Consider the following 144,179-nt stretch of genomic DNA (forward strand, 5'->3'; position numbering starts at 1 on the left):
AGGTATTTTCTAGACTTCAGCTCAACCGCCAAAGACGATTCGGAGTTATGATGGACCATAAGACCACCACTAGGAGAATCTTCCAATCAAACACCCGAAAGAGTCAATCTATGGGCATCTTTCACTAGGTCTTTCTTTCCCTCTTCACCATGAGAAACACTCACATCGTAATCTTTCAACAATCCCAACCACTTTTTTTGTCGGAGATTCAACTCCTTTTGAGTGAACACATATTGAAGACTCCTGTGGTCGGTATGCACATCAATATGAATAGCATATATGTAATGTCTCCTTATTTTAAATGAAATCTTCACGAGCGCTAACTCAATATCATGAGTTGGGTAGTTGTTCTCATGAATATTTAGTTGTCTAGAAGCATAGGCTATCACCTTTTCGTGTTGCATAAGGACACAACCCAATCCCACTCAGGATGCATCACAATATACCAAAAAACCCTTAGTATCCTGCGGTAAAATCAAAATTAGAGTGGTGGTAAGCCTATCTTTCAAGATTTAGAAGATTCTTTCAGAAGCCTCCAACCACTCAAATCTCACATTTGTTTGGTTCAAGGTAGTCAAAAGAGATGCAATGGATGCAAAGCAATCTATAAACCTTGTATTGTACCCGTCTAGAGCTAAAAAACTTCTTATATCAGTTGGAGCCAATGGTCTAGGCGAATTTCTAACCGCCTCAGTCTTCTTTGGATCAACCTCTACAACATCACAAAAGATGACATGACCAATAAACGCCACCGACCATAACCGGTTCTCACATTTGCTATATTTGACAAATAATTGGTGTTTTTTTTAAGACTTGTTACACAACTTTCAAATGACCTATATGATCAACCTCATTCTTTGAATATAGCATGATTTCATCTATGAACATAATCATAAAAGCATCTAGGAATTTTTGGAAGACTATATTCATTATGTCCATAAATATTGTCGAGGCATTAGTCTACCAAAAAGTCATCACACTAAACTGATTGTGACCATATCTTGTTCGAAAGATCATTTGGGGATATGTACATCTCTCACCCTAAGTTGGCTTTATCTTGACCTTAATTCAATTTTAGAAAATTAGCTTTGCCCTTTTAGTTGATCAAACAAGTCGTTAATCCGAGGGAGATGATACTTATTCCTAATGTTCACATTGTTAAGTTGCCAGTAATTGATGAACATCATAAGGGACCCATCCTTCTTTTGACAAATAAAATCCTGGCACCCCATGGGGAAATAATATGTTGAATGAAGCTTTTGTCTAGTAAATCCTTGAGTTGAGCCTTTAACACTTTCAATTCGGTCGTAACCATCTAATAAGAAGGAATTGAAATAGAATTTGTATCCGGTAGCAAGTCAATACTAAAATTAATTTCCCATTTGGGAGGGATTTCAGGAATATCATTAGAAAAGACCTTTAAAAATTACCTCAAAATGAGTACTAAATCAATAGGAGGAACTTCAGAGTCTAAATCTGACTCTTACAATATGGTTTAGACACCTTTTAGAGATCATCTTACAAGCCTTTAGACAAGAAATGATATGACCTCTATGAATAGAATTTCTCCCCTTCCACTCTAACACGGGTTCATTAGGAAAGTTAAACTTGACAACTCTTGTCATACAATCAATGGAAGCAAAACAAACATGCAACCTGTCCATTCCCAAAATTGCATTGAAATCTACCATACCATGTTTTACCAATTATAAATGGGGAACTCTATTGGGGAACATTATACGACAATATCTATATACTCTTTTTGCAACTACTGATTCACCTACCGGGGTAGTCACTATAAAAGGTTCTTTTAAGATATCGGGAAAAATACCAAACTTGCTAGCTACCAAAGTGGTTACAAATGATAAGGTAGAACCTAGTTAAAGTAAAGTATATACATTTAAATATAATACTTTTAACGTACCGTTCACCACACCAGGAGAATTCTCTTGTTCACCCATAGAACGGAGATCATAAAAGTGAGTGTTTCTCGGAGCATCAACATAAGAACCACTCACTTAACCACTCCCCTTCTCTTTCACCTTCACATTAGGGAAATCTTTAATCTTGTGACCACTTTTTCCACAATTGAAGAAATTTTGCGTTCCAACTAGGCATTCACTCATGTATTTCTTGCCACACCTCCCACTAGTAGGCTTCTTGCTTTGTGAAATTGTACCTCTTCCCTTTAAAGACTTAAGGTTATACATCCTATCATCATGAGCTTTGGAAATTTGGAAAAGACTTAATTGGAGAACCACTTCATAAATCTAGGCATATCTTAAATTTCAAACCTTTCCTTTGACAAACAACTTTCAAAAGACTTGGCCTTTCGATCCTCTCTATTCTTCCTCCTTAGTCTACTTTCTTCCACTAGTTATGGACGAACCATTACATGTGAAATATTAATATTTTCATGAATCATAGCCGAACGACATTCTTCCACTAAGTCATCGGGGACTCCCGTAAGAAAATGACTCATCTCATCCCTTGGGTTAGACACCAAGGATGGAACATACATAGAAAATTTTGTAAACTTTAGGATTAGTCAAGTACACTCATACCTTTGTGATGAAGGTTGAAGAATTCTTCCACCTTAGCTTCCCTCAACTCTTTCCGAAAGAACCTATAGAGAAAGGCTCTTTTGAAGATCTCCCAAGTCAGAGGACCACCTCTTAGCACCCTATTATCCCTCCATTAAGTGTACCTAGTTTTTTCAACATCTTTGAGTTGAGAAGCGACCAACTCAGCCTTTGCACCCATAGTCACCCCATATCAAATAGGATCTTATAGACCTCATCCATAAAAACTTGAGGGTATTTATCCGTTTTGGACCAAAAAAACATAGGAGGGTTCATCATAGTAAAGTCTTTCAAATGAGATGCCACAGTGTTAGCATGATGAGGCACACGGGGTCCAACTTCCCAATTCACTTGAGTCGTCATAGCTTGGACTTGAGAAGTGACAACATTAGCTTGTGAAGTCATCTATTAGGACAAATTGAGAAAAATTGCACTTATATCTCCATTGATCATCGATGGATGAGCAACCGGAACTTGATCACCCATATAAACTTGTTCAAGTGGCGGGACTTGATTGTCTTGCCGATGATCTTGGTTTTCATGAGACCACGCATTTGAAATCTCCTTCCTCGGCACTTCTTGCGGTTGTGCATCGAGTATTTCTAGCTATAAAAATAATAAAAGGCTTAGGTTAATATAAAACATAAAATAGACACTAGAGGCACGACATAGGATTACAAAAAGATGAGAATTTGTTAAGCATCTCATCAATAAGTGTGGCGAGCTTCACAATAAGGAATAAGAATATACATATACATGGCTTAGTCAGATATCCATCCTAAAGATATTCAAACTCATGCTCTGATATCAAGTTTGTCATATTCGGGGAGCAACCCCTCAACGTAACAGGTGTCGTCATCCTCAGAGAAAATTTTGATTATCCTCTTAGCATTCGTTATGACATATCATAGGTTAAATTATGGAAAATTTAAAATGTTTCATCTTCAGCTACAAGTGAGGTTTACTTAGACCTCTAGCTTACACATAATATATTCCTAGGGAGCTTACATAGACTCATCACATAGGAAGTACTAGATAGACTTATACTTTTTTTACATACATAATATAGAAATATAATCTCATAAGATGTTTAGGCTAAGTCTCATATTAAACCATCAAGGTCTAGTGAAACATTGGGCTTAGACCATACTTCATTACAATAAAATCCACATATAGGCTTATATACAAGAATAGTCTTCAAATGAAAGAGAATGAACCATTTTTTTAAGACTAAACAACATCAAATAGGTAGATGGTGGCATCGTCCTAAGAAAGTGAGGACCTACCAAACCTCGAGAATGAGAATCCAAGTCTTTTTAATGGACCTCTAAAATCTCAACGGATGGAACCTACATAATTGTATAAAACATAGAAATATAGGTTAGTAACCACTTGTACTAAGTATGGAAACATGCATATAAAACATTTGAATGAATTCATCAGAGAGGATATTTACTCTAGAGAAAATTCGAAGTCATTTAAAAGTCTTTATTGCACATTAAAGAATCCATATAATCAATAATTACATACTCATTAGGACAAGATCATATATCACAAGACCAACATCATCAAGTATAATCAAGTCAACATGTGTATTAGCATTCATGAGTATATAGCCAAATGACTCCAGCATCATGTCCAAAAAACAAAGCTTGTATACAATTCCTAACGTTACACTACGTATAAGACCTTTACTCATAAACCATCATCAATTTACATGTTCAATGATAAAACAAATCCCCATAAACTTACTCAACCAAGTAAACCAAATAAAGGATAACAAGCAATATCTGTCTTCACATAATCTAGCATTAAGAGTAGTGATCATCATATTTAGTAATATAGCTTATTAGCATGTTAATAAGTGAAACTTAAACAATATAGGTTCTTCAACATTTAATGTCAACATATGGATATTCATTTACTTTATGCAACATAAGAACAACCTTCTAGGACTTCCGTCAAGGTGAAATAGTGCAATGTATAGGTAGAGTCCCATACCCATACCTAGACTAAGTCAAAACCCTTAAGTAACCCTAGTTAGTGATCACTTCATTACTTCATTTTAATTTCGGGAACAATTTCCTTAACTGACATAGACTACATGAGCTAAGTGTGGAATCCGGCATCATGAAACCCTACACTGAAAGATGGTGGACTACTTGACAAGGTAGTACCAAAACATGAACATAACATTCAAGGTAGATCCACTAGCTAGTATTCCTATGGGGGAAACTTAGTTCAAAAACTAGAAAATATGCTTGGGGCCCTCTTTATGCACATTGCATTATAGTCTCAAATCTCATCAGTACAACAGTGAACCTACCATTGCTACTTTGGAATGGACACTCCTCACTACTAGGTAACTTGGTGCTAAGTTTGATTCCCTTTTTGAAATATCTTTAAGCCTTTATTATTCATCATAGATTCATTTATGCCATAAAAGACTAACCCCTTATATATCATAGTCATTAGAAATTGAAATTTCATGCGAACATCATTTTAATACAACCCGTAGATGTGAGATTAACTCATCATCATCATCATGTCATAATAAGTCACATAGACAATTCATAACCACACTTATATCATTACCTCTTAAGCATAATCTCACAATCACGTATTCATGACATTTAAATTTGATGTTTATACCAACACTTACCTAATCTAATCATAAGGCATGCTTCAATTGAACTTCATCACCAAGTAAAAGCTATCACAATTGAAGTAAAGGTTCAAGATCACAAAGTCCTACCAAATCCTCCTTCAAAAGCCATCATCATTGATCTTACCCTTAAGTAATCCAATTTCATCCACAAATAACAGTAATATTATCATTCAATAGTAGTTAAAAAAATAACTAAGTCAATTGAATCAATACTAATCAATTCAACATGAATTCGTCACCTAGGGTTAGCGAATATGGGTCAATTCATGATCTATTCCACATACTAGGTTAAATAATGAAGAAATAACATAATTTAACAATAATACATCATAAGGTAAAATTCGTATTAGAAAGAAACCCATATGAAATAATGTTTTAAAAAAACAATTATGAAAGAACCCTTTGGGAAAATGAATCCCAAAGGTGAAAGGTTAACATAACTTGATATTGTTTGAAGATTGATGGATAAAATTGATTTTCTTGAAGACCAAGAACCCTTAGAACTTTCCCTTCAATGAATTCTTCTTTGGTAGAGAGAAGAGGTAGACTAATTTGGGTTTTTAAATTACGAAGTGTTAAGTTGGGTTTAGGCTTAGGGTAGGTTAAATAATTAATTTAACTAACTTAATTAAATAAATTAATTGACAACCCCTAAACCCCTAATTAAGCACCTAATAATTAAATAATTAAATGAAGTCACTTATGTCTTGACAAAAAAATTGCAAGCGTGACCTATGAGACGTCGACCTACCATAGGTTAATCGACGACCTTTCCACCCACTGTCCTTCACAACCGTTGTTTGTGTCAGAGACTGTACATTTTGGCCATTTTTGGAAAATTATATGTGTTGATCAAATGGTTCATCTAATTCCCGTCACCCAGGCAACACCCAGTCGTTCGGCAAGCTTCAGTGTTGCTGCCTACACTGCCTCAGTTGGCAAGTTTGGTTCAAATGCAAGGGTCCTCTCCAAGGACGTTTAGGCTGGTCGTACCCATATATTTTGACCCTAATTACACTCTAACACTAATTTTACACCTTTCTACCAATTTTCATCAATTTCTGACTCCTAAAACCACATCAAATAGGCTAAGAAACATTAGCACCTCTTTCACAATTCACTAGACGTCTTGGACGTTTCTTGACGTCTTGACTCTAAAATTTTATAAATGACTTACAAGTATTATTTTTGACCTTAAAGCATTATAACAACCCTTATACACTCATGTGAGTCTCTACATTAGTTCTTCGACTTTCAGAGTGTTACACAACAATTATGGTTATTTCAGCAGAATTTGTTTTTTTATAGTATGTTCAATGTATGATGTGCGTTAATTATATAGTCGAAATTGTCTTTAGTTCATGAGATTTTATGGGATTGTTGAGTTATTTATGGAATCGTGTCGATTTTAGAGTTTTTCTAAGTTAGAATCGTGTGTACATATATTGGGTACGTAAAACTAAAGACGAATCAAAAATATAATTGAATTTAGTAAAATTTAAATGAGAAAAAAGAGAAGAAAAACATCGAGCAGGTTTTGGCACGTCGGTCCGCGTGGATGACATGCTTCCCAGTGCATAAAAATCACCTCCACATTGTACAGAGGACGCGTACTCCTCTATTTCAAAAATAAATTTAGCAATCAAATATTTAAATGCATCTGTGCCTCACAGAGTTGTTTCCAGACAATGATTTCTTGATCGTTTTTCATGTTTAACTATATTAAAAAAATTCTAAACATCATAACATCTTTCCTGTTACAAATAAAAATCCTCAAATCCATAAATACAATTCAAGAAAGTCAAGAGCCACGTATAAAGAGTTCTTAGAGTCCTTTCGTATTGTCTTTTGCTAATGTTTTAAAATTATTTAAAGACATGAGATTTGATTTAAGTAAGAGTAAAAAATGAAGTTAATTCCTTCAAAAAGAGTTATGGGAATTAAGTATTTCCTAAGATTAAAGGTTTTCAAATTTAAATAAGAGAAGAAACACCAATTTCCAAGAGTGTCTTTGACCTAGTTTTTCATTAATTATGTTAAACCACAAAAAAAGCTTTTTGTTTTTAAACATATGAACTGAGTATTTCGGGAGTAGTATTCAGCCCCAATGTGGGTACGAGTTCATAATAACTCAAGCCTCCACTGATCATGTAGCATCTGTAAATCTAAAGGGACATACTTTTAAGATGATTCGTTAGTGATTTTTAGCATAAACTAGTGGATCCACTTAATTGAGAGGTTCTCTACTCAGGTAAGGTATATGACAGTTCTGGCAGTGTGCGCGAGATACTGTATGCTTATAGTGATAGTTGTTGGTTAGAGAAAATCCAACGGAATTATATTAATTTATATATAAATAAAATTGTTATTATATATCTTTAAATACATTGTGTTGCTATTTAGTGTTTCAATGTTTTATTTAAACTGCATTTTACTGTTGTTGATTTCTACGTTGAGTTGAGTATCCATGAGTTGAGTATAGGTGAGGTAAGATTTTATTTCCAAATTCATTTCAAGGTTATGCCATGTTTAGTTTTCTTCTCACTTGCTCGCACATTCATTGTATTGATATCATTTGTCCGAATTGATTATATGATTGAGATACATGTAAGCAGGATCAACATCCAGCACCTCCTTTATCCAATTAAGCACTCAACATCAGCTAGTGAACCTCTTTGATTTTTGTAGGATCCCTTTAGTTATCTTTTGCTTTATTTATTTTGGTTATTTCAGTTATTAGGAAGATCACCGGTCATTTGTTCACATCCCTCTTACTATCAAGAGGCTTCATAGACAGTTTTTTAGTATGCTATTTTAGTTTCTTTATGTTGACACTTGAGTTTCCTTTTTGGGTAGTTCAATATTTCTTTTAAGATATTCTATGTTCATTGAATGAGATTATCTTTTGTGGTTGTTTGAAGTTGTTTAAGTTTTCTACTGAGTGATAAGACAGGACAAGTGTTCGATTGGGGAAACAATGGTTCTCGAGTGTTAATCCTGCCCAGGGTGTAGACTCGGGGCATGACATGTCCGTTACCTTACGATGATCAAAGTTTTTTGGTCGACTCTTAGATACTAGAAGCTTAGCTTGGATGCTGCTTACCTTATCTGGATCATCTTTCAAAAACTAAACCTCCAAAGGTATGAGATCTCTTGTTTCAAACCACCCTATGAGTGATCTACATCCCTACCGTAAAGTGCCTCGAAATGTGCCATGTTAACGCTGGAGAGGTAACTGTAATTATAGGAGAATTCACACATAGGTAGGAACTTATCTTTGTGACCTCCAAAGTCAATCACACATGCCCTCAACATGACCTTTAATACTTGAATAGTTCTATCTGATTATTTGTATGTTTGTGGATAGAAGACAGTTATAAAAGTGAGTTTAATGCCCAACTCCATGTGGAATTTTCCCCAAAACTTGTATGTGAACTACGTGCCATGGTTCGAGATGATAGAAAGGGGCAACTCATACAGTCTCACTATCTCTTTCACAGAAATATTAGGCAACTGTTGAGCATTATACTCTACTCTGACCAGAATGAAGTGGTCTAAATTAGTCAACATGTATACTACCACCCAAATAGAGTAGAAATTTACCATGGTCTTAGGATGACCAACCACTAAATCCTTATCTATCCTTTTCCACTTCTTTTTCGAAATTAGAATTTGATGAAGAAACCTGTAAGCCTTTGGTGAGAATACTTAGCTTGCTGGCAGTTTTGACACTTAGCCACAAACTCAACTATGTCTTTTTTCATTCCAAGCCACCAATAATGTCATTTCAAATCTCAATACATCTCGATCACACCTAAATGAATGGATTACCGTGAACCATGGGATTATGTAAACATATTCTAAATCAATTCATCCACTCGGGGAACACATATTCTTCACTTAAAGTTGAGCACACCTCCCACTTCAAGAATCCAATTTCGGGCCTTACTAGACATTCTTCTTTTTGAACTTATTCAAACTATTGTCCTCAAACTTCGTGGACTTGATCTCCTCAATGAATATGAACCTAATTTAAATGCTAGCTAACACCCAACTTTCTCTTAAGTGCCCAACTTCAAGAGCATAGACTCCAAGGTCTGAATCTCTTTGTACAAGTGTTTCTTGGTCACACCCAATAAATTATACTACCCATACTTACCATCTTCCGGCTTAGTGTGTCTGCGACCACCTTAGCCTCATCCTAATTATACAGGATGGTAACATCATAATCCTTGAGTAACTCTATTGTCCTTCTCTGCCTCATGTTCAGGTTCGTTTGAGTTAATGCCTGTTGTAAACTACAGTGACTATTAAATAGCTCACACATCACACCATAAAGGTAATGTTGCAAGATCTTGAGGGAAAACACTACCACTACCTACTACTAGTAATGTGTCGGATGATTATTTGTCATATACCTTTAGTTGTCGCGATGCATAACATATGACATTTCTCTTATGCATCAAGACAACACCAAAGATCAAACGTGAAGAATAACAATAAACAATGAAATCATTACTTTTCACCGGCAATTTTAGAATAGCTTTTATGGTAAAAAGAATATTGAGTTTCTAGAAGCTCTCTTCATATATTGTTAGTCCACTCGAACGGCACCTCTATATTAGTCAGCCTTGTCAAAAGTGTGGTGATAGAAGCAAACTTCTTCACATTTCAATGATAGTAGCTGGTGAGCCCCCTGAGACTCCTAACGTTAGTCATAGAGCTATGCAACAAAAGTCAGCCAGAACATTTGGGGATCTACCATTACCCCTTCTTTGAAACCACATGCCCAACCAGAACTCACACATGGAAAATGTTGTGTACAACTATTGTTGTCCAAGGACACCTAAAACAATTCAAAGATGGTCGGTGTTCTATTTTTTTTCCCTTTGAATAAAACAAGATGTCATTAATCAAGTTGATAACAAAATAATCTAGGAATGCTTTGAACACACCATTTATCAAGCTCATGAAGGTTGTGGGGGCATTAGTCAACTCAAACAACACCATTAAGAACTCATAATGTCTATAGTGGGTCATGAATTCCATTTTAGGTACATCCTCAGACCTAAGCTTTAACTGATGGTAACAAAACCATAGGTCAATGTTAGAGAATACTAATGCACACTACAACTTATCAAAGAGATCATCTATCCAATGCAACAAATACTTACTTATGAAGGCTACCCTATTCAACTGCTGGTAGTCTATTCAAATCCTCATACAGCAATCCTTATTCTTAACAAAAAAGAGAGGAGTACCCCATATGTATTAGGAGAGTAATTAACTTACATTTAGCGAGAGAAATTGTTCAAACCTAATAAGAAATGTCATGTCATACCCTAGCTCTCAAGAATTTTTTTTGGTATAAAATAACAATTTTGGGGGTTTCATCAATTCAATTTGCGATTGGCCAGCCAGGGTTAGCCCTATCCCACCACAGCACCCCACCCTGGAGACTTTAATATCTACTCATATGCTTTGGTGGAGACACAACCTCACCACTTGAGTTCTAAGATCCTATTTTACAACATACCATCAAACGAGGAAGTTCTAATACTACCTTTTTCATTCCACGATTAGTTTTTGAGAGTTTTACTCTCCCAAATTTGATTTTGTAAATTCGTAAAGACTTCTTAGCTCCTTAGATATGCACTCACATTATTAAACTACCAATGAAATCCCTCTTTCATTACCTGATTGTCTTAGACCTCACCCGAGTCACATTTCGTCCAAGTCGATCTGTACTAGGATAGAAATTTCTTAGTCAATAGTTATATGTTTTCTAGCCCAAGTTTCTTCCCCATTGATTTTTCCATAATTCCAGGAATGGTTCGTGATACATATAAGAAAAAAACTAACCTCTATTCATAGAATCCCCCCTCCCCCCTTCATGTCTATTTCTTCATCCAAAAATAACAACATTAAAGAGAACATATTAGAATAATTTAGCATGCAGAATTGCGTCAACCTACATTAAAAAGGACAATCTTGTTTTCATAAACAATGGTCTTGATACAACCATTGATGTTTGATTAATAATTGAACAAGGGCATATCAAGTACGTACATGAGCTACAACATTTTTGATTTTTATTTAATTAATAGTAAATAATATTTTAAAAAAAATGTGATGAGAGCATCGCAACGTTATCAAGGCAAATAAACTATAAGGTATTGCAATACAATACTTATATTCTTCATATTTATTCCAAAAGTATTTCAACAGTTAAACTGCGATATGACAATATCCAGACATGCGACCATCTAGAAGAATCACCTATTAGGATAATTAACAGTTTAAATGATCCACAACGTGGATGAATAAGTCCACAAATAACCGCATGTATATGTTTTAAAAGCGTAGGGGGCTCAACCACAACTTTTAATTGGTGATATTCTTATCATTAACTTGTGTTGATAACAAATAGGAAAATTCACCATTTAAACGAATCTTCATGTTATGAATGTGGCGTTGATTTTCTTATAATCCATCTCATCATTATAAATTTAGGATTTCACACACAATAATTTCAAACTACAAAAGTATTAGAATTAGTAAATAATTTATTCAATATAAAATGTGCTTCAATTGCACTAATATTTGAGCAAGACAAACTAGAAGCTAAAGAAGGGAACTTGTATCTAACACATGTTTTCTTATAGACATTATTGGTAATATAAAAATATCAAGATTCATTTCAACCATTGTCTTTATATTATAATCATTTTATTATTATCATTAAAAATCAATAAGTTTCTCCGAAACATATGAGAAAATATAATATTATCTATGATGACTTTATCTCTCCTAAGAAAAAATAAAATGGTTTTCTGAAGACCTCTATCGTATTAGTATTATAAAAAAGTTATGCTACAGTGATAATGTGTTATTAAAGAAGAAGAGGAAGAAGAAGAGAAAGAAAAGGAGGAAAAAGGTCAATCAACATTTAAACAAATTCTATTATTTTTATCTTTCTATTATGAACAATACTATTAGGACAAAAATAGTTTTATATGTTTTTCGAAACCAAATTGTTAGTCTTCATAATGGTAAAATCAAAATTTTAATATAATGCACATTTCAATACAAGTCTGACTTCAATAGTTCTCATAAATAACCTAAGAAAGATAACTTTTAAAAATATACACTAGGTTTGTTGTTTATTATTATTATTATTAGTAATCTTATTCACATGAAATATTTAAAACAATTGTGATACATATCATATCTTTAAACTTTTGAAAAGGACATTTTTTATTTAGATCAAAAACAAATTAACATTAATTTTTTTTTAGGTATTCATCAAAATATTTTCTTATATGTATTAAAAGGAAAAAAAACCAACAACTTATAACTGGAGCAACATTTTCAAAGGGAACCTGAAAAAATATGAGCATTTGCTTTTTCCAATTTGCGGTGCAACACAAGATCGACGAACTACCATTATTATGTCAATACGATCAACTTTGTGATGCTTATCCAATTTCTTGAAGATAATATCAAATAAAAAGTTGTTACCAAATAGATAAAAAAAATTGTGTACATATCTGTATTGAAAAAAACTAAACACCTTATAATAATTATGTTACACAATAGAGAATATTTTTCAAATCTTACCAATGAGACACCACCATGTGGTGCAATAGAAGATATGGGAATAGCCAATATTGCATTTCTATAATCAACTTTATGGTGCCTTTTTTTTTCTAGTAGAAAATATGAAATTAATTAAAGTTGTAGTAAAATATCAAAGATAAAGAAATAGTTGTTCTTCCATAAGTCTTATGATTTCAATAACAAAGGCAATGATTTTCTTGAGAAATTCAAACTTCTTAGAAACTTTCTAGCATCTTCAGATAAAAAGAAATTTTTATTTTCTATTCTTGTAAAGAAATTAGAGTTTCAATGATCACACAAACTAATTTATATTTTAATATATATCTATGACATAGTTTTAGTAGAGTAATAATGGCAAGTCAAGTGTTCTATGTTAATTCAAAGTTTATTCAATTTTCATCAAATTTACCATGTTTATTTTGTAGGCATTTAGGCATGTGATTTCCTTTTCTAATTTTAAATCATTAGATGAAAATAAGAATTTAGCTAAGTTATTTCATCTCCTAATTTTAAATTGTGAGATTAAACCTCAAATTCTCCAAAAAAATTTAATTTGAGAATTTTATATCACGATTTCAGATTTTTCAAATACAATTATAAACCCACAAATTTCTATTTCACATATTAAAAATAATGATATAACTACACAATATTTTGCGAGGATACGGAAGGACTAATGAAATATTTACAAAACCTGAACATGATGATATATTTAGTTATTATATTGACCATGTTCAATTTCATTAAAGATAACCTGAACAAAATTAAAGTTTACTACAACTCATTTTTAATGTTACCTTTTCATTGAACAAATTTAAATTTGAACAATAAATATTATATATTTTTAGAATAATTTTTTTATAGTGTATTGTTCTTTTATGTTTTGTCGTGAACTTTTACTTATTTGGTATGCATGTAAAAATAAAAAATTGGGATTCTTTTTAGAGCTTTCATAACCTATGGGGTTTTAATATTTATGATCAAAAAATACAATTTAAAAATTCAAATTGCATATAGAGACAAAGCTTGAACTTGATTTCACATTATCATTTCATCTTACATGGTTGTTAATTAATCTAGTATTTATTGTATGGGAATAAAAGGTTCAAAAGACTTCTATAAGTGGTGATTTTAATTAAGGATATATGTTTTATTCCTTCATAACCACACCGGTTTTGTACTAAGGTCATACCATAGTATCTTTCTAAGTAATGTATGGTTTGAATTCGAAAAAAATAATTATATTTTTAATACTTAAAAACAAATTAACTCTCAAAAGTAAAAACTTTATTCATGCATCATAGGCATCAATTCTATAATAATTATTCATTGTGTTATGATTTTTTTCATGGTATATTTTAGCACACTCATAATCCCTTTTGGTTTAGAAAACCTTTTGTCCAAAAACATTTGGAAAAGAATATATTGTCCTTCTAGGATTTTGAGAACCTTTTCCTTATAGGTTTGGGACAACTGAAACTTATCTATAGAGATATAGTTGGGGATTGCAAAGCATGGTACATGACAAAATGTAGTCCTAAAGTCCTGAGAAAATTGTAAGAAAACACTTCTTCTTTTCTTTCATAGTGAGAAACTCTTTTGCTCTCTTGTTGGCATATTAGGCCTAGTTGAATCTCATTAAATCCTTGTTTACTTTTTCTTCTTAGTTATTATCTTGAAAAACTTATCGTTGTTTACATTAATGTAGGACTTAACTAAGAAATGGTACACTTGGAGAATAGAATTTAGGATTATTAAATAACCTTTAAAAGTATTATTTAAAACAATACTAATCGTATACTTGATGAGTGCTCATCCTGGGCCTTATTTTAATGCAAATAGTGTCCTAGATTGTTTATTTTATATCAATATCTTTATAAAAAAATTGCTAATTTTCAGGTACTTGTGGATTTGGTAGGAACACGGACACTTATGTGAAAAACGAAATAAAAAGGGAGAAAATGAGCTGAAGATGCAAAGGTGCGCATCGCCAAGCACACTTGCCAGTCTGCCTAATAGCAAAGTTTTGCCCTATGTTACTGCAAGTGAGCATGAAGAAAGAGGATCAAAAGGCAACTAAAAGGAGAAATTGGCGCTTCACTAATCAATTCCACGAAGCAGAAGATTACCGCCCATCGAAGAAGAATACATCGAAATGGAAAGCATCATGCAAGCGGCGACGAACTGAATGAAGGGTGGTTCACTGAATCATTTGGCGACGAACTGAATGAAGGGTGAAATACCTAAAGCTTAGCCTAGCCACCATTGCCTTGCGAAATTAGCTACTGAAAGCATGTACCCACAAATTTTATCTTCATATATAGCAATCACACCCCATGAACTCTCTCCTGTACTTCATTTTACTATTTATTTTTTCTATTATACTTCTTGTGACAACCTTTTTTCAATATTTGACACTTTGGTGTCTCAAATTACATATTTTTGTTTCAATATTCGAAAATGTCTAAAACTATCACTATTTAGAACGAATTTTTAAGTAGCTGCTACTTTCACTACCACTCCCCTGGGATATGACCCCAATCCTTGGATGGGTTACTATACTAGCTTTGATTTGTACACACTTAGCCTATAGGCTAGTGTCATTGATCACGATCTAAGATAAAAATAAAAATAAATTATCAAACAATCAAAATGGTGCCGCTTGCAGGGAGTGGTGTCACGTGAAAATGTAGTTACTTGTAGTTTTAAATTCTTTGAAATGTAGCTTTTACTAAATATTTTTTAGGTTTGTGGTTTTTTTTGTGTGACTGTGTATTCACACAGAGTAACAACAATGGAAAACCACTATAAACTTCACACAAACCATGCCCGCTTGAATCTCTCAAACCTCAAGGACAACCTCTAGACCTTTAAGCAAGTAGGGGATGATACTTTTGAGGACATGTTGTTGAAATTTCAAAAGTACTAGCACCATGCCCATCTAAGTGGATGACAAACAAGGCTTTACTAAAATGCTTCTACAGATGCATTAAGAGCCAAAACAGAAGTCTAGGTGGCACACTCCTCCACCCCAACAATGTGGTAGCCCAAAACCTTTATAATATTTCTAGAACCGATAAATAAAATCTAGAAACGCACGAGTGGGACTCACTCGTAGCCCAAGTAGACATATTATACAATTAAGTCGAGGAGCTACAAGCACAAGACCAAATAATAACAGAGCTTAAAGATAACATATAAATGTAGTATGAGAAAACAACTGCAAAAAATTATAACTATTTAGCATCAAGACGATCAGATCGATGAGTTGGTATCATGTCGTCATCCACCATTTGAGAAAGGCTCGCGTAACTACACCATGGGTGAACCCGGGGATGAAAAATAACTGTTGAATGTCATCGTGAAACAACGTTAACAAAGGCATTGTTTGGGAGGCAACACAAAACCCTTTAAGTATTTTTAATATCTTATTTAATATAAGGATTTTTTGATTTTGTAGATTCATGAGCAGAGAGTTTCTAAAGGGAACGAATTGAGGCATAAAGATTATGTTGGTGAAGATCCAACTTCATTGGCGATTGCAATAATGTCCATTTTTTAGCTTTTCAAATAAGATGGAGGTTCGGTACGACTCAGCGAAGAAAAGAATCACTTGGCGTATCCCCAAGTAGCTGAGAAGAAAGTAAACTAACGTTGCCAACTAGGTGTGATGTAGAAATTTTTTATTAAATCGTTGCTTTTAATCCTATACTTTTTTTTACATTAACCCCATTCTAGATATTAAAAAAATCAGATCAGCAGAAAAGGTTAGTTCTTCATTACCCTCTATGAATTATTATATTTTCTAGGGAAAAGGGCCTGATATACGCCTCAACTTTGTCATTTGGAGCTGATACACCCCTCGTTATAAAAGTGACTCATATATACCCTTACCGTTAAACAAACGGCTCACATATACCCCTGCCGCTACAAAATGGTGCACATCTACCCTTCATTTAACGGAATTTTAAATAATTAGTTTTAAATTTATATTTATTACTTATAATATTTTAAAAAAAATTATTTAGTTGTATGTATGATTCTTCTATAAAAGTTCAAGGTATATTTAAATTTTTTTCATACATAAATTATTTTTTGACTTCTTTTATTATAATTATTTGAGTTTCTTATTCTTATTTTTTTTTCTTTCATTCCTTAGTTTAAAGAGAAAAAAATTAAACTCTTTTTTTGTGTGTATTGTAATTTAATTTCGTATTCGAAAAAAATTTGGTCATCTACAATAAGTTTTATAAGAATATTAGTGAAACATAAATAAATTTGATTATCAAAATAATAATTATAAATTAGTCATTGAAACAAAAAAAAAGTCAAAAAAAATGTGTTTGACGAGGATTAAATTTACTCATATGGGATTATATTTTTTAGAAAAAATATTAAAAATTTAGATTGAAAATTATTATTTTTTCATTTCCGTTAGAGGAAAAGGGTATATGTGAGCCATTTGTTTAAAAGTAGGGGTATATATGAGTCAATTTCATAACAAGGGGTATATCAGCTCTAAAAGACAAAGTTGAAGGGTATATCATATGGAGATATGTTTTGCCCCAGTAAGGTGTGCTAAACTTTTGTTATATGGGAATGAGTGAAATATGAATACCCTAGGCGACAATTGTTTGAACGCAACTAGAACTTGAGCAGAGAATTCATTAAAGTATACTTTGAAGGGTAGTGAGGTTGATTTTTGGAAGCTTGAATGACAAATATGGCATGAAGTAGTCCGGTGAGCCAGATTTGGCTTGCTGGGACACTCTGCGGTCATTCAAACTGACTAAGTCATAAAATCACCCCACACTGCACCTAGAATGTGTGTAATAGTCGGCATACAAAGTTTGAGTCGCTTAATTTAAGATATAGTTTGCAAAAGTAATTTGGTTTACACATCAACTCAAACTAGTTAAATCCTACTAACATCATTTGTATCTTATTGTGATACAGGTATGGCCAGATCAGTTGCACAAAAACTAGCTGCTCTTAAGGGAAAGAAACAGGGCTACACAAAATGAAAGGATTCGCATAGAGAGAGGCAAAATGAAGAAACTAGCTTCAAATAGTAATGGCAAAGATATATAGATTCCTCGACCAAAAAATTCAAATACGACAAAGGCTGGTGGATTAAGAAATATTCTTGAAGAAAAACTCTTATCCATAGATTCGGTGATTGATAGATATCCTGAAATTATGAGAACACTGAGGTGTTATCACTTCTAACTTTTCACTAAGCTGCGTGGCTCGTACATTCAAAATTTTGTTCGGGAGTTTTGCGCATCATATAAATATTTGATTCCGTGGGGAAGGAGACGTGTAGAAGCAGTTAAACCAATTGATTCTATAATAGTACGATGGAGGGCGGTCCGGCTCGATTCAGACAGTATTAATGCTTTCTTAGGTCGTCCTAAAAACATGGAATAAGCTTGCAAACACCTATACAAAACAGGAAAACTGGATAACATGAAAGAATGGTTAGCTAACCTAATTTCATATAATAACCGAAATTGTTTAAGAGCAGGCACAACAAGTGAAAAGAAAAGCCTAAATGTAGCAGCTCGATATTGGTTTGATTTTATCGGTAGCTCAATCATGACTTCCCAAAACGAATATATCCTACGTCCTGCAAGGGACGCATGCTTAGGCTGCATTATTGATAGAATTCAACTCAATTTGGGGGAGATCATATTCCAAGATCCCCATGCGCTCACAACAACGAAAAACTTTACTTCCCTTATCGGTACTGATCACTAAAATGTGCAAACAAGATCAAGAACCTCAGGAAGTTCAGAGGGATATTGAATCCACTATAACAAATGTGATATATAGGTACGAAATTACTAGCTACGATATTCAATTCGTCCCTAATTATTCACTTTTAGTGAAAAAATTTAGTTTCGTGTTAGAATAAATGAGACACATACTTGTAGTGACGAAACATAAGAATTCATATCATAGTTTTGTCCACTAAAATTTCCCACCAAAAAATTATTTAGCTGCGTTTTGTTAGTTAGTGTTAGTCACGAATTTAAAGTTATCGGTGACACATTATTTTGTCACTAATAGTGTATGTAATTTTTGAGAAACTACGATATCAAATTTGTCACTAATTATTCTCTTTTAGTGACAAAATTTATTTTTCGTGATTAAATATGTGAGACACATTCTTTTATTGCAAAACATAATAACCCGTGGAAAAGTTTTTTCCTCTAAAGTTTTCCACTAAAAAAATTATTGACGTCATTTATTAAGTAGTGTTCGTCACGAATATAAAGTTATCAGTTACAAATTATTTCGTCACTAATAATGTATCTAATTCATTACAATATATTTTTTGTGTTATAATTTATTGAATTTTTTACACAAAAAAATTTCATCGAAAATAATGTAGTACAATATTGACAAATTTGAGTTGGTTGTTAAATATTATAAAATTTATCTATGAAAATTTATATTTAACTTTGACTTTTATTTTGTCACTAATAATATAAATAATTGGTGAAAAATATTTATTTGTCTTTAATCAATCTATGATATAGTAACAACAAAAAAATTGTCCCAAAATATGTAAGGTGTTAAATAGGGTTGACTTAAAATTTGTAGTGAATAATTAAATTATTTGCTACCAAAAAAATTCATAGCTAAATACAAATTTTTTTCTACAATTTTTCATAATTACAAGTGACTAGTTACAAAAAGAATAATACAAGTGCTTCATCAGAAGTAGACAGAGTCCATTCTTTAATTTGCAAGTCAAAATATTAAGACCAATGAATTCCGTTTATTTTGTGAAATGAAAAAGTTCAATACATCAATTTTCTTAAATTATGCAATTATAAAATGCATCATTTGAAAAACACAATTCAGGTTATAAGTAATGTGAGTGGGCACGGCTGTACAACAAGATATCTAATATTTGTTTGTTTAGCACTTTTTTTTATTTGATACAGGTTTATTGATAAGCATGATAAAAAAATACTGTGTTAAGTTTTGCGCATGTATATTTATTTGTGATTTGTAAAGTACATAGATTAAGTCAATCTATTTTCTTTTGTATATAAATATGTACATATCTATTAGTAGTTCCACATACGTACTATATTTATTGGCATCGATGTTCAACTTAAACCAATTATTTATTTTTTTATAAAATCAAATGTTTAATTTTATATTAATTTATAATTATACTGAATAATTTTAAAAGTTTACAAAAATAAATAAATAAATTAACAAAATTGTACTGAATATATTTAAACATATTTTAAAAAATACACAGTTTAATTCAAATATAATCTATATTTGAATGAATTGTGGGTGGTAAATTTCATGCATTTGTGTATAAGTATACATAATCATATAATACGTTGTTTCTAAAAAGTAAATTGTAAAAAAGTGAATGAAGTATAAAATAAAGCAAAAAATTAACAACAAGAGAGAATTGGTTTGATGGTAAGCACTCTTCACATCCAACCTTAAGGTTGTGAGTTTGATTCCCCAAGGCAGCATAAAGCATAATGTGTGATCTATATATATAATCATTAGTGAGAAAATTAGATTTCGTTCAACTACGAAATATATATAACTTTAGAGAAAATTGATTTCGTGACAGATTAAACAAAAATAATTAGCGACAATATAATTTTATCGATAATAATAATCTTTAGTAACAAAGCATATGGTTTTTGCGAACTATAAGGTGTTTTTAACCTATCTCTAATCATTCAAAATTATCCCGTGGCCTCATAGACTCCCTCGAGACCAAGAAGTGAAAATTCACCAGCCTCAAACCAGCCAACATGAGACTGACACCTCCTACCATAAAGTGATTCAAATGGTTCCCGAGAGATACTCAAATGGTAGCTGTTGTTGTTGGAAAATTCTATCAAAAGTATGTGGTCATTCCAATTATCTTTGAAGTCAATGACACACGCTCTAAGCATGTCTTCTAGGAATTGGATGGTGTCTTTTGCTTGACCATCCGTTTGAGGAAGAAATGTGATACTAATCTTAACTTATGTAGCAAGACAACTTTGGAAAGACCTCCAAATGTTAGAAGTAAATTGGGCACCTCTATCCGAAATGATCAACAAAGGTGCCCCATGAAACCTTACGATCTCCTTAATGTACAATCTAGCATACTCTTCCGCTAAATAGGAAACCTTGATGGACAGGAAATTAGATGCTTTATTCAACCTATCTACAACAACCCATTTGAGTCATGTTGCATGGGTACGAGGAAAACCTACCATGAAGTCCATCTTCCTATTTCAAAGTAGGGATATCAATATCTTTAGTTATACCTTCCGGTCCTTGATGGTCGGCCTTGACTTTTTGGCAATTTGAGCATCTAGCCACGAGTTTTGTTATGCCCTTTTTCATTATGTTCAACCAATAAATCTTACGTAAGTCAAGGTACATCTTGGTTTCCCCATAATATATTGAATATCAATACTTATAGGCCTCCTTTAATATTGTTTACCTTAGGACATCCATATACGGTAAACATAACCTTCCTTGGTGCCTAAGCACCCCATATTCTCCTTGAGAGAGACTTTCTATATATTTCTTAAGATCTGACACTTTTAATTCCATCAAGATAGGGTCATGATGTTATTTAGACTTTACATCAACAAAAAATGGATGACTCAAAATTATGGCGGATCATGATACCCCATTTTGGAGAATCTTCTAGTCTAACACCAAACCGGGTTAGCCTATGCACATCACAGGCTAACTCCATTTTCTCTTATTCGTTATGTGATGTACTAACCATTGATACATGACTCAAGGCATCCGCAACCACATTGGATTTTAGGAGGTTATATTGTACACTCATATAATAATCTTTAAAAAGCTCTAATCACCTTATTTGGCGCAAATTAAAATCCACTTCGATTGAACACATACTAGAGAGTCTTGTGATCGGTGAACACATAAACACGTACCTCATAGAGAGTATCTCCAAATTTTCAAAGCAAACACTACGTCCGCTAGTTCAAGGTCATGACTCTTAGTTGTTTCCGCCGCGGATGCGGAAGGCCATCCTAACAATAAGGTCTTCCCTGTCTCGGGAAAGGGTCCTCCCCTCTTCTTCCAGGGTTTGAATTTGGTTAAGGAGCTGTTGAATGCGTTGTTCCACCAGCTCCGGAAAAACAGCAGGCACATGCTCTAAAAAAGCATGAAGCGTTTGCTGACGTTTGCGCCTTTCATTTTCAACATTTAGAATTCTTTGATTAATTTGAGAAAGTCTTTCAGTGGTAGCTGGATCCATATCTCCCTTTGCTTTGCCAAATAGAGAAAGAAGCTTCTATTTATAGGCGTTGGAGGCCCTTAACCCTTTCTTATTATTAGTAAGATAGGTTGTCTTGGTTCCGTAACATGGTTCAAACCTGGCTTTTCATGAATATGGAACCCCATCCACTAGATTTAAGTGCGCTGAATAATTGTCCTTTCCTCGTACGCATTTGAGTACTCAAGGCCATTTGTGTAGTTCGTCTAATGAACCTTGTGTTGCCTACATACATATTCTCACACCTTACCATGTTGAATGAGGATAAAACCCAAACATATTTGGGGAGTATCAAAATAAACCACAAATCCTTCGGTACCATCCAGTAAGGTTAACACCAGAGTGGAAGTACATATATCCTTCAATAATTGGAAACTCTTTTCACATGATTCCCTCCTTTCAAACTTGGACTTTTTTGGGTCAAGGTCGTCAATGGTGATTGAATATATGAAAATACCTCAACAAACCTCCTATAATATCTGGCTAAAACCAAATAGCTTCGGATATCTATATGTGCCATAGGTCAAGGCAAACTTCTTACTACAACAGTCTTTCACGGATCGACCTCTACACCTTCACTAGAGACTATGTGACCAAGAAACGTTGGTTTTCCTTGAGGACTTGCAGAACTACCTTTAACTGGTTCATATAATCATTCTCACTCTAGAAGTATATCAAGATGTTGTCAATAAAGATAATCACAAACAAATAAAGATAACTTGTCCAAACTCGCTTCATGAGGTCTATGAAAGACGTCGGGGTATTTCTATGACCAAAGAACATTACAAGAATTCAAAATGACCATAACTAGTTTGAAATGTCGTTTATTGATTATCGTTACCTCTTACCCTAATTTTGTGATAACCGACCTAAAGTAACTTTTTAAAAAGTAACTAGATCCTTGGTGTTGGTAAAATCATCAATCCTAAAGAGTGACTACTTATTCGTTATAGTGAAGTTTTTAAGTTTCCAGTAGTAATACACATTCGAAGATATCCATCTTTCCTTTTTACAAATAATATCGGAGCACCCCATGGATATATTCTTGGCTGAATAAAACCCTCATCTAGAAAATCCTTGATTTGAGCCTTTAATTCCTTCAAATTGGCTGCGGCCATTCGATAAGGAAGGTTTGAGATGGGTTTCACATATGGTAATAAGTTAATACCAAACATATTTCCTATTCTGGAGGAATTCTGGGTAAGTCATCGTGAAAGATTGTAATAAAATCCTTCACTACGGAGACCGACTCTAATAGATGAGCCTTGCACTCAAGATCCTTGAGTCTCACAACATGATAGACACATCCTTTAACAATAAACTTACAAGATTTAAGACATGAAATGATTCGACTTTTTGGATCTATATTTCCCCAATTCGACCGCATCATGGGTTTATTAGGAAATTGAAGCTTTACTACTCGAGTTCTACAATCAATGGAAGTACAATAAGCATGTAGTCAATCCATCCCCAAAATAACATCAAGTCAAGAATGTCAAGTTCTACCAAATTAACCAATGTGACTCTATTGGGCAATGAAATGGGACAACCCTCTATAGACTTCTTTAGCAACTACAGAATCACCGACCAATGTTGAAAGCCAGAAGGGCTTATCTAATACATCGTGAAGCATATAAAATTCATAGCACAAAAGAAAAAGTGGCACTAGGATCCAACAATGCATAAACATTAATTGAAAATACTTGCAACATATCGATAACAACTTCATGAGAACTCTTTTTTAAATCTCGGGATTGGAGAACGTAGAAGTAATTAATTTTAGGATCATTATGATTGGGATAACTTGCTAGTTCTTGAGTATTTTTCCTTTCTTGAGCAATCTACATAGGGAAGTCCCTCTTCATGTGGCCACTCTTATGAGAACTATAGAAATTACTCAGGCCAACTAGGTGTCACTCCCTGAACCTACACCCTACACATGAACGGAACCTAATAATCATCGTTGGCCTTGATCGAACCCTTGACCTAGCTTATTTAACTCATCGGAAGAATTAACTCAATAATAAACAAGAATAATTTTAACAATAATAACTTTAAAATAAATCTCTAGGTCATAATGGCACATAAGTCTCAAAATAAAGTATCTAAAATTTAAGGTAAAGAGAGACTCAAAACTGATTATACATATGCAAGGCCTCCATAATACTAAGATGAATATTGGGTCAAACCTCACAACTTTTACAAGCAAAAAGATGAAATGCAATAAAAGAGTCAATCGGAATGCAACGAGGCTCACCATTAGCTCTAGTGCTAAAACTAGATCAATCAATTGCTTGATGCTAATCCTTGTTACCTTGGTCTGCATCTTAAGACTATGTAGTCCAACTGGTATTAATATATTGAATGTACAAGTATGCAATTTTTGAATCCTAACAACACATAAGCTTGAAAAGAATGAAAAGAAAACTTACCTTGCTCTAATTAACTCATGAAATACTGAACTTAATATAATGCAATAAACAAACATGCAATATGCGTATAAAGCATTTTAAAACAACAAAATAACTTAATTCGTCAAAAAATATGTGATACAAAACTCAATTTTACTTATATATGGAAGTAATATAATTTATGTGGGAGATTATCTAACTGAGAAACCATCACTATGAGCCTAAGTTGTGGTACAACGTCTTACCTCATGTTGCAACAAAATTGTCCTATACCTTGCCATTAGTATAAAACCTGAATTACTTAGCGGGTCCACTAGTATATTTTAAAAACACTAAGGAATTATCTAATAAGTACGAACCTTCTTGTGTTCATATCGACGACATGGTTTATGAGGGCTTGAGTTAATATGAAATCGCATCCCCATATAGGTGCTCAATATTAATCGAAGAAAAATTCGGTCATGTGTTTTCAAAACAAATTCTCCCTGGTTTAAGGTAATTGCTCAGACTTAACTATAAAAGCTCTCTTAGAAATCATATTTTCCTCTTTACTAAAACTAGACAAAGGCTCTGTTGGAAGTCTAGGTTCCATTCTGGCTCAAAATGTGAAAACATTTGTAACTCTTAGGGAATACTTAGTTTCCTTATAACTTTTGAGAAATAAACTCAACTCTTTGCTCATTCATTAAACTGATACTTGAGCCGTAAAAAAGATAAAAGGTTTCTTAAAGACTTTTGGAAATTGTAAGAACTTACTTTGACTTTCTTTTTAACTTTTAGACTTGACTCTTATCTTATTTTACTTTCATCTTAACTCTCCTTGAGTTGGATTTTGGATTCAAGGTCCACGATCTCATGTTTATGGATGCTTCATGATATTTAGATTTACCTTAGAGTATTGGAATCAACTAAGAAACATGGGTACATCACTTTTGAACTAGTACGAAAAGATGGGGAATAAATAAAGTGTTGACGCATCCTTGGCGCTCATCAGATGCCAAGTTTCGGCGCTTTTGTTGGAGTGCCGCCCCAAGGCACTACAGAGAAAGACTATTTAGTGGGGCTATGGAAGGCGTGACGCCCTAGGACTCTGCAGACAAGAACTTTGACTTTTCTTCCCCGATATTCATCTCTAAGGCCTGTAAACTTTCGTGATTATTCCCCAAACACTAAGAATCATTATAACCTCAATACCCGATAATTTTAACTCGAAAAACAACCAAGAAACAACAATCAGATAAACTCTAAGCATGCAACAACTCAACCACAAGAATTTAACAATGTTCTTCAAGAACTTAACTTTTTATCATTCAATGTACTAAAAATATTTAAATAAAATAAGTTGGTGTTTGGGTTAACTAACCCAACTTAAAAAGATCTCAGATACATTAATAGGGATCATCCCGACGAATTCCACTCGTAATTTCTTGGCCTTCTTGGTGAAACCTTGATCTTTTTTCCCTTTTTCTACTTCTCTTTTATCTACTCCAAGCCCTAAGTGCAAATAACTTTTGCTAATTTGAAATGAAACTTCTTTTTACACCAAACAAAGCTTTAAAATGAATTAGAAAATAGATGGGTGAAAAGACTAGTTTTCCCTTGCATAAATCTAGAATTGTACTTTTCTCACTTCAATAGCCCAACTTCAAAATGGCATATCTTCCATATACTATATCAAAATCGTGCAAACTCGGCACAGTTTGACTTATGTTTCGAAGGTATTTCTAACCATATCAAGAACTACCCTTCAAAAAGTGATTATTTTTAATTTCTTAGATTATTCATAGCTATTTTAAGTTAAAAGATGTTACACTATCTCCTCCGTGGAAACATTCGTCCTCGAATGAGATTTGTATCATTGAGATAAGAATAGTAAATTCAAGTTTAACACTAGGGAATAAAAAAAGTAATAACATGCTTACCCATAAATTATAATTTACAAAGAGGAGTATTAGTACCTTGATCTGCATTCTCTCAGAATTCAAAGAGAAGTGGACATTTCTTCTTTATAGCCTCTTGAGCTTCCACAATTGCTTCTTCAACAAATTGTTTCCTCCAAAGCTACCTCCTTTTTATCAAAATGCGAACATGGCAATCTAAAATCTTAACCAGAATCTCTTCATAGGTTACACTATCCTTAACCCTAACATTTTCCGTTGGTACAATCATCCATGCACTTCTTCAACACGGAGATATGAAATACTGGATGAACCGTTGCTTACTCTTGAGGTAGCTCCAACTCATAAGCTACAATTGACAATTTGCTTTGATATCCTATAAGGACTAATATACTAGGAAGTAAGTTTCCCTTCTTACCAAACCTCATAACACCCTTCATGGGTGAAACTTTAAGATATACAAAATCATCCACCTCAAACTCCAACGGCCTTATCCTAATGCCTGTGTAAGACTTTTGACGACTCTGTGCCATTTTTAATGTCTTTTTAATAACCTTCACCTTCTCCATAGCTTTGTGAACTATATCTGGTCATATCAACCCTTCTTCATTAACTTCGAACAACTTAATAAGAGATCTGCATCTTCTCCCATAAAGAGCTTCAAATGGAGCCCTTTGGATACTCGAATGGTAGCTGTTGTTGTAAGCGAACTCAATGAGAAGTAGGTGATCATCCTGATTCCCCTTAAAATCAATCACACAAGATCTCAACATTTCTTGTAAGGTATGGATAGTAATAGTACACTCCACTTGCCTATACATCTGAAGATGAAAAGCACTTCTTTAGTTCACCTTTTACCCAAAAAATTTCTTGAAAGACTTCTAGAACTTCACAGTAAATTGTGCACCCCTATCTAAAATGATTGAAATTTTGAATCCATAGTCTTGCCACTTCCTGAATAAATAAGCCTGCATAATCTTCCTCCGAATGAGTGGTTCTTACTAGCAAGACGTGGGCTGATTTTGTCATTCTATCGACAATTACCGAAATTGAATGATGATGTTGGAAAAACCTTAGCAAGAGTGTGATGAAGTCCATATTAATCTTATCCCACTTCTATTTAACAAGTTCTATTTTATGAGTCAAACCTCCAGACTTTTGGTGTTCTACTTTCACTTGCTGGCAATGAGGGAACTTAGCAACAAACTCCGCATTGTCCTTCTTCATCCATTTTCACAAATATACCTCTCACAAATTGCGTTACATATTTGTGAAACCTAGATAAATGGAATATTAGGATATATGAGCTTCCTCGGTGATCTTTTCTTGGAGTCCATCAACCCTAGGTAAACACAACCTGCCTTGATACTTCAAAACACCGTCTCCTCCTTGTTCAAATGCCAATATACTTTGCGTATGAAAAATTCACCTTTAATTCAAGAAAAATGGGGTCTTGGTCTCGCTTTTGTTTCACCTCTGAGAGTAGTGATAATTCATCCCCATTTGTCACCATTATTCCTCCTTTTGTGGAATCCAAAAGTCAGACTTCTAGGCATACAAGTATGTGCATATCTTTTGCTAGCGCCCTCTTTTCTTTCTTAAAATGGGTGATATCCCTATGGAGAACCTGCTTAAAGTATCAACAACCACATTAACCTTACTTTCGTGGTAAAGAATATCCATGTCATACTTTTTGAGTAGTTATAACCACCACCTCTCTCTGAGATTTAGCTCCTTCTGTGTGAACACATATTGTAGGATCATTTGATAAGTGAATATGAAAATATGAACACCATAAAATTAGTGACGACATATCCTCAAGATGAAAACGATAGAAGCCAAATCTAATTCATGGGTTTGATAATTCTTATCATGAACTTTTAACTGTCTGGAGGCATAAGCTATAACGTTACCAATCAGCATTAACACACGTCCCAACACAACTCTAGATGCATCACAATAAACCACAAAACGTTGAGTACCCTCTAGTAAGGTCAAAATTGGGGTAGCAGTCAACCTCTTTTTCAATTTGTGAAAGTTTTTCTCACAAGCTGCAGACCATTAAAATTTAACGATGATCTGAATAAACATGCTTAATTAAGACGAAATAGATGAAAAACCCTCAACAAACATTCTATATGAGCTAGCCAAACCAAAGAAACTCTTAATATTAGTTGGACACGTGGATTTAGGCCAACTTTAAACTTCTTTTATCATTTGGGTATCCACTCTTATTCCATCACCAGAAACTATTTGGCTTAAGAATGCCACACACTCAATCCAAAAACTCACACTTGGAGAACTTGGCATACAACTCCTTTTCTTTCAAAGTGTGAAGGACTATTCTGAGGTGACTAGCATGATATTCTTCATTCCTTGAATTGAATAATATGTCATCAATGAAAATGATAACAAATATATCTAAAGAATGCTTAAATACTTTGTTCATAAGATCTATATACATAGCTGGTGCATTAGTCAAACCGAAAGATATGAAAAAAACAGATGACAATCTGATCTGAGATCCAATTTTGTCTCATATATTGTTCTAAAAGTTTTCTTTGGAATATCATATTCCCTAACTTTCAACTGATGGCAGCCTGATATGATATCAAATTTTGAGAAGTACGAAGCACCCTGATATTGGTCTAAAATATCATCTATCCTTGGAAGAGGATACTTATTCTTGATGGTAACCTTATTCAATTTGTGGTAGTGCATAAATATCCTAAGGGAACCATCCTTCTTTCTCACAAACTAGACCGGAGCACCCCTAAGTGAGATACTTGATCGAATAAAACCCTTATCAAACAGTTCTTACAATTGTTCCTTGAACTCCTATAGCTCTACTGGTGTCATTCTATATGGCGGAATATAGATAGGACGAGTATCTGGGATGATTTCTTTGTCAAATTCTATTTATCTTTTAGGAGGGACTCCGGCTAGATCATTATGAAAGACTTGTGAAATCTCTTTACTATAGAAACGGACTAAAGGAAAGGTACCGCAGCACTTGAGTTATTAACTCGAACTAAGTGTTGAATACATCCTTTTAAAACTAACTTACTCTCCTTGATGTACAAAATTAAACGACCCTTAGGCACAGATGATTTATGACTCCACTCTATGACTGGCTTATTAGGAATCTAAAACTTGACAACTCGAGTTCTACAATCTATTGATGTCTAACATGAATCAAGCCAGTCTATATAGAGAATGACATCAAAATCTACCACGTCAAACTTTACTAGATCAGTGATGGTATTCTTATGATAGATAAAAATAGGACAATCAGGATAGACTGTTTCCGCTAAAATAGACTCTCCGACATGGGTAGAAACATAAAAAGGTTCACAATGTTTTTCAGGAAGAACCTCAAAGTGATTTGCAACATAAGGAGTTACAAAAGATAAACATGCTCCTTGGTCTAGAAGAATAAACATCAAAAGCAAAGACTTTGATCGACCAATGACAACATCTGGATAGTTCTCTTGCTCTTGGGGGCTAGTGATTGCATAGAGGCAGTTTTCCCCTCCGCCAGTAATAGAAGTTGCACCTCTAGGTGTAGCCTTGTTCTGATGGAGCAACTGATGAAGATTGATCTCTCTTACTCTGATTTCCAGTACCGTACCTGTTCTTAGGGCACTTTTTCATGAATTGAACCACTTGACTACACTTAAAGAAACATGTTTGATTATCACGACATTACCTAGGTGGTAAATACAATACCTAGAACATGCAGGAGCCCAGCTATCTCCTTGTACCACACTTTCTTGAGACTTTATTTTCCAGATCTGAAGTTCTACGAATTCGGAGCATGATGCTCACCTTTATTTCTAGGTGCACGAGCACTAGACAATGATGGTGCATGGACCATTTGTTCCTTGAACTATGACCAATTCTAAACCACCTTTCTGGTACCTAGACTCATTCCTAGTCTAAGCTTTCTTGATTTTATACTCTTCTCTGTCTCTCAGCTTCTCCTCTTCAACTTTCTGCACATAAACCATCAATTTGGATACGTTTATATCACTGATCAATGTTGCAACTCTTCCCTATTTGCTTGATGCACGACCCAAGCCAGCGACTAAGAAGCTCATTATTCTCCTTATGTCCTTAAACATTTCAGCAGAATAGCGAGATAGCTAGGTGAACTTTGATGTGTACTCATGTATACTCAAGGAGTTCTATTTCAGTGTAAGGAAATCCTGTACCTTAACTTCTTTCAATTCTCGGGGAATAAAATTCCCCAAGAATGATTCTTCAAAGAAAGCCCAGCTCGGATGTGGTGCATTTGCATCTCGGAAAATATTCCACTGATTGAAACAAATCGTAACCACATTCTTCAGTTGCTATACAACTAATTCGACTGTTTCAACATCAAGAAACATACCTCACATCGAAATCTTTCTTCAACTCCTCTACAATTTATTCTCAATCCTCAGTAGTGCTCTAACTTGTGAAACTGGGAGGATTCATTCTCACGAACGCCCAAATCCTCAAAGTGTCAGCCTTTCTTGTAGAGATCGTCTTTCGTGACAAACCTAGTAAGTCACAGCCTGACTCCACATCCTAATAACCTTATGGAACTCAGCATTGGTAACTTCTACTTGAGGTTGAATTTCATATGCATTGGGTAACTCTTGTTCATGAGGTTCAACATTTCTACTATCAGGGTGACCTCTTTCTGCTATTCATGCAGTCATGGTTATTTGAAATACATGCAAAAAGGAATAGAGAGAGACTTTCAGAGATAAACTTTAATGCACAAAATGAGTATGAAAGAAGCATGGAATTTCTATATTGTAGCCTCCTAATTAAAGATGTTGTGCGCTTCACACTGATGACTAGGACTGTACAGATATGCCTTCATAGAGTCTCTAGGACACTTGAACTATGTGCTATGATACCATGGTTTTCACGCCTCAAGACAACACCTTGGACGTGGCCGGCACCCAATGACAATTGTTTGCCTTGAGCAAACCCTTGGCCTAGCTTACTTAAGTTAGCGGAATACTTACCTCAAAAGTAATAAAGAATTATTCTCACAATTATAACACTACAAATATGTCTTGGCCAAAATAGCACTTAATTATTAAAATAAAATATCTAAAATGTGAGATAAAGAGAAATTCAAAACTGATTATCTGTTAGACTATCCGCCTATGAAGGATCTATAATACTAAGATGAATGTAGGGGAAAACCCAAAAATATTTTTTAAGTAAGAACATAGAAAGCAATTAAAGTGTCCTCCAAAATGCAAGGAGGCTCACAAGTGACTCTACGTGCTCATACGAGATCAAAGGGGCACTGGATGTTGATCGTGGTTACCTGCGTCTGTATCATAAGAAGATGAAGGTGAACTGGCATCTGTACATTGCATGTACGAGTTTGCGTTTATGAATGCTAACAAAACTTAAGCTTGGAAAGAATAACAAGAAAACTTACCTTTGGTCTTCTTAACTCATGAAATATTGAACTTAATATAAAGCATTATATATATATATATATATAATCTTTGTAAAATGGCAAAATAACTTAGTTCGTTAAAAAAGATGCAACAAGAAACTCAACTTTAGATATGTATGTAAGTAATATAATATCTGTGGGAGACTCTCTAAATGACAACCATAACTGTGAGCCTAAGCAACGGTACAACGTCTTACCTCACGTTGGAAGAGAACCACCCTATATCTGCCATCAATATAGAACCTGAACGACAAAGTGGATCCACTAGTCTATGCAAAAAAGCAATAAGGAATCATCTAAAAAGTATGATCCTTCTTATGTCCATGTTGGCTACATGGTTTATGGTGCTTGAGTTAATATGAACTCGCGTCCCCATATCTCTACTAAATACTACACCTAAAATAAATAGCTCATATGTTTTTACAACATTTTGTTCTCTGGTTTGAGGTAATTTCTCAAACTTAGCTTTAAAAGATCTCTTGGAAATGATACTTTTCTCTTTACTAAACTAGCCAAACACTATTGGAATCCTAGCTTCCTTCCTAGCTTAAAATGTAAGTACATTTGTAATTCTTAGGGAATAGATTGATCCCTTATAACTTTGAGAGATGAACTCAACTCTTTACTGTTTCCTTAGCTTGCAACTTGATCCTTAAAACAAAGGTAAAAAGCTTGTTAAAGACTCTTGGAAACTTTAAGAACTTACTTTGACTTGCTTCTTAACTTTTAGACTTTACTCCAATTTTCTTGACTTTGATCTTAACAATCCTTGAATTGGATTAAGTATTCAATGTTTATGATCTAATGTTGATGGATGATTTAACTATTTTAAGATATACGATAGAGTATTAGATTCCACTAAAAAACATTGGTTCATCACTTAGGAACTAGTATGAAAAGACGGGGAATCAATAGGGTGTCTAGGCGTCCTTGGTGCTGTGAGAGGCGTGGAGCACCAGTCCCCAAACGTCAAAGTCCATGTTGGGGATCTCTCTCTATCTTGACACTTGAAGTTCCTACATATAGAGATTGTCATGTGGGCTGTGGGAGGTGCAGTGCCCCAGTGCCCTATGGATAAGTGTTTCGACTTTTGTTCTCCACTTTTCATCTATGAAGCCTCTAACTTCCATGGTTCTTTACCCAAACACTTAGCATAAATAAACCATCAATACCCAATAGATCAACTCAAGAACAACCCTACAACACAAATCAAATTAACTATAGGCATGCAACAACTCAACCAATAAGAATTAAACAATGTTCATCAAGAACTTGACTTTTCATCATTCAATCTACTCAAAATCATTGAATTAGATTATTTAGTCTATGGGTGAATTGAACCAATACAAAAGATCTCACATACCTTAATAGGTATCATTCCCAACAAATTCCACTTGCAATTACTTGGCGTTCTTGGTTAAACGTTGATCTTTCTTCCTTTTCCTTCTTCTCTTTTCACTTCTCCAAGCCCTAAGCGTAGAATAATTTTTCTAATCTGAAATAAACACTTATATTTACCCCAAATAAATCCTTGAAACTAATTAGGAAATAGATAGGTGAAAAAACATGTTTTCCCTTACTTAAATCCGTAATTGGTCTTTCCTCAGTTCAATAATCCAACTTCCGCAAGGCATATCTTCCTCAAAAAATATTGAAATCTTGTAATCTCGGCACTGTTGGAAATATATTTTCAAGGTATTTCCATGTCAAGAACTACCCCTAACTCATTCTATGTTAGAAGTTATGGCTATTTGAAAATTACCAAAACTCAGTTCATAAAATAAAAAAATATTTCTAGATTTTCGCCTTTATTTCGAAAAAGTGATTATTTTAAATTTCTTAGATTATCCTTAATTATTTTGAGTTACGAGATGTTACACTAACTACTTTCCTTTATGTTTTCTACCATAATTTGCATAAATAGGCTTCACAACGTAAGGACCACCACCTTTTCCTTCTTGAGACTTAAGGTAGACATATTACCTTTGTTGAACCTTGGAGTCTTAGGAGTACCTTGCTTGGGGAACCTCTTCTTGAACCTCTAATCGTGTCTTGGAATGATTCCCATTTTTGACTTTGTCCTCTTCAAGTCCCTACAAACTTGCTTAAGATTTTTCTCCTCAATTTGTTTAACATGAACCATGAGATGGGAGATATCCATGCTAGGAATCAAAAAATCCCACCTGCATTCATTAACCACAAGGTTGGATATATCCATGACGAATTTGTTCATCTTAGCACTAGCATCCGCCGCCATAGTAGGAGCATGTTTTAATAGTTGAGTGAACTTGAGGCTATACTCCTTCACACTCATACTCCTTGATGAATATTGATGAATTCTTGCATTTTCCTCTCCCTTATATCTAAGGACAAGAACCGACAAAGGAAAGATGTCTTGAATGAAGACCAACTAATCAAGTCTTCTCTAACACGTCGCTCCTCCTTCCATTGTTCATACCAAACATGAGCCACATCATTAAGGTTATAGGCGGCTAGTTCCTCATTTTCTTTAGACGACACACCCATAGCCTCTAGCACTTTGAACACTTCATCCATGAGTAATCCTCCACTTTCAAGCAAAAAAAGTAGGGGGATTCATCCTCGTGAAATCCTTAATCCTTGATTCGATAGTGATAGTATTGGGGTTCACATGCTCCCTTGAATACCTAGAAACTTTACTTACACTAGAGTCAAGATATGAATAGCCGCTCTTATCTCAATATTATATAGGGCCCCTTCTTCAATAGAAACATGAGGGTTTTAAGGAACTTGAGGGGGAATCCCCTCATTCACGTTGTGCTCTTTGGCTTATGAAGCATTGTTCCTTCTTGCATTCATTATCTATAAGCAGAAGAAAAGAATTAGAAGAAATGACTAGATAGAGTTATGACTCCCATGTACAAGACTCTGCCTAAGAGTGTAATTTGTGACATCAATCCTACATTATTATAAACCTTATACTCTATTACAAAGTTTGTAACGATCGAGGAGCACCCCTTAGTCGTAACTGGCGTCTTCATCCTCGTGAGAACTTAGACAAGCCCTTAGCATTTGTCAAAGCATGTATCATATAATAAAAATATGGAAAAAATTACAAATTTTCCTTTGGAAGTTCAACTTCACTTTATAAATGAAAATAGAATATAAATTCGTCACTCAATACCATCTAACATAGGATATATAAATTTTGTATTTATCCCTTACATCAACAAGGATTCTAGAATGAGGAAATGCAATAATGTCTTCAAACATAAGCAAAGAACTAAAAGCTATATCATAAAGGTCTTGTCCTCTGACATGAGGAATCACCAACTTTGAGAAGCAACTTCCAAGTATCCTTGAAAAGCGACATTGATTACTCAATGGCCAAAACCTACTTTATTTGGAAAAAAAAGGAAGAAAATATGGGTTAGTATATTAAACGTCCTAAATATGGCTTTTATGCATACAAATCATAAATCCAAGTATAAAAGGACATTTTAGTCAAAAGATGTTTTTACCAAGAAAATCCAATATACACATAAAATACGAATCATAAGCCAACTCAACATGATATAATCCCGACATGTATACAACCCTAGCAATATTTGTGCAATACAAAGAATAGAATCCACTAACCCTATTCAAAGCTAAGTATCACATTAAACAACCTACTTCATACATACATTCATAATCTCATATTTTATCATAACCTGCTATATTCATATAGATGATAAATATATTAACATACATGAGTTATAATAAACACAATCACAACAGAACACTACTAGCACCATTCCTTAAGATTCCACGAGTGTAATGTGCAAGAGAAGTCTCATACTCTCCCTCACACAATGTAGAAAACCCCTCAATAAAACCCCTAGTTAGAATCCATACATTTCCTTTATTCATTTACTTTTACATTAGGGAAATAGGTTGCAATAATCGATATTACACCATGTGAGCTACATGGAATTTGGTATTCTACTCCCACACCAAAAAGAGAGGGTTAAAATTTGCCTAAGGGGTAAACTTTCCTAAATATGTATCTCGGTGGATCCACTAAGCTAGAGACCTATGTGGACACCTAACTAGGATGATCTAAGGGAGGTTACTTAGGATAGATGAATGAAATTAACCCATCTAGACATTGCACAACTATCTTCTTAGGTAGTTATATGAAGGTATTCTAATGAATATTTCTATGTATAAGTTCCTTATGTGTGACTTTGTAGTATTTGTGTACTGGTTATGAAGATGTGCATGGTATGAGTCTATATGATGTGGTCTTATTTTTATGTGCATAAGTTGGTCTTAATGATTATAGGATGAATGTATTGTTGACATCAATGAAGTTGTCTATATGGAGCTGTTGATATATGAAATATTGTGTTAAGGCTTGTGGTCTCATGATAGGTTTAAAAAGTATGTGTCAGGTTTTGGGGCTTCAAATGTACATTGCACTAGTGGACTTGTATAGTGATTGTGAGTAAGTTTTTATAATTCTTTATTTGAAATGAAGTGAATAAATGTGCAAGTTGATGTAGCTTACTATAAATTCCATTTGAGTCTTGACTTAAAAGTGTGTATGATGTATTATACTCCTATTACGGTATGTGTTGGATTATGTAGGTTGTATGTATTCTTTATTTGTGACCTTAAGGTGGTGCATTGTACCAAACATCAGTAGAGGGTTACTTGGGCAAATAGGAAGTAATAAGAAAAGGATTCAGTGTAAATAGGAAGGATTATTGTAAAGTTACCCTAAATGTGGCTTAAATTCTATGTGTGATTTTATTTGATATTTGGAGTTTGAATATGTCAATATGAAGTGTGTGCATGATATAAATGCTACTTTATAAATGTTTTATGAGATTTTCCCGAAAAATTATGAAGTATGATTTCAAGAAAATGTCTCCTTTAAATGCATGGTTTGCATAGTTTACATACTTAGTGCATTCTTGTACTAACTCCATTCTTCTCTACTTTTTACAAAAAAAAATTGTAGGTTATGGATGCTTAAAACGATGTTTCTATGATTGATGAGCTTGATATGTGATTCGCAAGCTCAAGGAAATGAATCCTTAAGTCAAATGACCTCCTACATTATGGTTTACAGTAAAGTGTAGCATTATTGTACTAATGATTTATGTTATAAAGGTCGTTTCCTTAAAGTACTTTTATAATGTTGAGTCTAGGATGAGAAAAAGAGACTAGAGGGTTAACACTTGCTAAGAAAGTTTTAAACTTTCCGCTAAATTTACCTATGAAAATTCAATGAATGATTACTATGGCATTATATAAGACCTCTAAGAGATCAAGTACGCCATGTTACTTCTAGGGGATACTTCCCGGGTGTGACAAACGTGGTATCAGAGAATGAGGTTTATGAAAGTGGTTTCAGGTTCTAAAAGTCTCATATTTCCACGTCAAGTAGAGTCTCGATCATCTGTGGTGAGCCACAACACATCTATGAACTAGAGGATATAGGAAGATAGAGTTTCCCTTCTATATCATTCACATATCGTGCCATAGAACATAACTCTGTAAGATCTCTCTCTTATGTTTTCTTGTTTGGTAGTATTTTAGATATGATTGCTTAGATGAGATGGTACTCTATGCTTGAGGGAGAAAAGGTGAGTTTTGATGCTTATCTTGGTTTTATGGTTTAATGAGTATGTGTGAAGGTGAATTTTGAATGTTTTGATGATGTAATGCCAATTATGGATATGTATGCGAAATATGAGAAATTGTATGTTATGTTGATATGATGTACCTTGTGGATATATATGAGACCTGTAACAATCCTAAAAAAATCGAATAGATAAATACTTAAGGTGATTTAATTGTTATTTAAAAATCTAAAATTTTGAGGGCATAACGGTCCTTTCATGTATTATTTAAAATAAATCAAATTTTATTAATTAAAATAAATCCTAGGTTGACTAAGTCTTGAATTAAGACTCCTAAACCTATGATAACACTCTCCTAATCACGTTTATCACCTCTCCATGTTCAAACAAAAAACTCTTTTGTTCTCTCTGCCAATTAACGTGAAGAAACAGAAACTTTGGGAAAAAAAAGATTCTTCACACTTGAAGAACTCACTATGAAGTCTAAGGAAGCAAGTTAATCAAATACGTTAAGGCAAGATAGATTTCCGTCAAGTGGTGGAACTTTAGGTGAATTGGGTGTGGTCTTAGAGACAAGTTTGGTCAGCAACTTTAACATTGAACAACGTCAAAAGGGATGGGTTTCTCTCCTGGAATTCTTTAGCCAAGAGTATTTTCCTTCGAACGATTCTCAAGTCTTGAAAACTAAGGTTGTTCCCCTTTGTATGTCCTTGTCATTAGCTCCCAAACGAATTCGTAGGATGGGTATGTTGTGCTGCTAGATTTAGTCATGAATGATGCATTTATATTAATTGTGAACATGTTTTATGTGAGGGAAATTACGAAAATGATATTCAAAGTGTAACAAACAAATTTGGTGTTGTGTGTGCATTGTGGGCAGTGGATTTAGCCACTATTTTGGGGTCGAATGTTCATGTGTTTTGTGTATTTTATGTGTGTAATATGGTGTTCATTCTAATGAAAAATGTTGGGTTGAATACCACTCTTTTAGCTAGGTAAACTCATGAAAGAGGTGACTTAAATTGAGTGATGAATATAAAAAAAATTCCAGATTTCATACCCTCCCATAAGGTTAAATTCTGAATTTTAAAAAAGGAAATAAATTAGTGAGGTCAATGGGAATTGAACCCAAGACCTCACATGTTGAGAAGACAGAAGAAAAAAAAAGAGGGGCTAAGGGGAATCAAACACCATTGCTGCTGGTTATCACGAGGGAGAAAAGTAAAAAAGGGAAAAGAAAAAAGGCTGGGGGTATCAAACCCCTGGCCTTTGCTTTTCGCGCAAAAGGAAAAAATGGGGCTGGGGGAAATCGAAACCTATGGGGAGGAGAAGAAGATAAATTAAGTACACAAATAAATGGGAGGCGTGGAGTTCGAACCCACGACCTCCCAGTACGCGCGAGGAAGAGATAAAAAGGGAGATGCAAAGCGTGGGGATCGAACCCACGACCTCAGCGATGAAGGGGGAAGCAAAAAAATAAGGAAATAAAGTGAGGCTGTGGGGATTCGATCCCAGAACCTCACTACCACTCCTTTTTTTTTTAAAAAAAAGAAAGAAGATAGACGGGCTATGGGGGTTTGAACCCACCACCTCACAGCCTCCTCCTCAGCGAAATTAAAAGAAAAATAAGGAGGTTGTGAGTGTTCGAACCCACAACCTCCTTATTGTAGCGAATTTAATTCAAAAAATCAACGGGGTTGTGAGGGCTCGAACCCCCAACCCTTCGGTAAACTAAGAGTAAAATTAAAATAAAAAATTAACCCTTTCATGTAAATGATGAGATTTAATTAAGAATTCTCATTAAAATAGAAAATTAATTATTTCATGTAAATATTGAGATTTAATTTAGAATTCTAATCAAAGTAGAAAATTAATTCTTTCATGTAAATGTTGATTTTTAATTTAGAATTCTTATAAAAATAGAAAATTTATTCTTTCATGTAAATGTTGATATTTAATTTAGAATTCTAACTATAATTGAAAATTAATTCTTTCATGAAAATGTAGAGATTTAATTTAGAATTCTAACTAAAATAGAAAATTATTCCTTTCATGTTAATATTGAGATTTAATTTAGAAGTCTAATTAACATAGAATATTAATCATTTCATGTAAATGTTGAGATTAAATATAGAGTTCTAATGTTATGATTTTTAGAAATAAAATCAATGAAAAATATAAATGATATCCAAGTGATTCAAGATTTGGGTTCCCGTGCCCAAACATCTGTATTGATACATAAATCATACATGATTAAAATATTAAAGAATAATTACATCTACTTAGATAAAAAATCAAGATCTTGGCATATATACTAGGTACATAAGTCTTGTAATCAATAATCTTAGGAAAGTAAGAATCAGTTAATGACCTATGAATGAAGACCCATGACTTGTATGTATAGACACATAAGTCTAACATACATTCAAAAATTAAGTGAACCTAAGATGTACGTAATGAAATAATGAACCTTAGGAGGGTTGAGTACTAGTGTAAGTAAAGTTCATTGGCATATTATGAGATGAACATTCACGTAATAAGAGGTGAGTAACTATGAAAAGCAAAGGTGCTAATAAGGAAGAATGTGGTGATAATCATGTTGTGAGGCTAATGTATATGATGAGAGTAATCTTAAATGATCCTAAGTAAATGTTAGCAATATGTATACACCAATAAAAATGTAAGATAATGAAGAGACCAGTCTCTATGATTACTCTAATAAAAATATTGAGTTTAAAACACTTAATACTAATGATTAGATGAGAAATCATCTAATGAGCTATGTTATCCTCGTACTAGAAGCCATCTTCCATGATGTATGAGTTGAATGTAATGGAACTTTATACTGAGAACCGATAGGCTAGATAATAGCGGTGATGCCTTCTTTCAGGAAGGACAAAGTTTCACGTAACTCTCATGAGATGAGATTGTCTAGCTTGTCGGGTATGGCTCTCTATATATCTCTTAGTCTTTGAACCTATATTGTCAATATAGGGATCTAGAGGGGTTAAATTCTCATATACTCTAGCATGTTATTGTGTCACTTTTACTGGTATTCCACTTCTTTTTGGTGTAGAGGAGCTACTAGATTTCATGATGCTCACATGATCTATGTCGGTTAAAGTTAAAGTTCCCAATGAATGAATGAAGCCAACTCAAATGGATCATATAAAGAGATGAATGATAACGATGGTGTTAGGATAGGATAATAAGGAGGTGAGCTAGATTCAGGTAATGACATAAAGTTATTCCTGACAATTGCACAACAAACCTGATGAAAGTCTTAAATTAGATCCTAGGTATAGATGGTGTTCACACTGGCCTATGAATGAAATGAAATGAATTAGGTACGAATGAATGAAGCAGACTCTGTGTTTGCTAATGAAGACTCCCTAGTTGAGGCCCCATATGTTGAGCCCTCTTTTCTGAAAGTCATAATGTCAAGTCCATGATAACAAGATCTCATGGCATATGAATGAATAATATTATAAAATCTATGTGTTATATGTTATGTACTACGATATTTGCTATATGAAGATGTTATGTGTTGTGTGCAATACGATAATTATAATGATGCATGTTACTCTCAAGGCATAACTTTTCCAATCTCAATTTGGCAAGTCTACTTACTTGACTTCCAAAAATCATGTACATAAGAAAGACCTATTCTTTCTCATGCATGTCCTTGGTGTGTGCTTGCATAAACCCATACGTAGTACAAGTGTTTACTAATTCCATACAAACATCTACTTTTAGGTGTAGGCGCAGGTGGGCGGTAGAGCTACAAGTTCGTTATTGCAGCTATCTGGACGTCAGCATTCATGCGGAGTTTGGTAGGTTCTCATGCTTTTGAGGATGCTACTGTTTTACATTCTAGCGTAGTTTTAGAGTTCAGCTAGTGGAGCATGTTCCACTAGCGTTTCTTTCCTATTTTGATTCAGACTTTGTGTTGTTGCTATTTTGTTCACTATACAATTAATACTTAATGAATTATTTCTTTCAGTTGCTTATATCTTTAATGTTAGATGGTTGATGATGAACGATTATGAAATGTTAAGAGTTTCTAGCAAGTATGTTTAAAGAATTAAAAGTTTCAAATTTTTTGCTAAAATTAACCTATGTAAAGTAAGGATGATGTAAGTAGGCTTGTTTGTGACCTCTGAGAGGTCAATGATGACGATCTCATCTGGGGTCTAGATTTAGTCGTGACAAAGTTGGTATCAGAGCACTAGGTTAAATTCCGAGAATAATGAGTTCACATCAACCACATTGAGTAGTTTTCAACTCATTGTAGTTAAGTGCACCACTATCATAGATTAGAGACTGCATGATGCGTAGGAAAAATTTCCCTTCTTCTGATCTTATCGTGCTTTTCTTAATGTCTGAATTCTTGGTGTTATGAACGTGTCTAACATCAATCCTTGTTGTTTTCAGAGAATGAACACTTGGAGGACTAAGGGTGTGAGTAGAGAAGAAGCAGCAGCTAAGGGTAATGAGAATCCACCCTAAGCTTCAGCTGAAGGAGTGTCTATGTTGGTTAACCCTGCTGGGTTGACTGATGATGAGGTAAGGGCATCTCTATCCCAGATGTCATAGGGCATCACAATGCAGAATCATTCTATGACTTCCAAAGTCAACCGACAGGATATTCAGAGGGACAACCCACCGGTTCGCAACATGCCTGACAGACTGCGAGATTTCACGAGGATGAATCCTCCTATATTCATAGGTGCTAACACTTCAGAGGATCCTCAAACGTTTATAGACGAGGTACATAAGATCCTGGTGTCTATGGGGGCCTTTGATATTGAGAAGGTTGAGCTAGCTTCGTACCAACTCCAGGATGTTGCACACACTTGGTGCAAGATGTGGCAAGATAGTCGTGTCTTAGGTGGAGTGCCAATCACATGGGAGCTGTTCAAGACAGAATTTCTTAAGAGATTCCTCCCAGAGAGATGATGGATGCCAAGCTTGATGAGTTCATCAACCATAAACAAGTCTCTATGACGGTCAGGGAGTAATCCTTGAAGTTTGTTACGATATCAAGGTATGTTACTTCCCTTAATATTTAATAGCAAGAATGAGGAGAGTACTTAGCTTTGTTGTAATTATCCAGGTATGCTACTTCCTTGTTTTGGAACAGCAGGGATGAAATGAGCAGGTTTCTCATGGGAATCAATGGAGACATGGAGGTGGAGTGTCGGTCTGCGATGCTCTATGATAATATGGACCTTTCTGGGTTAATGGTGCATGTTCAGAAGGTAGAGAACAGCCCCAAGAGGAGAGGTATTTGTGATATTAGGAGGCCTAGGCCTCAAGATCTGGCAGGTCCTAGCCCTAGAGGTCATAAAAAATAATTTTAGTGTCCGTGAGCAGCCCAGATTCAAGAAGGGGCAATAGAGTTCTTGGAATTATAACCCTCACGAATACAACACCTAAAGGTGGCAGACCTGAAACCAAGAGGGGCAATGGAGGCGAGATGCAGCGTCCTAGGAAGAACTGTGTTAAGTGTGGCCGAGCTCACAATGGAGAGTGCAGACATGGCACTAATGCCCTCTTGGGTTGTGGTAAGAGTGGACACATGGTTAGAGACTGTCCACAGAATAGAGGTCAGGCTGGAGGTAATGAATGCTCAGCCAAGGCCTATCCCACATAGTGCAGCAGCAGCCGAGCCTCCAAAGAGGAACAAATTATATGCCCTAAAGGAAAGGGAGGAGCAGGAGATGTCCGCTGATATGGTCACAGGTATGCTACAAGTATTCACAACTTCTGTTTATGCTTTACTTGATCCAGGGTTTACACTTTCCGTTGGGCCTCTTTTGCTTGCCTTTACTTTTTAAATACTACCTGAAGTTCTCCATGATCCTATAGTGGTTAGTACGCCTTTAGGAGAAAATGTAAGAACTGATAGGGTATACAAGGATTGACCAACAGTTGTAAGTGGTAGATTATGTTTGCAAACTTGATTGAGTTACCCATGCATGATTTTGATATTATTCTTGGCATGGACTAGCTTCACAGTGCTTATGCTTTCTTATCTGTCATAGTAGAGTGGAGAGATTTTGCTTCCTTGATGAAGAATAGTTAGTCTGGGAGGGGTACAACTTGAGTCATCTTAATCCCTTTATTTCAAATCTTAAGGTTAATAAACTGATGTCCAAGGGTTTATTATGTTATCTTGTAAGTACTAATGATTTAAATCATGTCATTCATTCCATAGACTCAGCGCCCGTAGTGAATGAGATCCTATATGTATTTCTTGAAGATTTGTCTGGAGTCCCTCCTCTTCGAGAGATTGACTTTGGTATCGACTTCGAACCCGATACTAAACCAATATTAATTCCTCCTTATAGAATGGCTCAAGCATAACTCAAAGAATTGAAGCTGCAGTTCAAAGATCTCACTGATAAGGGTTTCATTAAGCTGAGCATATACCCTTGGAGAGCTCCAGTGTTGTTTTTTATGAAAAAAGATGGGACCCTTAGAATATGTTCGGTTATCGGCAGCTCAACAAAGTCACTATAAAGAATAAATATCCACTTCCCAGAATCGATTATTTGTTTGATCAGCTCCAAGGGTCTAGTTTCTTCTCTAATGTTGATATTCGTTCAGGGTATCATCATCTTAGGGTTAGGGATGGAGATGTCCCAAAAACAGTCTTTCGTACCCGTTATGGTCGTTATGAGTTCTTGGTTATGTCGTTTGGTCTCACGAATGCACCTGCTGCAATTATGGATCTCATGCACAGATTCTTCCGTGAATACCTTGACTGTTTCGTCATAGAATTCATTGATTACATTCTCATCCACTCTAAGATCAAGGAAGAGCATGAACAACATTTGAGACTAACCTTGCAGGTACTTAGACAATGTTGTATGCAAAATTCTGCAAGTATGAATTTTGGTTGAGATTAGTGACCTTCCTGGGCCATGTTGTGTCCGATCAAGGTGTAGAAGTGGACCCCAGGAAGACTGAAGCTGTTAAGAACTAGACTAAGCCACTTACTCCCACCGATATCCGTAGCTTTCTGGGATTGGGTGGTTACTACCGCATGTTTGTGTAAGGCTTTTCTTCCATTGCTGCCTCACTTAAAGCTTTGACGAAGAATAAATCTATGTTTGAATGGACGAAGACTTGTGAGAAGAGTTTCCAGGAGTTCCAAGAACAGACTCACTTCAGCCATGATACTTAGTCTCCCTAAGAGTGGCGAGAATTACACTGTTTATTGTGATGCATCTAGGGTTGGTTTTGAATGTGTTCTTATGCAGGCTGGTAGGGTGATAACCTATGCTTTCAGACAACTCAAGTATCATGAAAAGAATTATCCCGCTCATGACTTGGAGTTGACAGCTGTGGTGTTTGCATTGAAACTGTGGAGGCATTATCTTTATGGAGTGCATATGGATGTGTTAACATATCATTAAAGTCTCCATACGTGTTCACACAGAGGGAGTTGAATCTACATCAGCGTAAATGGTTGGAGCTGTTGAAGGATTATGACATGAATGTGCACTACCATCCAGTTAAGGCAAATGTTGTAGCTGATATTTTGAGCACATGAGCATGGGGAGTATAACCCACATTGAGGACGAGAAGAAGGAGTTGGGAAAAGAGGTAAATAGACTTGCAAGACTGGGGGTGCAGTTGGTTGACTCTACTAGTGGTGGTGTTTCAGTTCACCTTAGTTCTGAATCATCCTTGATAGTTGAATTCAAGAAGGGTCAGCATCTTTATCCTGTGTTGATGGAGCTGCAGGAGTCAGTGGTTAAAAAGGAATGAGTCTTTCGCTTTGGGGGATAATGGAATACTTAGATACCAGGACAGGTTGTGTGTACCAGGTGTGGATAATTTTGCGGACCAGGATTGTGGCAGAGGCCCATGGTACAGATATTCCATACATCCAGGTTCCACCAAAATGTATGATGATCTTTAGAAGATTTATTGGTAGGATGGTATGAAGAAGGACATCACAGAATATGTTTCTAAGTGTCCTAATTGTCTGCAGGTTAAGGCTTAGAATCTTAAGCCTGGTGCTCTGACTCAGATTATTAAGGTTCCGACTTGGAAGTGAGAGGCCATTAATATGGACTATCTAGTTGGTCTTCCGAGGACTAGGAGGCAGCATGACTCCATATGGGTTATTGTGGACATATTGACTATGTCTTCCCATTTATCCCTATGAAGTCTACTTACAGAGCCGAGGATTATGCGAGACTCTACATAAATGAGATTGTGAGATGGCATGGGATTTCTTTGTCGATCATTTCAGATAGAGGAGCTCAGATTTTTGGAGATCTTTCCATAAAAAGCTTGGGCACGCATGTAAATCTTAGCACTGCCTTTCATCCTCAGACTAATGGGCAGGCAGAGCGCACCATTCAGACATTGGAGGACATGTTCAGAGTGTGTGTGATTGACTTTAGAGTAAGTGGGATGACCATATCTTCCTTTGATAGATTTCTCGTATAATAATAGTTATCACTCCAGCATTGGGATGGCACTGTTTGAGGCATTGTATGGTAGGAGGTGTAGATCTCTAGTTGGGTGGTTTGAGGTTGGAGAGACATCCATTTTGGGTCCAGAGATCGTTGATGAGGCCTTGGATAAAGTTAGAGTTATTAGGGACAGGTTGGCTACTACTTACAGTCGACAGAAATCATATGTAGACAACAAAAAGTGGCCCTTAGAATTTAATGTTGGTGACCAGGCTTACTTGAAGATATCGCCTATGAAAGGGGTGATGAGATTTTGTAATAACGGGAAGCTGAGTCCGAGGTATGTGGGGCCATATGAGATTTTACAGTGTGTAGGTGAGGTGACCTATGAGTTAGCACTGCCTGCGGAGCTAGATTCTGTTCATCCAGTCTTTCATGTCTCTATGTTGAAGAAGTGCCTAGGTGATCCAACATCAATACTACCTGTTGAAGGTTTAGGGGTTGGTGAAGACTTGTCCTATGAGGAGGTACCTGTTGAGATCTTAGACAGACATGTCAAGTGGTTGAGGAACAAGGAGATTGCCACAGTGAAGGTATTGTGGAGAAATCATCTTGTTAAGGGTGCTACGTGGGATGCTGAGGCCGACATGAGATCCCGCTATTTTCATCTTTTAGGCTCTTAAGATTAGACTTCCCACTCTTAAGCCTATGTCTCCTGATCTCTTCATATTTGTTGTTATTGGTTGATTGTGCATAGCGATTATGTTACGATCTAATTGGCATTATGATGTGTCATGGTAGGGTCACTCGGGGACGAATGTTCCTAAGGGGGGATAATGTAACAATCCTAAAAAAATTGAATAGATAAATACTTAAGGTGATTAAATTATAATTTAAAAATCTGAAATTTTAAGGATATAATGGTCCTTTTACGGATTAATTAAAATAAATAAAATTTGTATTAATTTAATTAAATCCAATGTTGACTAAGTCTTGAATTAAAACTCCTAAACCTATGCCAACACTCTCCTAATCATGTTTATCACCTCTCCACGTTCAAAAAAAAACTCTCTTGTTCTCTTTACCAATTAACGTGAAGAAATATAAACTTTGGAAAAAAAGATTCTTCACACCTGAAGAACTCATTAAAAAGTCTAAGGAAGAAAGTTAATCAAAAACGTTAAGGCAAGGGAGATTTCCGTCGAGTTGTTGGTGGAACCTTAGGGGAATTTGGCATGGTTTTAAAGACAAGTTTAGGCAGCAACTTAAAGCTTGAACAAAGTCAAAAAGTATGGGTTTTTTCTCCTTGAATTCTTTCTCCAAGAGTATTTTCCTTTAAATGATTCTCAAGTCTTGAAAACTAAGGTTGTGCCCCTTTGTATGTCCTTGTCATTAGCTCCCAAACGAATTCGTAGGATGGGTATGCTGTGCTGCTAGATTTTTGCATGAATGGTGTATTTATATTAATTGTGAACATGTTTTATGTGAGGGAAATTATGAAAACGATATTCAAAGTGTAACAAAAAAAATTAGTGTTGTGTGTGCATTGTGGGTAATGGCTTTAGCCACTATTTTGTGGTCAAATGTTCATGTGTTTTTGGTGTATATTATGTGTGTAATGTGGTGTTCATTTTAATGAAAAATGTTGGGTTGGATACAACTCTTTTAGCTAAGTAAACTCATGAAAGAGATGACGAAAAATGAGTGATGAACAAAAAAAATTCCAGATTTCATACTCTCCCATAAGGCTAAATTCTGAGTTTTAAAAAAAGGAAATAAATAAGTGAGGTCAATGGGAATTGAACCCAAGACCTCACATGTTGAGAAGGATGAAAAAAAAAGGGGATAAGGGGAATTGAACCCCTTAGCTGCTGCTTATCGTGAGGGAGAAAAGAAAAAAGGGAAAAGAAAAGTTGTTGGGGGGAATCGAACCCCTGACCACTGCTTTTCGTGCGAAAGGAAAAAATGGGGTTGGGGGAATCAAATTTGCAACCTATGGGGAGGAGAAGGAGAAAAATCAAGTAAACAAATGAATGGGAGGCATGGGGTTCAAACCCACGACCTCCCAGTACGCACGAAGAAGAGGAAAAAAGGGGGGGGGATTCGAGGCGTGGGGATCGAACCCACGACCTCAGCGATGAAGGAGGAGGCTAAAAAAATAAAAAAAAATAAAGTGAGGCCTTGGGGATTCAATCCCACAACCTCACTGCCACTCGTTTTTTTTTTTTAAAAAAAAGAATGAAGATAGAGGGGCTGTGGGAGTTTGAACGCACGACGTCACACCCCTCCATAGCGAAATTAAAAGAAAATAAGGGGTCTGTGGGGGTTCGAACCTACAACCTCCCTATTGTAGAGAATTTAATTCTAAAAATCAAAGGGGTTGTGGGGGCTCGAACCCCCAACCCTCCGGTAAACTAAGAGTAAAATTAAAATAGAAAATTAACTCTTTCATGTAAATGTTGAAATTTAATTTTGAATTCTAATTAAAATAGAATATTAATTCTTTAATGTGACTTTTGGGATTTAATTAAGAATTCTAATTAAAATTGAAAATTAAATCTTTCATGTAAATGTTGAGATTTAATTTAGAATTCTAATTAAAATTGAAAATTTATTCTTCCATGTAAATGTTGAGATTTAATTTGTAATTTAATTAAAATAGAAAATTAATTCTTTCATGAAAATGTTGAGATTTAATTTAGAACTCTAATTAAAATAGAAATTTAATCCTTTCATGTAAATGTTGAGATTTAATTTAGAATTGTAATTAAAATAGAAAATTAATCATTTCATATAAATGTTGAGATTTAATTTAGAGTTCTAATGATATGAATATTAGAAAAAAAATCAATGAAAAATATAAATGATATCCAAGTGATTAAAGAACTGGGTTCCCCTGCCCAAACTTCCGTATGGATACATAATTCATACATGAGTGAAATATTCAAGAATAATTCCATCTACTTAGATAAAAAATAAAGATCTTGTCATATATACAAGGTCTATAAGTCTTGTAATGCATAATCTTAGGAAAGTAAGAATCACTTAGTAAACTATTAATGAAGCCTCATGGCTTGTATGTACAGACCCATAAGTCTAACATACGTTCAAAAATTAAGTGAAACAAAGATGTACATAATGAAATGATGAACCTTAGGAGGGTTAAGTACTAGTGTAAGATACACTAAATGGACAAGTGCATTGGCATATGATGAGATGAACTATGAAATGAAGAAATGAACGTTCACCTAATAAGAGGTGAGTAACTATGAAAAGCAAAGGTGCTAATAATGAAGAATGTGGTGACAATAATGATGTGAGGCAAATATATATGATGAGAGAAATCTCAAAAGTGAGTCTAAGTAAATGTTACCAATACATATTCACCAATGAGAGTGTAAGATAATGAAGAAACGAGTCTCTACGAACACTCTAATGAAAATATTGAGTTTAAAACACTTAATACTAATATTGAGATGAGAAATAATCTAATGAGCTATTTTGTCCTAATACAAGAAGCCATCTTCCATGATGTATGAGTTTAATGTAATGGAAATTTATACTGAGCACCGATAGGCTATCTATGAGTGTTGATGCCTTCTTTCGGGAAGGGCGAAGGTTCACGTAACTCTCATGAGATGAGACTGTCCGGCTTTCCAGGTATGGGTCTCGATACATCTCCTAATCTTTGAACACATACTGCCAATATAGAGATCTAGCGGGGTTAAATTCCCATATACGCTTGCATGTTATTGAGTCACTTTGGTCGGTGATTCCACCTCTTTTTGGTGTGGGAGAGACATGTATTTCCTGATGCTCACATGATCTATGTCGGTTAAAGTTAAAGTTCCCAATGAATAAATGTGGCCAGCTTCAAATGGTCATATAAAGAGATGAATGATACCGAATGTGTTAGGATATGATAATCAGGAGGTGAACTAGATTCAGGTAATGACATTAGGTTATTCCTGATCATTGCAGAGCAAACCTGATGAAAGTCTTAAACTACATCCTAGGTATAGCTAGTGTTCACACTGGCCTATGAATGAAATGAAATGAATTAGGTATCAGTGAATAAAGCAGACTCTGCGTTTGCTAATGAAGACTCCCTAGTTGACGTATCATACTTTAAACCTCATTTTGGAAAGTCTTAATGTCAAGTCCATGATAACAAGATCTCATGGCATATGAATGAATAATATAAAAGAAGTTATGTGTTATATGTTATGTGCTATGATATGTGCTATATGAAGATGTTATGTGTTGTGTGCAATACGAAAATCACAATGATGCATGTTACTCACATGGCATAACTTTCCCAATCTTAATTTGGCAAGTCTACTGACTTGACTTCCAAAAATCATGTCGTTAGGAAAGAACTATTCTTTCTCATGCATGTCCTTGGTGTTTTCTTGCATATACCCATACTTAGTACAAGTGTGCACTAATTCCATACAAACATCTACTTTTAGGTTCAAGTATAGGTGGGCGGTAGAGCTACAGGTTCGTTGTTGCATCTATTTGGACGTCAGCATTCATCAAGAGTTTTGTAGGTCCTCATGCTTTCGAGGATGCTACTGTTTTACATTCTAGCGTAGTTTTAGAGTTTAGCTAGTGGAGCATGTTCCACTAGTGTTTCTTTCTTGTTTTGGTTATGACTTTGTATTGGTGCTATTTTGGCCGTTATACAATTAATACATAACGAATTATTTCTTTTAGTTGCTTATCTCTTTAATGTTAGATGGTTTATGATGAACGATTATGAAATCTTAAGAATGTCTAGCAAGTATGTTTAAAGAATCAAAAGTTTAAAATTTTCTGCTAAAATTAACTTATGTAAAGTAAGGATAAAGTAAGTAGGCTTGTTTGTGACCTCTGAGATGTCAACGACGCTCATCTGGGGTCTAGATTTCAGTTGTGAAAAGACCTTTCTGTATTATATCAATATATCAAACCACACAACAGCCCATGATCCTAATATTAAACTAGGGCTTTTACCACCATTATTCAGAAGACTAAAATCCTTTCCAAATTATAATTAACGAGGATTTTAAGTCGTAGGAACCAAATACGTATTAGGAGGGTAATCAACTTATCTTTAGCGAGAGAAAGTGTTAAAGTCTAATAAGAAATGTCTTGGATCTTTGCTTAGCTCTCAAAAATGAATTTTTTCATAAAATAACGATTTTGGATGTTTTATTGATTAATTCGCGACTAGCCCACCAAAGTGGGCCCTATACCACCACACCGGCCCAAACCTGGTGATATTAATCCCTCCTCAGATTCTTGGAATAAGACAGAACCTCACAATTTAAGTTCCAAGATATCATTTCGCAACACACCTTCAAACTAATTTCTAAAACTATCCTTTCACGCCAAGATAAATTTCGGAAATTTTACTCACCCAAATTTTATTATGTAAAGCCAGAAAGTCTCCTTAACACCTTAGATATGCACTCACGTGATTAAACTCACAATTAAATCTCTCTTCCATTACCATATTGCCCTAAACCTCACCAGAATCACATTTCGTCAAAGTCTATCCTAGGCTAGAAATTTCTAAGATAATACTCAAAAGTTTTCAAGCACATGTTTCTTCCCCCATTGACTTTTCCATAACGACAGGAACGGGTCGTGACACATATAAGAAATAGAATGACCTCTAGTCATAGAATACCCCACCCCCTTCCATTCTAATTATTCATCCAATAAGTCTAAGACACACAAGTATTTTATCATGCAAAATTGTGTTGCCCTACATTAAAATGGACAATCTAGTTTTCGTAAATAATGTTATTGGTATCAACCATTGATGTTTAATTAATAACTCAAAAAGACCATTTTACGTAAGTACATGAGCTACAACATATTCAATTTTTATCTATTTAATAGGGAATAATCTTTTAAAACATGGGATGAAAGCTTCCAGTGTTATCAAGGCAAAAAAAAGTATATCTTATTACCACACTATACTTATAATCTTCATATTTATCCCAATAATTTTTCAAGAGACGAATTGTGATATGACAATAGCCATAACTGTGACCATCTAGAAGAAGCACCTATTAAGATCATAAAGTGCTTAAACGATCCACAATGTGGATGAATAAGTCCACAAATAACAGAATGTATACATTATAAAAATGTAGGGGGGCTCAATTACAACTTTTATTGGTAAAATTCTCAATTACAACTCTTTCCGTTATGAGTGTTCAATTGATTTTCTTATAATCTATCTGAATATTATAAATTAATGTTGTCACACACAATAATTCAAAGCTATAAAAGTATTGGGATTAGTAAATATTTAATTTAATATAAAATGTGCATCAATTGTACTAATATTTGTACATTACAAGCTAAAGGCTAAAGAAGGGAACTTATATATAACAAATGTTTTCTCATAGAAATTCTTGGTAATACAAAAATATCACGATTTATTTCTTCCATTTTCTTGATATGATAATAAATTTTATGAATATCGTTAAAAAATAATAAGTTTCTCCGAAACATTGGAGAAAATATAATATTATTTATGATGCCTTTATCTCTCCTAGGAAAAAATAAAATGTTTTTTTCTGAAGCCCTCTATCATATTAGTAAAATATCAAAAATTATTGTACGCTGATAATTTGTTATTAAAGAATAAGAGGAAGAAGAGGAGGAAGAAGTTGAATCAATATTTAAGCAAATTTTATTATCTTTTATTGTGCTAATATGAGCAATACTATTAGGACAAAAATAGTATAATAAGCTTTTTGAAATCAAATTCATAGTCTTAAAAATGGTAAAATCGAACTTTAAATATAATTTACGTTACATTGTCTGAATTAAACAGTTTTCTTAAATAACCAAAGAAAAATAACTTTCAAAAATATTTAGTTTAATAACTAATATAATAATAATTTTTCTAAGAAAGATTTTCATTGTGTGCCTCAGGAACGAGCTCAAAATCCCAAAGGTAAAGAAAAGATTGTATTGGAGGACTTAATGTAGCATCTCCTGAGTTGACAAGTATTGCATCATCTCCTAAGTTCACTTGTTGATGCCCATATAAATCTTCATTTCCTCTTTTTCTCTTTTTTTCTGTCCATAAAAAGATTACAAAATAATAAAAATCAACAAATGCAAAGATAATGAGCGTGAAAACAACAACAACAATACAAATATATGTATATAGTAACTAGCTTACCAATGTTTGAAGGGATGTCACGTTGAGATAAGTACTTAGCTTCTCCTCGATTCTTAATGTATACCCCATCATAAGATTTAGTACATGTTCCAACTACATAATTTTTTATCAATTTTTTACCGCGCACAAGTTGTTTACGCCTTGGTGTCGCCTGCAAATTAAATTATTAATTATAGTGTAGAAAAGAGTCAATCTCATTATGTATTCTAATATAATAGTTTTGAGCTAACCTGAAATGTTTCTTCATTTTCTCTTGATTTCTTTGCTATTTCAGGAACTTCCCCATATACAATAAATTTATACACTTCTATCAAAGATCGAAACTTTTTTTTTGTCTCCAAATGAAGGTAGACCTATTTATCAATAATTATTAAATTCTTATCACAAACTCATCAAACAAAATATAGTTAATCATTTTTGTTTGTAGGGAAACATGTTGATTATTCAAAAGGAAACTTACATAATCTATTATTAAGCCACTTGGACGAGAAATATTATTGATGATCCAATTTTGCCTTCTTTGTTCAAATGTATGAGTATGCATGTAGTGCATATTTTTTGGTACAATCTCATTCTGCCACCAAAAGAACATGTATAGAATTAAAAAATTTCCAATATCATTCTCAAAAGATAATTATCTATACAAAGTGGGGAGTATCAACATTTTGTGATAAGTGGTACACAAGATATTGGAGCATCAGTATTCAATATTCTAAAAGATCAACACAATACGATGAAGTGTGTTTCTTCTACTTCTATCTAAAAGGATAGCTCACACCTAGTTATAATTGTTTCTAACCTATTTGTACAGTAAACTTTGAATGAAACAGTAGAATTCTCTTACTAGACGATCTTTATAAGTATTTTATATGTATATACCCAACACACACACACTTCTTTGGACTAATTTTTGGTTGTTCTAAGGGTTTATCAGAAACAACAACTCTACCTCAAAGGTAATGATAAGGTTTATGTGCATTTTATTCTTTGCATATCCCATTTCGTCGGATTACACTAGGTTTGTTGTTTATTATTGTTATTAGTAGTATTACTATTACTATTCACATGAAGTATTTCAATAGAGTTGTGCTACAGATCACATCTTTAAACTTTTGAGAAGAACATTTTTCTTGTTATAAAAAAAAATAAGATTAAAATTTTGTGTATGTATTAATCAGAATATTATCATACATGTATTAAAAGGAAAAAACAAACAACTTATAATTGGGTGAACTTTTGCAAAGCGAACCTGAAAAATATCTGTGTTAGCTTTTTTGAGTGCAATAAAAGATATCGGAACGTCAATTAATGTTGCATCCTCATCACCATCAACTTGGTACTGCTTATCCATATTCTATTCAAAAGTATGAAAAAAAATAATTAGATATTTTTTAAAATGAATAACTGTGTGGAGTAATTGAGAGGAAGTTCAAAAAAAATTGATCGCTTGGTAGGAATTACATACACAAACGCGTGCGCATACACATCCACACGAACACACAAACACAAGTTATATATATATATATACACACAAACACACTTCTTTGGAGAATTTCTTTTTGGAGCTAAGGGTTTATAAAAAATAAGTACTCTACCTCAAAGGTGCTAATAAGGATTGTGTACACTTTATTCTTCTCATACCTCATTTCATAAAATTACACTAGGTTTCTTATCGTTTATATTATTATTATAGGCATTACATATTTAAATATATTTGTCATACAGATCATATGTTTTAACTTTATCGAAGAACATTTTCTTCTTTCAAAAAGAAATTAACATTAAATTTTTGTTTAGGAATTCTTCAAAATATTGTTGTATATGGATTAAAAGAAACAAAAACAAGCAACTTATCATTAGAGAAACTTTTTCAAAGAGAACCTGCGAAAATTCGATTCTTGCTTTTTCCAGTGCAATAAAAGATATCGAAACGTCCATTAATGTTGCATCCTCATCACCATTAACTTGGTTCTGCTTATCCATTTTCTAATTGAAAGTATGAAAAAATAGTTAGATATTTTGGAAAATGATAAATTTTGTGGAGTAATGGATTAGAAGACTTTCAAAAAAATCAAAATTTCTCGCTTGCTAGGAATTTAAATACACGTAGGCGCACACACAAAGACACACACAGACACAAATTTTATATCAATATATATATATATATATATATATATATTGATATAGTATGCATTTTGAAACAAGATCAATGATGGTTGTGCTTATGCATCTATTCAGATTCAATAAATAATTTTATGTGCTATGAAAGTTTTATCCTAAATTAGAATTTTATTCTATAAAAATTAATATTTTTTTGAAAACTAAATTAAAAAGATTCTATTTCTAAGGAAAATGTTAACTCGAGAGATATACAATTATAAACAGACTTATATTTTAGCATTCAAATCTTATTAGATAATCATAATATAGAGATGTTTATTCAAAGATTCATAAAAAAATTATCATTTATTTATCCCTTCAAACTTTGATGTCTTAGATATAATCATAAAAATTAAATGAGACGTCAAACATGTTAGAGAACTTCTAATACTACTACTAGTTCTATTATCTATATGTATTTAAATCACTACTTTTTTTTTTATTATTATTTATGTCACTATAGGCCAATTCGTTTAGTTCAAATACAGAAATGAGGGTTCACATAGCCTATTTTATTTTAATTTTTATTGAGATATAGTTAAAGTTGTCGTTGTTGTTATGCGACTTAGATTTTTTGCTAGAGGATTTTTTTGTCATTCTTCCATAAGATAACTAATATTTAAATATTTATTACCAAACAAATCAAAAAGGATTTGTGTACATTTTTTACTAGAAAAACAAAAAGTAAAAACCTTATAATAAGTATATTAAAGAGTAAAGGATTTTTTAAAGCTTACCAATGACACACCAGTTTGTGGGGCAATCGAAGATAGAGGAACTGCCATTATTGCATCTATACGATCAACTTTGTGATGCTTATCCATTTTCTAGAAGAAAATATGAAATAAAAAAGTTATGACCGAATAAATCAAAACATTTATGTTCATCTCTTAATTGAAAAAAAACTTAACACCTTATAATAAGTATGTTAAACAATCGAGAAAATTTTTCAAAGCTTACCAATGAGACACCACCATGTGGTGCAATAGAAGATATGGGGATAGCCATTATTGCATTTCTGCGAGCATTTTCATGGTGCCTATCCATTCTCTAGTAGAAAATATGAAATTAATCAAAGTTGTAATAAAATATCAAAGATAAAGAAATACTTGTTTTTCCATAAGTCTTATGATTTTAAATACAAGTGCAATGATTTTCATGAGAAACTCAAACTTCTTAGAAACTTTTCTAGCATCTTCACATTAATTTTGTTTTTATTCTTGTACAGAAATTATAGTTTCAATGGTCACACAAACTAATTTATATTTTAATATATTTATTTATAACATAGTTTTAGGAGAGCAATAATAGTAAGTCAAGTGCTCTATGTTAATTCAAAGTTTGTTCAATTTTCATCAAAATTTACCATGTTTAGTTAGTAGGCATTTAGATGAAAATTGGGTAAGTGATTTCATCTCGTGATTTAAATTATGAGATGAAATCTCAAATTCTCCAAAAAAACTTGATTTGATAATTTCATATTACGATTTCCGATTTTTCGAATACCAACAATGACCCACAAAATTATATTTCATATATAAATAATAATGATACAACTAAAGAATTTTTTTCAAGGATACGCAAGGACTAATGAAATATATACAAAAAGTGAACATGATGATATATTTACTAATTCTATTAACAACGGTCAATTTTATTAAAGAGTAAATAAATTAAAGTTAACTACAGCTCATTTTTAATATTATCTTTTCATTAAACAAAATAAACTTTGAACAATAAATATTGTATTTTTTAAAAATAACTTTTTTATATTGTATTGTTCTTTTAAGTTTTGTCCAGAGGTTTGTTTTATGTGATATGATTGTAAATATAAAAAATTGGGATACATTTGATAGTTTTCATAACTTATGGGAGTATTATATTATATGCCAAAAATACAATTTAAAAAACAAAATTGCAAGTAGAGACACAGCTTGAACTTGATTTCATATTATCATTTTATCTCACATGGTTGTCAATTAATCTATTATTTATTGTATGGATATGAAGAGTTCAAAAGACTTCCATATGTGGTGAGTCTAATTAAAGATATATGTTTTATTTCCTTCATTACCACACGGACCGAGGTCATATTATACTAATTTTCTAGGTAATGTATGGTTTGAATTTGAAAAAAAAAATATTTCTATATATTTAATACTTGAAAACAAATTCACTCTGAAAAATAAAAACATTCTTCACGCACCATAGGCATCAATTCTATAATAACTGTTTACTGTGTTATGAATCTTTTCTTGGTATATTTTAGAATACTCATAATCCCTTTTGGTTTAGAAAACCTTTTGACCTAATAGATTTCGAACTTAATATATTTTCCTTCTTGGATTTGGAGAACTTTTTCCTTATAAGTCCGGGACAACTGAAATATATATATATAGAGACAGAGATATAGTTGGGGATTATAAAAGCATGGTACATGACACAATGTATTTCAATTGGCTTGAGAAAATTGTACGGAAAACACATCTTCTTTTATTTCATAGTGGAGAACTCCCTTTCTTTCTTCTTAGAGGATTAGGCCTTGTTGAACTTCATTAAATCCTTATATTATTTTTTGTTCTCTATTATTTGTTTGTGTTGTGTGCTAGTTAGTCCTCTATATTCTCACAAAAATAAATAATGTTATATGGATTAAAATTATCTTGAAAAACTTATCATTCATTACATTAATTTAGGGCCTAACTAAGAAATGACACAATAGTAAAATAGAACTTAAGCTTATTAAATAACGTTTAAAAGTATTATTTAAAATATTATTACTCATATACTTGACGAGTCCTCAAATTAGACTCAACTATGGTCTTATTTAATGCAAATAGTATCCTCGATTGATTATTTTATCTCGATATCTTATAAAACACCTAAGTTTCACGTATTTGTGGATTATCTAGAAGCGTGGACACTTAAGCTCAAAATGAAAGAAAAATGGAGAAAAAGAGTTGAAGATGCAAAGGTGTGCATCGCCAAGCACACTTGGTGATCCGTCGAATAGCAAAGTTTCGACTTATGTTACAGCAAGTGAGACATAAATTGGAACTTCGCTGATCAGATCGGCGAAATATAAGATTATCGCCTACCGATAAAGATCACAAGGACAATGAAGGCGTCATGCAACTGGTGACAAACTGAACAAAGGGTGATTCGCTGAATCATTCGACGAATCACGACTAACTATGCTGAAAAGATTCGCTAGCAAAATTTTGAAGTCTCTAAATATTGAACGCTTTAATTATGATAAAGAAAATAAGAGAGCAAAACAATTTTACACTTGATATTTTATTTTAGAAACTTTCTTCTTATTTTCTTCATTTACCTTTTTTTCTACTTTTAATATTAAATGTATTATACCCACTTGATATCTTTATCATTTTAAGTATATTTATTATTTCTTGATGTGTGCCTAAAAAAACTTATTTTTGGGGTGTGTTTTAGAAATTATGGGTTGATTAATTTGTTAGGTCCTATTAGGTTTTAGCTTAGATTACATTTTAATGGTAATTTCACCTAGTGGTTGTGGTTTTACCTAATAGGTTTGTAACTGTAAATACAAAACTTCCCATGTGTTTTCGGCTTAATCAACAGATAGGTCGTGAAACTAAGACCACTAGACTGATCTCCAAAGTAGTGGGTTGACATATGGTTAAGTGAGAGATGGTGAGCCCTAGTCCCATATTCAAGCACTACCATCGAAAGAGTGAGTGCGGATAAGGCGTAAGATGGATAGTTTAGACGAGTGGGTCTCTGAGAAGAACCCATGTGATATGGGGTAAATTTCTTCAGAAGGAACTTCCTTTCATCTAAAGGATAGGCTAATCACCATTGCCTTGCAAAATTAGCTACCTAAAGCATACGCCCAACACTTTTATCTTAACATATAACAATCACACCCAAGAACTCTCTCTCTCATATTTTATCTTCCTTTTTATTTTTTGTTATTCTATTACTTGTCACAAAACCCCTTATCAATATTTGACACATTGGTGTCACAAATTAAATTTGTTTGTTTTTGTATTCGAAAATGTCCTAATTTATCTCTATTTAGAACGAAACCTAAGTAGTTACTACCTTAACTACCACTCCATGGGACACGACCCCAACCCTTGGTTGGGTTACTATACTAGATTCGATTTGTAGAACCTAAGACTATACACTAGTGTCATTGATCACGAGCTAAAATTAAAAATAAAAACAAAGCATCAAAGAATAAAAATGGAGCCACTACCAGGGAGTTTTGTCATGTAAAAATGTAGCTACTTATAGTTTTTAGTTCTTTGTAACGTAGCTTTTACTAAAAAAAAATTATTTTGTGGTTCATTGTTTTGTGTCATTGTGTATTTATGCAGAGTAACAAGAGTGGAAAACAACTGCAGAATTCACACAGACCATCCCCTCTTGAATGTGTTAAACCTCAGTGAATACCTCATACCTTTAAGCATGTAGAGGATAAGACTCTTAAGGAAATGTGGTTGTAGTTTAAAAAATTATTAGAACCATGCCCATTTCAGGGGATGACCAACAAGGTTTTACTAGAATGCTTATATAGAGGTATTAGGACCGAAACTAGAAGTCTCATCGATTAACGCTTACCGGGAGGTATACTCCTTCACCCCTACGAAGTGGTAGCCCGTACCCTTGATAATAGATATAACTTATAAAGGAAATGAAGAAAACTACGAGTGGGATTCACTTATAGCTTAAGTAGACAATCTATCCCAGCGACTGAAGGAGATAGAAACACACGATAAAATGGTGAATGAGCTGAAAAATAACATAGAAATGTTGTATGACACAACAACCCAAAAACTATAATAATTCAATATCAAGATGATAAAATTCTTGAGTTGATACCATGTCGTCATCCACCATTCGCGAGAGGCTCGCCTAACTACACCATTGGTGAACTCGAAGAAGAAGAATAAAGGTTGACTGGCGTCGTGACATAACGTTAACTAAGGCGTTGTCTGTGAGGCAACCCAAAACCCTGTAAGTATTTTAAATATCTTATTAAATTAAGGGTGTTTTGATTTTGTAGATTCATGAGTGGAGGGCTTCTAAAGGAAACGGTTTGTGGCACACAAGTTACGTTGGCAAAGAGCCAACTTGATTATTGATTGAGATAATGTCCGCTTTTTAACTCTACAAATAAGCTAGAGGTTCTGTATGGCTAAGCGAAAAAACAAAATCGCTTGGTGTATCGCCAATTAGCTGAGCAGAGTTTTAACTTACGTCACCAATGGAATTAGATATGAAAATGTTGTATAAAATCACTGCCTTTAATTCTCCAAAATTTTTACATTACTACCATTCTGGATTTTACTCTTTACAAAACTGTGGTATCTCGCAAGTATTTGAAGTTGAGTTATTATTGCTTGAATCTAGATCTACTGTCCGCTTATCGCCTAAATCTTCATCAGATCAGTAGCAAAGATTTGTCCTACATGACCCTCCTTCAATTAAGATATTTTCTATTTGGAGATATGTTTTTCCCAAGTAAGGTATGCTAAACTCTCTGATATGGGAATGATAGAAATTTGAATACTCTAGGCAGAGTTATGTGGACACAACTAGCAGTTGAGTAGAGAATTTTGTAAATTCTCCTTGAAGGGTTAAAAGGTCGATTTATGGAAAGTAGAATTACAAATAGATTATCAGCTAATCTCGCAAGCAAGATATGGCCCACCGGGACACTCGGGGGTCATTAAAACTGATTGAGTCATAAATGGCCCCAGTCTGCACATAGAATGCGTTTAACAGTCGGCATAAAGAGTTTGAGTCACTGAATATTATATATAGTTTCCCTAACGGATTTCGTTTACATATCAACCAAAACCTAGATTAATCCTACTAACAACATCTGAATCTTATTTGGATTGCAGGTATAGCCAGATTTAAAGTTATAGAAAAACTAACACCTCCTCAAGGAAAAGCAACTGGGGGTACGTAAAATACACCGATATGCACAGAGAGAGCAAAAATGAAGATACTTACTTCAAGTAGAAATGGCAAAGATATCCCGATTCCCCAACAAAAATCATTAAATAGGGCAAAGGATGATGGGTTCAGAATTATTCTTGAAGAAAAACTCTTATCCATAGATGGAGTAATTAATATATATCCTGAAATTATGAGCACACAGAAGTGTCACCACTTCCAGGTTTTCACTAAGTCGTGTGGCTCATACATTCCAAGTCTGGTTCGAGAGTGTTACACATCATATAAATCTCTGATGCAATTGGGAATGAAACATGTTGCAATAGTTAAGCCAATCAATTCTGTATTAGTACAGGGGACAGTTGTCCAGCATGATCCCGACAGTATTAATGTTATCTTAGGTCATCCTAAACACATGGAGGAAGCATGCAAACACCTATCCAAAGCAATATCACTGGATAACATGAAAGATTGGTTAGCTCCCCTAATTTCATATGATACCCTAAATTGATTAAGGGATGGCATAACAATTGAAAAGAAAAGACTAAATGTAGTAGCTTGATATTGGTTTTGGTTTTATCAGTAGCTTAATCATGCCTTCACAAAATGAATCTATCATACAGCCTGCAAGGGTCGCATGCCTAGGATGCTTTATTGACAGAATTCAATTCAATTTGGGGGAGATCATAAATTTTGAGATCCTCATGATCTTAAAATGGTGCAAAACATCAATTTCTTTCCCAGTATTGATCAGTAAATTGTGCAAACAGCTCAAGTACCTAAAGAAGCTCAACGGAATATGTTAATCACTCCTACATCATTCACCGACATTAGAAGAATCGAAGCAGGATACCTTAAGGATCTGTAGGAGAACAATTTAAAGTGAACAGTTTCAAAAGACGATACAACTAATACAACATGGAAAGTTCCTACTATGATTAGAAATAAACTTACCGCTATCATCGCATGTCACGTTTACATCACATAAGCTATGGTTTACAGAATAATAGAACTTGCTCAGACACCGAATCATCGAATAGTTTCCCTAGAAACCTCTATTGTAGGAACGATCGAGATTGCTCTGACTATTGTTGTTAAACCAATAAAAACAACTATTGATGAATTTCAGGCAAGAATGGGTGTGTGCAAATGTAACTAAAGAACCATTGATAAGATGCAACATAAAAGGATGTGATCACAATAATGAAAACGTAAATAGAGTAGGTGAAGTCCATCCTTATGTCTCGGCGAGTGACTAAACATGAACATGAACTCTGACAAAAAGCTACATCACTGAGGACACACCTGATACTGCTGACAAGGAACCAATGAGATAGAACAAATCTTGATGGGGGCAGCAGTACTAGTTTCTATCAGGAGTAAACACCCTACTATCTTTAATAGGGGGAAACACACCAACACACGGAAAAACAACTTGAACATGATTTCTTTCCTTACTCTCTCTTCCATATAACTTTGAATTAACTTCTGTGTATCATATGAACTGCACTTGAGGACAAATATTTTTTATTGTAGTAGGGTGAGGCCAACCTTGTTTGGTTAAGCTGAATTTTGCATGTTTTGAGATGGGTTGTCTTTTTCAAATTGTGTTTTAAAATCTTATTTTTTTGTGGATTGTTGAGCTTATGGCTCGCTTTTTGGGGTCTTAATTTCAAAATAATTTTGATCCTTCCAAAAATTTTAATTTCGAAAATTTGCCCCCTCTTGTGATGAAAGTGGTTGTTCTTGTACAAATTTAAGTCTTCGTTTAAATCATACTGATAACTTAAAAGGTGCTCTCAATTGAACAAACATGAATGTGCGGGTACCACAAAAAGGAATGAAGTTACATAGCCAATATGTGAACTCTTAGCATCTCGCAGTAATTATCCAATTATTGAATTGATTCTTTTGCAACGACCATTGTACACCAGCAAAAAATTGATTTCTTATTTTACCTAAGTGTCAATGTTTAGTGTGATGATATTACTTTGAACCTTGGATGAATAAACATAGAATTTTCCCAATTAGTTAGTCTGATTGATTTAGAAAGGTGTCCTCTTGAGATGATCTTATGCTCTAATCAAAGAGTCAAAGCCAATTTTGACATATACCTCTTCTGTGGCGTACACCGTGAGCGTGTGAAACTCAGTTGAACACCCTTTGAGCCTTACCTCTTCTTTGGAAAAAAATTATGACACCAAGACCTTATGGTATCCATCACGTTTAATCCACTTGATATGTGACATAAGTGAATAACCAACATAGGCCAAAGCCTAAGTTGGGGGTGTGGTATGAAGGGAAAGGAGAAGTCAAGAAGTGCAGGAAAAGTCTCACAAACCCATGGTATTGCGTAGAAATGGAAACCCTTGATACATGAAAAAAAGAAACAAAAAGAGAAGAATGAATAAGAAGGTTGTGGAATAAAAGCACAAAAAGAAATCAGATTTCCAAGCAATCCATGGAGAAGAATGACACAATGACTTAAAGGCACTTGAATAAGGATTTATCAATTAACAAAGAAGATGTGTTGAGAAATTCACATCTCATTGAGAAAAAATCCACCGAGCCTAAATAACCATACCTTTTTCCTCACCCCCCATTAAATTTCTTAGAAAGACATTTTTATCTTGATTGAACGAAACGAAAGTCAATTGCAAAATAAGGGCAAACCTATGGGTAAAAACATGAATTGTACCCCCTCTTTGTGAGTGTGAGTATTGCATCAGATTCATGAACTTAAGTTAATAAATCTACATGTATAAAAATGGAATCATTCTTTGTGTAAGGTCATGTAGATACTTTTGTTGAGCATGAACTTTTATTAGAAGACAATATTGTGAGCTCGAAAATCTTTGGTAATGGTGTGTCACAACTTGAATCTTTGAATATACAACTGAGGTATGCATGAGTAATTTAAGTCTTGTTGTGCGTATTAACGATTGCGTTTTGTGTAGCACTATTTGAGATATCTTACTTAAAAGGATGAACTTAATTTTATCTGAGGACAAGAAAAAGATTAAGTTTGGGGTGTTCATGAGTCCTCGAATTGGACTTATCTATGGTCTTATTTAATGCATATAAGGTCCTTGATTGTTTATTTTATCTCAATTTATGATAAAAACTCCTAAATTTTAGGTATTTGTGGATTTGAAGGAGCATGGACACTTAGGCGTAAAAAGGAAAAAAAGGGACAAAAAGAGCTGAAAATACAAAGGTGTGCATCGCCAAGCTGCCAAATAGAAAAGTTTTTTCCTTCTGTCATAGCAAGTGAGCCTGAAGGAAGTGGATCAAAAGGTGACGAAAATAATCAGCCGAATCTTCGTTGATCAGTTCCATGAAGCAGAATATTACCACCGATCGACCCAGAACACATAGATAAGGAAGGCATCGTGAAAATGGCGATGAACTCAAAAAAGGGCGATTCAGCGAAAAATGACTAATTGCTCCGAAAAGATTTTCCAGTACAATTCTGAAGTCTATAAATATTGACCTCTTTTATTATTTAGATATAGTAAATTAGAGTGTAAAACAATTTTATACTTGATATTTTATTTTAGAAATTTTTTTCATATGTTCTCTCTAAATTTGGAGAGGGCTTTGTGGAAGCTTGCCGAAAGAAGTTCATCTTCTAATTTTGGAAGTGGGTCTTCTCCATTTACCTAACTTTGCTACTTTTAAGGTGTAATCTCTAATACCCACTTGATTTCATTATCATTTTGAGCATATTTGATAATTACTTGATATGTGGCTAATAACCCCCTATTCTTGGGGTGTGATTTAGCAATTATGGGTTTATCATTTCAAAAACAAAACTAACCAATGTCTTTTGGCTTCCTCGAGGAAGAAGTCGTGAAACTAAGACCACTAGATTGATCTCCGAAGGAGTGGGTCGATATGCGCGAGAGGGTGAGCCCTAGTTCCATACCCAAACACCCTTACTGAAAGAGCGAGTTTGGATAAGGCATAGGCTAGATAGTTTAGACGAGTGGGTGTCTGAGAGGAAACCATTTTATATGGGGTAAGTTTCTCAAGAAGGAACTTGCATTCACCTGAATCTTAGCCTAGTCACCATTGTCCTGCCAAATTAGCTATAGAAATCATATATCCACCACTTTTATCTTCACATATAGAGATCACACCCTAAGAACTCTCTACCATACTTGATTTCCTTTATATTTTTTCTATTCTACTACTTGTGACAAAACCCCTTTCGATAATTAACAATTTGGTGTCACAAATTAATTGTGTTAATATTTGAAAATGTCTTAAACTATCACTATATACAACAGAATTCTAAGTAGCTACTACCTTCACTACTACTTTCTTGGGACACGACCCTAACCCTTGGTTGGGTTACTATAATAGTTTCGATTCGTAGACACTCAAACTGTAGGCTAGTGTCGTCGGTCATGATCTAAAGCTAGAAACAAAAATTAAGCATCAAAGAATCAATTTTCCATGTGTTGCATTTTTTATGGAACACTTTGTTAAATAAGTTTTAAAATATCACATATGTGTTTAATTTGAAAATGTTTAATTAGACTATTTACCATTTACCATGTTGCATTTACCTTATTTGGCAAAATATTCATAAAGGTACTATTATATATAAAACTTCATTTTTTAAGGATGATTTGAGAACCTAAATACAAAGCCTTTCCATAATTATTTTTAGTGAAACTAAATCATATAAATTTAAACGGAAAGATTACATATTTAAGTTATTATTAGATGTATGACATATTTGAAAAATGTTGTTGGAATACAAGTCATATGTTTTAGATATAGAGAAGAATATTAATCTTTATTTTATCACACAATTCCCATTAAAAGTTACTCAAGAATCCATAAAAATATTTTTTTAAATGACTTGTAAGAAAATAAACTAAAACTTTATAATTGGAGAAATTCTTAAAAATCATACCTCTAAAACATCGGCTATTGATTCATCATGTGTCATAAAATATGTTGGAACTTCAATTAATATTGCATCCTTATCATCACCATCTTTTCGTTGCTTATCCATATTCTAAAAGACAATAAGAAAAAATTAGTTAGATATTTAGTAAAACAAAAAGTTGTGTGAAATAATGCATGGTTTTCTAAAAGAGATAAAAATTGCTCACTTGCTACACGTTTGTGTGGATATATCAAGTAACATTTTAAGAAGATAATCTAAGAGATAGAATACCTCATATATAAAATAAAAAAATGAATGTTGATCAATCATATGCACTTTTTAAGAAGATACATGATGGTCGTGGTCATGCAAGTCTTAAGATTACTAAATTCGTGATAAATAGTTTTATCCTATTGGAATATGTAGCTCGTCTCCTGCTTTGACTAGAATTCCTAATCTACCTAGTAATCCTAAGGAAAAAGGAATAACTTATTTAGTGTAGATTCCATCAAAATATTTTGTGCATATCAGAAAAGGACGAAAACTAACACCTTGTAATTGGATTTACAAAACTTACCTCAACAACATTAGTTTTTGTTTCTTGAGATTCAAGTAAAGGTATGGGAACTTCCATCAATGTTGCATCTTGACCACCAACTTTGTCATGCTTATCCATATCCATGTTGCAAACATAAAAAAGTTAGTTAAAACTTTTGTAATTTTAAAAATTGTATGAAGTGATGAAGAAGGTTCTAAAAAAAGATATGAATTGTTCGCTTACTATGTTTCAAGCAATATTTTAAGAACGTGATCAATGTGATACAAAAATGAAAAAGAAAAGAGAAAGGGTTAAAAAATGTGTATTCATCGATAACATATATTATGTAACTAGATCAATATTGGTTGTTTTCATTTGAGATAGTTTGGTCATGTCATAGCTTGAGACTATGAAAAATCGAGGCATTAAATATACAAGAAAAAGGTTGTCTATGAAGACTTATCATTTTTGACATAATGTATATTTAACTAATGATATTGCACTACACATAAATATATGTACATGTGTATAGCTACTCGAAAGTATTATTTTTTATGTCTCCTATGTTTGCAGTAATAAAGATATAACATTAATCATTCATATATAAACTATTAAATCTCTATGTTTTTATGTTTGAACCTAAGTCATAAACTAAATTTTTTTATGATGCAACCATCTATTGAGTCTTGATAGTTATAAATGATTAGGTAAAAAAATCTCATATAATTAACATGTCAATTCAAAGGTTTTTGAAATATTATAGTTCATTAATTCAATTCATGTACTGCATACTCCATCTTTATCAATCATCATCGTCATTGTTCACCATTCCCAACTATTACAATCAATACCCCACAACTACCATCATCTATTACTTATCACTATCAATCACTACAATCAACAACAAAAATTAACATCAAATATTTAACCTCTTTTAATTTGTTTGAGTATTTATATTTTGTTGTCATGAAATGATTAAATTATTTTAGCTCTTAAGAAGAACATTATTTTTCTTTCATAACACAATTATCATAAAAAAGTTGTTCAATTATCTATTAAAAAATATTGTAGATTGCTTATGAGGAAAAATTAAGCACCATATCAGTAGACATGTTTTTCAAAAGCATACCTCTAAATCATCCATTAACATTGCATCATCGTCCACACAAATTTGGTGCTGGTTATTCATACCCTGGTAGAAAATAAAATTTAAAAAACTTCTCAGTCCAAGAAAATTGTTAAAAGTGGCTACTACCTTTAGATCTATAACAAGTAAAATTAATTCCCACCATATCAGTAATTATTTTTTTAAAAATTTGGTCAAACTCAAAATGATCGAGCCTCTCTCACTCTCCCTAGATGTACTAGAACATGAATACGTAAAATTATAAGAGAATATTAATAACATCAAAGAAAAAGAAAAAACAAAAAGATCCTAGATAATTTTATAAGAGAAGATATATATATATATATATACACAATAGATCAATGAAATTAACAAGGCATAAGTGTAAACCTCAAACTTTTTTGTGGCCGATTAACTGGATTAAGAATCTTGTTATGATAGAATGAACACAGAAGGCGGAGAAGGCAAAGTTAGGTGAAGGAAAAGTTAGGGTAAAAAGAAACTACATGTATATATACTTAGTGTCTTTACTTTTTTTTTCTTTGAACACTTTTTTCGTTGGTAGCATTAAAGGCAAATTCATGTAATCTTCATTTTGAATGTTTTTTTCACTAAAATTATTTTACTTGTTTTTCCTATTAAGTCATCAAACTATAACTTTATTCCCTAGAAACAAATTATTTCTCTTTATAGATTTTTTAGTTGGCATACCATGTCGTATTAATTTATTATCCTCTTATAATGTATGATAAAATAAATTTTAGTAGCAAATATTAAATGTAGTTTTTTTAATTTTAGATGGATAAATCAATTTAATTTTGTAACTATGTTGAAATGAAATTATATCATCCTAACGAGGATGATATTCTCACGACTCAAACCGCCGTGAGTGGCATCAACACTAATCAAGCTTGTGGGAGAATTAAAGACTAACCCGGACTAACCAACATTGTATAAATAAAACCAACTCTTGGCAAGAAAATAAATAAAACCATTAAGTTACTAAAGAATTGAATCCAATATAAACCAAATTAGATAATTAAAACAATAGTGACACAAAAGTTACCCCATAACTTAAAATAATCATACCAAAACTTTAAATAGTTGAACTTGAGACGCAACCTCCAAACTGAACATCAACTAAAACAGATAAGCCTATGCATGAATAAATGGATAAGAAGATTTAGAAGGATCCATGGTATCCTGAAAGATTGAGCTCACTCTTGGACTAGAAATTAGATATCTCTCAACAGAGGTCTCGAAATAACCGCCGGAAGAGGTCTTTTACTTAACATGAAAAAGAACATGGATACAACTACACAAACCATAGAGTACTAGTGGGATCACATGGAGACACAAATATATGGATGTAAACAGTCAGTACAATATAGTAACATAGAACAATGTATAACATAACAACAATTATCAACCACATAGACTCTGAGTCACGTGTCTTGAAACAACAACACTTGGGTCAAATAATGTATAAGTACATCTCTCACATGATCACAATGAAAATATTGGGTCCTCTCAACAAACTAAAAATCACATACATGAAGCTCTCACAAAAACTAAACTCTGGTTGTTAGTGTGCCGACATGGTACCCGAGCACGCATAATTAGTTTACCAATATTATATCCGATTCATTCATTGTTAGTCTACCAGCGTTGTACCCAAGCCAACAAGTAAATACAAACATTCATTAACAACCACATAGCATAATGAACAAGGCCAATTGAAAATCACAACTTCATTAAATGAGGTTATAACCTATATGATGTCATTTCATATGTCTCCCTACCATGAATTACAGAAATGATACTACGAAATATTTGATATGCATTCCTACATAGTTTGGAACATTGTCGCAAACTGAAAAAATGTGTTTGATATCATTCTTTTTGTCCTACCAAGACAAGAAAACCTAAAACACACAGATAATGATAACAAATAGAATTATAGAAAGAATAAAGTATATCACCCTAATGAAATGTAGAAATCATAATAAACTTCACTAAACTATAACACCTTTGACAGAACAAGAGGAAAACGCTGGACCTCATAGCAGGCCATATACCGTGAATAAGACCATGATGCGTCACCCTCATTGTGTCTCACACCCAATAACAAGATGGAGGAACAGGAACACTAAAAGGTCCATGGAACTCAAGAAGAGCTGCCAAGTTGGCGTGGAAAACAAATAAAACCACCCAATGACTTGTGAGGGACCATATACCACTAGACTGTTCGTTAAACCCCACACGGTCCGTTAAGTTGCCTCTAAAAAAATGACCCTGTACCACCCCAAATTCTATGAGAAACCAGGTTTTCCCAGACGATTGGTGGTGCTTCATAAAGTCCATGAATGGGCCTGTGAAAGAGGACTATAATCTTTTAAGTCACGGTAGTTTTTTTCTTTTCCCCTATAAGTTATGCAGTTAAACTATGTTATTTTATGCCTAAATTACATTTGTTTAGTCACTCTAAGCCTTATAATCGAGTTAGAAATAACCTAGGACCCTAATTTTCCTAATATCATCCAACTTAAAAAGAAAAGCTTACAAAGAGGCGATAATTTCTCCCAAGAACAAGTAAAGGTTTTCCTCAAGTTCAGCCCCGAAATCCAAATAATTTATGTTTAGTTTTCATCAGCATTTATGTTCGATTTTACTTTTTGGTTTCTTTGACTTATAAGGTCCCTTTAATTAAGTTAGTTCTTTTATATCTCATAAACTTTTCATACCTATGGTTTCTAGATTTTGAAGATTTGTTCGTGAATAAATATAGTCACATGAATAGAACCAAGAACCCTAGGTTGTGTAAATTTATAAAATATCACGAATCATACATGCAAGGAAAATATGACTAAATCTTTCCTCAAAGTTTGAAATGCAAGTCTTCAATATATATATGTTGCATTCTTAGTTAGCATATTAGTTTTTTGAGATACTCATTATTTCACTCCATTTAAGCTTCTCGTATTCATCTGGGAATCGATATAGAACTAAGTTGGATTAGTGTTCAAGTACCCTTAAGTACCAAAACAATGTGCCTACATAGGTTCATAAGTCGTATTAGTTCGGTATTCGTTTAAGTGACCACACCATAGTAAACCTTATACCCATAAAAAGGGCTCACGTGGTTTATGTTGTTAACCAAACCTCCCATAGTCAGAATGTTATTGCATTTACATATTTTTAGCATTTAAATAACTATACAATTTAACCTGTTAGCTTCATGATTAGTACTTGTTCGTTCCATCCAGTTTAGTTTAATTTTGCTTCAAAACAATTTATTACTTTGTTGAGCTTATATATATACACATCCTACATGCTCTGTTCATTCAAAGTACTGACACATACTTTTGTACTACATTGTTTTATGATATAGGTTTAGAAATTAAGCATCCAGATCACTCTAAGTCCAACTCCCAGTTTGAATTCATCATAGGTATAGTGATACGTTTATGGGGTAGCCATGGGATGGGAAAAACTTTATATGAGAGAATCAGTTCAACAGTCTTAATCTGAGATACGCACTAGGCACTACTTCTTGCATGGGTGTGTAGCACACAACACCTATAACGGAGAGGTTACTAGGTGTTCTAAGAATTTTCTCTTATTTTGTTATTTTTATTGTTCACAATGTGTAATTCAACTTCCCCTTTGTAATCCATTGTTATGCATTTTATATCATGCCTCCTTGTAGAACTAATACATAAAATGCTAACACATTTCCTCCAGTCCCGAAACATGAGGTTACAAATGCAAAATTCTAGAATGCAACCTAGCTTTTGTCTCAAACGTATCCAACTTAAACAATCAACATACATTAGTTTAGGCAAACCTTGAAGGTCGATTAGCTATAACCATGGTACAAGATTTCAATGCTTATGAATCCTCCTAAGTTCTAGGGTTGCAGGTAGGTGAGGAACTACATAACTTCATTAATGAGATCAAGAAGATTCTTTTTGTAGTGTAAGTGATAGTACTGATAAGGTGGACTTGGCATCCTTCAATTTTAAAGATGTGGTCATATTTTCTTCACATAATGGAAAGACAACTGGGGTGCGGATGCAGCTCGTGTGACATAAAACTACTTTGCTTGAGTTTTTTTGATAGGTTCTTCTCAAATTTTTTAGGGAGGCTAAGTACTAATTAGTCATAAACAAGAAGTAGGTTTCTATTATAGTCCAACAATACAAACTGTAGTTCACGCAACTCTCCAAGTATGCTCCACATATGGTTGACGATTTAAAAGCACAAATGAGCAGGTTCTTTTTTGAAGTATCCGATCTGGTGAATACAGAGTGCGGAAAGGCCATGTTATTTACAGGTATGAATATATCCAAACTAATGATTCATTCTGAGGAGGTTTAGGGAGATAAGCGTAGGTAAATGTACAAGACTAGGATGGATAACTATGAGTACTCTCAGAAGATGCCACGTAGTAGAAATCGCGCAATGTTTCAGTAGAGGTCTACAAACCCAACACATTTAATAAGCTAGTGCTTCGTCCCCCATGTTTCAACATGATCAAAAAGGGGGAAGGGAGAGCATTAGACTAACAGTCACCAGGGAGTGCTTCAAGTAACCAAAATTTCCCAACTTGTCAAAAGTGTTGTAAGAATCATCCAAGAGAGAGTCATGCAGGCATAGAAGGGTTCTTTGGGGGTGGTTAGTCAGGTCATAGGTTGAAGGTTTGATCCTCTTCAAGTAAAATACAAGAGGAAACATGTATCTATCTACAACTTCGGCAGCTTCAACTGGTCGTCCTAGTGAGTAGGTGCTTCATCTAGTTGAGATGGTGGTCAGTGTCATATAACATTGTATTCTCTTCAAGCTTGAGAGGAAAAAGAAGATTATCCTAATGTGGTCAATGGTTTGTTGCAAGTCATCCATTTTGAATTTTTATGCAACGTTACATCCATGGGTTACACTTTCCTTTTTTCACTCCTTATATAGAATTAAACATTTTTGTTAGTCCCAAAACTATCTCAGAATCCTTATGAGTCTCTACTCTAGGTTGTGACCCAGTTATAGGTAGATGGGCTTACAGAAGTTGCATTATCACAATTTTTGAGAAAGTCACCTCAGAAAACCTTGTAGAGTAAGATATAATAGATTTCAATATCATTTTGGAATGGATCTGTTACATTCTTATTATGAATCAGTTGATTACAGAACTAGGATATCAATTTTAGATTCCAAATGAGGCAGACTAAGAGTGCAAGGATAGTAAATAATTTCATGTTGGCCATGTTATATTTTCTTAATATGGTTAAGGATTAGTACTTTGAAACCCCAACTCTTGAGTCAGCCATAATCGTAAATGATTTTCTAGAAGTGTTGCCAGAAGTTCTTTCAAAAGATCTTCCCAGAGTCCCGAAAGGGTAATAACATCAGAATAAATTTGCTTCTATATACCAAGCCTATCTTGATTCCTCCTTACATAATGTCACAATCTAAGTTAAAGAAATTGAAAAAATAGTATCAAGAACTTTTATAAAAGGTCTTCATCTCACCCGGTATCAATATATATATGGTGCTCTAATATTTTTCATAAAAAGGAAAGATGATTCTCTCATAATATGCATTGATTATAGTCATATGAACATAGTCAAAATGAAGAATAAGTATCTCATCCTAGGGTAATAGATTATTTTATAAAATAGACCTCAGATTCAACTATAATCACAGATTCAGAGATAATAAATTCTCAAAGATAACCTTCAGTACTCGATATAGACAATATGAATTTTGTATTTATGTCTTTAATACTAATAAATGATATTGTAGTTTTCATGGACTTAATGAATAGGGTTTTCAAACACTATTTGGACTTTAAATCACCGTCTTTATCGATGATATCCTCATGTATTCTTGGAGTAAGGAAGGGCATGTAAATCATCTGATAGGTCTACGAGAAGAACTACCCGACTCATGACCTTGACTTTGAAATTGTAGTGTTATCCCTAATAATTTGGAGACACTACTTGTTTGGTGTTAATGTTGATCTGTTCACATATAATAAGAGCTTCTAGTATGTGGTAAACCAGAAACATTGTATATACATCAGAGGAGATGGATTGAATTTCCTAAACACTATGACATGCATAGGTTCTATCATTCGAGTAAGTCAAATATATTGGTTGACACCCTCAGCAGAGTACCAATGGGTAGTCTAGCACATATTCCAGAAGAGAAGAAAGAAGTAGCCAAGGATTTTCACTCGTGGGATAGTTCAGAATTTGTCAGAATCTTCCTTGGTAGTAGAGGTTAAGTTAAAAATGGATATTGATCCTAAATTATATCAGTTGAAAGGTTCAGTTAATCAGCAAAGAGTTAAGGTTTTCTCCGAAAGGGGTGACCTTGTGCTTTGTTACTAAAGTCACTTATTTGTTCCTAATATGGATGATTTGTGTAAGCAAATCCTTACAAAAGCACATAATTCCACATATTATATTTATCAAAGTCAAACGAAGATGTATCGTAATCACTGAGAAGTCTTTTTATGCAACAACATAAAGAGAAACATCATAGATTTGGTGGTTAAGTGTCCAAACTGTCAAAAAGTTTAAGTATAACATCAAAAATGAGTAGGTGTGACTCAAGATATTAACATTCCTACATCAAAGTGAGAAGTGATAAACATGGATTTTGTTATGGGTTCACATCTTACTCGCAAAAATATGACTCTATTTGTCTGATAGTGGACAAAGTCAATAAGTTAACTCACTTCTTGGCTGTCAAGACTATAAATTCAGCTGAGGATTTTACCAAAGTTCAAATCAGTGAGATACTAAGGTTGCATGGGGTTCCCTTTTCTTTATCATCACATATAGGGGGTCCTCCATTTACCTCTGATTTCTGGAAATCATTTCGAAAAGGGCTTGTTATTGAAGTAAATCTAAGTACAATATTTTAACCATAGATATACAGACCATAGAGGACATGTCGAGAGTATTAGTTTTAGATTTAAGGAGAATTTGGGATAATCACCTACCTCTTATAGAATTCAACTTTAATAATACCTTTTATTCCAGTTTCAGATGGGCAATTCTGAGGCATTGTATGGGCGTAGATACTAGTCCTTTGTTTGGTCATTCAAAATGGGAGATGTAACTTTATTAAGGTGAGATTTGGATCATGAGTCGATGGAGGAGGTTCATTTTAGAAAATATATACTAAAAGCAACTCAAAGTCATCAGAATTACTATGCACATATAAGAGAATGGACTTAGAGTTGGAAATCACTGACTGGTTTTCTAAATTTGTTACCCATGAAGAGAGGTGATGATATTTTGTAAGAAAGGGAAGCCCAATCCCAAGTATGTTGGTCCTTACAGAATCATGAAAATGGTTGGTAATGTTGCTTATGAGTTATAGCTAGCAACAAGATTAGCAGTTGTTTACCCACTCTTTCACATTCCCTTATTGAAGAACTTTGTGGGTGATCCGGCTTCGATAATACCTTTGGACAGTGTGGGTGATATGGATTTGATAATACCTTTAGAGAGTGTTGTTGTGAAGGATAGCCTCACCTATGAAGAGGTTCTAGTTGAAATTATTGGACATCTATTGGTAGGTTTAAAATTAAGCAAGTCGCTTATGTAAAGGTTTTGTGGAAAAGTCACTCCATAGATAGACATTCTTATGAATCAAAAGATGCCATGATTGGAAGTATCTATAACATCCAGGAAAAATGATAGTTTAAACTAGAGCCTAAGTGTATGACTAAAAATCATAAAAATGACTCCCCGAATGTTAATAAGTCATTTACGAATTATATGGGATTAAACTTAGGCTAATCCAAGAGGAAAGTTCCAAACGAAGGGGATCAAACCAAGTCCAAAGGCCAAGACTACCACTAGCCAAGAGAACAGTGCCTCACCTTGTAACGACCCGAGAGTACCCGCGAGTCGTAACATGGCGTACTTGCCCATGAAGGTATTTCGTACAAGCCTCTTAGCATTCATTCATCACCGAGGCAATAAAAATAGTACGAAATAAAAAAATTCCTCAGTAAAGTGAAAAATAGAAAACTCTTTTATAAAACAAAGAAATATTAAGTCTCAACATAGCAATCTTAGACATCAAATCAATTTTATGAGTACACAAACCTTTACAATCGAAATAAACTACTAAGAATCTATTACATAAAAAGCAAACAGAAGAATTTATTTTTCCTCGAATCCATGAGGATGTACCATGTATTGGAGAATGGAGGTCAAAGTCTTTAAATAGACAATACACCTAACACTTTCAACTTACACATTGTACTAAAAACATAAAGAAGATGGTATTATCACAATTAAGCCCTAAGTATGATGACCATGCAAAAATATGCTAACGAGGGAGATTTTGCCTAAAGTCATGCTTTTATGTCATTTTGTAAAGCTTCATGAACACTTGAACAATAAAGGCATAGCATAAGTCACAACCAACACGCAACTAACAATATCTCATTCAAGTCATTACCTTTACCCTTTTAATCTTATGCAGTCATACTTCAACTAGTACAAACATGAAATACAAGGGCACATACATTAGTAGATAATTTCATCATATTAGGACTTCTATCTAAAGTTACCCTAAGTCACCCTTACGTAAGTCATAAAGTGGCAGTCCATTCTACTTCTTCAGTTCACACATAAGTTTTCCTCATGGCTACATTTAGACAATAACCTTTATTTTTCAACATAACATGCTAAGTAACTTGTTTCATCAATAAATGAGAAACATACATCACATTGTAGAGACAATAAATCGACCATTCATTATTAACTTCATTTAGAGAACCTTCACATTAGTCATGAAGACTAAGGGAACTCACTCTAGCACCTTTAAAGCATACTCGTGCCATGTGTAGATAACATCTCATATTACTACTTGCATATTGTAGTACATATCAAGTAACTAGAGTGCACATCACAAATGATGGGAATAGGAATTAACCGACAGGGTCCATGCACGCTAGACATGGAGTCCGGTGTTCTCTCCCCACACACCCTAAAGAGTTTTTCTACTTTGAAAGCGTAGAACTAGTACACATCACATGTTTGTTTAGAGGATATCCAAAGATGTACATTTTTCTATAGCCTCTCACTCTGATAGAGACGTCATCTTAACCCTATCCACTCGGTGCTTACCCTTATTTCCCATAGATGAGTTTCACTCACATTTGTGAAAAAAATAAAGCACCAACATTTGGTCTACCAACTCATAGTACTTCTACCCAGAAGGGTTACAACTAATAGGTCTACCGATCGAGGTTCATTAAGGATAGCTCATTGACTTTCCAAGAAGGTTGCCTTACATATTGGGCCTACCGATACAAAGTTCATCAATCACATAGGGTTCTAGACTCATCATAAAGGGGCACCAAGCTTAGGTCTGCCTGTCCGATACATAGTCTAGAAATCATTTAATCATTAGCTGAAAGGGCACCATATGTAGATCTATTCGTTACTAGACATTCCTTAATTCATTCATTTAGACATATAAATCAAAATACATTCCAGTCTAGAAGAGGATGAATTAGCCTACTAATTCAAGACACATATAACTTTTTACATTCATTTATACAAGAATAAGATGCATAATCCTACCAATTCAATAGTATTTAGTAAGAATATACTTTCAATCACAGTGCATTCACATTCTATATTAGTTGATCATTTTGTCCTTTATTTCACACGCATGCCTTACATCATGTTCCTCAATATAATCTCATGATAATTCTTTACTCCCACACCATATGCCGTCATGGACATAATCACAATGGACAAAGAAAGTAAACACCTCCACCATAAGTGGATCACACATCAATCTATCACAATTCTATATCAATTTTACATTCACATGAAATTAGGTCAAACTTTCCCCTTTCGAGGCTATAATCACAATTCCTCTATTCACCAACACTTCACCATGATTAGACATAGATAATGATACAAATAAAAAATCTAAAGTATTCTACACATTAATCTATCATTATTTTTTATATTAAACAAACCCACTTCATAAGGTCAAATTTAGGAATATAGAGAAATATAGGTTCATAGATTTTTCCATCATAAACCATCAAGTAAACATCAATATCATCATAGCTTATCATTTGAAAACGTGTGATGCAAGAACCAATGAGTTCTCGTGAAATCTATGTTTTAGTTAAAAAAACAAATGCTTGAAAACATCTTTGAAATTGACTATAGGGTGAAAACTAGGTTTGTTGTCTATTATTAATATTGTTATTAGTAGTAGTAATATTATTCACATGAAGTATTTAAATATTGTTGAGATACATATCACATCTTTAAACTTTTGATAAGAACAATTTTCTTGTTATAAAAAAGAAATAACATTAGAATTTGATTATGTATTAGTCAAAATATTTACATATATGTATTAAAGGGAAAAAAACAAACAACTTATAATTGGAGGAACTTTTGCAAAGCGAACCTGAAAAATATCAGTGTTAGCTTTTTCTAGTGCAATAAAAGATATCGGAACGTCCATTAATGTTGTATCTTCATCACCATCAACTTGGTACTGCTTATCCATATATTATTCAAAAGTATGAAAAAATAATTAGATATTTTTAAAAATGAATAAATGTGTGGAGTAATTGAGAGGACGTTCAAAAAAATAAATAAAAATTGATCCCTTGCTAGGAATTTACATAGACACACGCGCACGCATGAAAACACAAATTATATATAGATATATACACACAAACACACCTCTTTGGAGTATTTCTTTTTGGATCGAAGGTTTTATAAAAAATAACTAATTTACCTCAAAGTTGTTGATAAGGTTTGTGTACACTTTATTCTTCTCATACCTCATTTCGTCAAATTACACTAGGTTTCTTGTTGTTTATATTATTATTATGGACATGACATATATAAATATTGTTGTCATACATATCATATCTTTTCACTTTATAGAAGATCATTATCTTCTTTCCAAAAAGAAATTAACATTAAATTTTTGTTTAGTCATTCATTAAAAGATTGTTGAATATGTATTAAAAGGGGAAAAAAAACTTATCATTAGAGAAAAATTTTCAAAGTGAACCTGCGAAAATTTAATGCTTGCTTTTTTTAGTGCAATAAAAGATATCGAAATGTCCATTAATGTTACATATTTATCACCATCAACTAGGTACTGCTTATCGATATTCTAGTTGAAAGTATGAAAAAAAATAGTTAGATATTATGCAAAATGGTAAATCTTGTGGAGTAATGGATGATAAGACTTTTTAAAAAAATCAAAAATTCTTGTTTGCTAGGAATTTACACACACGTAGGCGCGCACACACACGTACACGTACACATATTTTATATGACAATATCAATATATGATATGAAACTTTCATCCTAAATTAGACATTTTGTAACAAGATCAATGATTTATGTGCTACGAAAGTTTCATGCTAAATTAGAATTTTAATTTATATAAATTAATTTTTTTTTTGAAAACTAATTTAAAAAGATTCTATTTCTAAGGAAATTGTTAACTTGAGAGATGAACAATTATAAGCAGGCTTATATTTTAGCACTCAAATCTTATTACATAATCATAATACAAAGATGTTTATTCAAAGATCCATGCACAATTTATAATTTTATTATCCATTCAAACTTTGATTTCTTAGATATAAGCATAAAAATGAAATGAGACGTCAAACATGTTAGAGAACTTCTAGTACTACTATTACTAATACTATTATCTATATGTATTTAAATTACTATTTTACATTTATTATTATTTATGTCACTATAGGCCAATTAGTTTAGTTCAAATACATAAATAATGATTCACATAGCCTATTTTATTTTATTTTTGATTGAGACTATAGTTAAAAGTTGTCGCTGTTGTTGTTATGCGACTTATATTTTTAGCTTGAGGATTTATTCATCATTCTTCCATAAGATAACTAATATTTAAAAATTTATTACCAAACAAATAAAATATTTGTGTACACGTCTTACGAGATTGTGGGTTGATTAATTTGTTGGGTCCTACTAGATTGTACCTCAGATTGCATTTTAATGGTGATTTCACCTAGTGGTTGTGGTTTAACCTAATAGGTTTGTAACTGTAAATACAAAACTTCCTATGTGTTTTCGGCTTACTCGACAGATAGGTCGTGAAACTAAGACCACTAGACTGATCTCCAAGGTAGTGGGTTCACATGTGGTTAAGTGAGAGATGGTGAGCCCTAATCCCATATTCAAGAACTCCCATCGAAAGAGTGAGTGAGGATAAGGCGTAGGATGGATAGTTTAGACGAGTGGGTCTCTGAGAAGAACCCATGTGATACGGGGTAAATTGCCTCAGAAGGAACTTCCTTTCACCTAAACCATAGGTTAATCACCATTGCCTTGCGAAACTAGCTACCTAAAGCATACGCCCACCACTTTTATCTTAACATATAGCAATCACACCCAAGAACTCTCTCTCTCTCATATTTTATCTTCCTTTTATTTTTTGCTATTCTATTATTTGTCACAAAACCCCTTATCAATATTTGACATATTGGTGTCACAAATTAAATTTGTTTGTTTTTGAATTCGAAAATGTCCTAATTTATCACTATTTAGAAAGAAACTCTAAGTAGTTACTACCTTCACTACAACTCCATGGGACACGACCCCAACCCTTGGTTGGGTTAATATACTAGCTTCAATTCGTAGAAACTGAGACTATACACTAGTGTCGTTGATCACGAGCTAAAATTAAAAATAAAAACAAAGCATCAAAGAATAAAAATGGAGCCATTGCCAGGGAGAGTTGTCACTTAAAAATGTAGATACTTATAGTTTTTAGTTCTTTGTAACGTAGCTTTTACTAAAAAATTTTTAATTTTGTGGTTCATTGTTTTGTGTGATTGTGTATTTATGCAGAGTAACAAGAATGGAAAACAACTGCAGACTTCACACAGACCATCCCCTCTTGAATGTGTTAAACCTCAGGGAATACCTCATACCTTTAAGCATGTAGAGGATGAGACTCTTGAGGAAATGTGGTTGTAGTTTGAAAAAGTATTAGAACCATGCCCATTTCAGGGGATGACAAACAAGGTTTTACTAGAATGCTTATACAGAGGTATTAGTACCGAAACTGCAAGTATCATCGATCAACTCTTACCGGGAGGTATACTCCTTCACCCCTACGAAGTGGTAGCCCAAACCCTTGATAATATACCTATAACTTATAAAGGAAATGAAGAAAACTACGAGTGGGATTCACTTATAGCTTAAGTAGACAATCTATCCAAGCGACTGAAGGAGATAGAAACACAAGATAAAATGGTGAATAAGCTGAAAAATAACATATAAATGTTGTATGATACAACAACCCAAAAACTATAATCATTCAATATCAAGATGATAAAATTATTGATTTGATACCATGTCATCATCCACCATTCGCGAGAGGCTCGCCTAACTACACCATGGTTGAACTCGAAGAAGAAGAATAAAGTTTGTCTAGCGTCGTGCCGTAACGTTAACTAAGGCATTGTTTGGGAGGCAACCCAAAACCCTGTAAGCATTTTAAATATCTTATTTAAATATAGGGTGTTTTGATTTAGTATATTCATAAGTTGAGGGCTTCTGAAGGAAATGGTTTGTGGCACACAAATTATGTTGGCAAAGAGCCAACTTGATTGTTAATTGAGATAAATCCGCTTTTTAACTCTACAAATAAGTTGGAGGTTTTGTAAGACTCAGCGAAAAAGAAAATCGCTTGGCATATCACCATTTAGCTAAGTAGAGTTTCAACTTACGTCACCAACGGAATCAGATATGAAAAAGTTGTATAAAATCACTGCCTTTAATTCTCCACAATTTTTACATTACTACAATTCTGGATTTTCGTCTTTACAAAACTGTGATATCTCATAAGTATTTGAAGTTGAGTTATTATTGCTTGAATCTAGATCTATCTGCCGCTTATCGCCTAAAATTTCATCAGATCAGTAGCAAAGATTTGTTCTACATGACCCACCTTCAATTATGATATTTTCTATCTCGAGATATGTTTTTCCCAAGTAAGGTATGCAAAACTCTCTGATATGGGAATTATACAAATTTGAATATTCTAGGCAACAGTTATGTGGGCACAACTAGCAGTTGAGTAGAGAATTTTGTAAAATCTCCTTGAAGGGTTACAAGGTCGATTTATGGAAACTAGAATTACAAATAGAACATCAACTAGTCTAGCGAGCAAGATATGGCCCACCGAGACACTCGGTGGTCATTAAAATTGATTGAGTCATAAATGGCCCAAGTCTGCACAAAGAATGCGTTTAACAGTCGGCATAGAGAGTTTGAGTCGCTGAATATTATATATATTTTCCCAAACAGATTTTGTTTACATATCAACCAAACCCCAATTGAATTCTTCTAACAACATCTGAATCTTATTATGATTGCAGGTATACCAGATCTAAAGTTATAGAAAAACTAACACCTCCTCAAGGGAAAAGCAACTGGGGTACATAAAATACACGGATATGCACAGAGAGAGCCTAAATGAAGATACTTACATCAAGTAGAAATGGCAAAGATATCCCGATTCCCCAACCAAAATCATTAAATAGGACAAAGGATGATGGGTTCAAAATTATTCTTCAAGAAAAAATCTTATCCATAGATAGGGTGATTGATATATATCCTGAAATTATGAGCACACAAAAGTGTCATCACTTCCACGATTTCACTAAGCCGCGTGGCTCATACATTCCAAGTCTTGTTCGGGAGTGTTACACATCATACAAATCTCTTATGCAATTGGGAATGAAACATGTAGCAATAGTTAAGCCAATCAATTCTGTATTAGTGCGGGGGAAGGCTATCCAGTATGATCCTGACAGTATTAATGTTATCTTAGGTCGTCCTAAACACATGGAGGAAGCATGCAAACACCTATCCAAAGAAATTTCACTGGATAACATGAAAGATTGGTTAGCTCCCCTAATTTCATATGATACCCTAAATTGATTAAGGGTTGGCACAACAATTGAAAAAAACACTAAATGTAGTAGCTCGATATTGGTTTTGGTTTTATCAGTAGCTCAATCATGCCTTCACAAAATGAATCTATCATACAGCCTGGAAGGAGCGCATGCCTAGGATGCTTTATTGACAGAATTCAATTAAATTTGGGGGAGATCATAAATTTTGAGATCCTCATGATCTTAAAATGATGCAAAACATCAATTTCTTTCCCAGTATTGATCACTAATTTGTGCAAACAGCTCAAGTACCTAAAGAAGCTCAAAGGAATATGTTAATCACTCCTACATCATTCACCGACATTAGAAGAATTGAAGCAGAATACCTTAAGGATCTATAGGAGAACAGGTTAAAGGGAACGGTTTCAAAAGACCATACAACTAATAAAACGTGGAAAGTTCTTACTATGATTAGAAATAAACTTACCGCTATCATCACACGTGAGGTTTACGTCACACAAGCTATGTTTTACAGAATAATAGAACTTGCTCAGACTCTGTATCTAGTTTCCCTAAAAACCTCTATTTTAGGAATGATTGAGATTGTTCTGACTATTGTTGTTATACCAGTAAAAGCAACTATTGATGAACTTAAGGCAAGAATGGGTGTGTGCAAACGTAACTAAAGAACCATTGATAAGATGCAACATAAAAGGATGTGATCACGATAATGAAAACGTAAATAGAGTAGGTGAAGTCCATCCTTATGTCTCGGCGAGTGACTAAAAATGAACATGGACTCTGACAAAAAGCTACATCACTGAGGACACACCTGATACTGCTGACAAGGAACCAATGAGATAGAACAAATCTTGATGGGGACAGCAGTACTAGTTTCTTTCAGGAGTAAACACCCTGCTATCTTCAATAGGGGGAAACACACCAACACACAGAAAAACAACTTGAACAGGATTTCATTCCTTACTCTCTCTTACATATAACTTTGAATTAACTTTTGTGTATCATATGAACTGCACTTGAGGACAAATTCTTTTAATTGTAGTAGGGTGAGGCCCACCTTGTTTTGTTAAGCTGAATTTTGGCATGTTTTGAAATGGGTTGTCTTTTTCAAATTGTGTTTTAAAATCTTTTTTTTTTTTTGTGGATTGTTGAGATTTTGGCTCGCTTTTTGGGGTCTTAATTTCAAAATAATTTTGACCCTTCCTAAAATTTTACTTTCGAAAATTTGCCCCTTCTTGTGATGAAAGTGGTTGTTTTTGTACAAATTTAAGTCTTGGTTTAAATCATACTGATAACTTAAAAGGTGCTCTCAATCGAACAAACATGAATGTGCGGATACAACAAAAATGAATGAAGTTACATAGCCAGTATGTGAACTCTTAGCATCTCGCAGTCATTAACCAATTATTAAATTGATTCTTTTGCAACGACCATTGTACACCAGCAAAAAATTGTTGTCTTATTTTACCTAAGTGTCAATGTTTTGTGTGATGATCTTACTGTATGAATAAACGTAGAATTTTCCCGATTAGTTAGTCTGATTGATTTAAAAAAGGTGTCCTCTTGAGATGATTTTAGGCTCTAATCAAACAGTCTAAGACAATTTTGAAATATACCTCTTTTGTGGCGTACACCGTGAGCATGTGAAACTCAGTTGAACACCCTTTGAGCCTTACCTCTTCTTTGGAAAAAAATTATGACACCAAGACCTTATGGTATCCATCACGTATAATCCACTTGATATGTGATATAAGTGAATAACCAACATAGGCCAAAGCCTAAGTTGGGCGTGTGATAAGAAGGGAAAGGAGAAGTCAAGAAGTGCAGGAAAAGTCTCACAAACCCATGATATTACGTAGAAATTGAAACCCTTCATACATGAAAGAAGGAAACAAAAAGAGAAGAATGAATAAGAAGGTTGTGGAATAAAAGCACAAAAAGAATTCAGATTTCCAAGCAATCCATGGAGAAGAATGAAACAATGACTTAAAGGCACTTGACTAAGGATTTATCAATTAACAAAGAAGATGTGTTGAGAAATTCACATCTCATTGAGAAAAAATCCACTGAGCCTAAATGACCATAACTTTGTACTCAGCCCCCATTAAATTTCTTAGAAAGACATTTTTTATCTTGATTGAACGAAACGAAAGTCAATTGGAAAAATAAGGGCAAAACCTATGGGTAAAAACATGCATTGTACCCCCTCTTTGTGAGTGTGAGTATTGCATCAGATTCATGACCTTAAGTTGAAAAATCTACATGTATGAAAATGGAATCATTCTTTGTCTAAGGTCATGTAGATACTTTTGTTGAGCATGAACTTTTATTAGAAGACAATACTGTGAGCTCGAGAATATTTGGTAATGGTGTGTCACAACTTCTATCTTTGAATATACACCGAGGTATACATGAGTAATTTAAGTCTTGTTGTGCGTATTAACGATTGCGTTTTGTGTAGCACTATTTGAGATATCTTACTTAAACAGATGAACTTAATTTTATCTGAAGACAAGCAAAAGATTAAGTTTGGGGTGTTCATGAGTCCTCAAATTGGACTTATCTATGGTCTTATTTAATGCATATAAGGTCCTTGATTATTTATTTTACCTCAATTCATGATAAAAAAACTCCTAAGTTTTAGGTATTTGTGGATTTGGTAGGAGCATAGACACTTAGGCTTAAAAAGGAAAAAAACGGACAAAAAGAGCTGAAAATACAAAGGTGTGCATCGCCAAGCACACAGGGCGATCTGCCAAATAGAAAAGTTTTTTCCTTCTATCAGAGCAAGTGAGCCTGAAGGAAGTGGATCAAAAGGTGACAAAAATAATCAGCCAAATCTTCGTTGATCAGTTCCATGAAGCAGAATATTACCGCCGATCAATCCAGAACACATAGATAAGGAAGGCATCGTGCAAATGGCGATGAACTCAAAAAAGGGCGATTCAGCGAATAATGACTAATTGCTCCGAAAAGATTTTCCAGTACAATTCTGAAGTCTATAAATATTGACCACTTTTATTATTTAGTAAATTAGAGAGAAACAATTTTACACTTGATATTTTATTTTAGAATTTTTTTCATAAGTTCTCTCTAAATTTGGAGAGGGCTTTGTGGAAGCTTGCCTAAAGAAGTTCATCTTCTAATTTTGGAAGTGGGTCTTCTCCATTTGCCTACCTTTGCTACTTTTAAGGTGTAATCTCTAATACCCACTTGATTTCATTATCATTTTGAGCATATTTGATTATTTCTTGATATGTGGCTAATAACCTCCTATTCTTGGGGTGTGATTTAGCAATTAGGGGTTTATAGCTTCAAAAACAAAACTAACCAATGTCTTTTGGCTTTCTCGAGAAAGAAGTAGTGAAACTAAGACCACTAGATTGATCTCTGAAGGAGTGGGTCGATATGCGCCAGAGGGTGAGCCTTAGTTCCATACCCAAGCACCCTTATTGAAAGAGCGAGTTTGGATAAGACATAGACTAGATAGTTTAGACGAGTGGGTGTCCAAGAGGAAACCATTTGATATGGGGTAAGTTTCTTAAGAAGGAACTTGCATTCACCTGAAGCTTAGCCTAGTCACCATTGTCCTGCCAAATTAGCTACAGAAATCATATATCCACCACTTTTATCTTCATATACAGAGATCACACCAAGAACTCTCGACCTTACTTGATTTCCTTTATATTTTTTCTATTATACTACTTGTGACAAAACCCCTTTCAATAATTGACAATTTGGTGTCACAAATTAATTGTGTTAATATTTGAAAATGTCTTAAACTATGACTATATAGAACGGAATTCTATGTAGCTACTACCTTCACTACTACTCCCTTGGGACACGACCCTAACCCTTGGTTGGGTTACTATAATAGTTTCGATTCGTAGACACTCAAACTGTAGGCTACTGTCGTCTGTCATGATCTAAAGCTAAAAACAAAAATTGAGCATCAAAGAATCAATTTCCATGTGTTGCATTTTATATGGAACACTTCGTTGTATCAGTTTTAAAATATAACATGTGTTTTATTTGAAAATGTTTAATTAGACTATTTACCATTTACCGTGTTGGTTCTACCTTATTTGGCAAAATATTCATAAAGGTACTATTATGTATAAACCTTCATTTTTCTAAGGATGATTTTGGAACCTAAATATCAAAGACTTTCCATAATTGTTTTTAGCGAAACTAAATCATATAAATTTAAACGGAAAGAGTACATATTTAAATTATTATTAGATGTATGACATAGATGAAAAATGTTGTTTGAATACAAGTCATATGTTTTAGATATAGAGAAGAATATTGTTCTTTATTTTATCACCCTATTCGCATTAAAAGTTACTCAAGAATCAATAAAAATATATTTTTAAATGACTTGTAAGAAAATAAACTAAAACTTTATAATTGGAGAAACTCTTAAAAATCATACCTCTAAAACATCGGTTATTGATTCATCATGTGTCATAAAATATGTTGGAACTTCAATTAATATTGCATCCTTATCATCACCATATTTTTGTTGCTTATCCATATTCTAAAAGACAATAAGAAAAAATTGTTAAATATTTAGAAAAACAAAAAGTTGTGTGAAATAATGCATGGTTTTCTAAAAGAGATAAAAATTGCTCACTTGCAACACGTTTGTGTGGATATATCAAGTAACACTTAAGAAGATAATCTAAGAGATAGAATACCTCATATATAAAATTAAAAAAATGAATGTTGATCAATCTTATGCACGTTTTAAGAAGATACATGATGGTCGTGGTTATGCAAGTCTTAAGCTTACTAAATTAGTGATAAATAGTTTCATCCTATTGGAATATATACCTCGTCTCCTGCTTTGACTACAATTCCTAATCTACCTAGTAATCCTAAGGAAAAGGGATACCTTATTTAGTGTAGATTCCATCAAAATATTTTGTGCATATCAGAAAAGGACGAAAACTAACACCTTGTAATTGGATTTCTAAAACTTACCTCAACAACATCAGTTTTTGTTTCTTGTGATTCAAGTAAAGGTATGGGAACTTCCATCAACGTTGCATCTTGACCACCAACTTTATCCTGCTTATCCATATCCATGTTGCAAATATAAAAAAGTTAGTTAAAACTTTTGTACTTTTAAAACTTGTATGAAATGATGCAGAAGGTTCTAAAAAAAGATGTGAACTATTCGCTTTCTATGTTTCAAGTAATATTTTAAGAACGTGATCAAAGTGTCACAAAAATAAAATAAAAAAAGAAAGGGTTAAAAAATGTGTATTCATCGATAACATATATTATGTAACTAGATCAATGATGGTTGTTATCATTTGAGATAGTTTGGTCATGTCATAGCTTGAGACTATGAAAAATCAAGGCATTAAGTATATAAGAAAAAGGTTGTCTATGAAGACTTATCATTTTTGACATAATTCATATTTAACTAATGATATTGCACTACACATAAAAATATGTACATGTGTGTAGCTAATGATATAACATTAATCATTCATATATAAACTATTAAATCTCTATGTTTTTAGTTTTGAACCTAAGTCATTAACTAATTTTTTTTTATGATGCAACCATCTATTGAGTCTTGATAGTTATAAATGATTAGGTAAAAAAAAACTCATATAATTAACTTGTCAATTCAAAGGTTTCTGAAATATTATAGTTCATTAATTCAATTCATTTGCATACTCCATCTCTATCAATCATCATCATCATGGTTCACCATTCCCAACTATTACAACCAATACCCCACAAGTACCATCATCTATTACTTAGCACTATCAATTAGTACAATCAACAACAAAACTTAACATCAAATATTCAACATCTTTTAATTTGTATGAGTATTTATATATTATTGTCATGAAATGATTAAATTGTTTTATCTCTAGAGACGAACATTATTTTTCTTTCATAACACAATTATCATAAAAATGTTGTTCCGTTATCTATCAAAAAATATTGTATATTGCTTATAAGGAAAAATTAAGCACCTTATAAGTATTTTTTTTTCAAAAGCATACCTGTAAATCATCCATTAACATAGCATCTTCGTCCACACAAATTTGGTGTTGGTTATTCATATCCTGGTAGAAAATAAAAACCAAGTAAAAAGATCTTTTGTAAGATGGATATAGAAAAGTTTTTTAAAAAATATATATATAAAAACATCAAGCTTGCTAGTAATGATATTTATGTGTCAAGTAAAATCATAAGAACTTAATCAAAGTGCTAGAATATATACACATAAAAAGTCCAAATAAAAGATGTTTGTCCATCAATTTATAGATTCAAGAACAAGAATAGTTACTGTTGTGGTGATGAAGCTCAAACGATTTACCAAGTACATTGGTTGTATGATTAAAAAACTAGACTTAATCAAACTTTCTTTTGAAAAAGTTATAAAAGTTGAAAAAAAAATCAATTTTTAAAGTCATTATTTTTAAGAAATTTTTTTAAAGGCGCCCACAACCTCTAGATCTATAACATTTTAAATTAATTTTTACCCATAAAAAGAATTATTTCTCTTTTAATGGTAAAACCTAAGATGATAAAATCACTTTTATTAGTACTTTCATTCTTAAAATAAAAATATATTGTAGGTATAAAGAGAGAAAAGATATGTAAAGCTTAGATCCATAAAAAAATTGAAATTCGATCTATTGTAATCATGCATCTTTCAAGATTCATTAGATTAGTGATCAAAAAAATTATCTTATATTTGAATTTATTTTAAACCAAATTAAGAAATTTGGAGAAAATCAATTTAAAAAACTTCTCAGTCCAAGAAAATTGTTAAGAGTGGCTACTACCTTTAGATCTATAACAAGTAAAATTAATTCCCACCATATCAATAATTATTTCTTTTAAAATTTGGTCAAACTCAAAATAATCGAGCTTCTCTCATTCTCCCTAGATGTACTAGAACATGAATAGGTAAAATTATAAGAGAATATTAATAACATCAAAGAAAAAGAAAAAACAAAAAGATCCTAGATAATTTTATAAAAGAAGATATATATATATATACACAGATAGATCAATGAAATTAACAAGGCATAAGTGTAAACCTCAAATTTTGTTGTGGCCGATTAACTGGATTAAGAATCTTGTTATGATAGAAAGAACACAAAAGGCGGAGAAGGCAAAGTTAGGGTAAAAAGAAACTGCCTATATATATACTTAGTGTCATTGCTTTTTTTTTCTTTGAACACTTTTTTGGTTGGTAGCATTAAAGGCAAATTCATGTATTCTTCATTTTGAATGTTTTTTTCACTAAAATTATTTTAATTGTTTTTCCTATCAAGTCATTAAAACTATAACTTTATTCCCTAGAAACAAATTATTTCTCTTTATAGATTTTTTAATTGGCATACCATGTCGTATTAATTTATTATCCTCTTATAATGTATGATAAAATAAATTTTAGTAGCAAATATTAAATGTATTTTTTAATTTTAGATGGATAAATCAAGTTAATTTTGTAACTATGTTGAAATGAAATTATATCATCCTAACGAGGATGATATTCTCCCGACTCAAACCGCCGTGAGTGGCACCAACACTAATCAACCTTGTGGGAGAATTAAAGACAAACCCGGACTAACCACACTGTATAAATAAAACCAACTCTTTGCAAGAAAATATTGAAAACCATTAAGTTACTAAAGAATTAAATCCATATAAACTAAATTAGATAATTAAAACAATAGTGACGCAAAAATTACCCCATAACTTAAAATCATCATACCAAAACTCTAAATAGTTGAACTTGAGACGCAACCTCCAAACTGAACATCAACTAAAACATATAAGCCTATGCCTGAATAAATGGATAAGAAGATTTAGAAGGATCCATGGTATCCTGAAAGATGGAGCTCGCCCTTGGACTAGAAATTAGATATCTCTCAACAGAGGTCTCGAAATAACCGTTGGAAGAGGTCTTTTACTCAACATGAAAAAGAACATGGATACCACTACACAAACCATAGAGTACTAGTAGGATCACATGGAGACACAAATATATGGATGTAAACGGTCAGTACAATATAGTAACATAGAACAATGTATAACATAACAACAATTATCAACCACACAGACTTTGAGTCACATGTCTTGAAACAACATCACTTGGGTCAAATAATGTATCAGTACATCTTTCTCACATGATCACAATGAAAATATTGGGTCCTCTCAACGAACTACAAATCACATACATGAAACTCTCAAAGAAACCAAACTCTGGTTGTTAGTGTGCCGACATGGTACTTGAGCACGCATAATTAGTTTACCAATACGATTCATTTATTGTTAGTCTACCAGCGTTGTACCCAAGCCAACAAGTAAATACAAACATTCATTAACAACCACATAGCATAATGAACAAGGCCAATTGAAAATCACAACTTCATTAAATGAGGTTATAACCTATATGATGTCATTTCATATGTCTCCCTACCATGAATTACAAAAATGATAATACGAAATATTCGATATGCATTCCTACATAGTTTGAAACATTGTCGCAAACGGAAAAATGTGCTTGATATCATTCTTTTTGTCCCACCAAGACAAGAAAACCTAAAACCCAGAGATAACGATAACAAATAGAATTATAGAAAGAATAAAGTATATCGCCCTAATGAAATGTAGAAATCATAATAAACTTCACTAAACTATAACACCTTAGACTGAACAAGAGGAAAATGTTGGACCCCATAATAGGACATATGCCATGAATAAGACCATGATGTGTCACCCTCATTGTGTCTCACACCCAATAACAAGATGGAGGAACAGGAACACTATAAGGTCCATGGAACTCAAGACGTTTCCAAGTTGGCATTGAAAACAAATAAAACCACTCAATGACTTGTGAGGGACCACAGACTACTAGACTGTGCGTTAAACCCCACACGGTCCGTTAAGTGGCCTCTAAAAAATGACCCTGAAACACCCCGAATTCTATGAGAAACCACGGTTTCCCATACGACTCGTGGTGCTTCATAAAGTCCATGAATGGGCCTGTGAAAGAGGACTATAATTTTTTAAGTCATGGTATTTTTTTCTTTTCCCCTATATGTTATGCAGTTAAACTATGTTATTTTATGCCTAAATTACATTTGTTTAGTCACTCTAAGCCTTATAATCGAGTTAGAAATAACCTAGGACCCTAATTTTCCTAATATCATCAAACTTAAAAAGAAAAGCTTACAAAGAGGCGATAATTTCTCCAAAGAACAAGTAGAGGTTTTCCTCAAGTTCATCCCCGAAATCCAAAGAATTTATGTTTAGTTTTCATCAGCATTTATGTTCTATTTTACTTTTTGGTTTCTTTGACTTATAAGGTCCCTTAAATTAAGTTAGTTCTTTTTCACACCTATGGTTGCTAGATTTTAAAGATTTGTTCGTGAATTAGTATAGTCACATGAATAGAACCAAGAACCCTAGGTTGTGTAAATTTATAAAATATCACGAATCATACATGGAAGGAAAATACGACTAAATCTTTCCTCAAAGTTTGAAATGCAAATCTTCAGTATATATATGTTGCATTCTTACTTAGCATATTAGTTCTTTGAGATACTCATTATTTTACTCCATTTAAGCTTCTCGTATTCATCTTGGAATCGACTTAGAACTAAGTTTGATTAAAGTTCAAGTACCCTTATGTCCTAAAACAACATGCCTACATAGGTTCATAAGTCCTATTTGTTCGGCATTCGTTTAAGTGACCACACCATAGTCAACCTTATACCCCTAAAAAGGGCTCACATGGTTTATGTTGGTTAACCGAACCTCCCACAGTCAGAATGTTATTGCATTTACATATTTTTAGCATTTACATCACTATACATTTAGCCTATTAGCTTCATGATTAGTACTGGTTCGTTCCATCCAGTTTAGTTAATTTTGCTTCAAAACAATTTATTACTTTGTTTAGCTTATAAATAAATACATCCTACATGCTCTGTTCATTCAAAGTGCTGACACATACTTTGTACTACATTGTTTTATGATATAGGTTTAGAAATTAAGCATCCATATCACTCTAAGTCCAACTCCCAATTTGAATTCATCAAATTTAGTGTGATTTCTCATTCATAGAGGACAATACACACTTTTTACTTTTAAGTCTTTATTTCAGTTTTCAGTCTTGATAGAGTTAGCTAGGGGCATGTCCTTGAAACTCAATTCTTTTTGACGCTTTTTAGAGAATATATTAGTTTCAACTCAAGTTGTTAAGTGTTATTTGGTAATAACAAATATGTTATTATATATCAAATAGTTAGACGAATTGGGTTTTCTACATTCAAAATATCCACTTCTTTTAGCTTCCGCATAGTACATGATTTACTTAGTTATTTTTTTTAGTATGCCGTTTATCTGCCAGGTTCAAGGTTAGCTTGGGGTCACTCATAATCATAGGTATCGTGATACGTTTATGGGGTAGCCGTGGGATGTGAAAAACTTCATATGAGAGAATCAGTTCAACAGTCTTAGGGTGTCTGAGATACGCACTAGGCACTACTTCTTGCATGGGTGTGTAGCGCACAACACCTATAACGGAGAGGTTACTAGGTTTTCTAAGAATTTTCTCTTATTTTGTTATTTTTATTGTTCACAATGTGTAATTCAACATCTCCTTTGTAATCCATTGTTATGCATTTTATATCATTCCTCCTTGTAGAACTAATACATAAAATGCTAACACATTTCCTCCAGTCCTGAAACATGAGGTTACAAATGCAAAATTCTAGAATGCAACCTAGCTTTTGTCTCAAACATATCCAACTAAAACAATCAACATACATTAGTTTAGGCAAATCTTGAAGGTCGATTAGCTATAACCATGGTTCAAGATTTTATGCTTATGAATCCTCCTAAGTTCTAGGGTTGCAGGTAGGTGAGGAACCACATAACTTCATTAATGAGGTCAAGAAGATTCTTTTTGTAATGTAAGTGATAGTACTGATAAGGTGGACTTGGTATCCTACCATTTTAAGGATGTGGTCATATTTTTTTCACATAATGGAAAGACAACTAGGGTGCGGATGCAGCTCCTATGACATAAAACTACTTTGCTTGAGTTTTTTCGGATAGGTTATTCTCGAGAGTATTTAGGGAGGCTAAGTACTAATTAGTCATAAACATGAAGTAGGTTTCTATTGTAGTCCAACAATACAAGCTGAAGTTCAAGCAACTCTCCAGGTATGCTCCACATATGGTTAACGATTTAAAGTGCAAATGAGTAGGTTCTTGTTTGAAGTATCCGATCTGGTGAATACTGAGTGCGGAAAGGCCATGTTATTTACAGATATGAATATATCCAAACTAATGATTCATTCTCAGGAGGTTGAGAGAGATACGCGTAGGAAAATGTACAAGGATACAAATAAGACTAGGATGGATAACTATGAGTACTCTCAGAAGATTCCACGTAGTAGAAATCGCTCAATGTTTCAGTAGAGGTCTACAAAACCAACTCATTTAATAAGCTAGCGCTTCGTCCCCCATGTTTCAACATGATCAGAAAGGGGGAAGGGAGAGCGTTAGACTCTAAGTCACAATAGAATGCTTCACAACCAAAATTCCCAACTTGTTAAAAGTGTTGTAAGAATCATCCAAGAGAGAATCATGTAGGCATACAAGGGTTCTTTGGGTGTGGTTAGTCAGGTCATAGGTTTAAGCATTGATCCTCTTCAAGTAAAATACAAAAGGTAACATGTATCTATCTAAAACTTCAGCAGCTTCAACTCGTCGCCCTAGTCAGCTAGGTGCTTCATCTAGTTGAGATGGTGGTCAGTGTCGTATAACATTTTATGCTCTTCAAGCTTGCGAGGAAAAAGAATATTATCCTAATGTAGTCAATGGTTTGTTGCAAGTCATCCATTTAGAATTTTTATGCAATGTTACATCCATGGGCTACACTTTCTTTTTTTCACTCCTTATATAGAATTAAACATTTTTGTCAATCCCAAAACTATCTCAGAATTCTTAGAGTCTCTATTATAGGTTGTGACCCAGTTATAGGTAGATGGGCATACAGAAATTGCATTATCACTATTTTTGAGAAAGTCACTTCAGCAAACCTTGTAGAGTAATAAATAATAGATTTCAATATCATTTTGGCATGGATTTGTTACATTGTTGTTATGACTCAGTTGATTACAGAACTAGGATATCAATTTTAGATTCCGAATGAGACAGTCTAAGAGTGTAAGGATAGTAAATAATTTCATGTTAGTCATGTTATCTATTACCTTAATCTTATGAAAATGATTTCTAATGGGTATATATATTTTCTTAATCTGGTTAAGGATTAGTACTTTGAAACCCTAACTCTTGAGTCAGTCGTAATCGTAAATGATTTTCTAGAAGTGTTGCTAGAAGTTTTTTCAAAAGATCTTCTCAGAGTCCTGAAAGGGTAATAACATCAGAATAAATCTTCTTCTATATACCAAGCCTATCGTGATTCCTCCTTACATAATGTCTCAATCTAAGCTAAAGAGATTGAAAAAATAGTATAAAGAACTTTTATAAAAGGTATTCATCTTACCCACTATCTCTATATATGGTGCTCTAATATGGTTCATAAGAAGGAAAGATGATTCTCTCATAATATGCATTGATTATAGTCATATGAACATAGTCAAAATTAAGAATAAGTATATCATCCCAGGGTAATAGTTTATTTTCTAAAATAGACCTCAGATTCAGCTATAATCACAGAGTCAGATATAATAAATTCCCAAAGATAACCTTCAGTACTCGATATAGACAATATGAATTTTGTATTTATGCCTTTAAGACTAATCAATGATATTGTAGTTTTCATGGACTTAATCAATAGGGTTTTTAAACACTATTTGGACTTTAAATCACCATCTTTATCGATGATATCCTCATGTATTCTTGGAGTAAGGAAGGGCATGTGAATCGTCTAATAGTTGTTCAATAAATTCTCAAATATCACCAAATATTTGCTAAGTTCATCAAATTTGAATTTTGATAACAATTTGTATCTTTCCTTAGTCATGTGGTATCTTACAAAGGGATCCGAGTGGGTTCTCACAAAAATGAGGCAGTACAACATTATATCAAACCCACCACTCAAAATAAGATTAGAAGATTTTAGGATTTGGCTGGTTAATACCAGAGGTTTGTTGAAGGATTGTTATCCATAGCTTTCCCATTAACCAAGTTTACTGATAAGAAGGTGAAGTTTTAGTGGTCCGGTGAGCATGAAAAAATCTTTTCATAACTGAAGACTATGTTGACGACAACTCTTGTCTTTACACTATGAAATTGGTTAAACACTATTGTTTTTTATTGTGATCAATCTATGGTCAGTCAGGTTATGTGTTGATGCAGCTTGGTAAGGTCATAGCTAATTCTTAAAATCATAAGGTCTACGAGAAAAACTACCGGACTCATGACCTTGACATTGAAGTTGTAGTGTTATCCCTAATAATTTGGAGACACTACTTGCTTGGTGTTAATGTTGATCTGTTCACATATCATAAGAGCCTCTAGTATGTGTTCAACCAGAAACATTGTATATTCATCAAAGGAGATGGATTGAATTTCCAAAACACTATGACATGTATAGGTTCTATCATTTGAGTAAGTCCAATATATTGGTTGACACCCTCAGCAGAGTATCAATGGGTAGTCTAGCACATATTCCAGAAGAGAAGAAAGAATTAGCCAAGGATGTTCACTCGTGGGATAGTTCAGAATTTGTCGAAATCTTCCTTGGTAGTGGAGGTTAAGTTAAAAATGGATATTGATCCTATATTATATCAGTTGAAAGGTTCAGTTAATCAGCAAAGAGTTGAGGTTTTCTCCGAAAGGGGTGATCTTGTGCTTTGTTACTAAAGTCACTTATTTGTTCCTAATATGGATGATTTGAGGAAGCAAATCATTACAGAAGCACATAATTCCACATATTATACTTATCAAAGTTAAACTAAGATGTATCGTAATCACTGAGAAGTCTTTTTATGCAACAACATAAAGAGAAACATCATAGATTTGGTGGTTAAGTGTCCTAACTGTCAAAAAGTTAAAGTATAACATCAAAAATGAGTAGGTGTGACTCAAGATATTAACATTCCTACATCAAAGTGAGAAGTGATAAACATGGATTTTGTTATGGGTTCACATCTTACTCGCAAAAATATGACTCTATTTGTGTGATAGTGGACAAAGTCAATAAGATAACTCACTTCTTGGCTGTCAAGACTATAAATTCAGCTCAAGATTTTACCAGACTTCAAATCAGTGAGATACTAAGGTTGCATGGGGTTCCGTTTTCTTTATCATCACATATAGGGGGTCCTCCATTTACCTCAGATTTCTGGAAATCATTTCAAAAAGGGCTTGTTAATGAAGTAAATCTCAGTACAATATTTTAACCGTAGATATATAGACCATAGAGGACATGTCGAGAGTATTCGTTTTAGATTTAAAGATAATTTGGGATAATCACCTACCTCTTATAAAATTCACCTTTAATAATACCTTTTATTCCAGTTTCAGATGGGCAATTCTGAGGCATAGTATGGGCGTAGATACAAGTCCTTTGTTTTGTCATTCAAAGTGGGAGATGCAACTTTATTAAGGTGAGATTTTGATCATGAGTCGATGGAGCAAGTTCATTTTAGCAAATATATACTAAAACCAACTCAAAGTCATCAGAATTACTATGCACATATAAAGAGAAGGGACTTAGAGTTGGAAATCACTGACTAGTTTTCTATATTTGTTACCCATGAAGAGAGGTGATGATATTTTGTAAGAAAGGGAAGCTCAATCACAAGTATGTAGGTCCTTACAAAATCATGAAAAGGGTTGGTAATGTTGCTTATGAGTTATAGCTAGTAGCAAGATTAGCAGTTGTCTACCCACTCTTTCACATTCCCTTATTGAAGGACTTTGTGGGTAATCCAGCTTTGATAATACATTTGGACAGTGTGGGTGATATGGCTTTGATAATACCTTTAGAGAGTGTTGTTGTGAAATATAGCCTCACCTATGAAGAGGTTCTAGTTGAAATTATTGGACATCTATTAATAGGTTTAAAATTAAGCAAGTCGCTTTTGTAAAGGTTTTGTGGAAAAGTCACTCCATATATAGACATACTTGGGAAGCAAAAGATGCCATGATTGGAAGTATCTATAACATCCAAGAAAAGTGATAGTTTAAACTAGAGCCTAAGTGTATGACTAAATATCGTAAAAATGACTCCCCAAATAGTAATAAGTCATTTACAAATGATATGGGGTTAAAGTGAGGCTAATCCACGAGGAAAGTGCCAGGTGAAGGGGATCAAACCAAGTCCAAAGGCTAAGACTACCACTAGCCAAGAGAACAGTGCCTCACCTTGTAACGACACGAGAGTACCCGCGAGTCGTAACAAGGCGTACTTGACAATGAAGGTATTTCATACAAGCCTCTTAGCATTCATTCATCACAGAGGCAATAAAAATAGTGCGAAATAAAAACATTCCTCAGTAAAGTGAAAAATAGAAAACTCGTTTATAAAGCAAAGAAATACTAAGTCTCAACATAGCAATCTTAGACATCAAATCAATTTCATAAGGACACAAACCTTTACAATCGAAATAAACTACTAAGTATCTATTACATAAAAAGCAAACATAAGAATTTATTTTCCCTCGAATCCATGAGGATGTACCATGTATTGGAGAATGGAGATCCAAGTCTTTAACTACAGAATACACCTAGCACTTTCAACTTACACATTGTACTAAAAATATAAAGAAGATGGTATTATCACAATTAATCCCTAAGTATGATGACCATGTAAAAATATGCTAACGAGGGAGATTTTGCCTAAAGTCATGCTTTAATGTCATTTTGTAAAGCTTCATGAACACATGAACAATAAAGGCATAGCATAAGTCACAACCAACACGCAACTAACAATATCTCATTTAAGTCATTACCTTTACCCTTTTAAACTTAAGTAGTTATACTTCAACTAGTACAAACATGAAATACAAGGGCACATACATTAGTAGATCATTTCATCATATTCAGACTTCTATCTAAAGTTACCCTAAGCCACCCTTACGTAAGTCATAAAGTGGCAGTCTATACTACATCTTCATTTCACACATAAGTTTACCTCAAGGCTACATTCATACAAGAACCTTTATTTTTCAACATAACATGCTAAGTAACTCATTTCATCAATATATGAGAAACATACATCACATTGTAGAGACAATAAATCGACCATTCATTATTAACTTCATTTAGAGGACCTTCACATTAGTCATGAAGACTAAGGGAACTCATTCTAGCACCTTTAAATCATACTCGTGCCATGTGTAGATAACATCTCATATTACTGCCTGCACGTTGTAGTACCTATCAAGTAACTAGAGTGCACATCCCAAATGATGAGAATAGGAATTAACCAACAGGGTCATTGCACGCTAGACATGGAGTCCGGTGTTCTATCCTTACACACCCTAAAGAGTTTTTCTACTTTGAAAGCGTTGAACTAGTATACATCACATGTTTGTTTGGAGGATATCCAAAGATGTACATTGTTCTGTAGCCTCTCACTCTAATAGAGACACCATTTTAACCATATCCACTCGGTGCTTACCCTATTTCCCATAGATTAGTTTCATTCACATTTGTGAAAAAAATAAAGCACCAACATTTGGTCTACCAACTCATAGTACTTCTACCAAGAAGGGTTACAACTAATAGGTCTACCGATCGAGGTTCATTAAGGATAGCTCATTGATTTTCCAAGAAGGTTGCCTTACATATTTGGCCTACCGATAAAAAGTTCATCATTCACATAGGGTTCTAGACTCATCATAGAGGGGCACAAAGCTTAGGTCTGCCTGTCCAATACATAGTCTAGAAATCATTTATTCATTTACTGAAAGGGCACATATCTAGATCTATTCGATACTAGACATTCATTAATCATTCATTTAGACGTATAAATCAAAATACATTCCAGTCTAGAAGAGGATGCACTAGCCTACTATTTCAAGACACATATAACTTTGCATATATTTATACAAGAATAAGATGCATACGCTTACCAATTCAATAGTATTTAGTAAGAATATACTTTCAATCACAATGCATTCACATTCTAATTAGTTGATCATTTTGTCCTTTATTTCACACGCATGCCTTACATCACGTTCCTCAATACAATCTCATGATAATTCATTACTCCCACACCATATTCCTTCATGGACATAATCACAATGTACAAAGAAAGTAAACACCTCCACCATAAGTGGATCACACATCAATCTATCACAATTCTATATCAATTTTACATTCACGGGAAATTAGGTCAAATTTTACCCTTTCGAGGCTATAATCACAATTCCTCTATTCACCAACACTTTACCATGATTAGACATAGATAATGATACAAATCAAAAATCTAAAGTATTCTACACATGAATCTATCATCATTTTTTATATTAAACAAACCCCTTTCGAGGCTATAATCACAATTCCTCTATTCACCAACACTTTACCATGATTAGACATAGATAATGATACAAATAAAAAATCTAAAGTATTCTACACATGAATCTATCATCATTTTTTATATTAAACAAACCCACTTCATAAGGTCAAATTTAGGAATTTAGAGAAACATGGGTTCATAGATTTTTCCATCATAAACCATCAAGTAAACATCAATATCATCATAGTTTATCATTTGAATACGACTCAAAATTATGATGTGCCCAGAGTTCAAAATGTTGCATACTAACCACTAATTCTTTGATGGTTGTACTTTTTTTACCATCTAAAATTTATCATTCTCTAATTTGCTTCACTATTTAGCATCAATGTAAATGCTCTCGCTAAAATTTGATAGATGGAACATTTCATTCATGGGAGTGTTTGTTGTCTAAACATTCTTATTGTGAGATTTCCTATAGCCACAAATGCGAGGAGGGATATATGTCACCACAAGAAGCAACAAGATGCTCATGAAAGTAGAATGTGGAGAAGAATAATGTGGATAAGAGAACTACTGTTTTATCATGTTTTCTGCTCAAAAGAAAAGCAGGTTGAGCAGTTTCAATATTTTTTGTAACAATTGTCTTCAACCATTATTTGTAATTTTTCACATGTTGTATCTAATCCCATTAAAATACTTATTGCACTCATAAGCGGGATAGTTATCTCTTTAAAACACTTAGTCTTTGCTACTATCTACTCTAGAAATTAGTCACGAAACAATATTGTAGGGTAACTTTGTATAGTTCCAAAACAATATAGTTGTAAATTTCATTTTATGTTTAACTAATACTGCTCTTAATTTTATTTCAGGTTACACCTGTTGACCAAATTCGGATATCGACAAGTAAATTTGTTATCGATCCATGTGTGCTAGAGGGCCAAACAGATTCGACATGGACCAAATAACACATTTTGTGATGTTTGCGAATTGATTAGTTGAGCTTTTTGTTTTACATATGGTTAGTTCCCCTTGTGAATATAAAGGTACTTAAATGTTCTTTTATAGTTGAAGGTATCCTCTAAACATAGCCTCTTCTTAGGTTTCTTATAGTGCATAAACAATACATCCCGTAGGCCGTAACATACGTATTACAAATTGAAATTCCATTCTTCCATATAATACTTAGAAAACCTTATCTTCTGAATATGATAACTCTGCTTTTAGACCTTATCTGTGCAATTCAAAGAGAAGGTTTCATCGGTATATCAAAGAAAAGATCATATATGTAAAATAAAGTAATCTCAAGTACATACAATTTTTTGGATACTCTAGAATTCCACTTGTTGGGCACAGGCCTTAACCATCTAGTATACATAGAAGCTATAGTTTCTAACTTTTGGTATGAAGTATTTTATGTTAAAACAGTAGATGTAAAATCAGTTTAAAATTAAAATACAAAAGGTTACAGTATATATACTTTTATAATATGGTATGCAGTTACTTTGAAACAAAATAATGCACACATAGTGGCAACAAGAAACTAGAGGAACTTTGAGTTATATATACATACATTAGTGATATACGTTATGTACTAGAAGGGTATGGCCCGTGCTGAGCACATGCAACATTTTATATCTTTGAATCCGTAAATGCTTGAAGATATGCGATTATAAACGCCGTTGGCTATATTAATATAAAAGTATATTGCGTAAGTACTCAAGTTTAATCAACGGAACGTATTTTTGCATAGCTAAAACACAAATAACACAATCAATGCCAAAAAGATGGCTTATCCAATCCCCAAATTCTAAACTTAGGAAGAGACCAAAATCTTTTCATATTGTTCATCACAAAAACCTATCATGGAAAATAACCATAAATCATCATTTCATAAAACATAACCAGCATCAAGGAGCTCTATTATATCGTTGATGCGCGCGCCACACGATATAGAGAAGCCTTTGGATTATGCAGATGCAGCCTGCGTAACTCTTTGTTCAACAAATGATGTACTAGTTGAACTTATAGAATAAGATGAGCTGCAACCGGGGATTGGCACAGTTCCTTTGTAAGCTTTGCAAATGTAGCTTATGAATTCCCTGTAGTCCTGCAATGATGAAAATACATCGTCATTGCGTTAGAATTAAGCTTTCATCAAAGTATTTGTAGCTCCTTTAATCTCTAGTACAGTAAAACGCCTTCTGGATTTTGATATTATATTGATTCCTTACCAGTAGAGTGTTGGTTACAACAGCTGCATGAAGGAATAAAGGCCTCCGTCCAGGTGAGCTTTTCTTTATGTCATCTTTACTACATAACCATATAATAAGCATGACTAAATCTGCAAGAATGATAATGGATGCAATACTTACTCTAATTCCTACCCACATGATTAAGTCTTTCGAAGTTGATTTTTCTGGAATATTCTCATATTTTCGTTTATAAGCAAGTTTACCATTCCTATTCAACTTGGAAACCTCCAAACCATTCAAAAGAGCATCAGCTCCTGCAGAACCAGTTAGTGTATCTGGACCAAGTTGAACCCAGAGACTGATATTCCTTGTTCATTCCCCCAGATCGTGCATCAGACTCGAGTTCAGCTTTTGATGGCCTCTTATGTGAATCTGTTCCAAAGATTTGAATTCACAGTGTAATATTACAATGTAGATTAGAGTCAGTGAGAGCATCATTAAGTTGGTCACAGTTAAGCCAATATATAGAAAACCTACTATGAAGTTTATCAACTAATTATTAGGCATGGTGCAGTACTTCTATGAAGTTGTTTCTCTGAAACTATATATAAGAGTTCTTTTTCTTTTTTTTGAGTGAAATGGTGCTCTCTCCCATATTGATATAGCGCTGACACCACATTATATATAGCTCATGAAAACCTGATGAAAATATCACAAAATTCCTATACTCTCTCTATTTTAATTTAATTTAATTTCTTTCTCTTTCAACACAGAAATTAACTATTTTTTCTTCTTCTATTTAGAGGCTTAATAGAAATGGTGACAACAAAATTATAAACAAAATCCCCCATTGAAGTACAACAGCTAGTTGCAATATCTGGAAAAACAAATGTCCTAATTTCTTCCCCTAAAACAACACAAAATGATATATCTATGTGTAGTTGTAGGAAATATGGAAGGAAATAGTATCTTTAGCGAGTGCTCAAGTTTATTATAGGCTACTTAAGGCCACTTGAGATGATTACAATCATCAATTACATCACTATTTATACTACTCAAAATAAAAAACAAAAAGTCTTTCAAAAATAACTAAATACATGTATCACAATTTACTAGATACATGTACTATGAAATTCTAAACAGACTTCTTAAAAAATTAAAAGACAATTTCAGAAGACTAAACATTGATGCATTAATTCCAACAGTCCCCCTTAATGCATTTGCTTGATAACTCCAATGCGTTCTCGAAGATAGCAACATTTTTCTCTAGGAAGTGCTTTGGTGAAGATGTTAGCAAGTTATTCTCCTGTCTGACAATAATGCAACTGGATTTTGTCTTTCTCTTGTGTTTCTCAGATAAAATGATACTTGATGGAAATATGTTTTGATCTTTCATGACTAACTGGATTCTAGGTAATTGCAATTGCTAATTTGTTATCACAATACAGAACAATTCCTCTTTTTTGTTTTGCACCAATGTCTTCAAATATTCTCCTAAGCCAAATAGCTTGAGAAGTAGCCTTGGATGATGCTTCAGCAGTGGATTGAACAACAACACTTTGTTTTTTTGATAACCAAGAACAAATACTTGATCCAAATAAGAAAGCATAACCAGAAGCACTTTTCTTGTCATCAATACTTCCAGCCCAATCATTATCAGAATAACTAATTAAGTTCAAATCTCCACCAACTTTGTACATTATCCCATAATCCATTGTTCCTTGCAAGTAGCGCAAAACAAGCTTTGCAGCATCAAAATGTAATTGGCTTGGTTCTTGCATGAATCTGGATAATAAACTAGCAGCAAACATAATATCTGACCTTGTTGAAGTAAGATATAGCAAACTTCCAATCAAGCTCCTATAAAGTAAGCTATTAGTTTTCTTTTCTCCATCATTTTTTCTAAACTTCTTATTTGTTGCTAATGGCGTGACCACAGATCTGCAATCCATCATTTAGATTTTTTTAAAAATACTTTTAGTATACTTCTATTGTGAAATGAAAATTCCTTCATTCACTTGAGAAACTTCGATGCCCAAGAAATATTTAGAAACCTAAGATCACTAATTACACAAGCTTGCATCATATCTTGCTTGAAATTTTGCATCATCTTTACAGCATTTCATGTAAAGAGCATATCATCCTCATAGATACAAACAATGATAATGTTGTCATCTTCGTTCTTCACATACAATGTGGCTTCCCTTTTACTTCGCTGAAAATTATTTTTCAGAAAGTATGTATCAATTTCATTGTACCAGGCTCTTGGAGCTTGCTTAGCCCGTAAAGAGCTTTTTTTAGCATGTACACCTTCTCCTCTCTCCCTTGAACAAAGAATCCTTGAGGTTGGTCAACATAAATCTCTTCATCAAGTTTTTCATTCATAAAGGCAGATTTAACATCAAGTTGAAATATCTTCTATTTCTTTTGTACAACAACAACAATTATAGTTCTAATTGTCTCAGGACGAGCAACTGGAGAGAAGGTTTCATAAAAATCATTACTTGTTTTTGTGTGAAGCCTCTAGCAACCAACCTTCCTTTGTGCTTTTGAATATCTCCTTCCTGATTGAGTTTGATTTTGTAAATCCATTTTAAACTTACAACTTCTCTTTCTTTGGGTATAGCCACAAACTCCCAAGTATTATTTTTTTCAATCATCCGAATTTCTTCTTCCGTGGCTTTCTTCCAGCATGCTTTGTTATGCGGAATTCGAGATAATACGAGAAAATATAAATGCAAAAAACAAGACAACATATTTACGTGGTTCACCAATAAATTGGCTACGTCCACGGGAAGAGGGGGAGCAGTTTTATTATGGAGAAGCAAGAACAGAATACAGAATAGGGTTTGTCATAGCGTCTATATATAGTGCTAAGCTACGCCCTAACAGGCTTGGGCCCAAAATACAGAATTGACAGATAATTAAGGGCCCAATACAACAACATTGTATACCGTCGGGCCGGGGGCGACTCCGCCTCCCCGGACCCCCAGGCCAGGGGGCGCGTCACCCCCCTGGACCCCCCGACTGGCTGATCGGGCAGCGAGACCCCCGTTCTTTCTATTGTAACGGGTCTGATTCAAGGCATTCAATATGCTTTATTGCTTTTTCATAATTTTTTGGCTCAACACCAACAAAGTTACATCTTTGATAAATGTCACTCAACATTTTTGTTCTTCTTGGAGGCCGTTCTTCCTAATCTAAATCTAGAATTTCTCCCCCTTGAGAGACAACTTCATCTTTCTCTATCTTTTTATCCTCCCGATTCCATGTTTTTTCATAAAAAATGACCTCTACTAACAACAAGTTTGTTAGTTTTGACATCGAGAAACCTATATCCTTTTGTCACATCATTATAACCAAGAAAGATACATTTTTGAATTTTTTTCATCCAATTTTGTTCTTTTCTTAGCAAGTACATTAGCATAACAAATACACCCACAAATTTTAAAATGACTTACAGAAGGTTTAATCCACTCCAAGCTTCAACTGGTGTCTTGTTCTTTAGTGCCTTTATTGGACACCTGTTAAGGATATGAACTGCTATATGCACTGCTTCTGCCCAGAAATATTTTGGCAGCCTTTTCTCATTCATCATAGTTCTGGCCATTTCAACAATTGTTCTAGTTCCTCTTTCCGAAACACCATTTTGTTGAGGTGTATATCCTGCTGTAAGTTGCTTCTAAATGTCTTCATTTTTGCAATATTCTTCAAATTCTTGACTTGTGTATTCGCCTCATCTATCACTGCGAATGATTTTGATGCTGCAACCTTTTTGCTTCTCAACAAGGGCCTTAAATTTCTTGAATACAGCAAATGTTTTTGACTTTTCTTTCAAGAAATAAACCCAAGTCATTCTTGAGAAATCATCAACAAAGATTAGAAAATACCTTTCACTTCCAAAGATGGAATCTTCATTGGTCCGGATATGTTGATACAAATTAGCTCCAAAAGTACACTTGCTCTCCAAGACACCCCTTTGGAAAAGACTTCCTATGTTTCTTTCCCATTATACAACTTTTACATGGGTCCACCTCAGTATGTATCTCAGGAAGGCCTTGCACCATGTCCTTTTGCTTGAGAAGCTTCAAACTATGAAAATTTAAGTGACAAAATCTTTTGTGCCGAAGCCATGAATCATCTACAATTTTATTTTTTAATGCGTTGTAATGAAATTGCAAAGGAAGTTTCTTTTTATTATCTTTACTTCAACAATGACTTGATTTGAATCAATTATATTATAAATCCTGCAATAATTATCTCTAAACACAAGAGAATAACCATTTTTCATAAGTTGACCAAATACTAAGCAAATTTTCTTCCAAGTCAGGAACATAGAGAACATCGTGAATTTGCTTACCGCTTCCTTTCATGTTGATCGAAATAGTACCTTTACCTTTCGCATCAACTAAGGCTCCATTTCCCATTTTAACTTTAGTAGTGATGCTATTATTAATTGAGAGGAAAAGTCTTTTCATCTCCACTCATGTTATTGCTACAACCACTATCAACATACCATTCATTGTTTTTGGTTGAAGCATCAGATTTAGAAGCAAAAAAAAAATAACAGGTTTTCATCCCTTTCTTCCTCCTGTTTTTCACAAAAATTTGCTTGCTCACATTTCTTGTGCCAGCAATGCTTTTCAACGTAGCCAAACTTTTTACAAAAGTACATTGGGGCATGCCTTTGTGCAACATTTTTCTGCATTGTGATTAGTCTTTTTGCGAACTTTACCAAAAAGAATAGAGTTTTTCTCATCTTTTTCATCAACGTAACTTGGAGAACCATCATAATCCTGCTTCTTTTTTTGGCTTGTCATTCATCTTCTGTTGATTTTTTGAGAAATTTTGAGAATTCTCAATTGTTTTAGACTGAAAAGCCGTCTCTTTGGGTTGATCTTCACGAAAAATCTTCGCTTTTCGTGTGCACGAAATGATCCAACTAGTTCTTTGATGGAAAGATTAGAAAGATCTTTCTTCTCCTCAATGATAGCAACAATATACTCATATTTTTCTGTGATACTAATTAGAATCTTTTCCACAACTAGTTGGTCAGAAATTGTATCACCATGATTTCTCATTTCATTGACAATATTCAAGACTCTTGTGCAATATTCATCAATTTTTTTTTCAGATTCTATCATCTTCAAATTTTGAAACTCTCTTCAAAGAGTTTGAGGATTTATAATGCGTACCTTTTCGTTACCATACACCTCAGTTTCTAGAGAATCTCAAGTTTCCTTTGCAGTCTCACAAGTAGCAATTTTTGCAAAATATGCTCTTGAGACTCGCATTTGGATTTTGCTCAAGGCTTTTGTATCTTGACGATACTTACTCTCAAAAATTTTCATCTCTGCTACTGTAAGATCACCATCGTTGTCTGGCTCTTCAAAGCCATTTGCAATAATAATCCACAAACCTTCACCTTTCAAATATGTTCTCATTCTTATCTTCTAGTATTCAAAATCAGTTCCATCAAAATATGGAGTAAGAACAATTGAAGAATTAGCACCTTCATTTGTTTTGGATGTCATATTTTTTTCTTCACCTAATCCCAAATTAAGAACGAAAACCTGCTCTTGATACCAATTTGTAGGAAATATGAAAGGAAAATAGTATCTTTAGAGAATGTTCACGTTTATTCTAGGCTACATAAGGACACTTGAGATGATTACAATCATCAACTACATCACTATTTATACTACTCAAAATAGAAAACAAAAAGTCTTTCACAAATAACTAAATACATGAATCACAATTTACTAGATACATGTACTACGAATTCTAAAGAGACTATTTGAAAAAATAAAAGACAATTTTGGAAGACTAAACATTGATGCATTAATTCCAACAGTAGTAGTGATGCTCAAGTAATTAATTAATTCGTATATACAGATAGTGAAAAAATATTTTTCATTTTTCACTATTCACTATTATATTACGGAAGCATCATAATAATAGTTGAAACCAAATATTTAAAAAAGGATATGCATGCACAAAATCAAGCTAGAAACTGCCGAAGGAATCAAAGAGCTATATACTTCCGCACCAAGATCCCATAACCAAGAATCAAGTGCAAAGTTTTAAAAAATAAGCTCCACTTATTTGAAATGTTACACGTCAAATAAAAGGATGAACCTAAGTAGAGAACCAACATATTTCAACTAAGCAAAACATCCCAATTCTTGTCAGACAACAACAAAAGGAATTACTAAAAGAAACCAATTAGCTAGTTTTGACTATGAGTTACTTTAATCAAAAGAATATATCTTATGATATTACTTCAATACTTAATGTATCATAAACAAAACTACAATAAATAAGATATTAACTCTTAATTTTACATAATTTTATGGAGGAAATTACTATACCAAATCAAACTGAATATGTATCTTGGCTTTAGGAAATGATGTCTATCCAGGTCTCCCATTTGAATTTCACTACCTTCATCATACATGGCATGAAGGACTATCATTTTTACTATTATGTAATGTGTGAACTCATGTTGTTTGATGATATATATATATATATATATATATATATAAAAGTAAAAGAACATCCATAAGAATATGAATATACACACTAAGAAGAGGCAAAAATAAAAATAAGTTGAGGTGAACCAACCCAAGCATGTAACGCAATCCTCTTCTTTTAGAATTTGATAGTATCTGCTTCCTCTTTCCAATTAGCATCACATCCCTATCTATCAAACTTGGCAAAAGAAAAACTAAAATCGTAACCCCAAAGTAAGAGCCGGAAAAACAAATTAACATAAAGAAAATAAGATAAATCAACAAACAAAAAGTACCTTAACTTCTGAAACAGAAAGCGAAAGAGAGTGCCTGACTAAGTGAGACTGACGTGTATGCGAATGAATCAGATTTTGATAAGGACACATGAGACATTCAAAAGAACTTCAAAATACTACAAACAATATTAACTTTCGAGTGTACCCTTATTCGTCCTTGCTTGAACAGTACAACTCATATTAGTTTTGTTTCAATTAATCGATGCAATGCTCGTAAGCTAACTTTTGCTACATGACTGCTAGCAAATCCAACAATCAAAACTAATTAGCGAATGCGCTTGCTGACACAAGAAAGTGACCTAATAGAGGCACAAAAGAGGATAGGATGTTATGCTGTATGCACCAAGTTACATTGGTGTATCAAATGAAACATACCCTACATATTTTAATATGAACATATAAACTCGATATTTTGACTTATAGCATAGTTATTATATATAGAAAAGGACAGTTAAAATGAAATATGACAGATACGTACACCTGCTCACATGAAGGAATGCTTAAAAATGTTATTTTCCAAAGCACTCCTTCCCTTTGTTAAAATCTCGTTCCAATAATCTCGCAGCGTGCCAAGCACTTGACTTGAGAGGGCTACAGATCGTATCTACATGTGCTCAACTCTTTGTGTGAGATTTATTGAGAGCAATGACATTCTATGCACATGTCACCCGTAAAAATCAATAGCCCCAAATAATTATTAGTAGAATTAGCATTAATAACATAGTACATTTTGTTTAACTACTGAAATTCTCCCTTCTAACCCCTTACTATTAACTAAATAATTAATTCCAGAAAAAATTATGTAACAAACTGAAAAAGTACATCTTTTTTGAATAATATATTTTAGTCTCTAGTCATTTTGGTTTCAACTGATAAACAGGACATATCTACCTCGAAGAATTTATAGGTATTTATATTTCCATCTGAGTTCAGAGATAGAGTACATGCTATTTCTTGGACATGTAGACATCTCAGGAGAATTTTTAGTGGGCCAAATGGTTTCAATAATACATTTGGTCATCCCGAAAGTGCATCTATAATTATAGTTGATTGGTCAGATTCATGTGGAAAAAACATGATAATTCAAGTTTCATTGTAAGATTGTTTGACAAAGTAGATATAGAAGTATAGAACTATGGGAACTTACAAGAAATGACATAAAGCAATTATTCTGGTTCATTCTCTGCTCCCAAATGTACAAAAAGCCTTACTTTCAAATTATTCTATGATTCGAAATTTCGTTGAACATGACTAGAAGAAAAGTGAAGCACCAAAAAGAGAGATCCAAGTACAGGATAACGCTGACTTACAAAGTTTGTAATTCACATATATCATTAATATCAAACTCCAAGCTAATTAGGAACATTAGAACATTCATGTCCCAAATTGGGTAATAAAATGAAAAAAATATAAATTCAAAAGTTTCCTCGAACCCAAATTCAACTGGTTTCTTTTTCCAGTTAAATCATCAAAATTAAAATAAATGATTTTTTTAGATTAAAAAAATTAAGGTTACTACTTTTTGTCAACTCCAATGTAGAATGTAACTAAGCTGAAAGGTAACCAAAATAATTACAAGAATATTACCATTGAGAATTTTGTTTATACAACCTTTCTTCATTCTCATTGAGTTTTTCTCAATGTCATTGGCTGCTATAAGATTGACCACAAAAGCATTAGTTAATACATGCATAAATGTGAAAATAGTTAACAATAAAGCCAAAAGTTGCACAATCAATGAAGTTGCTTCCATCCTTTTTCTCTTTGTATCTGTTTCTCTTTTTGTTTAGTTTCATATAATAATTTTAATCTAGCTAATTCTTTTTTTAATTTACTTATTCTTATATTTTTATTTCTTCTAAATGTTGTACTTCTTGTTTTGCTTGTATTTGTATTTTTTCAATTTCTTTTGATTTGTCTATTTCTTCATTTTCTTTTGTTATTCTTATCATAGCTGTTAGACTATCATATCTCCTGTGTTTATTTCTAATTTTTTCGGTTTATTTACCTGTTCTAGAATTTCTGTGTATGTCTCACTTATATCACTTATTTTTTATTTTTGGTCATTTATTATATCTGATTCATTTTCGTCTATTTCATTTACTTCAAGGTCTTCATTTAGTTTTTGTTCCATCTCTTTTATTTCATTAGTTAATTCTTGTTTTCACATAGTTGTATGAACCATTGATGTAAAAATTTTATTTTAGCTCCTAAAGTATCTACTAATCCTTCATTATTCCAATCTTTAATTATTCTTGTGCTAAATGGTTCTGGTAATTTTGTAAAATATTGTTGTCTTATTTCTTTTGCTTCATTTAAATTGTATTTTGCAATGACAAACTACTAGTGGCCCTTTACTTTATTATTGGCCGACATAACTTTTACATATGGCCATCTTATCTTCTGGCCGACACTACACGACAAACTACATTAATAAAGACATAAAGCTACAAAAATACTTTAATAATGGCCTTTTATTATGGCCGACATACTATTTACACTACTTTTAAAAAAAAAGTAGTGTAAATAGTATGTCGGCCATAACAAAAGGCCATTATTAAAGTATTTTTGTAGCTTTATGTCTTTATTAAAGTAGTTTGTCGTGTAGTGTCGGCCAGAAGATAAGATGGCCATATGTAAAAGTTATGTCGGCCAATAATAAAGTAAAGGGCCACTAGTAGTTTGTCATTTTGTGTCGGCCGAATTAATATAGGCCAAGTGTAAAGATAGTGTCGGCCTTTTGTGTTGGCCTAATGTGTAAAAATGTTGTATAAATAGAGGGCTTCTCCCTCAGTAAGAATAAGCTGAATCAGCTACTTACTCTCAACTCTCTCTTATTCTCTCTTTTCTCTTAAAAAATCGCTTCCACCCATAGTATGTCGGTCATAACAAAAGGCCATTATTAAAGTATTTTTGTAGTTTTATGTCTTTATTAAAGTAGTTTATCGTGTAGTGTCGGCCAGAAGATAAGATGGCCATATGTAAAAGTTATGTCGGCCAATAATAAAGTAAAGGGCCACTAGTAGTTTGTCATTTTGTGCCGGCCGAATTAATATAGGCCAAGTGTAAAGATAGTGTCGGCCATTTCTGTTGGCCTAATGTGTAAAAATGTTATATAAATAGAGGGCTTCTCCCTCAGTAATGAATAAGCTGAATCAGCTACTTACTCTCAACTCTCTCTTATTCTCTCTTTTCTCTTAAAAAATCGCTTTCACCCATAATTAGTTATCTTTCTTTTCTTCAACATTAAAATCAATCTTTGACCTCTGAAAGAAGAGGTTTCTAATTCAATCATCACTATTCATCTATGAGTTTCGAACCTGTCTATCTTCCTTGTCGAATTATTCAAACACAAATATAAAAAATTAGGTTGAAATCTCATTTTTTTAATGAATAATAAAGTGAAAAAGTTATCCACATGCAACAATTGATGGACAAACGAAGCAAGAACATAGAGAAGAAGAAAAGTTACCCATATGCAACAACTGATGACCAAACGAAGAAAGAACATAGAGAATAGCCATGGAAGAAGAAAATAATCAGAGGAAGAAAGAGAAAAGTGAGGGAAGCTAATACGAAGTGGAAAAGCTAATATGTTGGTCTTACATTTGGACAGGTGGATTTATATGCAGTGAAAACGTATACATATCAGTACATGAGCTATTCTTTTCGTACATGTTCTGTTGCTGTCGGTACAATCTTGTATTGCTGCGTTCGTCCTACCCTTATTCATTTATAAAAAAAAATAAAATATAAATCATAAAAATATAATGGTACAATTTTCTTAACTTTTAGTACAACTCGGATGTTGTGTTAGTCCATTCCAACTCCCACTTTTGATTAAGGAAGGAGAGAATTACCCACATGATGACATTATATATTAAGCTTTATTATTAATTCTCCACTAATATCTGAATAATAGAAATAACTTTAAAAAAACGATATATACGGTACAATGTTAGTAACTGACACAAAAGAGCATGTGCCTCAATTGGTATAGTGTGTACATTATTGCCTGGGGATCGTGAGTTTGAACCTTGATTCCATTGTTTCCCTTCTTTCTTTTCTTTCTTTGCTTTGACACCATTCCTTTCGTCTTTTTTTTTTGGTTCTTCCTTTTCTTTGTTTGCTATTTTTCTTCTTCTTGATATTTCGTATAAAAATAAATATGTAACAGTATTATATTTAATGGAATTATTTTTAATAAATTTATATATATATATATATATATCAAGTTGACATCGTTTGTGAAAAGTCCTGCGTACGCCACCGCATTTTTCCATGCCTACTTTGTCACCCTGCAACTCATGATTTGTTCCATCAAAGGTGACTCCATTTCCGAAGTTTAAATTTAATATTGATGATCGCTATCTTGTTGGTAGCTAATCTTTCTGTCACTCTTATTTCATACAAAGCCTAAGTTAGTTGGAAATCAATATAAATATTGTTTATTTGTTTCAAGTTATAATCAACTTTTTATTTCTTTTGACTGGGACATTCAAAATGTTATCATATTTTACCAAAATATTATTATTATTTTGTTGATAGTTGATTATAACTTTAGGTATATATATTTATATAATGTAATGTTTTCTCCATCAAATTATATCATCAATAATTATTTTAATAACTTTTAATAATAATATAAATACTTAAATTAAGTAAACATCAAGACATGATATTCAATCACACAATGCCATATAAAACAAGACTAAGGAAGTTTATATGTTGAGTTTTGAAGATATTTAGTGAAAAATGTAACAATTTTAGTTAGTACAAGGCGAAATCATCATTGTCATTCTTGATGATAGAGTGATATGCATCTCAAGTGTTTGATTAAGATATGATGCGTCTCTCTTATACCCACTTTTTATTTTAAATTTATTCCGAGATAAGCTAGAAATAAATAAAGAACATAACTAAAAGACATTGTGATTGATAATTTAAAGGTGATTAGTGAATAGTTTAACAATTGTTTGCTTTCGTAATAATCTCAGACAAGCTAGTAAATTTGAGCATTCCTATATTCTAGCGATATTCAAGATACTATAATATTGATATCACAATACAAATTCTAGATACTATTATATTGACATATAAATAGGATGACTAACACATCAAATAGTGAAATCTTCCCTTTTATATACCTTTAAAAGTCTATATATATCTAAATGGAAAACAATTGAAGTATCAAAATTTTATTTGCTCTTATCACATTTTTCTCTAAACTTTTAGCCTGACATTACAACTTGTCCTCCATCTTATTGTTTGCTTTTATCTACTTTATGCATGACCACATGATAATTATCATAACGACACATCCCCTTCTTCACGCGTAAATTTTTTATCAAATTTAAATTGTTTGAGTCTCAAAAAATGAAAAGTGTCACGTAAATGGGACAGAGGAAATATTTTATTATGATTTTTTGGAAAACATAAAATATGAGAATTTATACTTTTTATTAAAACAATCAAGAACATTCAATCATATAAAAAAATATACTTTTTAATTTAATATAAGAACCTTCATCGACGTTATTCGTTAATTATCAATTAACACAAGACCCAGAATTCGATCAACCACAATGTAATTACCCTCCAGTTATTTTCTCTTTATTGCATCTTTTTCGGTGTTTAAAGCGTTCAGATTTGTCAGTTTTATCACGTGGTTGTTCGGTTGGTTGTTCTGCAAGTTTTTATGTTTTGAAGATTTTAAAACTTGAATAGTTGACTTTGGTCAATAAATCAGGTCGACGACTTCAAAACAAAATTATGGTGGCTCTGCTAGCTATAAAACATCGAGTTTGATCGAAAGAACCTTCAGAGCAGATCTTGAGGCTTTCAGGCTCATTTTGAACTACCTTGTGGAATTTGACTTGAAATGGAGGTAATTGAGTGTGGGACCCACTTTTCATTGATAAGATCTCAGTTGGAAGTTTTGACATCTCTTTTGAGTCTAGATGTTGAATTTGGTGGGATATGTGAGAATATAGGTGTCCACTAAAATTCAATGGACCAGGTACCTTGACACGTTAAGAACAATAATGCAAGTAACAATGGTAAGACAAGCAAAACAGCAAAAACAACACAAGCACTTAACGTGGAAACCCCCTGCTCTAAGAGCGGTGAAAACCATGACCTATCCTCACATGCTTTTCAAACAAAACTCCATTTCTTCTAAATAGATCAACGATTGAGATTACAAAACCTTGCAACCTAGGAATTTACCTCTAAATTCATTCACCTTAAAAGTAGTATTTTCACAACAAATAGAGCAACTAAGCAATATCACAATTGCCCACTAAGCTACCCGACACAAGATAACTTAGAATTCACTAAGCAACCCACGATTGCCCACTAACAAACCTGACACTAGATGATATAGGATTTGACTAAGGAGCGAATAATGATGCCCTCTAAACCAATTAGACACAACTGATTTAGACTATTAAACGATCTGACATTCTTTTATAGTTTAGGGGTATATTTACAACGATGAGCACTGAAGTGAACACCTAAGAAAACTAATGCATAGTCATAAATAACTACAGTAACACTTGTAAACACAAGTAAATTAAACATCTTCATTGCATGTGATGGTGTACAAGGTATCATTTTGGTTACATTTATTTGATCTTCCTAACCATGCATTGAAGAAACAATACAATATGAATAGTTATGATGCATACATACATAACATGGAAACAATAAACTAACACCTTTCTCGAATCAAGCCTTGAAAGCTCTATTGAACCTGAGTCTTTCCCTTGTTACAAATCCTAGATAGCTTTTTATTGGTCTACACTTAACAATATAGGTATAAGATTCAATCTCCATTGCCTAATAATACTCATATTACATCTTAATCTCAACCCCAAGCCAAACTTATGATCTTCTCACCCAATACAGGACTTTTCCACATTAATTCACCTAAAACAATCAATTCCATAGCTACGTGAGTGAATAACAATAGATAAATAAGAAAAACATTTAACAAGTAACTCAGGGCTTAACAACCCAAACCCTCAGTAACTCAGATCTTCCCAACTTAGGAACAAAACCAAACCGTTCCCTAGAGTCCCTAATAGCACCTCAATGGCTCAGGCAATCAAAGTATGAAGTTGAAGATTGGATTTCCTACATTTATGAAGGCTCTTGATGAAAAACGACTGAAATTTTTCCTAATTATTTCGCCATTATTCTTCCCCAAAACGTACTTTCAAAATAATTAGCTTCTTTGGTGGATTTTCATTACTAATTTTGATCAATCCTGCTAAAGCAGCTCAATCCCACTATAGTGGAAGGGCTATAATGAGACCTCTTGCTGTAGCGGGAGTTAATTACACCGCAAAAGTAGTGTGTCACCCACTATGGAAGCTTGCATGGGCGAAAAACACAAAAATACTCCCAAAAGTCTCCATTTTTGAACACACCTTCAAAAATTGACGCCCTGACCAACCCGTTCATGCCAAATTTGATAACATCGAGTTCTACTAAACCCAATTTATGTCTGAAAAGTCCTAAAAATTCATTGATATCACGGATAATACAACGACTAACCAAAGCTTATGCATTTTATCCAATTCTTCCCAAATTTCTCTAGACCTTACCTTTGTCGAATTTTGCTTTAATCTAGTAATATAAATACTTATATGAAGTGCACATTAAGATGCAATATTCAGCCAAACCAATGCCTTATAAAATTAGAATATGGAGTTCATATTTTGATTTTAAAAACACATTTACCAAAAGTGTAATGATTTTTTTGTAGAGAATGAACCAACATTATAATCATTATTGTGATAGAGTGGTATACGTTTCAAGTTAAACTATACTTGATTAAGATATATTGTGTCTCTCTTATATCCCTTTTTTTATTTGATTTAAAGAGACAAACAACAAATAAAGAAAGGATATAAAATACATTGTAATTAACAATTTAAAGATGATTAACAAATATTTAATAAAAGTTTAATTCCTTAATAATCTCATATAAGCTAGTAAATCTGAGTATTCCTTTATTTTGAGGATATTAAAAATAGTATGATATTGCTATTGGAAGACAAATTCTAGGTACTATAATATTTGCAGATGTCTCTCTTATGTCTTCTTTTTATTTAGATTTGATTTAAAGAGAAAAACAATAAATAAAGAAAGGACATAAAATACATTGTAATTAACAATTTAAAGCTGATTAGTAAATATTTAACAAAAGTCTGATTCCTTAATAATCTCATATAAGCTAGTAAATCTGAATATTCCTTTATTTTAGGGATATTCAAGATACTATGATATTGCTATTAGACAAATTCTAGATACTATAATATTGACAGATAAATAGGTTAATTAACGTATCAAATACTAAAATAATCCTCTTTATATACTTGTAAAAATCTATATACAGTTAAACGAAAAACTATTGGAATAGCAGAATTTCCTTTGCTCTTAACATATGTTACTCTAAGCTTCCTGCATCTGCAGGAAGATGGCTAAGTATTCCAAATTGTCCTCCATATTATTGCTTGCATTTGTCTACTTTATGCATGACCACATGATTACTGCTATAACAACACGTCGCATTCTACAAACTCTTAGTTTCTCAACATCCACTACACCTAGTTTCTCAACACGCACTACCCCAAGTTTCTCCAATACCCACGGTCTTTCAAAGCCCGCTATCACGAGTTTGTGTATTTCCCCAATCTTTCAAAGCCTGATACCCCTAGTTTCTGGGATCCCCAGACTCCTAGTTTCTCAAAACCTGAGACCCTTAGTTTTAAAGTATGAAATACCTAGTTTCCCATAACTCGAAACTTCTAGTTTCTCTAAACCCGAGACCCCTACTTTTTCAAAGCTCAGACCCCTAGTTTCTCAGAGCCGAAGGCACCTTGTTTCTCAAAGCCCAAAACACCTAGTTTCTCAAAGCTCGAAGCTCCTATCTTCCAAAAGCCCGGTACTCCTAGTTTCTACAAATATGAAACTCCTAGTTTCTCATAGCCAGCGTCACCTAGTTTCTCTAAGGCCAAGGCTCCTAGTTTCTCAAAACTCGAAACTCTGTGTTTTTCAAAAATCAAAACTCCTAGTTTCTAAAAACGTGAGACCCCTACTTTTTTAAAGCCCGACAGCCCTAGTTTCTCAAAACAAGAAACTCCTAGTTTTTCAAAGCCCAAGACTCCTAGTTTCTCAAAGCCCAAAAGTCCTAGTTTCTCAAAACCTGAAACTACTAGTTTCTCAAGCCCGAGACACCTAGTTTCTAAAAGAACAAGACTCCTAGTTTCTCAAAACCTAATACTCTGAGTTTCTTAAAAACCAAAATTTTGAGTTTCTCAAAACCCGATACTCCGAGTTTCTCAAAACCTAAGACCCCTACTTTTTAAACACCCGAGACCCCTAGTTTCTCAAAACTAAGACTCCTAGATTCTCATATTCCAAGACCCCTATTTTCTAAAAGACTGAAACCCCTAATTTCTTAAAGCCTGAGACACGTGGTTACCAATAGCTTGAGACTACTTTCTAAAAGCTCGAAGCCCCTACTTTCTCAAAATCAGATACCTCTACTTCCTCAAAGTCGAGACTCCAACTTTTCAAGCCCGAAACCCCTAGTTGTTATAGACCGAGACCCAGTTCCAAAGATAAGCCCGCGACTCCTACTTTCTCAAAATAGGAGAACCCTAGTTACTTAATGCCTAAGATTCCTACTTCTTCAAATCCCAAAACCCCTACTTTCTCAAAACCCAAAACTCCTACTTTATCAAAACCTAAAATCCCATGTTTTAAAAGCTAAATACCCTAGTTTCTCTAAAGAGGAGACTCCTTCTTTCTAAAACCCAACACACCTAGTTCTTCAAATTCCGCAACTCCTAATCCTCCGAAGATCGAGGAACCTAGTTTTCTAAAGCCTGAAACTCCTAGTTTCTCTAAACTTGAGACACTAACTTTCTCAAATCCTGAGACTCTGATTTCCCTAAAGTCTAAGACCCCTACTTTACCAAAGCCTGAAATCCCAACTTCTCCAAATCTCAGAGACCCTGAGTTTTCCAAAGCTTGAGACCCTTAGTTTCTCAAAGCTTGAGATGCTAAGTGCTCTAAAATCTAAGACTCCTAGTTTTTCAAAACCTTAGACTATAACTTTTTTAGAGCCTGAGACTCCGAGTTTCCTAAAGTCTGAGACCCCTACTTTCTCAAATCCAAAAATCCCAAATTTTCCAAGCCCCAAGACTCCAAGCTCCCCTAAGCCTGTGACCCCTAGCTTTTCAAAACCCATAACTCCTAGTTTCTTAAAGACCGAGACTTTTCGCTTTTCAAAGCCTGATACCTAAGTTTCTCAAAGCGTGAGAGTTCAAGTTTCTCAAAGTCTGAGACCCCAAGTTCTTCAACACCTGAGGCTCCAAGTTCTCTAACGACCGAGAATCCAAGTTTTTCAAAACCTGAGACTCCCATCTTCTCAAAGCCTGAGACTCCAAGTTCTCCGAAGCCCCAGACCCCAAGTTCACCAATGCTCGATACCTAGTTTCTCTAAGCCCAAGACTTTTAGTTTCTTAAAACCCGAGACTCAAAATTCCCCAAAGCTGCAGACCCCTAGTTCTTAAAATCCTAAGAGTCCAAGTTCTCAAAAGCCTGAGACCCCTAGTTTCTCAAAGCCCAAAACTCCTAATTTATTAAAGCCTGATATGTCAAGTTCCTCTAAACTTGAAACTTCTAATTTCTCAAAACCTGAGACTCCAAGTACTCTAAATCCCGAGACTCCTACTTTATCAAAGCCCGAAACTCCAAGTTCGTCAAAATCTGAGACTCCAAGTTTCTCAAAGACTGAGATCCCTAGATTTTTTAAGTTTGATACCCTAGCTTCTCGAAGCATTAGACTCCTAGTTCTCCAAAGCCCGAGACACTAAGTTCTCCAAAGTTCGACACTCCTAGCTCCCTAAAGATTGAGATTCCAAGTTCCCCAAAGAGACTGAAAATCAAAAGAACAATGCATCAAGTTCGCCTGAACAATACATCAAGTTCGCCTAAGTCTGAGATCCCAAGTTTTCCGAATTTTGAGACTATTAGTTTCTCAAAACCTGAGACCTCTAACTCTTCAAAGCCTGAGTTTCAAAAAACCTCAGAACTTGTGACTCCTAGTGTCTCTATGCCTCAAATACAAAGTGTGCCAAAGCGTGAGCTACCGACTACCCCAAAACCTAATCTCCCAACATGTACAAAGCTTGGATCACCAGTTATTTCACATCCTGACATTCCTAATGTAATAAAGACTTCAAATCCAAAACTTTCTTAACCAACATTGTCAACTTCTCTATGAGTAATTTTGGTGTTCTCCATGTGGCATGACTTATGTTGGCTAACAAAAAAATTTGATTGCACATGAATAGTTGACAATGGGTTGCATGCGCATGGATAAAATATTTGACTTGTTGGTATTTTATGTGAATAAAAATGGGTTGAATGATGGATGATATAATAATATCCTCTTATTATCTACCCATAAATTGTACAAAATGGAAATTAGCTATCAAATAAAGTGAAACACTTTTTTTCTTTAATTTTTTTATATTGATATGCCAATTTACATTGCTTTTCACTTTGTTACATGTTTATTTTATCCTAGTCTATATATTATATTTTTTTATACATAGAAACCATCGTTTCTATCTTTGTTATGAAGTGTTTTTATTGTAAAATTGGTAGATGTAAATTAGAGATAATTGAATTAAAATACAAAAGGTTATGGTATATATACTTTTATAATTTGACATTCAGTTACCTTGAAACAAAATTATATCACATAGTGAAAACAAGAGACTAGACGAACTTTGAGTTATATATACATATATTAGTGATATCTATTAGGTAATTACCCACATGATGACTTTATATATCAAGCTTTATTATTAATTCTCAACTAATATCCGAATAAAATAAATAACTTAATGAAAAACGACATATATAATGCACAATGTTAGTAACTGACACAAAAGACCATGTTGCTCAGTTGGTATAGTGTGTACATGATTGTCTAGGGTCGTGAGTTTGAATCTTGATTCCAGTTTTTCCCTTCTTTCTTTTCATTCTTTTCTTTGACACCATTTCTTTCGTATTTTTTTTCTTCTTCCTTTTCTTTGCTTTTGTTTTTTTCTTTTTTTGATATTTTCTTAAAAATAAATATGTAACATTATTATATTTAATGATATTTTCAAAATGAATATATATATATATATATATATATATTGTCACCCTCCAACTCATGATTTGTGCCATCAAAGGTGACTCCATTTCCAAAATATTAATTTAATAGTGATGATCGATATCTTGTTTTGATAGCTAGTCTTTCTGTCATTATTGTTTCATACAAAGAATAATTTTGTTTGCAATCAATGTAAATATTGTTTATTTGTTCCAAGTTAAAATCAACTTTTTATTTCTTTTAGCTCGGACATACCAAATGCTATCATATTGTACCAAATATTATTATTGTTTTGTTCATAGTTGATTATAAATTTTTAGTATATATTCATATAATGTAATGTTTTCTCCATCAAGTTATATTATCAATAATTATTTTAATACTTTTAGTAAAAATATAAATAGTTAAATCAAGTAAACATCAAGATGTCATATTCAATTAAACAACGCCTTGTAAAATAAGACTAAGGAAGTTTATATGTTGAATTTTAAAGATATTTAGTGAAAAGTGTTTCAATTTTTGTTATTACAAGGAGAGATCAACATTTTTATTCTTATCATGATAGAGTGATATGTATCTCAAGTCTTTGATTAAGATATGATCGGTCTCTTTTATACCCACTTTTTATTTTAATTTTATTCAAAGAGAAACGTTAGAAATAAAGAAAAGTCATAATTAAAAGACATTGTGATTGATAATTTAGATGTGATTAGTTAATAATTTAACAATTGTTTGCTTTTGCAATAATCTTAGACAAGCTATTAAATCTGAGCATTCCTGTATTCTAGCGATATTCAAGATACTATAATATTTCTATCGCAATACGAATTCTAGATAACATTATAGTGGCAGATAAATAGGATAACTAACGCATGAAATACTGAAATCTTCCCTTTTATATATCTAAATGGAAAACAATTGAAATATAGAAATTTTAATTGTTCTTACAACATTTTTCTCTAATAGTTTGCTCGGCATTACAACTTGTCCTCCGTCTTATTGTTTGGTTTTATCTACTTTATGCATGACCACATGATAACTACTATAACAACATGTTGTCTTATTCACACACAAATTTCGATCAAACTTAAACTGTTTGAATCTCAAAATATGAAAAGTTTCACATAAATGCGACAGAGGAAATATTTTTTTATGGTTTTTCGAAAAACATAAAATTTGTTAATTTATACTTTTTACTAAAACAATCAAGAACATTCAATCATATCAAACAAATATACTTTTTAATCTAATATAAGAAGAACCTTCTCAATTTGTTCATTGATTATCAATTAACACAATACCCAAAATTCAATCAACTACAATGTAATAAACCTCCAATTATTTTTTCTTTATTGCATCTTTTCTCGGTGTTAATAGCATTGATATTGGTTAGTATAATCCCCTTGTTGTTCATTTGGTTTCTGCGCAAGTTTTTGAATGGTTGACTTTGGTAAAAACATCAGGTCGACGACCTCAAAACACAATTTTGGTAGCTCTGCTAGCTCCAAAACATCAAGTTTGGTCAAAAGAATCTTCGGATCGGATCTCGAGGCTTTCGAACTCATTTCGAACTACCTTGTGGAATTTGACTTGAAATGGAGGTAATTGGGTGTGGGACCCACTTTTCATTGTTGATAGGATCTCGATTGGAAGTTTTGACATCTCTTTTGAGTCTGCAATATCAAATTTGGTTGGGTATGTTAGAATATAGGCGTCCACTAAAAGTCAATGGACCTCCTTGACATGTTAAGAAAAATATTGCAAGCAACAATGGTAAGACAAGAAAAACAACAAAAACAAGAAAAGCAGTTTACATGGAAACCCCTTGCTCTAAGGGCGGTGAAAATCACGACCTGTCCTCACATGCTTTTCAAACAAAACTCCATTTCTTCTAAATAGAGCAACGATTAAGATTGCAACACCTTTGCAACTTAGGAATTTTCCTCTAAATTCCTCTACCCTAAAAGTTGTATTTTCATAACAAATAGAGCAACTATGCAATATCACATTTTCCCACTGAGCTACCCAATACAATATTACATTGAATTCACTAAGAAATCCATGGTTTCCCACTAACCAACTTGACACTGTCACGCCCCGAGTTACCTTCGAGACGCGGACACGGAATCGAGGACCACAAGTGATCCTAAGCTAACTCTGCTGGCATGATCATGAGCATACTAAAGATAATAAACTGTTGCAGATGATAAATTATAATTTAAACTAAAAAGATGGGAAGACCCAACTAAATCTAGCAAAATTTGAAAGTAAAAGACTAAATGTTGAAAAGAAACTCATGACTATTGTCCTCGGAGAATGACGACTCACGACTGAATCTACTTAACTGAAGATCGAAAATCAATCTATGTGTGATCTGGGTGATGAGAACCTAAACCTACATCACGAGAAGATGTAGCGCACGTATGCATCAGTACTTAAAAGGTACTGAGCATGTAGGATTGAATAAAGCTGACATAAAACATAACTGAACAAGCACAAAAGCAAGTATAATAATCTGAACATGATATAGAGAATTTATAGCTAATTGAATGCAATCAAAAATTTATAACATGCTGAAACTGAATACTGGATATACTGATAAATGGTCAATGTAAGATGGTCTGACTGAACCGTGGAGTCCGATGTATACGCCCCATCGAGAGGACCCAATATACCCTGCCAAAGAAAGGAATAAAGCATGTTGGCATGATCACTAAACTGATTGCCCACCAACTTGGCTAGTAGTTCTGGAACTATTGGGCACATTGAACCCTATCCAACTTGGTATTATGCTACTCCAATTCATTTATGTAGTTAACTTATTATGTCTGAATTTCTTTAATTACTGGATAGATCAAAACTGCACATGCAAACTAATAATGCAAAATTTAATCTGATAATGATGTATGAAAAACTGAAGCATGTGTAATTGCATAACTGAAATATCTAACCTAGCATGTGTAATTAAAGAACTAAAGAAATACAAAGCTAGGGTTTTAAAATTCATGCGATAATCTGAGTAATAACATGATAATCTGATTTGGAAAATATATTTTAACTAAATCATGAAGTTCTGCTGGAATTCTAGGAATCCTAGGTTTAATCATAATAAGAGAATCAAGACTGATTGAAACTAGGGACCCAATGGGTGAAAGGAACCCACCAATGAAATCCCATATACCTGGTTATGAAATTCACGGAAAAACACTTACATTTCGGGGCAGGAATTGCTGGAAACTTGTTGCATTCTTGAACTAGGGTTCTTGAGCTTTTTCTCCTCTCTTGCTTCTAATTTCCTAACTTTTTATTTATGATTTTGACTTAGGTAAGTTCTTGTTATGTTTCTAGTCTTAAACTGACTAAAATCTGATGATTCAGGGTTAAAACAATGTATCTTAGGGTTTAAATGAAGTGGGAAAATACCAAAAGACCCTTGAGTTAATTGTTGTCGGACCAAACGACGACCAAAACAGACAGTTCGTCGTTCCATCGACGGTCCGTAGGTTGGGCCTGTTGAATAGACATTTACTAAAACGGGCATAACGTTTTACTCGGAGGTCGAATTTTAGCAAGGTCAGTGGATATGGAAAGATAATTTAATTATCTATCTTGTTGTATGTCATAGGGCACATAATTTATTTTGTGCTGAGAGTTATAATCATTTGAAGTTGACCCAACTGCATTTTCCCCCTAACTGTTTGCTATTTCTCACTTACGGTCAGACCTATGAAGCGTAGGTCAATCTACGAACCGTAGGTCCATCTACGGACCGTGATGGTCATCCATGGATCTTGTATGAGAGTGGGGGAATAGGGTGTCGATTGACAGATACCGACTACGGACCGTAGGTTCGTCCATCGATCATGACTTAACTAAATTTTGCTAGGCTGAGATTTTTGAGGTTTCTAACCCCATTGACGGATGTGAAGGACGGACCGTGGGTCAGTTTGTGGTCCATCGATGGCGCCGTTGGTTACACCAACAGATTTTTTTGAAAATATAGTGTTTGGTCTATTTTGGATACGGGGTGTTACAAGCACTAGATGACTTAGGATTTGACTAAGGAGCAAAGAATGATGCCCTTCAAACCAGTTAGACACAACTGATTTAGAATTTTGACGAATTGAAAAAAGACCCTTTATAGTTAGGATTATACTTACAACGATGAAAACGGAAGTAAACACCTAAGACAACTTAGAGACAAGCTGCTCTATCTAGTTCATGTTGCTCTTTGGTAAGTACTTCTTGAGATGAGTTGTTTTTGCCTTTCTACTTTGAAAATCTATGTTGCAAAAACTAATGTTGTGTCTGTGTGTAAATTTCCTTATGAGAAACACACAACCTTCAAGGTAATTCCATTGACCCGAGTTTCTGCCACACTTGGAGACCGTGCACCAACTTGTGTACTTTTTCCGCTGTCAATTGTTCGGATATGAATGATAGGGATCAGGTCCCCTTACAAGATCCTCTGTTTGTCAAATCATTAAAATTGCAAATAACATTTTCTCCCATTTTGATGATGACTAACTCATAATGATATATGGTCTTCTTTCTCAACTTCCCCCTGTCTATAAGGCACTTATTATTCCCCCATTTGGCATCATAAAAAAGAGAGAATAAACAAATATTAAAAGCAAACATTCATAGAAAGGTCGTAGTTTTCAGAAACACATCATAAAAAGAATTAGACTGGAAGACATCACAACAAAAAAAAATTACTTTTCATTGTACAAAGTAAGAATTCATTACATTGATAATAAAATCCTAAAGAGAACTCGGGACACTGCCCACATAAAAAAATAGGCAAGGAAGAGAATTAGGAGGAGGAGGCTGATGAGTGAGAGATCTGATGACAAACGCAAGTCGGTCATTGGTAGAGTCATGAAACCTTTCTTAAATTTCAACAATTTGAGTCAGAAGGGATGCATTATTCAGATGCAACTCTTGGATCTCTTTAGTACCAGGTCCGTCAGACTGAGCTTTGGCTAGAAGTGCCTTCAATAGTTCAGAATCCTTCTTCCCAACAAGTGTTGTCATTTCCTCTAGTTAATGGTTCAGTTAATCTTGCTCAGCCACTAAGTGAAACATTTTACTCAGTCGTCCTGTTTAACCCTCGGTGCACTCACACTCGACAAAGGTACAACAAGAAATTGATTATTTAACTTTTCCAACATTACCTGGTGCACTGAAAAACTTTTGCATGATCGAACATTTGTAAGAGAGTATCTATATCTCATTCCATGCTTGCCTTTACGTTCTATTATCGTCTTGTGCATGTGTTCCAACATGAGTGATGTCATATTTAATTGGGTTGAACTTCTAGATAGATTCCATTAGGAATAAACCTGTTGAATTAGAAATTGTACGCTTCTTAGATCGAGGAAAAACCACTTTTTTCGCAAACTAAAACACAATTGGTATTCCCATTTCATGAGCTTCTTATGAGTTCCTGCATGATGCATGTTTGGAAGTGTATATCACTCATTGGAAAAGTGATGAGTACAGATTTTCTATCCGTGGACCTGATCCCTTATCTATTTAGCTTTGGAATATCTCTCAACAACTCCTCATTTAGATGAATCCATTAATCTCTCACCAAAGTCTGAAGACTTACATCCTCATTGAAATCCACATTGTAATATAACTTCCTTACTTGGTATTCATGCATTACATGAAATTTAGTTGTGAACATGTGAGTCCGTTATTAAATATCCAATAGATCTGCCAACGAGTTCATTCCAGGTTTCTTGAGGATCATGGGGTCAAAAACTCTCCCACATAGGACCTTTTGTGCAGATTGTTAACAATATCCTGCTTGGTGTGATCCTTTCCATATCACTTTCTCTTGGTACCAAGTCCCTATTCTAGTACATTTTTAGCAATATGCACAATCTCGACCTTTTATTTTTATTTTTCCATAGCCTTTTTCTTAGTTGTTGCTTTAGCCTTCTCCCATTTTCAGCAGCAACCCCATGTGCAGAGAGATATCTAGATTTTCCCTTTTCTTGTTCCTGTCTTCACCTCTGTATCTTAGACAGTGAAGTATCGTCTAAGTCAGTATCATTCTCTCACTGTTCATTTCGGACCACCACCCCTCCTTCTCTAGGTATATCAATCTTCAAATTACATTCCTTTTTCCTTCTTCTATTTTCTTCAGTAGTTGCTTTGTTTGAATTTTCTTTTTGGAGATTCCTCAACAACCTTTTACATTCCTTTTGCAGTTACATGCACCATTCTTTTTTGCACTGCCCATTTGAGTGGAGTGGTGTCCTCATCACTGTCGTTTGAGTCACTAGTAAAAGAAAGTCCAAGTTCTTGGTGTTCTATTAAAGATTGGTTCAGTGTTTTCAAAAAAAACTTCACCAAAACCACAACTTTCCTTATTTATCAACTCTTCTCGCATCTATGCTATATTCTCTATAACCAAGAACTCACTAGCAGCAAGAATATTTGATTCGGAATGTCAATGCTTAGGGAGGTCACTCTCAAACAAGCAATTGTTGACATATAGGGACCAGGTTGGCTAGGAGGTGCATAATTATTAAGGTCAATAGGACACAAAGGAGACAACTAGTATTAGTATCTTTCCCCGGAAGAGAGATTGACAATTTTCATCTTTGAGGAAACTTCGGGAGACAAGAAAAAATAGGCAGGATCTATTTCATTGGAAGTACCTAGTACATTCCTAGGAGGTAAGGGTGATTTAGACATGACGAGAAGAAGAGCAAAGAAGAAGCCTTGAAAACAATAAGTTAGGGTTTTCGTAGAGAAAAGGAACAAAGTGGATTTTGAATAGATTTTGTAAAGGCCTAGTGGGAAGAGATATAAAAAGGATTTGAAAAGATGTGTCATGTCCTTGAGAGATACGACGCTTGAACTAAAAGTAATGGAAACATCGGTCAGATTGACCGATGGCTAACACATAGAGGTCTCAACATTTCTCAATGTCAGTTTTAAAATTAATGAAATAAATTTTAACCTTTATACAGGACAAGGTCCCTATATGAATGTGAAAAGATTAATGGAGGAGCGGCATACCAAAAAAAAGCCCTTCCTCATATTTGAACCAATGACTTTGTTAGTCTATTTTTAAAGGGTGAACTAATCGACTTGCATGTGTTAAGCATACGACTGAAGTAGCATGATTAGACCTTCTTATCACTTTTTTGACTAGTTATTAACTTCAACCCCCCTTCTCCTACTTAGATGGAGTTTGAATTGTTAAGAGCCTTCTTCACTTCTCCAATTTCCACTAGTGTATACCTGCAAAGGAGGTACACAATCGGTCTAACATGGAAGGCACTATAATCACAAGGATACTTGTTATGCAGATCATAGACATTGAAGGTGGATGCCCAAGAAGAGACAACTTAGTCCATTTTCAACATTCCTAGCTTCCGCATATTAGTCACAAACTGATCTTTACTCAAGGCTTTGGTAAAGATATAAGCAATTTGATCCTCGGCTTTGTAATACTACATACAAATAGTTCCTTTTCAACATTATCCCTTAGACAGTGATGTCTAACATCAATATGCTTTGTTTTGTTACGTAACAAGATTCTTCCACATAATGACAACACCGGTGTGAGTGAGAATTCCAAAATCTTTCAATTGTTGCTTTACCCAAAGTAATTGAGCTCAACATGAGGCAACAACAACATATTCTGCCTTGGCTGCAGAGAAGGCCACAAAATTTTGTTTCTTAGTTCCCTATGAGATGAGAATGGATCCAAGAAAGGGGGCCATTCTGAAAATGTTTTTCTTGTCAACCTGATCCCCCGTCCCTTTTAGAACCTCAGAATCCTCTTGACACCCTTTTGGTGCAACTCTTTGGGACAAGCTTGAAATCTTGCACACATCCATACATTGAACACTATGTCAGGTCTACTTGTTGAGATACAACAGTGATCGATAATTCCGTTGTACATAGTTTGATTTACCAAGCCACCAGAATCATTAGCTCCCAATTTGGAGTTAGTACTCATGGGGTGTCAAGGGGCTTTGAATCAGTCATATAAAACTTTTTCAGCAATTAGTTGACATATTCAGGTCTCATTTGAAGTTTGATTGATCTACAAACCTAAGAAAAATGTAATCTCTCCCATCATATGCTCATTTCAAATTCATTTCCCATCAGATTAGATTTTTCACATAGGACCTGTGATGTTGCTCTAAAGATGATGTCATCCACATACACTTGAATAATAAGCATCTCTATCCTTCTACTCTTAGAGTATTGTCAATTATCCCCCTTTTGAAATCATTTTTTCGAAAAAAAACTAGACAACCTTTCATACTAAGCTCTAGGAGCCTGTTTCAGTCCATAAAGAGCCTTGTCCATCTTTAGCACATGATTTAGGTGATCAATATTTTCGAACCAGTGTGTTTGTTTTAAGTATACTTCTTACTTCAAATCACCATTTAGTAAATCACTTTTGACGTCTATGTGGAACAAATTGAACTTCATATATGATGCAAAGCAATGAGAATTCGGATGGACTCCATTCTAGCGCCTGAAGCAAATGATTCATCATAGTTAATGTCTTTTTCTTAATTATAGCGTTGAACCCACCAATCTTGATTTGTTTTTTGTGATAATGTCATTTTCATCAAGTTTGTTTCTAAACGCTTACCTAGTCCCAGTAATAGTTTTTTCATCAAGTCTAAGGACCAGGTGCCATACTACACCACCCTGTATCCAAAACAGACCAAAAACCAGCTTTTCAGAAAAATTTGCAGGTGCAACCAACAGGGCCATCGACGTACCATAGAATAACCCACGGTCCATCCTACACATCCGTCAATGAGGTCAGAAAACCCCAAAATGGCAGCCTAGAAAAATTTGGTTAAGTCATGATCGCCGAACGGACCTACGATCCGTAAGTCAGACTACGGTCCATAGTCCGTGAACGTCGATTGACACCTCATTCACCCACTCTCTGAAAAGAGCCACGGATGACAAACACGGTCCATAGGTGGACCCACGGTCCAAAGGTCTGACCGTAGGTGGGAACCAGCAGACAGTTAAGGGGAATATCGAGTTGGATCAAATTCAAATGGTCATAACTCTTACAACAAAATGAATTAGGTGTGTCATGACCTACCTACACGTAGATAATTAAATTATCTATCGATATCCACAAACCTTGTTAAAATAAGACCTTCGACTAAAGAGTTATGTCCATTTTAGTAAAGGCCTTACAAACAGGCCGAACCTATGGACCCGACGATGGACAATCGATCAAACGACATACCATCTGTCTAGGCCATCGTTTGGTCAGACAGAAATCAACTCAGGGGTCTTTTGGACTTTTCTCACTTCGTCTAAACCCTAAGATACATCATTTTGACCTAAATCATCAAATTTTAGTCAGTTTAAGCCTAGAAACATAACAGAAAACTTACCTAAGTCAAATCATTAATCAAAACTTGGAAAATTAGAAGCAAGAAATGAGAAAAAGGTAAAGAACCCTAGCTCATGAACGCAACAAGTTTCCAGCGGTTCCAGTCCTGAAATCTAAGTATTTCTCCGTGAATTTCATCACCATGTATGTGAGATTTCACTAGTGGGTTCCTTTCACCCATTGGGTCCCTAGTTTTCAGTCAGTTCTTGATTCTCTTATCATGATTAACCTAGGGTTCCTAGAATTATAGAAGAACTTCATGATTTAGTTAAAATATATGTTCCGAATCAGGTTATCATGTTATTACTCAGGTTGTAGTATGAATTTCAGAACCCTAGCTTTGTATTTATTTAGTTCTTGAATCACACATGTTAGGTCAGATGTTTTAGTTATGCAGTTATACATGCTTCAGTTTTAATGCATCATTATCAGATTAAATGTTGCATTCCCAGTTTGCATGTTCAGTGTTGAGCTATCAAGTATTTACATAAAATTCAGACATAATCCATTAACTACATAAATCAATGAGAGTAGCCTAATACCGAGTTGGACTAGGGTTCATCATACCCAATTAGCCCCAGAACTACTAGCCAAGTAGGTTGTAAGTCCCTTCTGTGGCAATCAATTTAGTGATTACGCTAGCATGCTTTTATTCCTCTGGAAGGGTATATTGGATCCTCTCGATGGGGCGTATACATCTGACTCTATATTTAACTCATGTGGATTTATTATCGGTTATTAGTAGCTCCTAAATTTCAGTCAGACACTATTACATTGACCATTTATCAATATATTCAGCATTAAGTTCCAGTATGTTATAAATTGGTCATTGCATCCAATCAGCTCAAAATTCAGTATATCATGTTTAGATTATTATACTTGTTTTTTTTCTTATTCAATTATGTTTTGTTTCAGTTTTTTTCTATCCTACATGCTCAGTACCCTTCAAGTTCTGAGGCGTATATGCGTTAAATCTTCTCATGATGTAGGTTCAAGTTCTTAGCATCCAGATAACGCATAGATCGATTTCCCGATCTCCAGTTCAACAGATTCATTGGCGAGTCCTCATTCTCAGATGAAAACAATCATGAGTTTCATTTAAGTACTTTAGTAATTTAATTATAGTTTTTTCTAGATTTAGTTGGGGCTTGTCCAAGTATTTTTAGTCCAGTTTAGAGGCTATTTTCAGACATACTTAGTTTCAGCTTAGTATTGAGTTAATATTTCTTTTGTATTAAACTCATCGTTTTTAAATACCTCAGTTAAGATTATGGGTATTCCCCATATTTTCAGTTTAAATTATGATTTTGCTTTCACATTAGTTTATTATCTTTAGTATGCTTATGATCAGGCCAACAGTATTAGCTTGGGATCACTTGTGGTACTAGGTTTCGTGTCTGCATCTCGAGGGTAGGTCGGGGCGTGACAAAATTTGGTATCAGTGCACTAGGCTCAAGAGTCCTAGGATGTCTTTAAATCCCCACTAAGTACTTATCATAGGTGTGAAGTGCACTACATCTAATGAGAAGGAGGCTATGCGTAAGGTATGATCTAATCCCATTTTAACTTGATTTCTATGTTTCAGATCATGCCTCCTGGTAGAGCTAACGTTATGAATGTGAATGCCATGAATGTAAACCAGCTTCTCCAGTCTCAGATCAAGAAGTCTTCTATGCTGAGTTCAGTAATGCCATACAGATATTTGCTCAGAGAATGACTAACCATAACAATCGGGTTCATGCTCATGTGAATGAAAATGGTGAAGCAGTAGCACCAAGGGTCCGTGACTTTGTTAGGATGAATCCACCTGAGTTCTTAGGATTACAAACTAATGAGGATCTTCAAAATTTCATTGATGAGATCAAGAAAATCTTTGAGGTAAGGCAAGTCATTGGGAATGATCGGGTTGAGTTGACATCATACCAGTTGAAGGATGTTGCTTTTATTTGGTACACTCACTCGAAAGAGAATAGGGATGCAAATGTGGTTCCTATCATTTAGGATTGCTTTAGTGAGACTTTTATCGACAAGTTTTTCCTAATAGAGTTGAGAGAGGCAAAGGCTCAGGAATTCATGAACTCGAGGCAGGGTAACATGACAATCCAAGAGTATGGGCTTAAGTTTAACCAACTCTCCCGGTATTCTCCTCACATGGTAGCTGACTCCAAGTCTCAGATGAAGAAGTTCTTGTATGGAGTGTTGGATTTGGTGAAAACTGAGTGCAAAAATGCTATGTTACTTGGAGATATAAACATATCTAGGCTTATGACTCAAGCTCAGCAGGTTGAGGTTGATAAGCTTAGGGAACAAGCTAATGAGAATAAAAAGGCTAGGACTGGAAACTATGACTATTCTCATCAAAATCGGGTCGTGGAAATCGCTCGCACAGTCAACAAAAGTTTTCAGCTCTAATGCCTTCATCAGCTAGTGTTTTATCTTCCAAGAACAGGTTTGACCAGAAAGGTAAAGCACCAGGATCTAAGTCTCTGGGAAATTTTTCAGGCACCAAGACTTACCCCACTTGCCCTAAGTGTTGTAAGAACCATCCGGGCGAATGTCTTACAGGAAAAGAAGGATGTTTTGAGTGCAGTCAGTCTGGTCACAGGTGAGGGATTGTCCTTCTAGACAGGGTCAAGGAGGTGTTAATGGTAGAGCTCAGTCTACAACTTCATCAGCGCCATCAAGTCACCAGACTCAGCAAGGTAACTCATCTAGTACAAGCAGTGGTCAGCGCCAGAATAGGTTGTATGCTCTTAAAGCTCGCCAAGATAAGGAAGGTTCTCCTGATATAGTCACTGGTACGTTACGAGTCTTTTACCTTGATGTTTATGCATAGTTAGATCCAGGGGTACTCTTTCCTTTGTAATTCCTTATATAGCAGTCCAATTTAGTGTTGGTCCAGAAACTCTCTCAGAATCTTTCTCAGTCTCTACTCCAGTCTGTGACCCCGTTATAGCTAGACGAGTATACAAAAATTTCCCTATCACAGTCTCTCAGAAAGTCACATCAGCAGATCTTGTAGAGTTAGAAATGGTAGACTTTGATGAATTCTAGGCATGGATTGGTTACATTCATGTTATGCCTCAGTCGATTGTAGAACTAGGATTGTTCATTTCCAGTTTCTAGATGAACCAATCTTAGAAAGGAAGGGTAGTATCTTAGCGCCTATGGGTGGATTCATTTCTTACCTTAAGGCAAGAAACATGATATCTAAGTGTTATCTCTATCATCTAGTTAGGGTTAAGGATTATAGCTTTGAAACCCCAACTCTTTAAACAATTCCAGTAGTCAGTAAGTTTCCAGAAGTGTTTACGAACATCTTTCATGATAGGGAAATTTACTTTGGAATTGATCTCCAGATACCCAACCTATTTCTATTCCTTCTTACACAATGGCTCTAGCAGAGCTTAAGGAATTGAAAGAGAAATTGAAAGACTTCTACATAATGTCTTCATTAGACCTAGAAGATACGGTATTTTCAAATCCCAATGCGGCGTACTTGACCTATTGGAGGTCTTGTAGAAGCCCTTAGACATCATTCATTGCATATATAACAAAAGTAGTACGGAATTCAAACTTTTTTCTTTAGAAACATAATGCGGAAGTCATTTCGTAAAATGTCTAACATATGTAATAAAAACCATCGATGACATCATGAGTATAATCGTCTTGTATCACAACCCATAAAATTCTAAACATGAAAGAACATAAAAGATAACATAGTAGTGATGTCCTTGGATCCTATGAGGACTCACCAATTTTCACTTCTTGATAAGCCTTGGAAACTCTACCCTTAAAAATAACTCAATCTGCTCAAGACCCTATAAGGAAAACATGTAGGCAATATGCATTAGTACGATACATAATAAGTATAGAAACTATCATACGCAACATAAGATATCTCATAGGGTTAGTCAATAATAGACATAATCATAAAAGATAAAAACATAAGCCTAACATGAATATCATAAGCATATTAAAGCATCATAAAAAAATGTAAGAGTTCATACTTAACCCCTTTGTCCTCATTACTCAAATGAACCATACCACATGCCACCTCCAAGAATACTTGTGCAAGGCTAAGATAGCATCCCATACTACTACCAAAGCTAAGTACCTCTCTTTGGTCATTCTTGATCATGATTCACTTTCATAATTAAGACCTAAGTTCATCATAACATTTTGAACAATGTGCCCCTAGGCCACCTCAAAGCACACTTGTGCAATGCATGTGAAGCATACCATACTACCTCACACACTAAGCATATCTTGAAGTCACCTATCTTGTTTCATGTCATCTTAGGAATTTCTAGTAGACCTACTTCATCTTATCAAGGAACTATCATCCTAAGTCAATCATGTCATGGAATTCAACCATAGTCACTATCCAAGGTAAGCATACATCATGAAGGAGTCATGTCATAGGTCGCTGCATGTCATACTTGTGCCATGTATAGATTACATCTCATACTACCATTCATACTAAGTATTTCTCTAGACTTACCTAATCTAAGATAATTTATATTATAACAGTGTCTATTAAGATCAACATACTACCATAATAGATCTACTACCATGGGAAGCATCTTAACATACTTACCAAGTTACTAAGGAAGGATAAAACCATCCTAACCACCATGCAACCAATCATATAGATGCAAGATAACCATAGGGGAGCATGAATCATAAACCCTAAGCTACCATGAGAAACAAATCTCAAACTACTCCATCAAATACACCTTACATACAAATTAAACTACCATTAGAAGAGTATATGACCTTCTCCTAAAGCTACCATAAAATGGTTTTGTCCAAACTAAGTCAAGCTACCATAAGTTCAACACCTCAAGCTACCATGAGTAATCTAACCTAAGCTTCTACGAGAATCAACATCCCAATCTACCATGAGTATTTCAACTAAAGACCCCTTGAGATTTACTATCTCAAGCCACCCTTGAGATCTACCATATCAAGCTTATCATGATATCCAACATCTCAATCTATAATAAAACAGTGCGCAATGTAGCAGTTACAGGCCACCATTGATGGACCCAATCGACGGGGCATTGGTCCATCGATTGGCCGTTTTGTGCCCTCCATCGATTGGGTCTGAGGCAGTAAAGTGTCCAAGACTTCTCCAAGATAAGTTACCATCGATGCCTCCCCATCGACAGGGCTTCAGTCAACCCACAGATCATGCATTGGTCTCGTCGATTGACAATTCCAAGGTAGTGTCTCGACAGCCTTGGGTCCTTCTTATGGGCCCTTTTACGGGGCCCTTTAGGAGTCGTACCCAGACATTTCCAACGTAAATACAAACCTTAACAAGTTGTAGACCTCCACATGAGTTTCACCCAAAAAAATACACGTAACACGTCCAAACAGGCTAGGCCCCCATCAAGACACACTTGAGCGTCTTAAGGGCTAACTTTGAAACGTCTTTGGATATTCTTGGATGTTTGAGCTCCCAACTTCATGAAACTCCATATACTGTCTAAAAAGATCATTATAACTCATTTTAATACTTCATAAGCTCATGAAATACGGTATATAAACACGTATAGATACATGAGAACACAGGTGACTAGTCGTTGAACGTCTTGGTCGTCCCTTGACGTTTGACTTCCAAATCACCTCAAACTTTACATACTGCCTCTAAACGATATTATAATTTATTTTAGGACCTTAGAACCTTAATACAAACATGTTAGGATCTATACACCCTAACTCATTTTGGGGGTCTTACAACAAGCCCAACATATAACTTATATATCTAGCAACATATTACTTACATGACACAACACAATAGTCATATGTTGCAACATATGACTTAGCCATTTTTTTACAACATGTAATTTATGTTTCGCTACAGAATAGTATATGTAGCAACATTTTACTTACATTTTCCAACATAATATCCATATGTTGCAACATATAACTTACACATATTGACACATATGATTTATTTGTCACAACATAATAGTTATATGTAGCAACATATGACTTTCATTTCGTAACAAAAAAGTTATATGTTTCCACATATAACACTTCTTCATTATTATTAATTGTTTTTCTTATTAATCTCTTCAGGTAAAATAAATGAAGGGATTATTTGTAGTGATTGATTGTCATGGTGAATGGGTCGAGAAGAAAAATCGATACATTTGGCGTTGGAAGGATGGTAAGAAACGGAGAGGGTTGGTAGGGATGACGATCGAATGAAATATTTTTTATGATGACTTTTTAAATTTAGTCATACAAAATTCTAGAGTCAATTGTCAACCTAATATCTTATTATGAGTAACATTCCCCAGTTTTTTCATTATGAGAAGGTCTTACCTTTTAAAATAACCGATCAACCTAGTTTTCATATTTATTTGGGAAGAATAGAAAGAATGTCCATATTAAGAGTCTATGTGGATGAAAATCCTATTGAGGAGGATGACAATCAAGAAGAATACCAACAAGATAGATTAAATGATAAATTTGATGTTGTGGATGTGAATAATCACGATAATGAAGTTGAAATAGGTGAAGTGCTAGACTTTGAGAGCAACAATCCTCCTACACCTATTATTGGCAGCAACAATCTAGTTTCTGCTCAAACATCGATTGTGAGTAATGTTCCAGATGATGAAACCATTTTTATAAGGGATTGACATTCAACAACAAGGAAGAACTGACAAATTCATTGAGAACTGTTTGCTTGAAAAAAGATTTTAGACTGAAAGTAATCAATTCTTGTAATACGTTTTCTAAATTGTTCATATCCGAAGTGCAATTAGTGGCTGGGACAATAAATTTTACAAGTAGCGACATGTTTGTCATTAAAATATATAAAAAGTACAATATGAGTGGTTCAGAGCACTTTACAAGCGATATTCCACGTGCCACGAAAAACGTCATTGGTGAGTACTTTGAAAATAGGTTTTACAATGGTAAAGGGTCATCCACAAGAGACATGTCAAATCAACTCCATACAGAATTAGGTTGTAAGATTTATAAGGGCATGGAGCATGCTAAATCTAATGTTAGGGAAACACATGAGCACAGGTGTGCAGTGCTTAATTCCTAATGTTATATGCTTTAAGATGCAAATCCAGGAAGCAAGATGACATTGTCTCTTGATGAAAATAGGAGGTTTCAAGTACTTCTTTGTATCATATACCTCTTGGACAAATGTTTTTTCAAGAAATGATAAAAGTAATAGCCATTGATGGGACATTCTTGAGGAGCAAGTATGAAGGAGTTTTCCTATTGGTCGTGACACAAGATGCTAAGAATCATATATTTTCAGTTTCTTTCTGTGTTTTGGACAAAGAATGTGATGCCTCATATGAATATTTTTTTCAAAATATGAGAAGCTTTGTTGATGATACTGATGAGTTGTGCATTATCTGTGATAGGCATCCAAGTATTTGAAAGATGATTTTGAATATCTACCATGCATCTCATTATGGTTGTTGCATTAGACATCTTGGGGAAAATATTCGAGATGACTTTCAAAATGCAAAGATAGTAACACATTTTTATTAAACAACAAAGGCGTATGATAGATGTGAGTTCAACGACCATTTCAATCAAATGAGCGATTTGGTACAAAAGGTGGTTGAAATCGGATGAAAGTTTTGATTATTTCATAGAGTCTAGAATGCCAAATTAGATGGAATACCATGTATCATTTTCGTGCACGAGGTTTCGAATGAACTCTGGGAACCCAGTCAGAGAATTTAGAGTTTTGAAAATCAGCTGAAGTGCTGATATCTGGGACATGCTTTTAGCTACCAAATATTAGACTTCTAGCAATCGATTTTGGGCCTTTATATCCAGGAATTTCAGCTATTTTCAAAAAGCAATATCTCCCTTATCCGATCTACCATTCGTGTGATTCGAGTTCCTATTTGATCGTTCTGAGTGTGGATACTTAAGTTTGTGATTAGAAGTTGTGAGGAACCTTCCTTTGAGGTGAATTTGAGCTCGAAGTTTCTGCCTTTGCTTGGTTTTCTTGTTAGTATTGCACATTGTGCTTGTGGTTGTTTCAAGGCCTCAGACCTTATTCAATTTGGGAACACAAGTTTGAGATGTAGTAGGACATTTTGACGGAATCAATTTTGGATTTTTGGTGCGGGTTCCACCTTCCCATTTTGACTCAGTTTTTGTTCCATTTACAATTGTTACGATTTTAGTGTCAAAACATATGCAATGAAATTATATTATCGATAATTTGAAAGTTTGCAGTGTTGTGAGGCATTTCAGATGCGGTTAACTCATGTGTGGTGGATTCAAAGTGCTCGTGTTCATCTTTTAGGGTAGGTTTTACTCAACTTTCTTGATTGAGCTTCTTAGATAATGCCTAGTATAGATGTTTTGTCAGATGATTTTTGCCTGCATTTGGCTTTCCTATTTTTTCTTGATTCTTTAGGAGCCTTGGACTTATTGTGGGTGTTGGGATCCTTATTATAGATTGTGGCTTCACTCGTGAAGTAGATGATCTTTCTTTTACTTGTTTGGAATTATTTGTGGTTGCCTTAGACTAGGTAGGAAATTAGATGCTTTGGATTATGTTTTATCACCTCGTAGTTTTATCACCTCGTAGTTATAGTTTGACCCCATTAAGGCTTGTTTTGGGTTGTTCACCTTGCATTGATTCTTGTGATTTTGGTGGCTCGTCATAGCTATGGGTTGGTCATAGATGTGCTCAGTGTGGGACTAGAGCATGTGATTGGGGTAGGGCGTTTTCCATTGAGTTTTCTCCCTCTTCTATTGATTGGAAATCTCTTTTAGGTTCCCTTTTCTTGTTGATTAGCGGTGGGCATGTTTAATACTTATAGAGCTTATTATTATATTGTAGGGCCTGAGGTCATGTGTGAGGACTCGTTACATCATAGGTTAGTAGTCTCTGCTTTAGTAGTGTGATTTCATTTGTTGTAAAATTATATGATTTTGAGTGTGTTGTTTGAATGCTGGTGATGGCATGCATGCATTACTTTGTTTGCTCATTCTCACAAATTTTATGATATGATCCTAGCCCATGCATTTGCATATTTATCGTTCATGACGAGATACTGCTTTCTCAATTTTTTGTTCTGAACTGGTTTTAATGGGAGTGGGACCACCTGTTTCACTTGACTTACTTATTTTTTAGATCATGTGGGGTCATCAGGGATGTGCTTCTTTCCTACTTGAGATATTAGAGGCATTTGCGATATTTTCAGTTTGCACTTGACTACATGGCGCGTCGATGCCCTTTTCTCTGAGCCATTTTTCTGCAGATGCAAAAAGCTTAAAGTACCATGTGTGAAGAACAGATGAAGTTGTGATATTCGAATAGTTTTTCAGTTATCTATATATAGATTTTTACAAGCATATAAAAAGGAGGATTTCAATATTTGATACGTTAGTTGACCTATTTTTCTGTCAATATTATAGTATCTAGAATTTGTCTTGTAATAGCAATATCATAGTATCTTGAATATCCCTAAAATAAAGGAATATTTAGATTTACTAGCTTCTATGAGATTATTAAGGAATCAAAATTTTGTTAAATATTTACTAATCACCTTTAAATTGTTAATTACAATGTATTTTATGTCCTTTCTTTATTGGTTGTTTTTCTCTTTAAATCAAATATAAATAAAAAGTGGATATAAGAGAGACTTCTGCAAATATTATAGTATCTAGAATTTGTCTTGTAATAACAATATCATACTATTTTGAATATCCATAAAATAAGGAATACTCAGATTTACTAGCTTATATGAGATTATTAATGAATCGAAATTTTGTTAAATATTTATTAATCACCAGTAAATTATTAATTACAATGAATTCTATATCCTTTGTTTACTTGTTGTTGTCTATTTAAATCAAATCAAAATAAAAAGTGGATATAAGAGAGACACAATATATCTTAATCAAGTATAGTTTAACTTGACACAGATACCACAATATCATGATAATGATTACAATGTTGGTTCTTCCTCGTACAAAAAATCATTACTATTAAAAGTTTTTAACATCAAAATATAAACTCCATTAGTCTAATTTTATAAGTCATTGGTTTGACTGAATATTGCATCTTAATGTTCACTTGATACAAGTATTTATATTACTAGATTCATGCAAAATTCGATAAAGATGAGGTCTAGAGAAATTCAGGGAAGAATTGGATAAAATGTATAAGCTATGGTTAGTCGTTCTATTAGCTATGACATGAATGATTTTGTAGGAATTTTCAGAAATAAATTGGGGTGAGTAGAACTCGATGCTATCAGACCTGGCATGAACGGGTTGGTTTGGGACGTCAATTTTTTAAGGTGTGTTGAAAAATGGAGACTTTTGGGATTATTTTTGCGTTTTTTTGTCCCATGCAAGCTTCCATAGTGGGTGACACACTACTTTTGCGGTGTAATCAACTTCCGCTACAACAAAAGGTCTCGCTATAGCACTTCCACAATAGTGGGATTGAGACGCTTTAGCGGTATTGATCGCAATTAGTGGAGAAAATTCCCCAAAGTCGTTAATTATTTGGAATAAGTTTTGGGGAAGAAAAGGGAGACTTAATTAGGGCAAATTTCAGTCATTTTTCATTAAGAGCCTTCGTAATCCAATCTTCAACTTCATACTTTGTTGCCTAGGCCATTGAGGTGCTATTAGGGACTCTAGGAAACGTTTTGGTATTCCAATCTTCAACTTCATACTTTGATTGCCTAGGCCATTGAGGTGCTATTAGGGACTCTAGGGAATAGTTTGGTTTTGTTCCTAAGGTTGGAAGATCTGAGTTACTGAGGATTTTGGGTTTTTAATCCTTGGTTTAAGTGTTAAATGTTTTTCTTGATTTATCTATTGTTATTTACTCTAGTAGCTATGAAATTGATAGTTTTTGGTGAATTAATGATGGAAAAGTCTTGGATTGGGTTAGAAGATAATAAGTTTGGCTTAGGGTTGAGATTAAGTTATAATATGAGTATTACTAGGCCATTGGAGATTGAATCTTATACATATATTGTTAGTTGTAGATCAATAACAAGCTATCTAGGATTTGTAACAAGGGGAAGACTCAAGTCCAATAGAGCTTCCAAGGCCTATTTCGATAAAGGGGATAGTTTATTGCTTTCAAGATATGTAATGTATGCATCATAACAGTTTTTATTGTATTGTTTCTGAAATGCATGGTAAGGAAGATCAAACAAATGTAACTGAAATGATACCTTGTACACCATCACATGCAATGAAGGTGTTTCACTTTTCCCGTCTTCTATCATAATTCTTTAAGAATAGAACAATCGTGCTGATAACGTGTTAGGAAATTATAAAAGAAGAAGAAAGCAGAGAGAAAAGAAGACTTATTATTTCTCTTAAGGGATATTCAGGATTCATGAATCTTCTTTACTACGAAGGAAAACCTCTTTATTTATAGGGTAAACCTAATTTTGTTACCAAGTAGGATTCCTAAGCATATCCTAAAAGAACTCAAAATAATTAGACATTCACTATAATACAAATATGCTTATAACACATATGTTTATTTTGTTTGATTTTTAATACATTTATTCATATGTGTATTCATTCCGTCTAAATATTAATAAATTTTATATTTTTTGTTTTACATTGTATTTCAATCTCAATTAGTATATTAACATGTTTGTATTTCCTTCTTAATTTGTATTAATCCTAACTATATGCTAACAATTTCATATTTTATTGGCTATTCATTCTGTATTTTAATCTCAAATTATATGTGAACAAGTTTGTATTTCTCTTTTATTTTGTATTTAACCTAATTGTATACCAACAAGTTTTGTATTTTACGTGTCTACTTTACCTTTCAAAGTCACTTTGTATTTCAAATGATGATAATATTTCTTTTATATTCACAACTTTATATTCAATCTCACTTTGTATTTATAACTTTGTATTTGCGTCTCACTTTTGTATTCATACATAGTTTTATTCAACATATATAGCTCATGATGGATTATTTTGTATTTTACCTTACAAAGTCACTTTGAATTTCAAATGAAGAGAGTATGTCTTTTGTATTCACAACTTTATATTTAATCTCACTTTGTAATATTAACTTTGTATTTTCATCTCGCTTTTGTATTCATTTATTGTTGTATTCAAGATATAGTTCATGATCAATTAGTTAGAATAATTTAATGGGATACATATTTTGTATGCATTCAAATAGAAAAAACAGCTACTAAACTAAAAAAAAAATCATTCGTTACACGTCATAATTTGGATATAAACTATTCGAAAAAGTTATAAATTCCAGTACATACAAAGATTTCACTGATTCAATTAGAAAAAAACACTCTTGTCCTCGACATATACGAATATCTCATCCAAACAAATAAAAGAATCGAAAAAGTACTTCACCTGATGCAACAAATTTATAGTCGTATTCAACATGAAGAAACTTTGAAAGTTATCAGATGAATGATTCGGAAGACAAACTAAATTATTTTAAATTTCTTTTTATGTCTTAAGAATAAAGCAAAAAAAAAACGCTCGACAGAAAGATGACTATTTATGCTCTTTCCAAAACGTAATTGATTGGTATGTAAAATCTTTTTTACCTTTAATGAATTTTTTTTGTTCCATGATTTTCTCAATTTTGTTATAAATTATTTGTATTCTTTCAAACTAATTAAAAGAAAATATATACATAACTAATACATTAACAAATTAAAATAATGACATTTTTAATAAATAATGAAATTGTTGTTAAGGAGTCCCAAGCTAAATATTGTTGTTTTGAAAATTTTCCCTCTATTTATTTCTAACAGTTCATGTATTATAACTATCAAAATATTTAATTTCAGCCTAACTTGTTCGAGAGTTAACAGACTTAAAAAGAAGAGTAATTATTTATAAACGTAGCGGGGATAGCTCAGTTGGGAGAGCGTCAGACTGAAGATCTGAAGGTCACGTGTTCGATCCACGTTCACCGCATTATTAATCTTTTTTTTTTTACTTTCTGTTCTTTTGTTGCAAAATATTTACATTTGAGTTTTACTTTCTGTTCTTTTGTTGCAATATTTACATTTGAGTTTTACTTTCTGTTCTTTTGTTGCAATATTTACATTTGAGTTACCGAAGAAAGTTTAATTACATACAAGTAGGGAGTAGGTTATACCCTTGTTGTATTGATTACCACTAACTTTAACTTCTTCATATATAACTTTGCTCCAACTAACACAATATATTTCTGCCTGGGACTAGGAGACACAATA

General features: G+C 33.7%; 1 protein-coding gene, 1 long non-coding RNA gene and 1 other non-coding gene across 5 annotated transcripts; 1 reads left to right on the forward strand and 2 right to left on the reverse strand.

Annotated features, from left to right (window-relative positions):
• Positions 1–52,729: 52,729 nt before the first annotated feature.
• Positions 52,730–90,090, reverse strand: LOC104647591 (uncharacterized). 3 transcript variants are annotated; one of them, XM_010323208.3, is made up of 16 exons: positions 89,928–90,089; positions 88,881–88,943; positions 87,838–87,924; positions 87,287–87,391; positions 78,327–78,416; positions 67,866–67,928; positions 66,776–66,865; positions 66,223–66,327; positions 56,304–56,393; positions 56,081–56,170; positions 55,065–55,169; positions 54,433–54,537; positions 53,644–53,757; positions 53,414–53,536; positions 53,184–53,334; positions 52,730–53,077 (listed from the first exon to the last, which is right to left on the reverse strand). In XM_010323208.3, exons 2-16 carry the CDS (start codon positions 88,938–88,940, stop codon positions 52,902–52,904), a joined length of 1,554 nt encoding a protein of 517 aa, XP_010321510.1. In that variant the 5' UTR covers positions 88,941–88,943; positions 89,928–90,089; the 3' UTR covers positions 52,730–52,901. The 3 variants fall into 3 exon arrangements, with proteins under 3 accessions (XP_010321510.1, XP_025884781.1, XP_010321514.1); XM_026028996.2 differs by lacking the exon at positions 55,065–55,169 and having other exon boundaries at positions 89,928–90,090; XM_010323212.3 differs by lacking the exon at positions 78,327–78,416 and having other exon boundaries at positions 89,928–90,088.
• An 11,979-nt stretch (positions 90,091–102,069) lies between these two features.
• LOC104647590 (uncharacterized) lies at positions 102,070–111,017 on the reverse strand. Its single transcript, XR_011221440.1, has 4 exons — positions 109,165–111,017; positions 102,737–102,972; positions 102,580–102,658; positions 102,070–102,455 (listed from the first exon to the last, which is right to left on the reverse strand). It is a non-coding gene; the product is annotated as an uncharacterized lncRNA (long non-coding RNA).
• Positions 111,018–143,825: 32,808 nt separating this feature from the next.
• On the forward strand, positions 143,826–143,898 carry TRNAF-GAA (transfer RNA phenylalanine (anticodon GAA)). The gene has a single exon. It is a non-coding gene; the product is annotated as a tRNA-Phe (tRNA).
• Positions 143,899–144,179: the final 281 nt, after the last annotated feature.

Source organism: Solanum lycopersicum, chromosome 1 (assembly GCF_036512215.1).
Source record: "Solanum lycopersicum chromosome 1, SLM_r2.1".
Lineage (NCBI taxonomy): Eukaryota > Viridiplantae > Streptophyta > Magnoliopsida > Solanales > Solanaceae > Solanum > Solanum lycopersicum.

Coding starts and splice junctions, on each gene's coding strand:
- LOC104647591 (XM_010323208.3), bottom strand. CDS start 88,940: ATGAATAACCAACACCAAATTTGTGTGGACGAAGATGCTATGTTAATG. Junction 87,925..88,880: donor TGTTAATGGATGATTTACAG/GTATGCTTTTGA, acceptor ATGGATAAGCAG/GATAAAGTTGGTGGTCAAGA. Junction 87,392..87,837: donor CAAAAACTGATGTTGTTGAG/GTAAGTTTTAGA, acceptor ATTGTCTTTTAG/AATATGGATAAGCAACAAAA.